The sequence below is a fragment of the Cupressus sempervirens genome, chromosome 7 (genome assembly GCF_028749045.1).
Source record: "Cupressus sempervirens isolate cs-2001-9-10 chromosome 7, ASM2874904v1, whole genome shotgun sequence".
Lineage (NCBI taxonomy): Eukaryota > Viridiplantae > Streptophyta > Pinopsida > Cupressales > Cupressaceae > Cupressus > Cupressus sempervirens.
In genome coordinates this window covers 572,406,017-572,550,195 of record NC_143124.1, presented here as the reverse complement: position 1 = coordinate 572,550,195, position 144,179 = coordinate 572,406,017, and the positions used below count along the sequence as shown (strand labels likewise).

The 144,179-nt window shown below is 35.0% G+C and overlaps 1 protein-coding gene, 1 long non-coding RNA gene and 1 pseudogene across 3 annotated transcripts; 1 reads left to right on the top strand and 2 right to left on the bottom strand.

Annotated features, from left to right (window-relative positions):
* Positions 1-39,102: 39,102 nt before the first annotated feature.
* LOC149548040 (calmodulin-binding protein 60 D-like) lies at positions 39,103-124,738 on the top strand. 2 transcript variants are annotated; one of them, XM_089792064.1, is made up of 8 exons: positions 39,103-39,428; positions 40,915-40,990; positions 66,984-67,036; positions 67,193-67,686; positions 121,757-121,917; positions 122,416-122,619; positions 122,766-122,844; positions 123,042-124,738. In XM_089792064.1, exons 1-8 carry the CDS (start codon positions 39,346-39,348, stop codon positions 123,764-123,766), a joined length of 1,875 nt encoding a protein of 624 aa, XP_089648190.1. In that variant the 5' UTR covers positions 39,103-39,345; the 3' UTR covers positions 123,767-124,738. The 2 variants fall into 2 exon arrangements, with proteins under 2 accessions (XP_089648190.1, XP_089648189.1); XM_089792063.1 differs by having other exon boundaries at positions 122,766-122,895.
* Positions 87,090-87,321, bottom strand: LOC149548042 (uncharacterized). The gene is made up of 2 exons (XR_016353965.1): positions 87,187-87,321; positions 87,090-87,140 (listed from the first exon to the last, which is right to left on the bottom strand). It is a non-coding gene; the product is annotated as an uncharacterized LOC149548042 (long non-coding RNA).
* Positions 110,367-111,676, bottom strand: LOC149548041 (fructokinase-like 1, chloroplastic pseudogene; annotated as a pseudogene).
* Positions 124,739-144,179: the final 19,441 nt, after the last annotated feature.

Below are 144,179 nucleotides of genomic sequence, written 5' to 3'. Positions count from 1 at the left end.
CATAGAGCAGCCTAAAGGTTTTCCTTTGATAGATGATAAGGACATAGTATGCAAACTGAAGAAAGCATTGTATGGTTTGAAGCAAGCACCCAGAACTTGGTATGCAAGGTTGGATAAGCATTTGACAAATTTTGGATATAGCAAAGGTATGGCAGATAGTAATCTTTATTAGAAAGAAATTGATGATGAAAGTGACAAATTTTCTGAAGAGATGAAGAGAGAATTTGAAATGAGTATGATAGGAGAAATGAAATATTTTCTAGGATTACAAATTGTACGGAATAAAGAAGGAATCTTTATTTCTTAGACTAAGTATTTGAAGGATTTACTGAAAAGATTTGGTTTGGAAACATGTAAACCCATTCTAATGATTTTACTTTAAGTGCTTACACTGATGATGATTGGGTAGGTAGTATGGATGAGAGAAAGAGCACAAGTGGTGGAGCCTTCTTTCTTAGAGGAAGATTGGTTTCTTGGCTAAGCAAGAAGTAGGGTTGTACATCACAAAGTACAATAGAAGAAGAATATGTTGCAGTAGAAAAAAATTGCAATGAAGTTATTTGGATGAAGTAGATGCTAAAGGATATAAGAATAGAAATCAATGAACTTGTTGTCATACATTGTGACAACATAAGCAAAATAAATATGTCTAAGAATCCAGTGTTATAATCTAAGACTAAGCAAATCTCTATTAAGTATCACATGTTGAGAGAAAAAGTTACAGAAAAGGAAATTAGATTGGAGTATGTGAGCACTAAAGAGAAAACTACAGATATATTCACTAAGCCTACTCCCAAAGAGACTTTTGAGTATTTGCGAGGTATGCTAAGGGTTATGCCCCTTCCTACATCAGAGTAGATGATGCAAGAGTGCATCAGTCTAGTGTAATAGAGCACCATTTTTTGCCTGGACTGAATGTTGATGCTTCTTGTATGGGGGAGTATTTGTGTTGGAAAGAGTCATTTAGGACTCTTATTGGATGTTGTTTTGAACATTGTCTTTGGACACTTGAGCTAGTAAGAATCAATTATTGTAGAGTTTGATGGTTGCTGAAACCTTTGACATTAATGTCAATGGGGGAGAAGTATGGCATGAAAAACATCATTTTGGGAGGAGCAAAAACATCATGAGGAAAAACATCATAAGGGAGAAGATCACAAGGAAGAACATCATGGGGAGAAAGCAAAAAAAAGTGACAAGAAGTACATCATGTTCAAAAGAAGTATAACATGGAATGATAGTTTGATGGAAATCACATTGAGTTATATCAATGGGGGAGAATGATTGATGAAGAGGATTTGAAAAGAAAGATTAACAATATTTTGTTGGTATTCTTGGAACTAGATGTTTTTCATCTATGTTTCCATCAATACCAAAGGGGGAGATTATTGGAAGTATGAATGCTGATGATATTCCTATGGGGGAGTATTGAAGATATGTTACTATGATGGTATGTTACATTCATGACTGAGTTTGTCATTGACGTCAACATAGAAGTCTTTTGTGGTATCTGACAGAAAAATAGTAGAAAGATCAAGTTGGTAGAAATGGCTAGTTGAGTATTCTCACTATCTGAGTTTATGGGAGATACTTCTAAGTATCTAGTATATGCAATTAATGTTAGATGAAGAAATGATAAGTATGAAAGATGTTATGTACATTTTGGTGATGTCTGTTTTGAGATAGAGTTTACAAAGGCATGTTCTGGTAAACTTGTTATATCTCTTAGCAGAGTTGTTATTCTAAGAATCAAGGTTGAGGATATGAAGAATACATGTTGGTGATGATGTGGCTAAGCTCACTCGTCATAATATTACATGTATGGAAAGATATTCAAGTTGGAAGGTGGAAGATTAATGTTATCGCTAAGTGTAACATGTTCTTAATGTGGTCCTATAATGATTAATTGAGAAGGTCTAATAGCTGACTCGGGGAATTGTTTTATGGACTCAATATAAAGGAAGGACATTTCCTTTATCATATGAGATGGAATAGTATCAATCGGAAGTGATTGTAAGCAACAAAAAGAGTAGAATGTGAGGTTGAGTAGAGTAGAGTGAAAGTGAAGGAAACTTCATTGTCGAGGTTCTATTGTGTGATCCGAGATTTGGTATTTGGATCTAAGGTCTATGACCTAGTCTAAAAGGTCTGATAGTGATTGGTTCAATTGACAAAATAGAGGAAAGAGGGACATAATAGTAAATTGCATGTTTGAGTACTGAGCTCTTCTTGTAGTTGAAATTGCATGTTTGGGCAGTGGGCTCTTGTTGCATACATTGTACTACGACTCCTAATAGGGTTGGAATCTCCTAATAATGATTCAAAGTCTCCTAATAGGGGCTCATATGTATTAAATGTTGTAATAGACTCCTAACAAGGTCTATCCTCTAACAAGGAATATGTGTATTAGTACATCATCTTGTGGACATCATTCCCACCGAGGTTTTCCCTCTGATCAAGGGTTTCCATAGTTAACATATATGGTGTAATTGTCTATGAGCATCTTATTATGGTTGTTGTTTACTTTGGTTGAATGGTTAGGTTTATTTAAGATAAATGTTTACATTGTTGGATAACTGATTCACCACCCCGCCCCCTCCCCTCTCAATTATCTTGGTGGACTATTGTTTCTAACACAAGCTACTCCAAATGTAAATTTTTAGTAGCCACAATACTTAATACAATGAGAATAGAAGTCATCTTAACAACAAGAGAGAACATCTCATCAAAATCAATACCTTTTTTAATGTGCAAATCCTTTTACAACTAACCTAGCTTTAAATCTTTTCTTACCTCCATCCTCTTCTTTCAACCTATAAACCCATTTATTCTGAAAAGCCTTTTTACCTACAAGGAACTTGCATAAATCCCAAGTCTTGTTTTTTAGCACAGAGTTCATTTCGTCTGTCATTGCAGACTCCCTATGAATCTTAGTATCCACCTATACAATTTCATGAGAAATACCTTATTTGAAGCGGAGGGCTTTTAATACAATTTTGTTAGGGTTTCCATCAACTCTTCCATCTTCTTCACTTTTGTAATGTTAAATGTCACTGATGGTGCCAAGCATAATCAAATGCTTCCAAGTGTCTTTCTATCTAAAATCTCCCAATCCTCATCGTCATAGTTCCATGTTTCTTAGTTTTTTCCTTTCAACAACTTCCATAAATCCTTCTGATAAAGATAGTCCTCTATATGCATCTTCCAGAACTGAAAGTTCTGTCCATTAAACTTGTCAACCATTAGCTTACCCTCATATGCCATCGCTCCCACTTAATCATGAGACTTTCCTGTAGAAGATAACTGGGAAAAAAAAAAAAAAAAAACTTGCTCTAATAGCACTTGTTAGGATTAAACCATAGATAGAAATAACAATTGCATGCAAATATAAGCAATATCAGGAAATAAAAGATTACATAGAAGAGAACACAAGACACCAAGATTTAACATGGTTCAATCAAACCCTGGGCTACATCCACCAAACAACAAGTCCAATATTATTATGATCCAGTGATTACAACCTAATTACAATACATAATCCCTTATAGCTCAATACTATTGCAAGAAGCAATTTTTACATCACACCTTATGAAAACCCCTGACCCTAAGCTCTTTTTTATACATTTTTTTTTACCTCTTTAGGGTTATAATTAATAATTAGATGTCGGTCCAAAATCCTAATAAAATAGGGCCCAAAAATGTTTTTTGAGCTCCCACTGGATCAAACCACCCTAAACTCTTATCTTCATTTATTCCTATTTAATCTAGAAGACCAACTAAAGCTAAAGAGGAGTTCAGCTTCTTCCTTGTCACTACCTTTGTAAACATATCCACTAGATTGTCATCTGTATGTATCTTGTCTAGCTTTAACTGTCCATCATCCAAAACTAACTGAATGAAATGGTATTGCAATTGTATGTGTTTTGTCTTTGAATGTAGAGTCGAATTCTTTATAAGATGAATGACACTCTGATTATCTATAAATAAATAATTATCTCTCTAAGGGTGTCCCAATTATTCTAGGATGAACTAAAGCCATATCATCTCTTTGGATGCCTCTGTAGCAACAACATACTCTGCCTCTGTATTGGATAAAGCATTAACCTTCTGCAAATGAGAAATCCAACTCACTATTGCCCCACTAATAGTAAATACATAACCTATAGTACTCTGCTTGGTATCAACATCCCCTACCAAATCTGAGTCAACATATCCCTATAAATTAGTAGTAGAGCCCCCAAAGTGTAAACACTTACTGGATGTACCTCTCAAATATCTAAGAATTCATTTTATTGCATTCCAATGCTCAATTCGTGGATGACTCATATACCTGCTAATGACTCCCACTATATGTCCAATATCTGGCCTTGTACATACCATAACATAAATCAAACTTCCTACAACTGAAGCATAAGGTGCCTTAGACATCTTATCCTCCTCTTCTTGTGTCTTGGGACACATCTCCTTAGTCAACTTCGAATGACCAGGTAAAGGTGTTGACATTCAATCAAGTTTTTTATTAGTGACAACACTTATTCAGATTATCTATGGTTGTCGAGCTCTGAATAGTCTACAATGTTTTCCATGTATTTCAATAGCCACCGAGCATTATAGTTCCTACTAAGCATTTTGAGAATTCAGTTAGTGTGAAGTGCAACAATTCAAATCGAGTAGAATCAGGCAGTGTAACGTATAATAGTTCAACCCAAGCATTTCAGTGGTTACCAAGCTTTGCAGTTTCTACCAAGATAACAGTTCATGTGAAGTGAAGTTAGTGTTAACCGAGCTATGTGATGATTAGTGTTTATCGAGTGTAGTCATGGTAAACAAGTAATTCAGTTTAAACCAAGTTACACAATATCTACCGAGTCACCAGTGCAGACTGAGTTTGAGACTACTCTGAGATGATTAGTATGGACCGAGCCTCTACTTCTACCAAATGCATGACGATGTCGAGTAGTGACAGTGGACACCGAGTATCAGAACTTCACCAAGTCAGTCTTCAGAACCCGAGTATCTACATATGAGTCAACTTTGTAATATTGGTGTTAACTTGTATATTGGAAGGCTTTGTAATTTTGTGAATTGGATTGATATGTATGTATTGTATTGTATCATATCCAAGTGTGGAATAGAATGAATAGTGTAAAAAGCATGAAATAATGTGAAGAAGCATGAGAATGCAAATCAACGGCAGACAAAGTATATTGAAGGCCATATCAATAAAGGAGCAACAGAGTCATATCTATCAGATGAAGGTGATTAGTACTTCAAAAGAATCTCTATCAATAACCTAGTTGTAAGTTAGAGATCTATTGTTTCATCCTAACAGGTGAACCAATCCAAATCCTTTAAGAAGGTAGACTTAATAGTCTTTTCTCAAATCTCTTAATAGAGTGCATACTTCATTGTGTGTTTGTAAAATCTCTAACAAGGTGGACCTAGCAATCCTAATTGCTCCTAACAGGGCAAGTCATCAGAAGTGATCATTGTAAGCCTTAACCAGTCAACTTTATGCTGCACTATTGAAGTTTTATGGGTATCATCCCCACCCCAGTTTTACTTTTTATTTGGAAGGTTTATAGGTCACCAAAATTATTGTGTTCAAGTGTTATGAATGTTTTATGTTTTCAGTTTCTCATGCATGTAGTTAGATCTAATTTGATGAACTAAATGGTAATTGGATTATTGCAATCAAAATTTAAATTTTTTAAAGTTTTTGAGGTTACTGATTTACCCTTGTTCTCTCAGTAACCTAGCTAGTCTTGAATATTTCCAACAATTGGTATCAGAGCTTTGTGGTTCTTAGGATAAAGTTTGACAACTTCAGCAAAGATCAAGGACAATGGAGATATTCAAACTTGATAAGGCAATTGACAATGAAAAGCTAGATCTAGAGATGGCCATTACACAACTCAATAAAGCTAAGGAACAACTTTCCCAATTCCTAAAAAGAAGGAAGGAACTTGCAAATCAAATGAATGATCATTAGTACATTGAAGACTTTTTCCCTTCAAGCAATTCAGATGAAGCAAAAGATGCGATCAAAGAACTCTTAAAGAAGAATGGTTCCCTGCAAGAAGAAGTAAGAAAGCTCAAAAGAGAACAAGAAATTCAGTCAGTAGGGCTATGTGAAATCTTGGAACAAAGGAACAAGATGAAAGAAGAAATGGATGGAAGGAACAATGAGATCCAGAACCAATCCCTTCAGCATGCAGATCTTATGGATCAAATCTCCAATGCAAATGAGGAAATCATGAGCCAAAGACAGATCAATGAAAGATTAAGAAATGATCTAAATTTGGAAAGAAAAATCAATGAAAGAATAAGAAGTGAGCTAAGATCTGAAAAATAAATCAGTGAAAATTTGAAAAATGACCTAAACACTGAAAAGAAAATCAATGAAAGAATGATGAAATCCCAAGCAGACATGAATCAATTGAATCAACTAAATGAGCAGAATATCTATAGACAAAAAGGTAAAGCAGGAATTGGATACAAAGAAGAAGGTGAATCGTCCAAACAAGGTGCTAAAAGGAATCAAAGACCTACTTGCAATCATTGTGGTAAGATAGGTCATACATCAAGCAAATGTTGGAGTAATGGTAAAGCAAAATTCAGTGGTAAATGTTACAATTGCAATCAACATGGTCACAAGGCTAATGAATGCAAAGAGAAACCAAAATTTGAAGGCAAGTGTCACAAATGCAAGAAACAAGGTCACAAGGCATCAGAATGCAGATCTAAGTCATTCGATCTAGCAAAGCAAATTGTGAAAGCAATATTCAGTTGGGACTATAACACTTGGTGCAGATGTCATTATTGTGGAGAATATGGACACATTGGCATGAACTGTGCTAAACATCACACAAGAAAGAGAGATACCACCATAAGATGTTTCACTTGTATAGAACTTGGTCATCTAGCCAAGAATTGCATGAATATAGGTAGAATTGAAGATGAAAAGAAAGTAAAAGCAAATAGCATTTGAAAGTAGATGAGGCAGCAATGGATTCCCAAATCTACCAAGGAAGCTAGTTCAAGCAATGATGGTCATGTCACTCAAGAAGTGGGTGACTCCACCATTTCCAACTAAGTTCTTAAGGAAGAACTGGAATTGTGTTATCAAGATCACATTTCAAACAATTCCAAATTAAAAGGAAGCAAAGATCCAAATTAGTATTCAAGATACAAAAGGATCACTGAAGATCAGTATTAGTTATCACCGAGTTACTTTCTCTACCGAGCAAGGGTGGGTCATGGACTCTATTGAGAAAGGTTAGGAGTAACAAATCATGCGTGGTTGTTGAGTTATGAAGCCTTTGCCAAGTGATCCGAATAGATAGTGGATGACAAGCTGTCATGCAAACTGTCAAGCATACTATCGCGCATAATGATGTCATCACAACTACCTTCGTATCGAGCATTAATGCTGAAGTTTTAAGAAAAAGCAAGAAATCAAATTTATTTTTCACCTAGAATTCTAAGTGTTATTGTGAACAAGTGAATTACAGAACGATCAAGTGACTTTGAGCGGAATTTGTAGTAAAGTTTCTCAAAGTTTTTCATAACTTACCGAGTAGCCATGGCAACATCAAAGCAAGGAAAGGGTCATAAATATTGGTCTAAGGAGTGAAAAGCACTTGATTTCAAACTTGTGTCGACAGTTGCTGAAACTCTCAATCCAAACGGAGTGCAATCATAGATCCCTCCTAAGGTACTACTCATTAACGATATCCGAACTCATTTCAAGTGTACAATTTAGGAAATTGGAACCCTAGAGATGGATGATGCCCTAGGAAAATTGTGTGTGAATGGTGTTCTCAAACCTGGACATAAGCATTTGGAAGCCAAGGGTTTAACCCACATTTCCCACCTACCCCAAAGTTTTCAAATCAAATGGATCAGATACATCCTAAGCCGAGTTCACAGTGGTCAGTTATGGCTTGAGGAACCAATTTTGATCACTAATAATATGGTTCATTGTATCACCGGCCTTCCCATGCTCTCCAAGGCCAAAACCACTAAAACCCTAGGTCAGGTGGAGTTGGAAAAGAAAACCCTAGTTGAGTGGGACGACAGAGGTATGAAAATTAGTAGCGTAACTAATGCAAAACTAAAATTTGGCATACATGTGATAGCTCACAAAGTCTACAGTTCTAGCCGTCTAAATAATGTGTCATGTGAAGCGGTAGACTTGGCATTCAAAGTTGTGAAGAACAATTTATCATATGATCTTGCAGATTTGTTGTTAAAGAAGTTTAACAAAAACATGGAAAGTATTAGAACTTCCAAGAACAACCCCTATAAATTCGGTTCTTTGTTGACTTGTTTATTTTTCTATGTTCAAAAGTTTTTCCCTTCAAAAGGCACGATAGTATGGAGAAAGGATGTGCCAGTGCTATATCAGATTAATGAGTATATTGTAGAAATGGGAGAAAAAATTGTTAGTATAACGGATAATTATTTTGATGTCTTCAAGGAGAAAATGAATAATAGATTCAGGATACCCAAGAAATTGGTGGAAGATTACAAAGATGGTGTTTGTTTATGGTAGATTGTGATAGAGTCTACATTCATGCAGTGAAACCTAGAGTTGTATGGGTAAAACTTCTTCCCTATGAGGTGAAAATTGATGAAGTAAAAGACATTATTGAAGCCTTGATAAATGAACCTGTTGATCCAAAGGCACCACACTTTAGAATGTATGATGAGGCCAAGGCAAGAATAGAGCTTGAAATCAAGCTTCCACAAGTGGTTAACAAAGGTAAGAGGAGGATAGCAAAATTGAAAACAAGCACACCTCTTATGTTGACCAAAGGAAAAGGAGAAGATGTGGAAGAAGTAGAGGATGAAGAGGAGTTAGAAAAGGAAGAAGAGCCAATGAAGAAGAAACACAAGGTGATCATCACCAAGCCATCCACTGCAGTGTTTACCAGAAGATCCAGGAAGAAAGGTAGTGAATTTGTCTTTAGCAAACCTCCTGCCACCTTCCAAGAAAAATTGAAACAATTAGAAGAAGGTGAAGGCATAACCAACTTCAAATCATTGAAGTATGAAACTAGGTTAGAGGTTGAGAAGAAACAGGTTGAAGAGTTGGAGATAACCAAGATGGGGAAATGGAAGTATTCCCTTGATCAGATAGCCTCCCAGATCTCTAATGAATTATAGAGAAATTAAAGCCAAGATGGGAAATTTCTATGCAAAAAAATAAAGATATCTATACACAAACCCCGAGGCAATTACTACCGAGCATCACATATGCTGAGGTAAAAAAGTCCTTAAAGAAGAATGAGGATATGATGACTTTTAGATTCAATACTTGTTTAATTTTGATAAAGGATATAGAGCATATGGTCAAGAATGCCACAAGTATGTGGAAGAATGTTTATCATTTGAATAAACAAAGTGACTTCCCAGTAGAAGTTAAAGATGATTATAGTGATGATGAGGAAGAAGAAACATACATTGAGCCAACACATTTTGACAATCAAGAAGTTGAAGAAGATGAAGAGGAAGAAGCTATCAAGGAAGACAAAGAAGATGATGAGGAGATTGATCCTATGAAGATAGCAGTCATAATCATTGCCTCACTTCCTCACTCTCCAACTAAACTTGCAGCTACATCAAGCTTGGAGACAGATTCAACAAGTTTGATTGTGACAACAACAGGTACATCAAATGTCCAATCACTCTTCGGTCCCTCATAGCTCAGCAAATCACTGATAGAAGTGTATGTTGATCAAATAAATAAGATTGACAAATGAGTGTCAACACACTTAACCATTTTTACTATACATGTCAAGTACACAATGGAAGCCGAGCTAGAATTTCTTTATATGCTGAGTCACAGATAGTGCTGAGCAAAGTACAGTTGATGTCGAGCATAACACATTATAGTATATGTCGAGCTGTATAGAATTCAACATGTACCAAGTAGATCAGAAGACAGTGTGTGCCGAACATTGCAAAGTTAATAGGAATCGAGTAATGCAGGAAACACAATGGATGCCGAGCAATCCAAAATAGATGGTGTTGAGCATTAGTATTACTTCATGTGCCGAGCAACGCAGGATTAGCATAAGAGTTTGTGCCAATACAAACCAAGATGTAAAACAGTTATGCATGACTCATGACAGGATAAGGAGATAAGATCAAATCCTCCCATTTACCTATGTGATCCATATGCAACCAATCAAAAAATTAGAATTGCATGCAGCCAATGGGTGAATTTCAAGGGTTTGAGTGAGAACATTTTATCCAAGGATGCATAATGATCCAAAAATCTTTATAAGGGAGTCCTGACACCATTGAACAAGAGTTGGAGAGAAGAAGGAACAATAGAGCCATTTATTGAGGTCGTTGTAGAGCATTGGTGTCAAAGATTTAGTGGAAAGGACAACATTTACACATCTAGTTGATAAAAAAAAAACAAGGAACACAATCAACAGATCAGACCTAGCAGAGATCAGGGATAGACGAGCAGATCAAGAGCCTGAGATCAGCATTAGAGATTGCATTAGTTCAGGTGTATTATTCTAATACTCTCTTCCAATTGTATTAGGAATTTGGAAATCCTATTGAGTTAGGTAGGTTTAACAGCCTTATGTAAATCCTTTAACAGGGTGGCATTCTAAGTTGAATATTCTTAAGTCCTCTAACAAGGCACACTCCTAACAGGGTGTAGAAATCCTTTAACAGGGTCACATATTAACAGTGTGTTGTAGCCTTTAACAGGGCAGGCCTTTAACAGGGCAAACCATTAGAAGTGGTTGAAATCAATTGCTGTAGTAATTTCATGGGTATCATCCCCACCTTAGTTTTACCTTCTTATTCTTGGAGGGTTTTTGGGTCACCAAAATCTCAAGTGTTATGTGGTGATGCATGTTTATCTCTTATGATTGTTTAATGTTTGTATGCATGCATGTTAATTTTAGTTATATGTTATTAAGGGTTTAAAAGTGGTTTAAAAGCTAGTACTTAGGATTCACCCCCCCCCTCTCAGAAGATCTCTTCCCATTAAGACATTCCAACAGTGTCTACCACTTCATCTATCTAGCTGCAACCTCCCTCTTCTTCAGCTCCTGAGTTAGCATCATCAGCAATGGATACAATATGTTCTACAATTTTGTATTCTTCTATAGTAAGTACAATTTTGGATTCTACAATTTTGGATTCTATAGTTTTGGATACTCTTGTAAATACTTCATTTTTGGATTTAGTAAGCATACCCATCAATATTTCATTATTGGCACTATATCAATTTTCATAGCTAGTCCTACTATCTCTACTATTGTTTCTATTTTAGATTCAAAGGCATTAATTACAAGGATAGTTGAACCTAAGGTTCAACCAAGTATGTAAGGAGATAGAGGAGGATATAGACCTAGATGAGGAGATTGAGATTTCCAAATGGGATTTTGATAATATCATTGTAGATCAAATGCATATAGCTGGTCAACTCCTCCAAAAGAAGGCAAAGCAAAAGAAATTGAGAGAGGAGAGAGACAGAGAATATAAAATCATAGATGATGCCAAGAACATTTTGACTGAGGCTATAGATGTTAAATTTGATACTTCTCAACACATTTTGTTTCAATTAGAAGAGGCAGTCCAAAGGTTTAATGAGGACTCCAATGGTCAAGACAAATTGATTGAGAAAGCAGAAAAGAAATTTGATGATAAAGTGTTGAGCAAATTGGTCAGCAAATAGCTATCCAACAAGTAGAGCTTTCATCAATTTTGATAAATTTTGAAACCTCTTACACAAATGTAACATCACTTTTTGGAAAATTGTGTAATGTTACTGAGTTTACAAAGGAAATAAAGAGCAAATTGGCAAAGATTGATGAAGATCTGAAGGCTAGTGCACAATAGTTGCAACTTGACCCTAGTTCAAGCTCTGCACATCATATGAGGATCAGATTCTTGTCAGATATGCAGACAGAGTTGTTGAGAGAAGAAGTAAGGATTCGGTCTACACTGATAGATATTCAGAATATGATCCTTCCCATCATGGATCCAATGCAAAAGCATATTGTTTATTCAAAAACATTGAGCCATGACAACAACTTCTCCATAGTAGATCACATGATAGAACTCTCTGTAGAAGTGCAAATTTCTCTACATATGTGCAAAGTTTTGCAAGAGAACTGGGATAAGACTCTAGCACTCATACTTAAGGCACATTTTGATTTTCTTTCTTATATTGGTGTCTCCATGTAAATAAGTTTTAAATAAATCTTTGGCATTATTGTCAAAAAGGGGGAGAGACACTTAGCATAGTATATAGGGGAGAAAGACACTTAATATTCTATATGGGGAGAGACACTAGTTATGCTATGTATATTATATGGGGGAGAATCATGCAAAGGAAGAAAAGTGTATATAGCAAAGAATTTACAGACATAGTATATTGTATATACTTACAAAGATATATTTTGAAAAATCTCAAAAACAGTATACCTTACTAAGCTAGTATCACACTGTAATGTATATAAGTTTTGGCTAATAAGTGTTTTTGTCACTAATGCCAAAGGGGGGGATTGTTGACATTTAGTAAAGTTTGTTATTAGTGACAACACATATTCAGATTCTATATGGTTATCGAGCTCATTGAATAGTCTACAGTGTTTGCCATGTATTTCAATAGCCACTGAGCATTACAGTTCCTACCAAGCATTCCAGTGGTTACTAAGGGAATTTAGTTAGTGTGAAGTGCAATAGTTCAAACCGAGTAGAATCAGGCAGTGTGAAGTCTAGCAGTTCAACTTGAGCATTTTAGTGGTTACCAAGCTTTGCAGTTTCTACCGAGATAGCAGTTCATATAAAGTGAAGTTAGTGTTAACCGAGCTATGTGATGATTAGTGTTTATTGAGTGCAGTCATGGTAAATGAGTAATTCAATTTATACCAAGTTACATAGTATCTACCAAGTCACCAGTGTAGACCAAGTTTGAGACTACTCTGAGATGATTAGTATGGACCGAGCTTCTACTTCTACCAAATGCATGATGATGCTGAGTAGTGACAGTGGACGCCAAGTATTAGAACTTCACCAAGTCAGTCTTCAGAACCTGAGTATCTACGTATGGGTTGACTTTGTAATATTGGTTTTAATTTGCATATTGGCCGACTTTGTAATTTTGTGAATTGGATTGATATATATGTAATGTATTGTATCATATCCAATTGTGGAATAGAATGAATAGTATGATAAGTGTGAAATAATGTGAAGAAGCATGTGAATGCAAATCAACAACAAACAAAGTATATTGAAGGCCATATTAGTAAAGGAGCAACAGAGTCATATTTATCACATAAAGGTGATCAGTACTTCAAAAGAATCTCTATCAACAATCCAATTGTAAGTTAGAGATCTATTGTTTCATCCTAACAGGTGAACCAGTCCAAATCCTTTAACAAGGTAGATTTAATAGTCTTTTCTCAAATCTCTTAACAGAATGCATACTTCATTGTGTGTTTGTAAAACCTCTAACAAGGTGGACTTAACAGTCCTAATTGTTCCTAACAGGGTAGATCATTAGAAGTGATCATTGTAAGCCTTAACCGGCCAACTTTATGCTATAGTATTGAAGTTTTGTGGGTATGATCCCCACCCCTATTTTACTTTCTATTTGGAAGGTTTATGGGTCACCAAAATTATTGTATTCAAGTGTTATGAATGTTTTATTGTTTTCAATTTCTCATGCATGCAGTTAGATCTGATTTGATGAACTAAATGGTAATAGGATTATTGCAATCAAAATCTGAATTTGGTAAAGTTTTTGAGGTTACTAATTCACTCCTCCCCTCTCAATAACCTAGCTAGTCTTGAATATTTATAACAAAAGGTGTGCTAACAGCTTTAGCATTCTCCATAGAGAAACGTTCAACACCATTGCAATATAATCATCCTTAGATAATGTCAAATTCTTGTTCTCCTTATCTCTAGAAATATTCATACTAAGGAATTTTTTTGTTTGCCACTAAATCCTTCATAGCAAATGCATGTGCTACATGGCATTTCAACCCCTTAACATGATTCATGTTAGACCTAGTTACAAGCATATCATCAACATATGAACATAAAATAATGTAGTTGCCATCATCCAACCTCTTAAAGTAAACATAGTGATCTTAATGGCACCCACTATAGCCATTCTCATGCATACAACTATCAAATTTTAGATACCATTGACGAGGTGCTTGCTTTAAGCCATATAAACTTTTTTTCAATCTACACACTAAGTTCTCCTTACCTTTGACCTCAAATCTTTGTGGCTGAACCATATATATCTCTTCATCCAAATCACAATGAAGGAAGGTTGTTTAAACATCAAGCTACTCCAAATGCAAATCTTCAACAGCCATAATACTTAAAACAATGCGAATAGAAGTCATCTTAACAATAAGAGAGAATATCTCATCAAAATCAATGTCTTTTTTTTTCTGTGCAAATCCTTTTACAACTAACCTGGCTTTAAATATTTTCTTACCTCCATCCTCTTCTTTCAACCTATAAACCCATTTATTTTGTAAAGCCTTTTTATCTATAGGCAACTTGCATAAATCCCAAGTCTTATTTTTCAGCAAAGAGTCCATTTCGTTTGTCATTGCAAACTCCCATTGAATCTTAGTATCCACTTATATAGCTTCATGAGAAATACCTTATTTGAAGCGGAAGGCTTTTCATACAATTTCGCCAGGGTTTCCATCAACTCTTTCTTCATTTTCACTTTTGTAATGTTAAATGTCACTAATGGTGCTAGGCATAATCGAATGATTCTGAGTGCCTTTTTATCTAAAATCTCCTAGTCCTCATTTGTCATAGTTCCCTGGTTCTTATTTTGTCCTTCCAATGACTTCCATAAATCCTTCTGATAAAGATAGTCCTACATTTGCATCTTCCATAGCTAAAAGTTTTGCTCATTAAACTTGTCAACCCTCAGCTTACCCTCATCTATTATTGCTCCCACTCAACCATGAGACTTTCATGTAGAGAATAACTGGAAAAAAAAAAAAAAACAACAACAACCTTGCTCTGTTACCACTTGTTAGGATTAAACCATAGATAGAAATAACAATTGCATGCAAATATAAGCAATCTTAGAAAATAATAGATTGCATAGAACAGAACACAAGACACCAAGATTTAACATTGTTCACCCAAACCCTGGACTACATCCATCAAATAACAAGTCCAATATTATTATGATCTAGTGATTACAACCTAATTACAATCTGCAATCCCTTATAGCTCAATACCACAACAAGAAGCATGAGGACAACCTAGTGAAACATGGAAACAACCTCCAAGCTGTGGGACTTGAACTGTGAGGTTGAGTCTTCGGAGAATGCCGCCTCTTACTATCAGGGTGCACCTAACTATTCTTAGAAAGGAAAAGGGAGAAGGAATGCATGGAAAGCAAATCTACCTATTCTAATCTAGGGAGGCGATGCACCAAAATAGAGTGTTCAGACCAAACTCTGCCCACATATGCACTATTGAACCAAAATGAAACTAAGGATATACACATTCAAACTTGCTTTAATCTAATAATCACATGCAGATCAGAAGACCAAGATGAATGACACAAGGAAAGAGAGATTCACTTATATTATCATTCATAGGCCAAGGAGATACAGTCATGCAGATCATAGATCTCTACAAAACACCAGTAAGAGGCAAAGAGTTCTTGCACTTTCATACCAATGGTTGAAAGAGATAAGCCAAAAAATCATGTAGTTCAGAGGCACAAGGGAATTTACACTGCGAATCTACAAAGCAATAACAGAGAAAACAGAGAAAGGTCGACCCCTACAAAATTCATAAAATTTTGCCTTTATAGCTCAAGCATAACTAGGATGTCCTCCAACTGTAATTACTTCGCAACAACCTGCCATTAAGTCCTGCAGAGAACAATCATGAAGAAAATATGATCTGGATACAGATCCAAATGTAATGATATCTGATCTTATGTGTCAAATAATGCCTTGAGAGGACGAAAACGACACCATTAAGCTATTCTGACTAGGTAGATGGATCAAAAAATGGGTAGTGGAGTGTCCCTTTCATTTTGCACTCATTCTGGGTTGGTCAGATTCGCAAGATAACCCTAGTTTTCCATCATTTTGGCTCGTGAATCAGCAGTCAATGATTCAAACTGAAATTGCAAGTAGGACAAGCCACGTGGGCCAATAATTTCTTTCCTTTCTACCACCTTGCAAGGTCTTCTCGATTTGACCACCTCTTTCATTACTAACTGTGCCATCTTCTTTTAAAGAAATCCTGACCGCAACATTATACTAACCGCCAGCCACTAACCGTCAATGCCTTAACTGTTGTTTATACCTTAGCTAGACCTCGTGATCCTAACTGGCACCAACTGGCAGTTTCATAATACTTGGCCCCACCCTGCCACGTGTCGTCGAGGTGCTATGTCGCTATGCATATCCTCCGAGCAATTTTCCATAGCAAGATAGCACCCATTATGGATCCAGACTGATCTGACGATCGTGAAGACTTGCCATATTACTGCGCTATCTCCCTTAAAAAAAACTTAAAAACTTGGGCCCACGAACCACTCAACACACCTGGCATCCAACTTGGCCCAAACTGGTACCACCCCTGCAGTTTCATAACACTTGGCCCCACCCTGCTACGTGTCACCGAGGCGCTATGTCGCTATGCGTATCCTTCGAGCAATTTCCCATAGCAAGATAGTGCCCACCGATGATCCAGATTGATCCAAGGGTGAGGAAATCTTCGTACATTTGAAAGGGGTGTGGGTCCAGGCTACTGTTGACATCAAAAGATCTGCACAGCTAGCGACGAATCAAAATCTTCCTTCAATCGTAGTCACTTTCCCACATTGCCTGAGGTCCCACCATGTTCTTTTACCGGCTAGATGCTATGTTGCTAACGGTGAGAAGAACAAATTTCTTGATAGCGCCCTCCGGTGTTGTCAGTTTACCACCCTCATGATAACCTCAGTCTTGCGAATTGCAAACCCACCTGCCACGTGGTGAAAAGGTGCTATGTCACTATGGCAAAGGACCGTGCAACTTTCCTTAGCGAGATAGTGCCAACCATAGATATCTTTTGATCTGATGATGGGGAAGTTGCAAACCTACAGAAATAAAACTAGGAAATAAGGAATATCATAAGGTTCAATCATTTAATTTTTTTGATATTCCTGGGATGTTTAAAATAACATTAAACTGGGAAGTGACCGTTGGGCGGGCAGGTATTTAAAATTCCAATATTTGGCAGGGGGCACAATATGTAACATTTCTGGCGACTCACAGGGGATGCTAGACTGCTATGCATAAGACCAATGGCCCGAAGCATCCATTGGGCTATAGAGTCAAAAAGATGTGGATCTTGTGTATACTGTAAAACCCTAACCCTACCTCTGAGAGGAAAACCTTGAAACCCTTGTCTCTGCAACTGGAACTAGAGACGAAGCCTTCTTTCTACAACCACAAAACTTCGAGAAAATTGGCTATCTCATAGAGAGATAGCTGTGCTCATACACTTCTTGGAAAATAGGGAACTAACAAGAAATAAAATTATTCTAACTATGCACAGAACCTCAACCCCTGTCAGAAACACAACTTGAGATAGATCTCATTGACTGCGATGGGAAAAATTTCACCACCAAGCTTACTTAATTGGAAAGCATTGGCCTACTTGCAATTGACAATCAGATAAGGACCACTCCATAATGCATCAAACTTTGAGTGTCTTCCCGATTTTGACCTATTTGCATCCCATTTCAGAACCAAATCTCCCTCTCGAAAGATTCTGACCCTAGCCTTCCTGTCAAAACTCTTTTTTACCTGCTACTAGTGTGTCTCTAGGGTCTGCATGGCTTTACTTCTCTTCTCTTCCAGCTCCATCAGCTCTGCCATTCTTACTGTCATGGCATCATCTTCAATCAACTCCAGCTAATGAGCTAGCTCTAGGGATGGTAACTCCAATGAAATTGGAAGCCTTGCTTCTCTGCCATAAACTAACATGAATGGTGAATTCCCTATTGACCTTTTAGGTGTTATTCTGTCAGCCCACAGTGCAGTCTTCAATTTTTTATGCCAACACCTCTAGTTATCTTCTATTGTCCTTTTCATGATCCTGATCAGGTTCTTGTTGGAGGACTCAGCCAAACCATTACCCTGAGGATAGTAATTTGAGGATGTGCTCAAATAGATATTATGATCCACTGCCCATGCACAAATCTGAGCTCCAACAAAAGACTTCACATTATCTAAAATAATGGTTGAAGGGGCACCAAAGCTGGTCACAATTCCATCAAGGAACTCATCAACTAAAGATTCAGTGGCATCCTTCAATGCAACTACCTCTGTCCATCTGGTGAAGTAATCTATAGTAGCTAAAATCCATTTGTGACCTGAATTAGAAGGAGGATTGATAGGGCCTATGAAATCCAATCCCCATTGAGCAAAAGGCTGGTCCACCTGAATAGGATGAAGGGGAAGAGCTACAAGTCTTTGTTTGCTAGAGAAGAAGGCACATTTTTCACACTTCCTCACATACTTATGACAATCATGAAATAGATATGGTCAGTAATAACCAACCCTCATGATCTTCATTGTAGTTTTCCTCACTGAGAAGTGGCCACCATCAGGGCCATCATGAAGTTCTTTGATCATTCTTTTAGCCTGGTCTGCATTTATGCATCTTGATAAGGCTCCATTAAAATCTTTTCTGAAAAGGATACCATCAACTATGACATAAGGGATTGACTATAGCCTATACTATCTCCTTTTAGTTCTATCTAATCCCTGAGGGTATCCATTGCCTAATAAGAAATTCATCATATCATCCATCCAACTCCTTGGGTAGCTATTTCTTAACTCTTGTTGCTCTGTCAGTATCATAGCAACTTCCTCATCAGGTTCCTGAGATGATAACATTTGTTTACACAATTCCATCCCTCTTACCAGCTTGGTAATCTGAATGTCAATATCATATTCCATCACTTTGGTAATCTAGCCAGCTCTTTTCTCACTAATATCTTTGCTCAAAAGGAAATCCTTCACACTGGCATGGGGTACTAACAAATGAATCTTATTATGAGATAGGAGGTGTCTAAATTTCTTTAAAGCTCTGATGACTGCAAGGGCTTGCTTCTCTACATAGCTATATTTATCTTCATATTCTTTAAGCCCTTCACTAAAGAAAGCTATGGGCTGCTTGTCACCTTTATCATTTCTTTGAATCGGGACAATAGAAATGCCTAACTCGCCACCTAAGGTATAAAGGATGAAATCTTTCTCAAAATTTGGATTCATGAGAGTAGGGGCTGAGGCCATGGCTATCTTGATCTCTTCAAAACTTTCCTTCCCTTCCTTGGTCCATGCAAAGACCATACCTTTCTTGAGCATAGTTGTAAGAGGTTTCACCATGCTAGCAAGATTAGGGATAAATCTTCTCACAAAATTTATCCTACCTAAGAAACTTTGCAGCCCTTTCTTGTGTTTAGGAAGAGGAAGGGCAAGTATTTCTTTTGTTCTCTCTAGATCAATGGTTAAGCCATCCTTAGATACAATATGTCCTAATAATTTTCCTTGGTTAGTAGTAAAGATACACTTTCTTGGGTTAAGGGAAACCCCAAACTCTCTGTATCTTAAGAATACCTGTCTTAGATTATCAAAATGATCTTCTACATCCTTTGAATACACAGTGATATCATTAAGGTAAATTAAGACAAACTTGTCAATCAATCCTTTGAAGGCCATCTCCATTGCCTTCTGAAATGTAGCACCTGCATTGGTTAGCCCAAATGGCATCTTACAATAAGCATAGGTACCCCATTTAGTGGTGAATGCAGTCTTGTATCTATCAGACTCTTTAACCAGCACTTGATTGTAGCCAAAGAATCCATCAAGAAATGAAAATCTCTTTGAACAACTGACCTTGGACAAAATCTACTCCATAGAAGGGAGAGGATGGTGATCTTTAAGGGAATCTTGGTTAAGGTCCCTAAAGTCCACACACAATCTAATTTCTCTGTTCTTCTTCCTAACAGGGACAAGGTTTGCTTCCCATGATGAGTGCTTGATAGGGAAAATTATGTGGGCCTCAATCAATTTGAATAGCTCCTTTCTCATTAAGGGTTCAATTTTAGGATTCACTAGTCTCTGTTTTTGTCTTACTGGTTTTACATCATTAATTAAATCTATGGTATGCTGAAACAACCTTGGGTCAAAGCCCTTTAAGTCATCATATGTCCAAGCAAATACATCATTAAATCCTTGACATAGATGAATAAAATTTTCTTGTTCAATTTCAGAACAAACATTCCCCATGTTTAAGGACTTTCCATCGGCAATCATGACTGGAGTGTAGTCATCCTCATCAGCAGCTAGGTTCATGGCCCTGCCTCTTGCTTGATCATCAGGATTAAAAACACTCTCTAGAGTAATGAGACCTTTAGGTAGCTTGTTGGAGCTGAGGTTAATGATTTGGTCACCATATTGATCCTGCAGTCTTAACTAATTTCTCTTTGAAAATTTTGCCTCATTCTGCAAGAAGCTCACAATTTTCTCATTAGACTCAAACACTTGCCAATGGATGTTGTCATCCAGGATAGCAGGCCTTACTACCACTCTAATTTTTTGCTTCTTCTCCTCCTCAAGATTCCCTGGCACATCATAAGATGCACCTATTCCTGCAAGTCTATCAGCATATCTGTTTTCCTTTCTAGGGATGCTTTGAATATTAAATACATTGAAACCTTCAAGCAAATCCCATACCCTATTTTTATAAGACTTGAGCAAACCATTCTTGGTGGTATTATGATTTCTCACTTGATTGACCATCAACTCACTGTCTCCATAAACTCTTAAAGCTTGAATTCCTCTTTTTTGAGCAAGTAGGAGACCTTGAATCAAGGATTTGTACTCGGCCACATTATTAGTGCAACTGAACTGGACCCTAAAGGAGAAATAGTACCTTACTTGTGCAGGAGAAATTAACATCACACCAGCCCCTGATCCATTTTTATTCCTTGATCCATCAAAGTATATACTCCATATCCCACTCATATCTTCTTTAGTCTCCACAAGATTGGGAACTAGAGCATCTTTCTCCAATATACAATATGTATTGAGACCTGTCTCAAGGGTTTATGGCATAAGATCAAATTGATATGCATTAGCCCACTCATCTAAGAAAAAATCAAGTATCTCTGCTAGGGAAGTGGTGGGTTCATTCACTATGTCATTCTCATCCATCTCTAGGATAGGGCAATTCATGTTGATGGAATTAGGGGTGTAAGATTCAGTATGATGGAGGGCTTGAGGCTCTGCTCTGATTGAAGCATTGGCTCCATATCTCATCTTAAAAGACATATATGACCAATCAAAAGATATGTAAACACCTATTTGGGCTGTGAAGTCCCTTGACAAACAAATGGCAAAATGCGGCTTAACTTCAGCCACTGATATATCTTGAGTTACAGTATAACTAAGGCATGCATGTAGGGCCATCTCTACATTCTTAAGGATCCCTACAGTCTTGACAGTACTACCATCCAACTGTAACACATCCTTGACAATGGGCTCATATTTCATCTCCAAAGCATCAGCAACACACCTAGGCATCACTGAACTACTAGCTCCTGAATCAATCATGCAATTGTGGACTAGTTTGCCCCCTATAATTAGAGAAACATAGAATGGAGGAGGTCTAACCTTTTTACTTGTTTCTACCTCCCTTGATGGTTGTACTAGGCTTGTGGCACTTTCCATGTTGAGTGTCTGATCCTTTGGTTCAATTCTTCCCAATTCTTGCTGCAACAACCTCTTTTGCACGGGTATAGTAGCAACAGCATCCCACGTGGAGATATTCACATTTTTCTTCTTCATTTGCTCTATCACACTAAATGGCATAGCAGGCGTTTTGGTAGAACCCTTGGGAGCTGCGATTGTATGAGGTTGAGATGGAATAACCTGAGGATCACTTGCATCCTTTCTGCCATGATTTTGCCTTTGCTATTGAAAGGTACTTGATTGATTATTTACTGCTTGCTCATGAGATATCGCATTTGAAGTTGAGGCCTGATTGGGAGGAGGAGGGACAACATCTTCCATAGCTCTTCTTTTGCTTCTAGTGTTATGAGTAATGGAATCCTGGTTTACATTACAATGCTTCTCCATCTGATGATTCATAAAAGAGCAATTGCCCTGTCTTTGCATATCTGAGGCATCTTTAAATTGGTCCTCCTTGTATGATTGTTTTGCTACAGGTTCTTGGACTATCAAAGCCATAAAAGATTTAGCCTTCTGACACATACAATAGGCATAGGAGTAGTTACAGGAGGGACAAAAATCTTGATCTTGAGCCATATTGTTTTGAGGGACTATGGCCCTACTTTGGTTTACATTTGAGGTTGAAGCATGGCCACCCTGCCTACTCTGATCAAAAGAATTGTTCCAATGATTAGGATTTAGAGGCCTACCACTGCTCGGAGTTTGATATTGCAATTGATGAGGCTTACTACCTTGAGCTTGTTGTCTTTCTAAAGTCACCACCTTGTTGCTTACTTTCTGCATCATAGAGGAGTTATCCTCCAGCTTCTTCCCATAATCTTGCAATCTTTTCTCCAGGTTCTTTTCTCTTTTATCCATGTTTTGCATCAGAGATTGCATCATCTCTTTGATTTTATCTATCCCATTTGAAGATGTGGAAGCTTGAGGGACTGGGACAAGGGATTGTGATGTAGAAGTTGTGGGAAGAGGAGCCATTGCTGGTTGATGATTTGGAACATCAAGGAAGAAAGGCATATGAGGCCTTGTAGCTAGCTTACCTCCTTATATTAGGATGTTCTCTGATTTTATTGCTATGTCATAAGCATTAGGCAAGGTATCTCCTCCCATAGTTTGGATTGTAGTGGCAATATCACTGTTAAAAGCTCTAAGGTAATGCAAGAAGGCATTACCAGGGGTAGGCTTCACTGAAGTAGGTATTCTATCCCATGTCTTTTGAAATCTATAATTAGAATTAGTCATACATTCATGGGGGGCTCTTTTTATAGTAGTCAACTGCTCTAAAAGTGACAAATAGTCACTTTTATCCTACAAATGTTTGCACAATCCTGCTCCTAATCCGTCCCAATCTGTTATAGAACCATGAGCTAAACCTCTATACCATTGCAATGCTTTTCCTTTCAAGGATGAGGCTAGGAGCCTAACTGCAACATCATCCTCTGTAATACCATGGATATTGTAGACATTTGCAACCTCTTGAATGTGTTCTGAGGGAGAGACAGAAGTTTCACCAATAAACTCTGGTATACTTTTGAGGGCAACTTCTGGTATGTCATGTCTTTGGGCTAATAGGAGAGGGCTCCCACCATTAAAGGTGGCAAAAGTATAAGCTCTAGGCAATGCCATATAGACAAGTGATCTATTGATATGTATTGATGGCAATCTAGGCTAAAATCTAACAGCAGGAGGAGTAGAGATAGATCTTGTAGGTATATTTGTTACTATTGCACTCCTAACTGGTGATAAAGATATTCTAGTCTTCCTTCTTCTAGGGTTTGAAAATGAAAGCTCTTGATACTGAAACTTACCTCTAGAAGACACCCTTGTTTCAGCTCTGGGCATGAATCACTACAACTTTGGTCTGGAACCACATATGTCTTTGAAGCTCAGAGTCGCCAAGTACTTTGAAGAATGAGCTTCTTGAAGGCTTAAACACCGAAGCTAGTACTATCTCCTCGGTATTGATCTTGAAATCTTCCCTTTTGACACCAATAGGCTTGAAATTTTCTGAAAAAGTTGTCCCACCGGGCATGCCAAAAAATTGTTGTCATTGAGGTTTGCACCCTTGTCCAAAGCCTATGCATGAGGACAACCTAGTGAAACATGGAAACAACCTCCAAGTTGTGGGACTTGAACTGTGAGGTTGAGTCTCTAGAGAAGGCCGACTTCCTCTTACTATCAGGGCGCACCTAACTATTCTTAGAAAGGAAAAGGGAGAAGGAATGCATGGAAAGCAAATCTACCTATTCTAATCTAGGGAAGCGATGCACCAAAATAGAGTGTTCGGACCAAACTCTGCCCATATATGCATTATTGAACCAGAATGAAACTAAGGATATACACATTCGAACTTGCTTTAATCTAATAATCAGATGCAGATCAGAAGACCAAGATGAATGACACAAGGAAAGAGAGATTCACTTATATTATCATTCATAAGCCAAGGAGATACAACCATGCAGATCATAGATCTCTACAAAACACCAGTAAGAGGCAAAGAGTTCTTGCACTTTCATACCAATGGTTGAAAGAGATAAGGTAGAAAATCATGTAGTTCAGAGGCACAGGGGAATTTACACTAAGAATCTACAGAGCAATAATAGAGAAAATAGAGAAAGGTCGACCCCTACAAAATTCATAAAATTTTGCCTTTATAGCTCAGGCATAACTGGGATGTCCTCCAACTGTAATTACTTTGCAACAACCTGCCATTAAGTCCTGCAGAGAACAATCATGAAGAAAATCTGATCTGGATACGGATCCAGATGCAATTATATCTGATCTTCTATGTCAATAATGCCTTGAGAGGATGGAAATGATGCCATTAAGCCATTTTGACAAGGTAGATTGATCAAAAAATGGGTAGTGGAGTGTCCCTCTCATTCTGTACTCATTCTGGGTTGGTCAGATTCGCAAGATAACCTTGGTTTTCCATCATTTTGGCTCGTGAATCAGCAAGTCAATGAGTCAAACTGAAATTGCAAGTAGGACGAGCCACGTGGGCCAATAATTTCTTTCCTTTCTGCCACCTTGCAAGTTCTTCCCAAGTTGACCACCTCTTTCATTACTAACCACGCCATCTTCTTTTAAAAAAATCCTGATCGCAATGTTATACTAACCATCAGCCACTAATCGTCAATGCCTTAACTGCTATTTATACCTTAGCTGGACCTCATGATCCTAACTAGCACCAACCAATGGTTTCATAATACTTGGCCCCACCCTACCACGCATCGCCGAGGTGGTATGTCGCTATGTGTATCCTCCGAGCAATTTCCCATAGCGAGATAGTGCCCACCGTGGATCCAAATTGATCTAACGATCGTGAAGATTCGTCGTATTACTGCGCTATCTCCCTTAAAAAAACTTGAAAACCTAGGCCCACGAACCACTCAACACACCTGGCATCTGACTCGGCCTAAACTAGTACCACCCCTGCGATTTCATAAAACTTGGCCCCACCCTGCTACGTGTCGCCGAGGGGCTATGTCGTTATGCGTATCCTCCGAGCAATTTCCCATAGCGAGATAGCGCCCGCCGATGATCTAGATTGATCCAAGGGTGAGGAAATCTTCATGTGTTTGAAAGGGGCATGGGTCCAGGCTATTGATGACATCAAAAGATCTATACAGTTGGCCACAAATCAAAATCCTCCTTCAATCGCAGTCACTTTCCCACATTGCCTGAGGTCCCACCATGTTCTTTTACCGGTCAAGCACTATGTCGCTAATGGTGAGAAGAACAAATTTTCTGATAGCGCCATAGTACCCTCTGGTGTCGTCACTTTGGCGCCCTCACGATAACCTCGGTCTTGCGAATTGTGGACCCACCTGCCACGTGGCGAAAAGGCGCTATGTCACTGTGGCAAAGGACCGTGCAACTTCCCATAGCGAGATAGCGCCAACCGTAGATATCTTTTGATCTGATGATGGGGAAGCTGCGAGCCTGCAGAAATAAAACTAGGAAATAAGGAATATCATAAGGTTCAATCATTTAATTTTTTCGATATTCCTGGAATGTTTAAAATAACATTAAATCGGGAAGTGACCATTGGGCGGGCAAGTATTTAAAATTCCAATATTTGGTGGGGGGGCACAATATGTAACAATAACCTAGGGGCTCAAGAAATATTTCTCAAGGTTCTACTACTTCAATGTAGGTTAGGTTAGTATCCACCATAAATCATATATCATTATTAAATTTGTCAACAAATGCAGGGACAATTCTGAATCTCTATTTCGTCTCGTTTTGAAATGTCCTCATAATCAAATTTCCATTGTCCAAGATTTTCTCTATAGGATGCCTTCTGCACACACCTTTTGTCTTGTCCATAGTGCATCTTTCATTGCTCATAATATCAGTAACTAATAAAAATGGAAAACTCTTAAGTACATGAAAGAAAATATGGTTAATCAAAGGCTAGAATCTAAATACACCATTCTTAGTTCTCTTAATTTTCTCCAAATTCTCAATAAGTTGTACTCTCAAAATCTCACTTAAATTCACTTGTTCTTTCTCAACACGCATCTTATAAGTTGCATAAATGAAACCTACTGATAACTCAACATTTTTAGAACTTGCACAAATAGAATATGCAATGATTTTGCCCAAAAATCTTACATCATGTTATCTGATGGTGTTGATCACCATTACTTTACCATTGTAAATTGCCTTAGTATAACTTTCAACCTTTTTCTTAACTAGTTTCTCACCAAAAGGTACACTGCCTTGTTTGCTAAGACCAATGACCTCATGAATAAGGTCAGCAGAGATGTCAACTACATTGTCTCCCATCCAAATCTTTCCACTATGAATTCTGCTCAATATGATTTGAGTCCACTCTTTAGTATCAAGTTCATAGCAAAAATGATATATGACTAAGTCTAAGTCTTTTAGATGCTCATATTTGGGCTTGATAGTCATATCATGATTGAAAACAATTTCCATATCTTTGTTCATAAACTCACTTCCAATGGTTTCAAACTTACTACATAGGTAGCTTCCTACGTCTTCCAAGAAACCTACGTTGTCCAGAGTATTTGATAAGGTTGAATTAAGGTTTTCCTCTAGGAGTTTCACAAAACAACCTTTAATTTGGGTCTCTCAACATTTTCAACATTCTAAACAATTGACATATCAATTTTTACACCAAATAAAAATTTATGGAAGGATTTTTGTATGAAAAATAATAAAATACCTTTTTTCAGAGTAGGGTTTTGCTCGAAATCACTTTTGCCAAATTTCTTCTAGGTGCTCTAAGCTTTTTATATGGTCGCAATGTAGAAATAATCAAGTTTGTACTCTATTCATTCAACTAGAACATGCATTAATTGCGTACTTTGCTAAATCAAAAAAGTTGTTAATTTTGTTTTGAAATTAAATATCTGCTCAAGATATTCTATCTAATCTTCTAATGCTATTTGAGGTTCACCATAGCTTCCTTTCATCATGAAAATGCTCCTCAAAACTTTGCTTCATGAATTTTTCTATAGAAACATAGATTTCATCTTCTATCATAGAGTAAACTTTCTCTGTTATAACAATAGCTTTTATTTCCTTCATAACTTGTTTCAATAAACTCCAAATTTCAAGTGAGCTTAGCTACAATCCAAACTCATTACAATACATCTTCTCTCAACCTCACTACTCATAGCTCAATCTCTAGATGAAGTTACAGATTCTAGTGTAGTGAACAAGCTTAATTCAACTTGGTTGAATCAAACTCGATTGTTGACTTTGATTTTCCTACCTCAACGTCATCTAATGTTTCCTTTGAAATATCTAGTCCCTTTACAAATGCCTCATTAAGTTCTTCTCAAAGTTCACTGACTACATTTGTTTGTTCTTCATTGTCTTTCTTAGTTCTAAAGTTACTTTCATGATTCCTTTTGTCATTTCTAAAGATTCTTCCATTTTTGCTTCTATTTCCAAAGAATCTTCCATGATTCGTTTTGTTATTTCCAAAGTTTCTTCCATTATTGCCTCTATCCATTTTGCAATACTTTGTTGTATGTCTGAAGTTGTTACATAACTGACATATTAGGGTTTTGCTTCTAGGATTATGTTGATCAATAGGTGCTTGAAAATTTTAGGCTATGTGTCCAAAGTTGTTACACTTATAATACACAATTTTATTTCTTTCTTCATAAGGTTTACTTTTCTTGATGTCCTTTCATTAGATCTTCTTCTATCTATAGGGTTAGTGTTTCTAAACATTCTACTATTTCTTCTATCATTATCATATTTAGGTTTCCTACAATCAATTGCACTATGACCAATACCATGACAACTATGATAGTAAAATTTCATAACATGATTAAATGATTTATTTGTACAATCTCTTTTCATATGACCTATTTCATTACATGAAAAATATTTACCTCTAAATTCATACCCGATTTCCTTAGGAGATTCTATGTGCTTAAGTTCATCCAATTTCTCAGTTTCCTTCTCTTGTCCAACTTCTTTGGATTTATTAGAAGATTGATTGGATTCAATCTTATCATCAGATTTATCTTTCTCTTTTGGATATGATTTACTTTTGGGTTTCTTTGCAGACATGTTAAATAGATAACCAAGACTAATCTTATCATAGGTAGGTCTTTGTATTGACATTGATTCATTAAGCTTTTCTCTGCTAGTATAAAGCTTTTCAAGTTGTTGCTTACACCAAGTTAGTTCACCTCTCACAATATTGTTGTACTTATGAAGTTCTTCATGATCTTCTTTTAATGTTTCAAATTCAGATGTCTTCTTTGCTAGACTCGCTCTAAGATCTAAATTTTCAATCTTCAAATTAGATTCAATTTTGCTAGGATCATTCTTCAAACTCAACTTTAGATTAATAATTTTCAAGATCTTGTACTCTATTTTAAGTTTTGAATATTCATCATCACCAGTTTTAGTTTCATTAGATTCAGGCTTGGATTTGAGATGTTTAATCTTGTCCTTCAATTGTCCAATGTATACTTTGGAGTCTTCGTATCTATCTTTCAACTTATCTCTCTCTCTTCAGTAAGGAGATTAATTTGTTCAAGTGCCTCTTCAAGGTTCTTCATCAACTGTTCCATATCCATAGGGATCTTACTCGAGCTATTAAACCTCTTCTAAGTAATTGTACTCTGATACCAATTGTTAGAAATAGGGAATACTGAGAAGGGGGATGAATCAATATTCTACAAACTTTTGTCGCCAACTAGATATTACTAATTACTTTGAACCATGCATAATAAAGTAAACAAGTTATGTTGAATAGTAATAATGACCATGCATAAAGAGAACTCATAACACCATATTTTGTTAACCAAGGAAACCTTGGCCAAGGGAAAACCTCGATGGGGATGATACCCACTAGATGATATACTGATGTATATGTTCCTTGTTAGAGGATGGACCCTGTTAAGAGTCAATGAGAAAATTTGGTATATAGAGTCCCTATTAGGAGACTTTGAATCCTTGTTAGAAGATTCCAACCTTGTTCGGGGTTGTAGTCTAATGGATGCAAGAAGAGCTCATTGCCCAAACATGCACTTCCAATTACAAGAAGAGCTCACTACCCAAACAAGTAATTGAAGTTTAAGTTCCTCAAATACATATGTATAGATGATATAACTTATTGTAGGCTAATCTCTGACCTCAGCTCAACCTCAAATCACAAAATCAGGTTCTCAAAAACTCATCGCTTCACAAAAAAGTCTGCATATCACTTTTTCATAAAAATGCACACTTAATCTCACAAGATATCATTTGTATAAATATCATGCCTTTTTATAATTTGCTACTTTTCCAACTTAGAGTAAACATCTAGGATGTCGGCCCTAATTGGTCAAGTAATTATTTTGTAAACAAAATAGCTTCTTTACCTTTAATTTTGTTGTTCTGTTTCACTGGTAAATCGTGAATATCTCTTCTTTGTAATGTTTTTACTAATGTTCGAGGTTATATACATCATCATCAACATGTATATTGTCTCCCTCTATCTTCATTAGTCATAATATGATGTCAGAAACATTTTACATATAAAACAATGTACTACTACAAACCAATTTCATACTTGGACAATTTTATGAGTACCAAAAGCTAAGTATCTTTATTTCTGAGATTTTTTATAAGTATGTACGTCACGTGTTGCCATTAATGACAATAGTTACATCACTACATATAGCCAATTGTCAACAATGTATTGGCTAATACACATATATACAAAGGTGTCCATATGAATTTTAATGATATATAAAAAGAAGATTGTTGAAGTATAGAAATGAGAGAGGTTGTTGAAACCTATCATGGGAACAATCATTATTTTTTCATTGATGTCAAACTTGCTACTTTCTGGTAAGACAATTGCTATCTTTAATTTGAACGCTATCATTTGATTGATTGATGAAGAGGATTTTAAAAAGAAAGGATAACAAGAGTACCTAGAGAAAGATTGAGTTGTATGGTGTATAAAAGGAGCACTAAGACCAAGTAAGACTTTGATGTTATAGTGTATTGTTTATCTACAGAAGGCTACAATAAAAGGATACTTAAGCAAAGGTATTTGAAAAGAAAGGATAACAAGAGTACCTAGAGAAAGGTTGAGTTATATGGTGTATAAAAGGAGCACTAAGACCAAGTAAGACTTTGATGATATAGTGTATTTCTTATCTACTTAAGGCTACAATGAAAGGATACTTAAGCAAAGGCAAGAAGAAGGCTAGGCAAAAAGAATGTGTCTGCAAAGCCTGACAGAGCAAATAGTATAAGCCAAGCACTTAGTTCAAGTTGAGCAGAAGATGGTTATGACCGAACTGAGCAAAGTTTAGTATGTAACGAGTGTCAGCAAACTCAGTTTATGCTGAGCGTCAAAGGTGGTGGTAATGACCAAGAAAAGACTTAGTTTATGCCAAGCAACCTAGTGTTGACCAAGCATCAGAAGCATGTTATTGCTGAGTAAACATGTTATTGCTGAGTGACTATATAAAGAGTTTGACAAAAAATTGACTAATCTAAGCTGACAAAGTTAATTTCTTGAATTATGTGAAGTGTGTTGAAGATAAATATGATGAGTTGGTGGCACATAATTCAAGATAAACTGTTTGAAGACATATTTGAAGAGGATTGTAAGAGAAGTTTCTAGAGGGAACATAATGGAAAGAAGGGAGGACTTAATGAATCTAACCTAACCCTAAGATGGATGATTGTGATTAAGCAGAAAAATATCAAAATTCTCTATATAAGGAGATATAAGGCTAGAAGCAAAGTGTGAGTGAAAAAGAGAAGGATTCTGGAGGTGTTGCTTTATATGGTGGCCAAAGGAATGAACCTAGAGTTGGTATGCTAAGCAACAAGGCTTAAGGAGGTGAAGGCTTGAAGAGTGAACAAGCAATCAAAGACGAAGGGGAATAAATGACAAGAAGAATGGAAAGTTGAATGAGAGATCTAAAATTTGCAAGGGTGTTGTTTTGTTATCAGATCAAGTCCTACTATTACTTTCTAGCAATTGTATCAGTCTGGATAAATCCTTTGGATTAAGGTTGACCTAATAGTCATGAGTAAATCCTTTGACCATGTGACATTCTAATGGAATGTTCTAAAGTCCTCTAACAAGGTTCACTTTTAATAGGGTGATTGAAATCCTTTAATCAAGGTCACACTTAACAATGTGCATTGTAATCTTTAACAGGGTTGGCTCCTCATAGATCTCACTTCAGAAGAGTGAAAATTGGTAGCATGTTATTGGTGGTTTTTTCCAAACTGGGTTTCCACATTAAATCCTCGTGTCAAATTGTGTGATTGATTTTGTGGCATTTCATGTTTACATTTCTGCAAAGTTCTTTTGACCTAGGACAATAATATACCAAGGTTTGAGATATTGGATGATCTAATCAATGCATGCACATGTATTTATAGAGTAATGAAAAGTTTTATCTGTACATTTGGACCTTGGATGATTGATTCACCCCCCTTCTTAGTTATTCTAAATTATTCCAATAAATTGCTTACATTTATATGGCATAATTTTAAGTAATGTTAAGTCTATTTTGTTGATATACTAAATTAATAAATGACATAATTATGTTTAAAGTTAAGGTAATTTTGTTGATACTTATAAATGACATAATTTTGTACAACTAATGTAATTCTAACCATTTTATGTGAAGTTGGGTCTTTTTTTATGTATATTATATATTAATAAACGAGTAATTCAAGTGCAATGTTAGGTTCATTTTGTTGTCTTCACTTATCTTTGTACATTCTCATACATCTATTTACATATATATGCACATCATTTATTTATCATGATATTTATAATTTTATGCACTCACAAAGACATGGTCACAATCATTCACCTACCTATTTGTAGTCATAATTGATCCTATATATGTGGATTTAACTTTCATATATATCATATTTGATTAAAAATAAATAAAATTAATGTAAACTTATGTTTATTTTGCTACTTTGACTTTTCTCCATACATTCTTATGTATTTGTTTTCACACACACATATGCATCTGTGTGCAAATATATATATGCATATACATGTGTACATATATGTATACATATACATATACATATACACACATACATATGCATATGTATGTATGACTATACATACATATGCATATGTATGTATGACTATACATACATATGCATATGTATGTATGACTATACATACATATCTATACATGTACAGGTATATGCATATGCACATGTCTATATGTATATGTATATGCAAGTGTGTGTGTATCCATATATATTCAAATATTTAATTTTTGTATAGCTATAATCATTCGATTATCTTTTCAATCATAAATATTGACCCTATGGATGTAGATTCAACCTTCACTAGTAAATGATGTAATTTCATTTCATTTTTCTTATTTTATGTATGCCTATGCATTCATATATATTTCTTTGCGCATGCATATACCTTGATACATATTTAATTTATTATAATATTTAAATAACTTCACATACATTTATATATATACTTTTCGTATAGTCACAATCAGTTTCCTATCTCTTTATAGTCATACTTTGACCCTATTGACCTTCAAATATATTGTATATGAATACATAATATAATTTCAGGTAGAGTTAGGTTCATTTTGTTGTTGTCACTTATGTCCATACACTCTTGCATTTTGTTTTACATAAGTATGCACATTGATACACCACTCTTTTATCATGATACTTATAACCTTTCATATATTCATATATTTATGTTTTGCATTGTCATAATCATTCACTCTTCTTTTCATAGTCATATGATTGACCCTATAGACACAAATTTAACCTTTGGATTTTTCAAGATTCAAACTTGATTTCTACTCAATTGTCTCCTATTAGTTTTGACCAAGTAAATTGATTAAACACATTTGCATAACTATTACTTTGTGTTTGTAATCAAATGCATTTATTTTGCAACCATTCCAAGAATTTAAGAGCATTATTTAACTATTGTTCATGTCCATGAAGTGACATTTTAGTAAATACATACAAATAAATGTCAATCTACATATGTATTCAATCTTAAGAGTATTTGCATATTTACTATATTTCACAAACTAAGTTTCTAATAGCAAAGCCCCATATAGTTGCTAGGCTTATTTTGGCTATTAACCACTACATATTCTTTAGGAGTATTTTGTGGAGCCTATGACCTCATGCAATTATTAATATTGCTGCTTATTTTCAAACAAACATTTTGGTATTAATTTTTTAACATATAAATTGAAGAGACAATTTGGTGATTAAAAAAGAAAAAGAAAAATTTAGAAACAAAATAAGGAGGTAAATGAATTTATGAAGACATGTGGAATTTCTCAATAAGCAACCACTGCTTATTTTAAGTAAGTCCCACTTTTTTTCTTCATAGCTTATTTCATTCACTGAATAATAACTACTCCATAAAAATAGAAAAAGATTTTATATCATCATTTTCCCCCTATTTCAATTATTCAAAGAGATCACTCTAACTTCTTAAATTTTAAAAATAAATGGAGTTAAACAACCACATGTGAACATGAGATAAATGGTTGATAGGGGACAACTAGGTTTTTCAGATTGATAATACTCTTAGTTCTTAGATATGCGAAAAAGTAAAGTGACCAAAACAAATCAAATGAACCACATAATAGAAATACATATTTAGTAGTATTATATCTACACGAAAACAATAAATCCATAGATGTGGAAAGATTCTAATTTGTGGGCTTGATTGAAAAATTCTATGATTTAAGTAGTGGTGACATCCAAAGAAAATAAGATATTGTTTCTAGTTTCAAAAGAATGCAAATTCTAAGTACTTTTCATACTTAAAAATTGAATTCAGAGTGCATATTCTATAACACATTTATTTGTTAGTTACACAAAATACTTTTATCTATGCATTTGATTATTGGATTATATTAGCCTAAAATGACACTAAAATAAATTTAGTTTTCATACAAAAGTGTTAACTGCCTTGTCCGTTATACTCTTTTATAATATATGATTGGTATTGATTTGTTTAGTTCTTTGTCCGAAGAGATTAAATATCCATCAAGAGATCATAAACTATGTAAGGGAAGTGTTTAACAATTGAAAAACATAATTTACAAGACAGTTTGGTACTATTGATTAAATTTAGTCCCACTTATGAATGCAACTATAGAAATTACATAGGATCAAAAAATTGGAAAATGAAGACACACAACTTAAGCACTTCGTTTTATGAACTTGATGTGAAATAAAACAAGTAGGTGGATGGTCCCAAAGCATGTTGTAACTTTTTTATGGTTGGAGTAGGATTTCTATGGAATGACACTATATCACATGGAATAGTCCATGTATTTATATTATATATTAGATGAGTTTTACCAAAGGTAGTTCTCTGTCATTTTTAAGAAGGAAATGTTGAAAAAAATGGAGAATTGTTGATCCAAATCCTAGTGAGAGAATGAATCTTTAAAAGTGAAAAAAGAAGATTAAAGTTTTACCTTATTGATCTATGAACATTTTTTACAATATCTCACTTTTATTTTTTAAAATCTAAAATTTCATAAAATATTTTATATCATCTACAAAGAACTTTAAGCAATTATGGGTGAACAAGCTTTAGGCGAAAAACTCGTCAACAAAGAGCCAAGGACTAAATGGTATTACCAAAATAACCTAGGGCACAATCTTGACCTCATCCCTTTTAAAGTCAAGGCCTTGTTCTTAGCATGATTTAATCCCTTCTATAAACTATTTTAGCCTCACATTATAAACTATTTTAGCCTCACATATATCTACCTACCTTAAGGTAGACTAAATTGTCATAGTACGACACCTTTCAACAAAATATCCAAAATTAAAGCAATGATTTGTTGTTCAACGACTCTTATTTTTTAATGAACAATTTTAAAGCATGTACCCTTAACTTATTGGAGTGAGAATATATGAATGGGACCAAAGAAAACTTTAACAAATCCCTTCCTTGGAAAATGTGTAAAATTTTGACAAATCCTACATTATTTTGGGTGGAAATTGTTGGCATTTAAAAAAAATATATTTGAAAGGAAAATATATTAATGTGCATTGAATTTTTTTTTTCAATTGTAATAAAATTCTATAAAATGATGGCAAAGCTTCCATTATTGACGAAAACTACATCTACAAGTACACATACCTAGCAACCATCATTTCACCATTTTTTATTATATAACACCTGATTAATTATCAGACTGAAAGATTAATTTTTTCCCACTTTTATTTTTGTAAATTTCCCCCAAATTATTGAATGGGTGTTGTAGGCCAATACATAATTCCTATTTCGGACCAAAACTTTAACGAACACCAAGTTTGAGAGAAAGTCTCCAAAATAGACACACTTGTCTACAATCAAATTTAGTTCGGGCCATAGTTTGAAAGGATAAAAAGTTCTATGGAAAGTCTCTAGAATAGAGACATATGTCAAATATATGTACTTACCTGTACCCTAAATTAAAGTTTGACCAAGAGAATTTGACTATCAATTAAAACAAACTTGAAAAAATTCAATTTATTAGGAGAAAAAATTATATTCTATTAATAAAGTCATTGCTCAAATACAAATAATTCCATATCACTATTGATGATTGGCCTATGCATATGACCCAATTTTTACAAAGGAAGGTGCCACCTTGAAATTCCAAAATGTTTCACCAAAATCGAGTTTGGATTAGTGACATTAGCCATTTAAGTTATCCATGAATGAGATGTACTTTTTGAAATTATCTACAAGACAAAAATGGTTATAAAATGTAGTGATGCAAACCTAAATCATATGAGTAGGATATAATGATTTGTAAAACTAATTTGACAAGGACACAAAGCGTCTAGTTCTTGCCGATAGAAGAAAATAATATGAGTTTTATGCAATAATAAAATGTATAAAGTCTCGAAAATAATATGTTGCATTTTGTGTATAAATAATGAAAAGCCTTACGAAACAAGAAGTTAAGCGCGCTCAGGGGTTGCAAGCTTTGGGTTTAACTGTGGAGGAAACTTCATAGTTAAGCGCGCTCAGGCTGGAGTAGTACTGGGATGGGTGACCTCCCGGGAAGTCCCGGTGCTTCACCCCTGTGAGCATCACCTAGATCCAATGAGTGCTAAGTGTTCCATTTATTCTCATGAGAGATGGATTCATGGTGAATCACTACTCATGAAACATGGGTCATCGAGTTTGACTCAAAATCACACAGTTAAATCCTGATATTCACATCACAATTTGACTAGCTGTGGAAATCATGTCTTACTTATCAAGAAGTTAATTTGTCAATAAATATATTTTTATGAATTATTTCAAATATAATATAGATGAAAACTTTATAATTAAAAAAAAAATTGAATAATAAATTGTTTTGATTGAACAAACAAATAAAGGTAAATATATTTTTATGAATTATTAGTTCTTTCAAATATAATATATAAAAACTCTATAGTTAGAAAAAGTAATTGAATAATAAATTGTTTTGAATGGAAAAAATTGCACTCCCTACTGTAGCACAACAAACAAATTAATAAAAAGTGCATTGACTGCTATAATTTAATTTCTTGCCTACGGCTGAAACTAAAAGTTCAACCCTTTGTATAAGATATTCTATTGGACATGGTGATGGGAAAAATATTGTTTTTGTCTTGCCTCGCCTTCCCAATCGAAAGAAATTAGATTGTGTATAATCATATTGAATATAAATTTTGTTCTTTTGAATGCGGATTATGTAACAAGAGACGCACTGTGTCATAGTTCCTACCTAACACATAATGGTTGTAGAGGTGTAGATGAGTAAGAATAAGGTTAAATAGTTCTAAATTAACATTGTGATTGCATTAATTTTTGCCTAGAAATGCACTTGTGATCTGATAGGATGGCTCATATTTTGTTGTTAAATTTTCATCCTAGAAATGCAGTTGTGATCTGAAAGGATGACTCATATTTTGTTGTTAATTTTTCGTGTTATATTATTATATGTTTGGGCATTTAAGCCCAATAATAAGAGGCCAAAGTCCCCAACTATGTATTATTCTCATCTTGATTATCAAATGGAAGTCACACTATTTTTAATCATTATATAGAGATAAATAGCAGTATAGAACAATAACAACATAAACATATATGCAAAGGAAAAAATGATAGATGATATATAGGAGGAAGAGGAAGAGAGATAAAATAGTAAGATAGAGCGATACCAACATAAGTTGTGTGCGCGCGCGCGCGTGTGTGAGAGAGAGAGAGAGAGATAATTAAATATAATTATTTTTCTTAACAAGACAAATAGTCAAAATAAAATCATGGTTATAATAAAAAATTATAATATAGTATATTTTAATTAATGAAACTAAGAATTTAATTTTTATATTAAAACTCACATTTGTATAAGAAAAAAGGAAATGTATTGAGATATTAAAATATTTTATAAATAAAACTAATTGTTTAATTTTACACAGTTAGAGAAGACTTACTATTTAATGTTTTGTATTTCCAATTATTTCATAAAATTAAGTAATTTTTAATTATAAAATAATATTTATATAATTTAATATGTACATATGTAAATAATAAATAGATGTAATACATATAAATTTGATGTTGATGAATAAATATGATGTAATAAATAAGAAATAGAATATAACTATTTAATTTGAATACGTAGTTTATAAAAACTTAATAATAAATTACATATCTTTTAGAATTGAATTATTTCTTTTTTGTGGTTATTTCCTTTAGTATGTTATTTTATTGTAAAATATAATTATTAATTTAATATTGAAGTATATATTTAAGTTTTAAATATATTTAAACTAAATGATAAATTGTTTAAATATAAAATATTAATAATAGTAAATGATATAATTTACTAATTCTAACACTTATCAATTATACATATTACAAACACTATTATAAAATATAATTAAAAAATAATATTGTTTAATTTATTTTTACAAAAATAAAATAATAGTAATAATTTAACTAATTTTATTAAAAAATCAAAGTTTAAAAAAAAATTATAAATTCAAATACAAAGATATAACATATTGAAATTATATTGCTATTGTGAATTAATATTGATTAGAGATGTTATGTGCGGTGGAAGTCAAAATGATATAAAAAATAAAATCTTATCGACTTGTCACAAAGATAAAGTTGTAATTAATGCATTCATTAATGCAAGATGAAGTTGTTAGAAAATATTTGTATTTTTGTTGAAAAAAATTAATTTTCTCCCCGACCAAAAATAGTATGGACCAATAGAATGAATGCAAAATGTGATTTATAAAATAATGAAAAATTACAAAAAGATATAAACATTTGAAATTTCTTATAATCTTTTAAATTCTTTCATTTGATTGGTTAGTGTTAATATGATATTATGATGACATGTATTCGTGCCTATGACAAGCACTAATAATAATAATAATAATAATAATAATAATAAGTGATATAATTGTATTCTATAACTCGTGCAAAATGAAGACCTCCCTCCATGGGAGAGGATTAAAAGGTTCGTAGGGGATTAATAATAATAATAATAATAATAATAAGTGATATAATCGTATTCTATAACTCGTGCAGAATGAAGAACTCCCTCCATGGGAGAGGAATAAAAGGTTCGTAGCTTCCCCTACGGTTGACCAAGGGATGATTCTCTTAAGCCCATTTTAAAATGTTTATATCAAACAAATTATGCGGATAAATATTAGAATTTTTCACGCGGTTTTGAAGGGTCCACGCGGGATTGAAGACCCACCATACAGCATAGCGACAAAATTGTACTGCCCATTTGCTAAAAACGCGACCTCGAATTGTCCATGTACGGCTTCCATGGCACAGTGAAGTCTCTGTCCTCTGCATTTCCTAACTAGGAAGAGTCTAGCCACCCACCACCGCGCAGCGCATTGTTCATTTCGTCCTCCCACAGCTTCACACTCTCTGCACGCCATAACATCATCTTCTCCGTTGGATAATATTTTTGTCCGATTCGTTTCTTTGCCTTCACTTTTGTTGCTGTAATGGGTTTAGGTTGAGTAGGGTTTGAAGAATTACAGGAAAAATAACATGTCTCAGAAGCGAGGCCAGAAGGAGGATGACGATCCCTCACCCGATGAGAAGCGCCCTCGCCTGCCTGCATCATTGGCAGCGTAAGTCTTTGCTTTTGTTCTACGTTTTTGCCAAAATGGGTTTTGGGAGTATTAGGGACTGAGCTTTTGGCTCCTGTTGGGAATTCCAAATTTTTGTTTTGCTTTCTGTCGCCAAACAATATAATACTCTCTTAGTGCCATGCTTCGACTCTTTCTGGAAGAGTCTGGAGTGATGCTTCCGATTCTGATGTTAATTTTCATCGACAAACTCTAAGACAGAATGGACGTTTTGTTTCATCAAGCATACACACTAAGTGTCTTAACAGTATTCGTTGACTCCCTTTTCTTTAGTGTAGACTCTGGAGCGATGTTTCTGCTTCTGCTATTAATTTTCATAGACACATTTGAAGAATTAAAGACAGAATTGACACTTTGTTTTCGCAAACACACTCACAAATTCGCTAGTTACGTTCTTCGACCGTTTCTCGAAGAGTGGGGATTGATGCCATTGGTTCTGTTGTTAAATTTGGAGAGAACGGATGTTTTGTTTTGATAAATATGCACATAAATTCTATCTAATGACATTCTTAGACTCTTTGTCGAAAATTATGAAGTAATGCTTTTTATTCTGTTAATTTTTATCATAAGTTTGAAGACAAAGTGGATGTTCTGTTTTGGAATACGTACAGCTCTTAATGACATTCACGACTCTTCCTTGAAGAGTGTGGAGTGATGCTTCTGATGCTGCTTTTGATTGATCAATTTTGTGCTGAGATCTTTTAGATAGCTTTTTGCCTCTTTTTAGCCACACTTATCTCTTCTGCTTAGGAGGCATGTTGAACACTCCTACTTTTTGTTTAATTATATTGGCTCCTATATATACGGTTAGTAGTTCTGCCTCCTATTCAAATTTCTTGTCTATAAATTTGAAGACAGAGTGAATGTTTTGTTTCAGGAAACATACACACAAATTTCTCGACTCTTTCTTTAAGATTGTGAAGCAATATATCTGATTCTGCTGGTGATTGATAATTATTGAGCTATGATTTGAAATCTTTTAGTTGGCTTTTTGCCATGTGTAGCCTAGACCTCTATTTTTCTTTAGATACATGTTGAACGCTTCTCCTGGCAACCCTAAATTAGCTGTAACTTTAGAGGCACATTGACCAATTCGATCATATGTGGATATATTAGGGTCAGTAGACTTGGTCTCTATTCAAAGTTTCTGTTTTAAATTTGTACGCACAATGGGTCTTTTGTTTCAGCTGACATACACACAATTTCTCTGATGAACATTCTTTGACTCTGTCATGAAGAGCATGGATTGATGATTTTGATTCCGCGAATGATTGATCAACACTGGGTTGTAATCTTTTGCCCAGGTTTCTTTGGAGACATATTAAACATTGCTCTTGTCCATTCTAAACATGTTCTTCTTTTACAGTCACGTTACCAAAGTTGATTGTGTGTGAATATACTTTTGTTTCTGCATAAAACAGGGGGTTGATTTGTGATGTTTTCTTTTTGTGTTATCATGTTATCACAGGACACTAGCTGAAGCTGTGAAGGTGAATACTTTGCAAAAGTTCTGTTCAATTTTGGAGCCTTTGCTTCGGAGAGTGGTAAGATGACCTTTTCATAATTGACCTAGTTTTAGATGTTATAATCTTATGTTATTGCTGCTGCCAGGGACTGCGCCTCTTGCCCTCAAAGAATATCAATCTCACTTGTGTGCAAAAACATATGAAACCTTTGAACATGCTCTACTGCTATTGTCATGCTACCCTGTCCATTCCTCTTTGTTTTCCTTTCATGCAACCATGGCTCTTTTTGGCTGAGAAGGCCCAGAACTGTGGGTCTGGGTATCATTCTCGAGGAGTCCAATCCTGCACAAAACATTGAAATTTGAATGTGGGTAAGCTACTTCTTACATTCACATTTAAATCTTTAAGTGTTTGCAAGTTGCTGTTCCCAAAGTCTGATAACAATCTTTCTTGCTGTTCCCAAAGTCTGATAACTATACCTGACCTTAACAATGCACTAACTGGTGAATTTGGAAGACAAAAATAAACTAGTATAGGCCTACAAAAACAGGGGCAATACACATGGCTCGCTTCTATGACAGAGAGTGCTTTTAAGTTCAAATGCTTAATGAGTTGCGTGTAGAAAATAAGATGTATAATCTCTGTTGCACTATTCTGAGTGAATTGTGAAATGATCGAATTCCAGGTTATTTTCAGGAGACATGTTTCTTTGTTTTCAGGTCTTACTTTTGCAAGGACCAAAAGTTTTTGATAAGTTGCTCCTATAATGCAAAGAATTCTAGTGTGACAGACATGCAAAAAAATATTATATATGGGCGGAGATGCCTGTATTAGAATTTAACATTTTTCACCCTTAGTAGAACTGCTATGAAAGAAATATTATCTGATAATTAAATTTTAAGCTTCCAAAGCAGGGTCTACCTGCTTCAAAACAGAGTCCAGCTTCAGAAATCAGTTTGGTCGTGTTGGAGAAGAGGGCTGTAAATTCAAAGTTCCATAAAAATGTCGACGAAACAGCAGTAATAAGCTTTTTAAATATAGAACTTGTGCAAAATATTTTCTGATATTGCAAACCTGTTCTAGAAGACTAACAGACTGGTAATTTAGAGCAAACAATAAATGCTGAGATTGCCATAAAAAGCATAACTGGACTTAGACCATGGTCTTGAAAATAGAAAGCATAGTCAACAATTATAGAGATCAGCAGGGAACCCAAATACAGGTTCTGAAGGCACCAAATTTTATCAGGGCCAACAGACCGATATCATTGTCTTGGTAGCTCTAGTAAGGTCATCCTTGAATCAATCATCTTATTCAAATCTGCAAATTATATAAGCAGGTTATTGTTTGTTGAGCAAATTGCATTGTTAGTAATTGGGTTCTCTTCTGCATTAGAAATTTTGACAGAGGTGTTTGGGGAGTCTTCTAACACCAACAACGCAACCATCAATACAACCTCTAAGGTGTGAATTTGCTAATAATTTCATATTTTCCCTCAAATTTACAGAATTTTTCAATATACTCGGAGCATAAAAACTATCAAATTTATAGGCTTTGCCATGGTATGGGAAATGTAATCATCCTAAAATGTTTCAGTAGAAAAACTCTTGACATATGATAATTTTTCTTATGCGCAAAGCTTAATATTATTCAAAGAGGATGGGATGAATATAGTTCGATGCCTATAACAGAAAGATAGCATGGCAACAAAACATAAGCACACTTTAGGATATAGATTAAAAGAAAAATAACTATATCTTGAAGAAGATGAAACAAATAATAGCATGCAAAGAAGCAAATAAAACCATGCAAAAACAAAATATTCCTTTTAGAGGCTAAAGCAAATAAATCTACGCAAAGGTCAAAGATTCCTTTATTGGAATAAACTTTAAAGGAATGATGTGCTATTTGGGTGAAAGTGTGTCTTTAGAAGTACAGCTCTCTTGTCTGTAAGAAAAGCAAGGCTTATATTAATTTTGTTTCATCTTAACCATAGTAACACAGGGACGTGTCGCCCACCTTTTAGCCCCACGTCCCAGAGATGAGGATACATTGGGGACTTGGGGACTTTGTTCCCCCGTCCCCAGTGTCACCACCAGATTCCGCCACCTCTGCTGAGGATAGGGGATATCCTGGTGTTGACTATTTGCTGATTTGACTATTTATGTTCAATGTTTGATGTTCTGATTCAATGCAATGTTCAAGTATTTACTCTTTTTCATCTTTATATCTTATATTGCAATACATCTTTTCATAACTAGCATTTTAAGTACCATATGTATAGTATATACAAGCCCCTCAGTCCCCTGCCACTGTCCCCTAGCTGTCCCCCCGCCATCCCGAGATTAAGGCCCCTCTATCCCCCCATCCCGGAAACTTGTCCCCCTGTTCCACCATCCCCCCGTCCCCCAGGGTGGTGTAACTATGATCTTAACGTAAATTATTGTGGTCTAGTTGGGCCAGCACTTAATACACTGGATGTTTATGATTAATTTCTATTTGGTATTTTACAATTTGAGTAGCTTGTTGGTAGGATTTGGCTTTGTTTATCAATGGTAGTAGAGTAATTTTATTGTGTTGGATGGTGGAATGTTCATTTATCAATCAGATTTTTGTTTGCAGAAATTAGAATTTCAGACTTTCAAACAATTATTCTGTTTAAGAAATTTTAGATTTCAATTTGGTCCAGTCCAGCATAATGTTGCGATTGTGCCAGAATCTGCAGTTGCTGCACATTCAATATGCAATGGCCACACAACAACTTATGCTTAACTTGGACAATAATTCTACTTCTCATCACTCTTCAATAGAGCTGAAAATTCTACATAGTTAACAGAGTCTGTTTTGAGGTGATGGTTTCCTTTTATTGAACAGTGGAATACAGGAAGATAGGAATTTTAATCCAGAGCTATCTAGAATCTTGTGGGGAGTTTGTGATGACATAATGAATTATAATTTCCAATTGTAGGGATCTGAATAAATATCCAGGAAATATCCAATTTTAAATCTTGAAGCCTTGGGAAATTGCTCACAAGAAATCTTTCTACGAGGGGCATGGTACTCTTATATTACTAAAAGCATAAGCAGAAAATCTCACATATAAGAAAACTCCATTACTTTTATATCGTCTTTAGCCTTTATCTGTAGGTAATGGGTGAGATAGTAGCTGATTAAATTAGTTCACATGGCTAATAAAAGTGTGATCCATTATCGCTTATGGTACATGGATGTACTAGCCTGAATGAATATTCTTGCAATCTTAACTCAAAACAAACTTCGGAATATAACAGATAATTGCATGCAATAAAATACCAACAACAACCAGCAAACGCTTATTAAAAATACTCAGTCCAAAATAATATTCAGATTTTCTATTGTATAATTATATCCAGCAATATAATAACATAACCAGATATCCAAATCTAATCTTAAAATCAGTTATACAGTCAGATTGGAAAGCTCAAAAAGAACCTCTAAGCACAATGGTGAATTCCGTCTTGAATCCACTCCAAGCTGAATCGTGTTGGTGTCCAATCAACTGAGAAGAGCCTGAAGGTTTCTGTCCTCAGGTTTTGGAAACTAAAAGCCAAAGCTTCTCTTCTCCAAGTGAAAATCTGCAAACAACTCCAAGTCTAACTATCACTGAAAATGAACGAGACCTGCTCTATTAATGCTCAATGGTGATTTTTCAACTGCCTTGTGTCTTTTCGTGTTATTCTTCTCTGTCACCTTTAACCCACTTAATAATATTATTTGACCCATTTTATAACTTTTCAATAAGCTCCCTTAAGCCCAAATTAATATTTTATGAATTTGACTCTAAAATTCGTAATGTCCCAAAAATGGGACATTACAATGGATAAAGACAACTGTGATCCTTGATCTTGGTCTATAAGACAAAATAAGAAAACAGTTCTGGAAATCAAGTCCATGAATATTCCACAGTCCATATTAATCAAGTTCCTTTGCTTTTATATTAGACCATGTGAATTTTTGAATTTTTAATGCCAATGTTTTAGATCAAATGCTATGATCCATCATTAGAGCACGTAGAGAAAATAATTAGCATACCAAGCCCAGAAAAGAGATACATAATAGGAGGTCTAAGAAAGAAGTCACTAGAACCTAAGAAAGAAAGGGTATGTATGAGGTAACACAAAGAGATGAAGAAATAACTTAATAAGGGATAAAGAAAAGAAGAATGAAACAAGAATCAAGAAACAAGAAAGACAAAGGAGAAAAATACTAAAATAAACAAAATCAAATCAGATAACAAGGAAAGAGCAAGATCAACTGAATAATGAAAGACAAAGAAAGGAAGATATGAAACAAGAAAACTAAAATTTGAAAGAAAAAAAAAAGAAACTAGAGAAGATACACACATGTTCTCTTATGTATGTTTGCATAGACAAATAAGAATAAATATATAAATATAAATTTATGGATATATAATTATAACTATACAAATATAAATGTATGGGTATAAATATAAATATAACTACGCCTATATATTCTCTACAATATGTGAGCAAAGGATATATATATATATATGTGAACTGGCTGCCTACTTTGCTAAGGTCGTTGCTCCAATTTTTGGTAAATCTAACTCCTTCACAAACAATTTGGTCCACTTTATTTATTTCATCTAGGATAAGAAAATGGAAGACAGCGACCTTCTTGTCAGCTTTGATGTTGTTTCCCTCTTCACCAAAATACCCATACTTGAGTTCATCAAATTGATCAGGCAGAAGACGAACAATGGAATTGCTGACCCTCTTGAATTATGCCTTAGATTGACCATCATCATCTTCCAGGGTATGATCTATTGTAATACCTTGCTAAGGGACTTGAGAGGATAACAACTAAACTATCAAAATGACATGGCTATTTTTTGTTTAAAGTGCAAGTACATTGAAATATCCTTTCTTCAGATTAAATTGAAACTTAATATAATACTCACAGCAATAAGATTTTGTTTTAGTACAACCAAAGGAAACCCAAAAATACAGATGGATAATAGTAACATTGACAATCAATAGCAGAATATCCTTGGTCAAAATTAAAGTCCAGAAGACAGAGCTTACAAAAATTCGTTTCCAAAGCCAAGATTATTTTTCGCTGACCTGATCGCTTGATATGGAAGATTACCTGGATAAATTGCAGACCTCCTATTCATTTGTTAATTGCAAAAAGCTGTGAACACTTCCTGGTAGTTTGCCTTCTGGAGACGATTTGATTTCTGTAGCTTTTCAATTGTATTCTGCCCACAATAGGTTTGCGGCATCAACGTAGTTCAAACTGTGAACCACACTTGGAAGCTGAAGGTTCTGAGATGATTCTTCTGGGATTTTGTCCAGAGAAGAGTTTCTACCGGGGCTGCATCCTGTAAAAAGAAGAGTCATATAATTTCTTGCAGAGAGGAAAAAGCAAAACAAGTCGTTAGCATATAATGCATCCTGAAAACACCACTTTGCTGCCTTCAATGGGAAAAATGGTGAGTTGGAAAAAACAATGAGCTGGAAAACTAGCGACCTCATCCTTAATCTTTACTTGGCATCCAAGGCAAGGAAATCTTAAAAAGTTTCAAAACTTTACTTGACCCCACATCAAGACATTCAGTGAATTAAATAAATTCATTCAGCACTTCAGCTTTTTCCACTTATTTAAAATATCACCTTGCCCTTTTATTAATAAATACTTAGCCTAGGAGGGACAAGAATTAGGCTAGTATTTTTATTTGATTATCTATGGTTAAGCCAAGGGAGACATTACGGTCCTCCCTTCTCGGGATTGATGGTCCTCTAGCAATTGCAAACCCATCCGCTGCTCCATTGAGATATACTTGTCGAATTACCATAAATCACGAGGCAACTCAATAGTGCATAGGTATGACAATGCATCCAACAAATTAATACCTGAATTCCATACCAAAATATAGAACCTTCTGATAAAAAAAAATTACTCCACACTCCAGCTTTATCAGAAAGAAATACCCCATAACATTCCCAGATTGAGTCATTGATGCAGCCAATGCAATATCAGGAAATGCTATATGATTCCAACTAGAACAACCACTAGTCCATAAGGATTCAAAGAATATGAAATCACCAATTAATAAAGATATTGCTGCCATTTGAAGAGGAATAGGTGACTAATTAAAAAATGAAGTATGTATGCCATCACTGCCCAACTTAAACAACTCTTCAGTGGCTGGCTTAGTAAGAGAGTCATCAACCAAATTACTATCACCATCATGAGAATGATCAACCATCTCAACTGTAATTTCTGGATGGGGCAACTCATATCTCTCATCATCAAAAGAATGGTTAGTATCACAAACATATTGAAGACGAAGCTTGGCTTGTTGAGCCACAATTATTGGATTGTCATTATTAGTAGCCTTCAACACATTTTGTTTTCCATCATGAGTAAAATCAAGCTCTGTACTGTTGAAATCGTGGTTGTGTCTTCCAAGGGACTTCAACCTTGGTACTCCACAACCTTGGTACTCCCCATACTACTTCGGTTCCATCAATACGAACCACATAGTACTCGACATCAAATGTAAAATCATCTAAATGTATGCTCACCATTGGTATTTTCCTTGTGCAACTGATTTTAGATCCATCTGCCAATATAATGCTGAATTGGGGAAATCCTCTACTCATGGTCCTTCCTTGACTACAAAGCTCTCATCAATAAAGTTGTGTAGCACCGCTGTCTGCCATAAATGTATCTCCCTGTCCTTTCAAAATCCCTTTTAAGTATGAAAAGATGATTTCTAGAACCATTGAATAGGGATGCAAGGGTACCTTGCACCTTGTCATTGTACTTACTATTCTCATCGCTGTCCATATCAGAATTCACCTCAATAAGATATGCCTTACCCTTACCAAGACACCCATATCCTAGCTCCCAAGGTTCTTTGCAATGAAAACAAAGATTTCTAATTTAGGAGATGTGACTTTGGGCATATTAGGAGTCTTCACATCCGATTCATCGTTTGATTTCTGATTTTTGAATTTCCTCTTGTGTGGCAGACAAGAAGGTATGACATCCAAGTCCATGGCTAAACCAATAGCACCATCTAAAGAACTAGGTCTATGAGCCCTAACCAAACCTTTTAATTTGTCACTTAAACCTTCAACAAAGAGCATTGCAACTCTTTTCTGAGGCACTCAGGGACCATCATGAAATTTTTTGGAATTCATATGTAAGACTCCAGATGCCCTACATGCTTAAGATGTGGCAATTTCCTGTAATAGACCTTTATGTCTTTCTGGTCAAAGCAAGTAACCAACCTTTTGACAAACTCTTCATAAGAATGAACCATGGCATGATCTTGGGAGATAAGTCTGTGAAGCCACCAATCGTATGCTACTCCCTCGAGGTGTGTGGTAGCGAATTGGATCACCTATACCTCTTCCATGGGCTTGAGTGCTAAGAATGTGTCTAACTTATGAGCTCATGATCTTGCTGTTATTTTTTCGGTTCCATCAAAGGATGGTATAGAAAGTTTCTTCAAGGTATCCTTATATTCTATAGGTTGAGTACCATGCCTAACTTACCCTCTAGGCCACCTATCTTGCCTTTCCAAATGATTTTTAGCCTTGTCCTTATGTTGGTTCATGAATTGATTTAAATTCATTAGCTGCCTTACATCAGCTGGAAGCTGCATGTATTCATCTCAAGCCAGTATAATCTCATCTATGATGTACTTCTTTTCTACCTCAACCTCAGGGATTGATACTCTTTCAACTAGATGTGGTAAAAAGTGGGACACAGTGGTTTGATTAGACCTTGTATCCGCTGTTGTTAGAACATTAGGGGCTGCTCTGTCTCGATTCTAATGCTCGGCTTCACTTCTGCTGTGTGGACTATTTGACCTTCCTGCCTCGAACGTCCAACTCTCAGTTGTCCCATTGCTGTGATCTAAGTCATAGGTTTTGCCGAATTTTCGGCTTCAGGTTTGAAATTCGGTCAAAAAATTTGCTAAAATTCTGCAGAAAATTTGTACGGCAGCAGTTTGGTTGTCGTGTTGCTGAAAACATATTTCATTACAGCATTTTTAAGGTTTTGGCAATAAAGACTTGTAGACGAACTTCAGTTTGCAGAAAATGCATCAATTTTCTGAAGGATGGCTAGGGAAAATTGTCTATTGCATCTTGGAAATCATCTGCTATCATCAATGGAGGGTCTAGCAATCTGAAATCATGTAGTGTCTCAAATCATATGCATCTGACATCTAAAATTGTCCCAGTTCGCCATCTCTGTTGGTCGTCCATGTTTGGCGTCTGGTGGCTGCTGCTCCCTGTAAGATGGTTGGAAGATAGCTGCAGCCTGTTGTCTCTTTTATGGCAGTGGCCATTGCCAAGTCCCCGCAGCAATTTACAAAGATTTGCATTTCATTTTTAGGGTTTAATAGTTTATAACTTTATTATAATGTATATTATTTTTATTTCTTTATCAATAGTAAAATATTGTTATATAATATATATATATTTTTATTAGAAAAGCATTAGTATTTTATGTATGTTCTATTTATCTTTTTTTAGTAGTAAAATATTAATATTTGGTATGTTTATTTATTATTTTTAATTAATTTATTATATTATTTATTTTTCTATGTAAAAAATATATCTATAAGTTGATTTTAATGTCGATTTTTTTTTGATTTTTTTGACCTTGCCGAACTCGAAGTCAAATTTGAACCTTGTGACTTAGGCTGTGATCATGTAATCTTGGAATTGTCGCATCATTTGCTAATCTTGTTGCAGTTGTAGCTACTGATGCTGCTGCCATTGGGCAAAAATTGTCAAGAATGCATTGAGTTGATTATTTAGTTCCCTTGGCAGGCTTCCATCTCTTCTTTCACCCATCTCTGCTTCCTGTGGGTTGATTTTAGCATCTTATTTTTGCCCTGACCTACTTCTTGTGTTATATTTGTGCAGTTAAAACCCTCTGGAATACATAGAACCACTTTATATTGACATGTATTAGATTAGGAGCAAAAAGAATGCACAAATACATGCAACGAAAAATCGATGATATGCACTAAGAAGAAAACCAACAATTGAAACCCCCACAGGCTGGTAGGTTTGTAGCTCTGGTACCACTGGAATATCCTTTGCTTGGATCAAGATTGAAACTTAATACAATACTCACAGGAAAAAGGTTTTGTTGTATTACAACCAAAGGAAACCCAAAATTACAGATGGGTAATAGAGATATTGAAAATCAACAGTAGAATATCCTTGGTCGAAATTGCCAGTCTAGAAGACAGAGTTTACGAAAACTTATTTCCAAAGCCAAAATATATACGGCTGATCTGATCGTTTGATATGGAAGTTTAGCTGGATAAATCACAGACCTGCTATTCATGTGTTAATTGCAAAAAGCTGCTAATTCTTCTTGGTAGATTGCCTTCTAGAGACTCCTCGATTTCCTGAGCTTTTTCACTTGTTGTCTGTCTTGAATAGGACTGCGGCATGGACGTAGTTCAAACTGTGAACCACACTTGGAAGCTGAAGGTTCTACGGCAATTCTTTTGGGATTTCATCCAGAAGAGGGTTTCTAAAGGGGCTGTCTCTTGTAAAAGTAGAGTCTTGCAATTTCCTGTAGAAAGGAAAAAAACGAAACAAGTCGATAGCATATAATTTATCTTGAAAACATCACTTTGCTGCCTTTAAAGGGAAGAACGCTGAGTTGGAAAAGCTACAGATGGAAAACTGGTAATCTTCTTAATCTTTACTTGGCATCCAAGGCAAGGAAAACTTAAAATAAGAGTTTCCAAAACTTCACTTGACCTATCTCAAGATATTATGTGGATTAAATAAATTTACCCAACACTTTAGCTTTTTCCACTTATATAAAATATCACCTTGCCCTGCTATTAATAAATACTTAACCTATGAGGGACAAGAATTAGGCTAGTATTATCTATGGCTAAGCCAGAGGGGACATTACATACATCTTAATCTAACAATTATGATTGCACTTACATACTATAAATGTGGAGTAATTATAAAATACCATCTCACAATTGCATCCATTATGAACATATAGGGAAAATAATGAACATATATATTAGTTTCTACATGCATTATATATTTTAATATATAATATATATATTGAATCTATTAAAATATTATTATTATCCACATTATGATTATATTATAATTTATTTATTCATATTTATATTTTAATTTATATACTAAATTTCCTTATATTATTATTTATTTGAAACCTTATTGTTTTAATATTATTTATTATTAAATCCTATTTGAAATTGGGGACATCATAGTGTGTGAGTATATATATGTATATGGATATGTAAATATGTATGTTTACGAATATATATATATATATATATGTAAATATATCTATATCTATATTTATGTATATATGAATATATATCTATGCTCCATAAAGTTTCGAAGACGAGGATATGCTTCTGGTACGGGTATGGGTCAAAGCCATAATTCAGAGGACGGGGACGTGTTTCTAGTATGGGTACGAGTCGAAACCAAATTTTAGGGGATGAGACCTCAGGCGACGGTGATTAAAAATGTTAAAGCATGTAGCTTCGGTTTGACATTGCTGTGATCAGCACATATATATGTATATATGTACAACAGTATGATGCACATACAGTTATACATATATGCATACATACTTGGTGTATGTAACTAATGCACAGTAGAAACCGATGATATATATTTTCTGAGATCATTTAAGGCATGATTGAAACATATTCTGATTCCATTGGTATTTAGATCTCTTTTGATCTACACTTTATATCGGGCTGCAGATCTTAATGATTGATATTACATTGTTTTACTTTTGTTAAGTTTGTAACAAATTATGAATGATTAGTTACTTCCGAATAGGTGTAAGGATGAATGCCCATGTCTCCATTTGGAGACATGATCATTTGTCCCCACACCCTTTCACTCAATATATATACCTGATTTGCCCGAGTAAACAAGGCATCAAATTCAATTAATGCAAGCATATCAAAGGATCGAAGGATATTCTAAGTTCAAGAATATTATTTTATTTCTGTTATCTCTGCACTAACTTCTACAAATTTTGGAGTGAATAAGTCCATCGTCAATAGTGTTCATACCTGCAATAAAATTGTGCATAAGTCTGCCATCGAATTTGACATCTGGTAAGAAACTTTACATGGTATCAAAGCCTTGTCAAGGAGAGATCTCATTAAGTTTAAGAGATAAGATTTCACATTAAATTGCAGTTTATCTTTTCTCTACAAGATGACAAACATGTTAAGATTCAAACACCTCCTTGCAAGTGCTGATAACTTCTAATCCAAGAAACTTTGTATAATGATGTTATTAAAAGAAAACAAATTGGAATCTTTTGTAAGAGAAGATAAGGAAGAACCTAAAGATGATCTAGAGAAAACATTATGGATCGAGAATAATGAGAAGGCCATGAAGATAATTGTGGATGTTGTTGGTTCGAGATCACATAGTGCCTATTGTGTCAAAACATGCAACAACATATCACATGTTTCGAGCTCTTGAAAATGCATTCATAATAAATAACATTGGCATAAAACTTGCTCTTAAAAGACAAATGAATAATATCGGCATGAATAAAGGAGAAATTGTAAATGCTTTCTTCATGAGAATCACAGATTTGAGAGATCAATTATCTGCAGTCAGTTATGAGTTGACAACGAAGAATTATACCTGATAGCGTTAGGACTTCCAAATTCTTGGGAATCTTTTGTACAAGTGCTAGATCTAAAATCCCAAAACTAGATCGATTAAGATCTGATTGTCTTCAAGAAGAATCGAGATTAATGATTAAAGGAAAACATAAAACCTTAGATGAAGACGTTCAAGTTCTTAACACAAACTCTCATAAGAAGGGAAAGAAGAAGAACAACAAAAGGAAAAGAAACTTTCATGGAAAAGGACACTTTAAACAAAAGAAAGACTTGTCCAAAATTCAATGTTTTAGATGTGATCTATATGGACATTATGCGATAAATTGTCTTGATCGATCTAAACCTCAAGCTTCATTTGCCAAATCTGATAAATCAAACAAAGGTCATTAATTTGAGAAATATGCGTTCTATTCAGCATTGTCTAGTCAAATATCAACCAAATCTAACACTTGGATAGTTGACAACAGATCCTCAAGACACATCACTGGATATCAGGATAACCTAGAAATCATGCAAATAGAAACAGATGAAGAAGTTACAATTGGTGATGATTCTGTACATTCCGTAAAAGGGATTGCGTCCTGCACCATCAAATTGAAATCTAGAAATAATATTCAGCTTTTTGGAGTTCTTTATGTACCAGGTATTAAAAGAAATTTAATATCCATATCTGCTCTTGAAGATGGTGGTTATAGAATTGCATTCATGGAAGGTAAGGCACTAGCTTGGTCTAAGAATTCAACCATAAAGAAGGCTCTAGCAATAGGAGTACGACAAGGACTATTATATGAGCTATGCACTAAGACAAAGAAGACATTTGTGATATTTGTTGGTGATTTTTCAAGGAAGAAATGGATATACTTCCTTAAGTGCAAAGAATCTGAAGAAATTCTTTCTAAGTTTAAGGACTTCAAAACAGTCACTGAAAACTCCTCAGGAATGAAAATTAAAGTTCTGAGAATAGATAATGGGAAAGAGTACACTTTTGAAATGTTTAAAGAGTTTTGCAAACATGCTGAGATTAAGAGGGAGTTCACAGTCCATTACAATCCTCAACAAAATGGGGTTGTTGAAAGGAAAAACAAAACTATTGTAGAAGCAAATAGGGCTATGATTTTTGATCAAAACTTGAGTATGCCATTTTGGGTTGAAGCATCTAATACAACAATCTATATTCAGAATAGATGTCCTCACTCGTATTTGGACAATAAGAACCTTGAAGAAGCATTTTCAGGAAAAAAACCTGACATTAGTCACTTTAGGATATTTGGATGTCCTGTGTATGTTCATGTACCTAAGGAGAAAAGGACAAAGTTAGAACCTACTGGAAGAAAGGGAATTCTTATTGGTTTTAGTGAAACAGTAAAACGATACAGAGCTACATACCTGGACAGAAACAAATAGAACTCAACAAAGATGTCATTTTTGAAGAAGATATTGCTTTTAAAAGAGCCAAAACTTTTGATGAACTAGATACAGTTGACTTATCCCAAGAAGAGGCTCTTGCTCCCGAGATTCAGAGGGAGTACCCTTAAGAGACTTCAAATGAAACTGAGATCCTTCCTGAGACTCAAGAAGAGAGTCTTGATTATTCTAAAAGACCACTTTGGGCAAGGAAAATTATACAGGAAGGAGATGGATTTGCAGCACCTTCAGGGACTTTTTGAGAAAGCAAAAGACTTAGAAAATTGACATAAAATGCTTTCATGTGTGAGAGTCCAAACCCTGAACCTTCAAGTGCTTTAAAAACACTTAAACATCAAGCTTGGAAAGATGCAATGGTGGAAGAGTATCAGTCGATACTAAAAAATGATGTTTGGGATATAGTTCCTAGACCTAAGGGAAAATTTGTTGTTTCTTCAAAAATAGCTCTTTAAAGTTAAGTATGCTGCAGATGGTGGCATTGAAAAACATAAGCTCGTTTTGTGGCTAGAGGTTTTTCTCAAAAGGAAGGAATTGACTCTGAAGAAACTTTTGCACCAGTTGCCAGGTATACCTCAGTTAGAGTTGTAATAGCTATTGCAGCAACCAAAGGTTGGAAAATCCATCAAATGGATGTAAAAACTGCTTTTTTAAATGGAAAAATTGAGGAAGTATAGTTGGAACAACTAGAAGGATTTGTGACTCATGATGTTGCCTCTTATGTATGTAAATTGAAGAAGGCTTTATATGGACTCAAATAGGCTCCCCGAGCTTGGTATGAAAGGATTGACAAATACCTTCTAAGTCTTGGATTCAGCAAGAATGTGGCTGATCCAAATCTTTACTTTAAGGTAACTAAAGGTGATATGCTAATTCTAATTCTTTATTTTGATTACCTTCTAATTACAGGGGAAGAACATCTCATTAATTAGTGTAAAAAAGACTTGGCTTTTGAATTTGAAATGAAGGACTTAGGAATTCTTCATTACTTCCTTGGTTTGGAAGTGCATTAGAAGTTTGGGAATATCTTTCTGCATCAAAAGAAGTATACAATTGATATTTTGAAAAGATTTGGAATGTGAGACTGTCGACCTATGTCTACACCTATGGAAACCAACTTATACAAGCTAAAGGAAGCAAGTGCTGAATCCAGACTAGTTGATCCCACTTTATACTGACAGATAATTGGGTCCCTGATGTATCTTGTAAATACTCAACTTGATATCTGCTATACTGTGAATGCATTAAGTCAGTTCATGTGTGAACCTTGTGAGATTCATCTTGCTGCTTTGAAGCATATATTAAGGTATCTCCAAGGGACTATTGGGTATGAACTTAAATATGAGAATACCAGCTTGGAGTTAAATGGATATACTGATTCTGATTGGGTCGGAAGTGTAAAAGATTGGAAGAGCACATCAGGATGTTGCTTCTGCTTAGGATCAGCCATGATCTCTTGGATTTGCAGAAAGCAAGCTTCAATTGCTTAGAGTTCTACCGAGGCAGAGTATATTGTAGCAACAATGGGAGCTAGAGAAACAATGTGGCTTCGAAAGTTGCTTTCTAACTTGTTCTGTGAGCCTATGAAACCTACCACTATTCATTGTGATAACCAAAGTTGTCTCAAGTTATCTATGAATTCGGTATTTCATGATAGATCCAAGCATATAGAAATTCCTTACCCTTATGTAAGGGACATGGTGGAAAGAAGAGCTATTAAGTTGGAATATATTAATACAGATGATCAAATAGCTGACATACTCAGCAAGGCTCTTCCTAAAGTGAAGGCTGATCATTTAAGAAGAAACTTGGTTTGGTTGAAATGTAAGTTTATGAGATTGAGTCTCAACTTTGTAAATTTGTATTATTTTAATAAAGATGTATAAAGTGTAAACTCTTTTGTCATATGTGTGACTCTATGGCTCATGGGCCTACCCTATGTACATTATTAAAAGGTGACAATCATTTATAATGAAATGTTGATTCTAATAATATAAGGTGAAGACTTTATAATTATTAGATTACTATCATGTGACTTGATATTTATGAAAAAGATCATGATAGTTAAAAGAGCATGTTGATGGATATCATGGGAGTCTGTGACTTGATATTTGTTGAAGATCAATATGTTCAAACTCATGGTAGATATTATGTGACATAATATCTATGGATATACCATGATCTTTTATGGTAGATATCATGAGACTTGATATCTGTGTACACACCATAACTGGAAAGAATATCACGAGACTTGAATTTCTTAAATATATCCAGAGGATATTACTTTTCAAATAAAAACTTATATATATTCACTTTGTCTTCCCTAGCTAAGAGGGAGTGTTAAAGCATGTAGCTTCGGTTTGACATTACTGTGATCAACATATATATGTATGTACTTGTTGTATGTAACCAATGCACAGTAGAAACCGATGATATATATTTTTTGAGATCATTTAAGGCATGATCAAAACATATTTTGATTCCTTTGGTATTTAGATCTCTTTCGATCTGCACTTTATATTGGGACGTAGATCTTAATGATTGGTATTTCATTGTTTTACTTGTGTTAAGTTCGTAACAAATCGTGAATGATTAGTTACTTCCGAATAGGTGTAAGGATGAATGTCAATGTCTCCATTCAAAGACATGACCATTCATCCCCACACCCTTTCACTCAATATATATACTTGATCTACGTGAGTAAACAAGGCATCGAAATCAATTAATGCAAGCATATCAAAGGATCGAAGGACATTCTGAGTTCAAGAATATTATTTTATCTTTGTTATTTCTGCACCAACTTCTACAAATTCTGGAGTGAATTAGTCTATTTGTCAATGGTGTTCATACCTGCAATAAAATTGTGCATCAGTTTGCAATCAAATTTGAAATTTGGTAAGAAACTTTACAAAAAACATAGGGGTTATATATATATATATATATATATATATATATATATATATATATATATATATATATATATATATATATATATATATATATAAAGAGATAGAACTCAAATATGCATAACATAACATTGATAAACCATTCATCATAAACATTTAAAAAGTAAGAAGGTCAATACATTGATACAATTATAATGCACATGTAACATAAGTATAATAAATTGAAATTAACAAAAATAAAAATACTAATCACTCTCATAAATCTGAAATCATAATTCATTGCAATATCGGTGACGTAAATGGAGCAAAAATGCCCAAAGGCTCCAAGTATCATGCATGAAAACAAATTGAAATGACGTAAATGATAAACAATAGTAATAACTAATAGGATGTCTCATGAAATCAAATCCCATAATGTATTTGGAAATGTCAAATAATAAATGCCATTGCCAAATATATGGTAGGCTATCCTCTACGAATCAAAATCTATGTCTAAATCTAAATCAGCATCATCATCCTCCGAGTCAGTGGTAGCTATAGGCAGAGTGTCCTCATCCAATGGAACCCCAACTAATCCTAGAGGTGTGTCATCTGCCTCAATCTGCATAGCATCCTCGGGATTAACATCCCAATGTAGTGTTGGGGTTGGATGATCCTGAGGAGTTTGTTGGTCACATCGGTGCAAGACACTGTGAACAACCACTAACTCTTCCAATTGCTTAGAGGAAAGGCTGTTCCTCTTAACTTATTGGATGAAGCTATACGAAGTAGTAGAGGAACTCGCAACCTTTGAACGAAGACGAATGGCAAAAAATCTTAGCTCAGGTGCATCTCTACCATGCCACGTCCACCACCAATAGGGTCCCTTTGAGCTAATGTAGCTTTGTCTGTCTTGGCCTTAGGCCTACCAAATGTTGGACCACAAAGTTTGGTGAAGTCAAGCGCCTGCTCCCAAAGAATACTAGCATCATTGTCATTAAACATTTTTGTAAGGGCTTTGAAGAAGCCCTGCTTCAAGTATGTTTAACAAATAAAAAAACATAATAAATCAGTAAAATTACCAAATGTCAAAAAAACAATTAGCAATTAAAGTTTCAATTGAAAACTAAAACAAAATACTTGAGATTTTAGAATAGAGACTCACCTCCTCATCCCTAGATGGAGGCACTCTCCCAAGCCTTGGTGCATGCCATTTAGGATTGGCAGCATAGGCTGCCATATGAAGTGGAGTGTTCATTATGTTCCACCTCCTCATTACAATGGGCTTAAGTTGGTCCTCGTAAAACACCAAATTGGGGTCCTTGGCATGAATAACATGCTTGCTCTGCTCAAGCATGCTATCAATTGTCTCATAAATCTCTCCAAGGCTAGGAGAGTCAGTATCAACATATCTAATTGCTGCTACAGTAGGCTAAATGAAGGAGCAAATGTAACTGAAAATGCAATCAATTAGTGATTAGTAAATAACATGTGAGAAACATAGCAAATAATAAAATCAGCAAATGCTAAAATCAGAAATAATTTTAATTTTTATCAAATCAGAAAATAACATTTATAAATATTAATTTATCTAAGCTTCTTACCTCATTGTGGTTGACCAATTTTTATTCAAGATTTTTTGTTTCACACTTCTTCCATTCGGGGTGCTTGATTTATGCCAAACATTCCACTCCGCATTAAGCACCATGGATTCTAAGGCCTCTTTGACCTCAAGCATCCTCTTCAACAAAATGAAGTAGCTAGTTTATCTAGTCTCCACGGGCTTGGGGAATTCTTTCTTCGAAAATGTTCTAAATAATGCAAGAGATGTGTGATGATTGCAAATAAACATTTGCACATCTCTAGCCTCACATACCAAACCCTTAAGCCTTACCAATGCCCTTCAAGGTGTTATTCAATGCATGTACACAACATGGGGTCCAAAACATATGTCTACAATACTCTCCACCATCAAACCAGCTGACTTACACACCCAGGCTAAATCAGTGACTACTTGCACAATATAGCATCCTTCAAAATCTGAAATTGAAAGGATGCATCCTTCTTTTTCTCTGAACGATCAATAACTCTAAGAAAATAAGAGCGTGTTGTGCTAATGACAATAATATTGATGAGTGGCCGATGTTTGATATCGGTCCACCCATCTATGATGATAGAGCATCCATCAGTCATCCATGTTTGTCTCATTTCCTCTTTTAAAATACTTACTTTTGAATACTATTTATCAAGGATAGTGGTGCGTAGTTTTGTCTAACCAGATGGTACAAATAATGGACTAGCAGCTTATATATCTTTGCACATTTGTTTATAAAATGAGGAACGTGTAACATGGTATGGTATGCCATGAGCAACAAGGAAAGCAACATTAGTCTCTTTTTTACTCTTGTTTCTCTTTCCTCTAGTAGTGCTGGTTTTGTTTGTGCCTATGGGGGTTGTGCTACTCACAGGCATAGTGGCTTGCACATACTCTCTTGGACTCCCCATTTTCAGCCCCTCCCCCTCCATGTCCAATCTAGTGGCCTCATTTTTTTCGTCTTATGTTATCAATTTACATCCTTTCATCCCTTGTCCACCTATCCATAAAAGGTGAAATTCACTCTAGTGTAGCTCCTGAAATAGTGTTTGTGACATATATTGCACTCTCATTCCCTACTACCCCCTGTATTTTTTTTCTTGTCCTTGCCCACTTTTGTGGCTAATTGTTGGAGAGGTTTCTTTGGGTCAAATGGGCCTTTGACATATTTTCGATAGGTTAGAACCCGTTTGGTTACAAGCATAGGAATAGGAAACTAGAATAGAAAATAGGAATGGGAATGGTAATGGTGAATGCAAATGGAAAATGACAATCCCAATCATGTTCGGTTCACTAAAATTTAATCAAGATTCAAAACGGGAAATCAAGATTCAATCTTAAATTATACCATTTCATGAATAAACCAAATGAAACCCTTAAAACAAGCGACATCCATGACAGATGGAAAATTCAATAGAGACCCAGTCAGCTGGAACATGTTGAACAAATCCTATATCTAATCAAATACTTCGTGATTAAACCTAAAAATCAGATGTCCAGAGATTTTCATCTGCATTTGAAAGCGATATTCACAGATTTATCATGCTCACTGTTCGTAAATTTGTCGGAAACCTAGAACGGATTAACAAGTTTAAGTAGTATGGATTAAGAATTTTCTATTTTCCCCAAATTCGATTCATGTTCACTCCGGATTATTAACAATTCTAAGCAGTAGGATTAAACCGAAAAAAATCCTCTTTAAATCTGTTCATTTTCCCTGAGGATTAGATGGATTAACAAAGTTTAGGCAGTAACTAAAATACCGACGCCTACCATGGACCCGACCAAATTGTGAAATATGATCAAATGGAAGGAGACTTACAGTGAAAAAGTGATTGATTAAGAAATTGTTGAAAGAATAAATGTCCTGTTTTACAGAAATTCATATGTACACTTTAATATATTATTTAACATATTTATAACTATATATATATTATTAAAATATGTTATTTATACAAATTAGATCAAATTTGATAGATAAAACAAATTAGATGAAAATGAAAAAAATTGATTGATTATGATGTGGTTGAAAGAATAATTGCTTGTTACATCTTTGAGTGCTTGAAGCTTTTTATTTGCATTTTCATTTACTTTAACAAACTATATTAGTAATTAAAATGGCATTATGGATCAAACATTCACAAATTATATTTTCTAACACTTAATCTTGCTATTTAATTATTTTGGTACTTCTCTTTTAAGGTTATCAACACAATCTTTTTTAATGTCTTTAAGACATTAAAAGAAGATTTTTGCAATTTTAACAAAAGTATACCAAGTCATTTCAATGCTTATATTTTAATTTAATTTAAATTAAAGTATTTATTCTAAAGATATTAATAGTATTTTTATGTCATGATACAAATAGGTGAGTTCGTTTAGAAATTTTGACTTCCTAAATACGTGGTGAAATATATTTTACTATCGGCTTAACCATTGCCCCTTATTTTTGTGCAATTGCTAGTTAATAATTTTTTATAAAGTCTATTATAAAGTAAATGGGGTCCATGAGACATCATTGAAGTGCATTAACTATTTACATTAATTGGGCACCCAAACCAGTTAGGTTATAAAGTGATATTATAAAGTCAGTTCAAAGAATTTTAATAAGTCATTAATGTGACTTAATTGAGAAGCCTCTTTAATCGATCCTTATAAAGGATTTATAAAAAGGTCAAAGTGTAAAGTTGAATTCATTCTGCACATGTGATTTTTTTAACTTGCTTTCTTGGAATTTGTGAATGGTGTCTAAGACAAAGGTTTCTGTGCTTCTTCAGTATTGAAGGGCATCAATTCTTTAGTGTTTTCGGCAATTTGAAATGGTTAAAGACCCATTGAATTTTGCATACCAATGATGGCTTCATTCTGGAGTCATATTTGTGCCAATTTGGAGTAGATTTAGAGTGTTTAGTGAATTTAATAAAGGTGATTGCAGTTTTCAGCTTGGTGTGGATTTCGAGTTGGGGAAATCATTTTTGAGTTGCTTTTTGGAGCCTTTTAGTGTCACTTTTTCCAATATCAGGCCTGGGAAAGTAAAAATCAGAAAATGGTTATGTTGGAATGAGATATTTAATCAGAGTTGCCGGAAACTCCTCTGTCCCTCCTTGGGCACACGTATCCTTGTATCCAATTTGGAAATGTATTCAATACTACCTAGATACACATTGAATATTGTACCCATGTCTGACTAAAAAAACTTGATTTTCCAACCGTGTCAAATACTACATAATTTGATTTCCAAGATTTAGCATAAATCTTCCCAAATTTAATTTAAAAAACTTTAGTAATACAATTGTTTTAAAAAAAATGGTATAAACAAAACCCGCACCAAATGAGAAAGACAAATAAAATGTTTTTCTATCCAACAACCCATTTTGTTGGGTATCTTCTAATGCAACTCTAGTATTTTTGCATATTGTAAAGTGTTAAATTAACTTATAAATATTTATGTAGCATTTGTGTGTCAATATCATTGTTTTTGAACTTGAAGTAATGAAAAACTCCTCTTATAACTTAGAAAACTGTGTTAAATATATGTATATGTGATATATATTAATGTCGTATCCAGCCGCCATATTGGGGATCTTAAAAAATGGCCGTATCCGTACCCGATACCGTATCTATATTTCTATCTGTATCTGTATCCATGCAAATTTGTATTTAATAACTTTCTATGAATTGGGTTGCTTTTTGTTTACAATAGCATGCAAGATTTGTGTAAATCTATGTGAAGGAGAACTTGGGGTTCTTACACCTGGAGCATCCCACTCTTTGTTATTCCATTCTGAACACCTGTACAATGGGGCATTCAAATTACTGTGGAGTTCTTCATACTATCAACTACAACATCATCATTAGAGACCAAAACAATGCTTGTCATGTGCTTTGCTTTCTGCAATGGTGTACACGCAATCACCATCTGCATTTGATTTTCTTTGGCAAAATTTGAATTGCTGATTCCATGCATTTCCGTTGACCATCACAGGCAAGACAAGGCTTGAACTACATAGTTTTTGTTTCCGTTTCCCGTGGAGTTCAAGTAGTACTTGATGGTAAGACACACATTGTGCATGATAGGAAGATGCCAACTCTTTCAGCATCCTCCTTGCATCCTTTGCCTCTATTACTTCCCTCACCACTATAGCCTGCACGAGAAAACTTCAATTGAGCCTTGAGAAATTTAGTGGCCCATGGGCTATCTCGATTGGTCTCAAATATTACAATAACCCTTGGGAAACCTCAACTTAGCCTTATGCATGCCAATGAGAGAAGAAAATAGAACTTTAACCATCCATGAAAATCCTCAACTTAGCCTTATGCATGTCAATGACAGATAGAAAATTTAACTCAAGCATGGGATGGGCCCATGAGAAACTTCAAATGAGCCTTAAGCAAGACAAAAGCCCATGAGAAAACTTAAATGATCTCAAGCAAGCCAATGACGCACAAGGGATTTCAACCGTATCCATATGCATGTCAGTGACAGATGGAAAATTTAACTCAAGCTTGGGATGGGTCCACAAGGAACTTCAAATGAGCCTTAAGCAAGTCAACAGTCTTTGAGAAAACTCAACCAACCCTAAGCAAGCCAATGACACAGAAGAATCTGTGAGTGAGCCTTGATCAGTTCAATGATACTTGTAGATATTACAAGGCAAAAAATCATCATTTAGATTGTCAATCCCTAAATATTCTTATCACAGTGATTCAAAAATAGCGACTTATCATTTGGATTGTATCAAGGAATTAGCAGGACAGGTGTCTGAAAAAGCTGGGAAGAGAAAAGAAATGCATGCTGCAAGAGCTGGTCATATGACCAGCTGGCTTCATTTGGTCCTAATGGTAGATGGTTTTTGTTATTTGATATTGAAAGCCCAAGAATTTTCAATTTGTAATTTTATTAGTCCATTCCAATGTGGATGCACATAAACTCTTTATTTTGTTTGTTGTTTGTTGTTATTATTGGTTTCCAATCACACCTGGTGCAATTTAATCTATCTTGACCTTAGCATGTTTAACTATGGCACTTCATTTCAAAGCATGCCAGTGATTTGACATGGTTAGGTATCCTGATAGGTTGGGCATCCTATAAAACCCCGTTTTATTATAAAAGCATCTTTTTACATTATAATGAAGACAAGTTTGTTCTTTCCTATTAGAATATTTTTAGTATCCTAGGTTCTTGCTTTATTTAGCTTGTTTTTCTAGAACCTTAGTTAATGGTCATTTTAGCTTTCTTTTTAACTTCAAATGAGCCTTAAGCAAGTCAACAGTCTTTGAGAAAACTCAACCAACCCTAAGCAAGCCAATGACACAGAAGAATCTGTAAGTGAGCCTTGATCAGTTCAATGATACTTGTAGATATTACAAGGCAAAAACTCATCATTTAGATTGTCAATCCTTAAATATTCTTATCACAGTGATTCAAAAATAGCGAGTTATCATTTGGATTGTATCAAGGAATTAGCAGGACAGGTGTCTGAAAAAGCTGGGAAGAGAAAAGAAATGCATGCTGCAAGAGCTGGTCATATGACCAGCTGGCTTCATTTGGTCCTAATGGTAGATGGTTTTTGTTTTTTGATATTGAAAGCCCAAGAATTTTCAATTTGTAATTTTATTAGTGCATTCCAATATGGATGCACATAAACTCTTTATTTTGTTTGTTGTTTGTTGTTATTATTGGTTTCCAATCACACCTGGTGCAATTTAATCTATCTTGACCTTAGCATGTTTAACTATGGCACTTCATTTCAAAGCATGCCAGTGATTTGACATGGTTAGTTATCCTGATAGGTTGGGCATCCTATAAAACCCCGTTTTATTATAAAAGCATCTTTTTACATTATAATGAAGACAAGTTTGTTCTTTCCTATTAGAATATTTTTAGTATCCTAGGTTCTTGCTTTATTTAGCTTGTTTTTCTAGAACCTTAGTTAATGGTCATTTAAGCTTTCTTTTTAGTTTTCTTAGTTTGGTCTATTTTCACACATCGTCTTTATTTAGATGATTTTGTTCTTTACTTAATGCTTTTTATAGCGTCTGTAAACTCTATTTAAGAGTGTGTATTGTTATTACATTCTATTTTGTTTTTTCAAGAATTCATGGTATTACAGTGGGAGCTCGTGTGGATATGACTCTCTTATCTGTTGGGTAAAAAATAATATTTCTCAAATATTATTTACTAGGTTTTAATAATTTTTTTCCTAGAAAATAATCTCTTTTGTATTCCCCAATCTAGGTTTGTTTGGTTTTGATCGATTCCCCCCCTCAAAAAATGTTTTTGATTTTGATTATTTTTCTCTTCAAAAATTGTGTTTGGTTTTGGTTGATTTTTCTCCTAAAAAATCATTTCTGGTTATTGTACTTCGTGAAGTTTGCGTGAGATGTTATGGTAGGGATTTCTATTTTAGGGTTTTTACCATTTTTTTTCTGGAAAATGATGCTTTGTTTACTTGAAATCATGGTATCTTGCAGTCTATTTTGGGGCATCTCGCTCATTTGCAAAAGTTTGTAAGGTTTGCTGATTTTTCCTCAAAATCGTGGCAGCTGTTCTCAATATTTGTCTTTTATCTACAGGAAATGATAGTTTTGTTATCCAACAGCAGGTTGTACATTTGCTGAATGATTTCTGGTTAGAGGTTTTGTAGATTCTGGGAGAGTTCATGATAGATTCATCTCAGTTGTATCTTAGTGCCAGAGTAAGTGGCAAGCTCTACTCTCTTGTTGCACACCATTGTGAAGAAGGGGGACAATCTTCTTAATTTTTTTCTAGGCCACTCTTGGTTATTATTGACATTTTGCAAACCTAGGGAGGGTCTCAATAACATCAGAATGTTCTGAAGGATTTGTAACTGCAAGACATGTATTCTATTATGCAGGGTAGTTGACAGAATGGCCATTAAAGGAAGTTATTAGAATATTTTTAGTATCCTCTGTTTTTGCTATATTTAGCTCGTTATTTTAGAACCTTTGTTAATGGTCATTTAGGATTTCTTTTTAGTTTTCTTAATTTGTTCTAGTTTCAGAAATTGTCTTTATTTAGATGATTTTGCTATTTACTCAACGTTTTTATATAGTGTCTATAAACTCTATTTAAGAGAGTGTATTATTAATACAATCTAGTCTTTTTTCAATGTTTCATATCCAATACTGAACAGTAATTTGAAAACTTATCACTGCAGTTGACAGGTCAGCTCTGTGATATTTCTTGTCAACACGGCAGATCTTCTGCAAACCACTGAAAGTTGCAAATTTGGCCAATAAATAAATTGAAAACATGTAACACAGTCAAAGTGTACACTGCCATATTTCCTACAGTTTATTGATGTCACTACGTGCCATGTAGAGATCAGTAAAACCACTTTTTTTTTGGCATTTAAAAAAATAAAAATTGGTGATGTTCAAATGAGACATGTTAGGGGTATTTATTAATGTTTGTATGCAATATAGTGGCCTTCCAAGGACTAATGTGGAATTTGTTGGACTGGTCAGCAGCAAGGGCATTATAAATGCTACATACGGTCTCAGGCCAACCAGGAATGCCAATAATATAATGATGTCATAAAAACAATGATATTATAATGAGGTTAAATATTATGGGTGACAATTCCCTTTGTGTCTTTAGTCTCAGTCTAGTTTCCAGTGATTCAAAATATGCATTTGACTGCTTTGCAGTTTGTACTATAGTTTGCAAACTCTCCGAGTACTCTCTGGGTTGCCGAGTACTCTATTCTTTTTTTCCTTGGCGAGTTTACACATTTTTAACTCTCATAATTTTATAGACATGAAAAACCATGGGTACAAATGTCAATGCAGATAAAACTCTGGTCAAAATATGTTTTCACATATAATTTTCTATGAAACCATGCATTTTCTCTTTTGAGATGTCAATTTTTAATTTAATACATTTTGTTATTGAATTTTACAAAGAAAAATATGTTTCTTTAAGAGATTGATTTTTAGTACCTTCTAAGTTTTTGAGTTAAAATTTTTGGCCTTGCCAAGTACTCTTCCAATTGGAGTCGGTTATGGACAATTTGGAGGATTCCAAATATCATCAATAACTATTTTGAAAAATATTCAGTGTCTGACTCTCTAGTGATCCTCTGTCCCAAAATAACTGTTTGCTTGATGGTCAAAAACTTTGCAGCTTCAGGCTATTCTGAGAAAATATGTATAGTTTTCTCTTCAATTGGTATGCAACTGGATATGTTGTCCACCATGTTAGTATATCCAGAAGTTTGTAAGCAGTAAGTTTGAATGTCCCCTCTGTGTTTGTGGAGTATTATATTTTGCGAATATTGTATATACATTTTTTAATATTAAAAGATGTCATTACTATTTTATGGTTACTTGGTATTCTGTTTTATTAATTTCAATAATAATGCATTTTCTTTTCGGTTTGCTTGCTCATTTCTTGATTTTATATGTTTTTTTGACTACTCAGAGAAGTCTTTATGGGATTTTGTTCAGGTAAATGAGGAGGTTGAGCGAGCATTAGAGAAACACGTCTCTGCTAAATCCCAGTGAGATCTTATGCTTATCCTTAAAGATTTAAATTAAGTAAAAATTATCGAGAAGTGGCTGAAAGATGAAATCTGTAAACATGGCTTAGTATTTGTGCTTTGAGAATGAAAATGCTTAAGAAATTACACGTATATTAACCATTACCATGCTTTTAGGTCTTCAACCCGACAAATAGGTGGATATGCAGCCAGGAACTTGCAATTACAGTTCAGGAACAGGCTATCCCTTCCTATCTTTACAGGCAGTAGAATAGAAGGGGAGCAGTGTAGTTTTATTCAAGTAGTACTTATGGATGCAAATACAGGACAAATTGTCTCTACAGGGCCTGAATCTTCTATGAAAGTGGAAATTGTTGTACTTGAAGGGGATTTTGAAGGGGATGAAGATGCAGGTTGGTCTGAGGAAGAATTTGATAACCATGTTGTACGAGAGAGGGAGGGGAAACGGCCACTTCTTTCTGGAGAGCTGATTATCAATTTAAAAGAAGGTGTTGGGGTCCTTGGGGAATTGACTTTTACCGATAATTCCAGTTGGATAAGGAGCAGAAAATTCAAGCTTGGTGCCAGGATAATAATGGGATCCTGTGACGGGATTACGATTAGAGAAGCGAAAACAGAAGCATTTACTGTTAAAGACCATCGTGGAGAATGTAAGTTTTGCTATTTTCTCCTTTTTCATGTATTTCAAACTGGAACTTGTAACTTAATCAGTGAAATGTTTTGGGATCAACTTTGTAATTCTTCTTGATGATAAACAATAACACTTGTAGTTCAACATCACATGTTGAAGTTGACCTTTCTGTATCTTAACAAACACTCATCACAAATAGGAAAGTAAATTCACAACTTCTGTAGGTGAAAATTAATTACATATAAAATGTCTATAGAAAATTTATGGGGCAAGGGTGTCAAGTTTCATATAAAAATTGAAATGAATAGATTTACCAATGATAGCATTTTCATTGGTGTGCAGCTACTGTTTACTGATCTGTTGGAATAACCTACATAAATACAATGGTCCGCTTCTCTCTCTTTGCTTGGGCCTCTTAGGACATATTTGTACTGACTGTATATTGCCATAGGCAAAATTTAGCAGAACACTGTCATTTTTTTGAAACCACATACGTTACACGTAGCAATGCAAAACACACGAGGCATCATTTCCACATGTGGCACCACTTGTTGCTGACAGTGCTTAGAAGACAGGTGTCAGAAAATGCATTAGGCTTAGTCTTAGTCATGACTAGTTTAACCCAAATTTAATATTTATGTCCTTAGCTAACTGGATAAAGATATAATGATTCAGTCTATGACATTCAAAGTAAAGACAATTATTTATTCATCTCATTAGATCTAGTTATCTAAATATGTATTATTAATATCCATACCGCCCTTATTACTAGTTCAATATGATGTAGGAAGGATTAGGCATGTAACCAGGGTGCTTGAGACCAATTACAATAAGCTCCCTCAATGTTTAGAGCAGATCCAGGCTTGTAGCCTATCTTGGGACATGCCCTCAAGGTTTTCAGGATGCTGACCCCTAACCTCTCTCGGGAATATTGATTGGATTTAGACGAGCCTCTTCTTTAGGTACTAATCAATTTGAATATACACACATGTACATTACTATCTCATATATTACCACCATATTTATAAACATACAAATAATTCTGATATTATTATTATTAACTTACATATACACAATATAATATTACTATGTACATTTATACAATTATACTACTATATATAGATATATATTTTTGTACAATGATAATATGTATATAAATATAATACCATATTTGGAACCCTTACCCATAAGGGAATTCGGATATAATATTTAGCAGGCAGAATTATTCGTTGATTGCTTGCCGACAGTACACATGATATGATTCATCTCCTTAATCAGTATAAGTAACAATTCTTCATCATCTCCTTCCATTCTTAAACCTTTGGGTCGAGTCTGCTTCTCAAACGATATTAAAGAGTGATAAGGCCCCTGGCAAGAAACACATCTCATGTGTTTAATACTTACCTTTTTTTATGATCTTATTAATCACACCCTTTGAACTAGTAACCACTATCTACTCACTAATCATCATCCCTGTTTACTAAATATCGATTTGTTAAATATACCAACTGTTTTTAATGGTTACTTTGAATACAATTCAACCACCAATTAATTACTGCAAAAATGCCATGATCTTCATTCGTTAACCTCTATATGGGCTATACATATGATGGAAGGTATTGACTATGTAGAGTGGGCAATTCTTCTTCAGTAACATTTCTTATTCTTGCTATGGCTGTTGACTAGGTATGACCTCTAACAATTATACTTTGTGCCTTTGAAATCACTGTCCGTAGTACTGATCATTCCATTAATTGCCGGCTAGCTATATTTTCTGGTTGGCCTTTTCAGTAATCATTTAAAAAAAATATTGGTACTATCTTCTATGACGCATCATTCTTATTGTTGATGTTTGGTAGCTTCAGTCTGATAAGCCTATGAATATATATAATTATATATGAGATATGATTTTAATATATTTGAGATATGAATTTATTATAATGTGAGATATATATATGTGTGAGAAATTATATATTGTTATTATACTAGAGAACTTAATACAATATAAGATCGTTGTCTTTGGAAAGAACATACCAAGAAGGCAATTCAATTACATCTGCAGGGATCCTATTAAACTCAATATGGTATCAGAGCAAGGTTGCAAATGTAAGAGGGTAGAAAAGATGGAAATAAAATAAGTCATGTTACTGATATAAAATACTACAACACCTGGAGTATGCATGGATACAGATGATGACGTAATCAACAATTTCTTCTCAACATGGTTTAAACTTGAGCTATTTGAAAACTATGCATGCAAATTTTCTTTTTCTTCACCATGCAAGCAGAGATTATATCTGATACTGTAAGGAAGCCTGAAGATCAACCTATGAAGGTTGAACTCCACAGAAAGAACACATCCGCAAGTATTAAGGTGGTGCAGGGAAGATGGAGGAAATCACAAACTATGCAAAGCTATAAAGAAATGCCGACTGTAGGTATCGTTAAATGAGAAGTCTAGGAAGCATATCACCAATGAAAATCGATGGCTCTGTGTGATATTGTGATCATAGAAAATAATGATTTTTCTTCGAAGAGGAGGTTGTTAATATGCGTTTCACTAATTATATATGAGTGTCGAGTGACGGAGTAATAATGAACCAAAGACTTGACTGAAATGATTTATATGTTAGCATATGGAATCCCTCATAGTAGACACAAGTGTATGATGGCAATACTCATTCTGCAGACATTTGGTTTGTGCAGTGACATTACTTACTCCTGTCTTTATCTTCACGTGACCTCTGTCGCTGATGAGATAGGATTGTCGTGTAAGTGATAAAGATTGACTTGTAAAAACAGCGACCCATGATAAGGTGTAGGAGATCCGGCGAACAAATTTGGGATGCATTCAAAGCCATAGTTGATAGCATGACACCCACATATTACAAGTCAAGGACCCAACAACTGAAGATAAAATAATATGCCTGCGTAATATAATTAGGAAGGTCGCTGAAGTCAACGTAGTCACCTAACACACGGTATGGTATGAATTCTTATGAGAAAAAGATTTAATATGGTGGTAAACATCGAATGCAAACAATGATAAAAAGATATCAAAGTGAAGAGTTCAGGGAACTGATCAACGTGAATAAATTTACAAACAATTTAAAAGTACGTGCATGTAAAAAAAGGGAGTATAAGATTGAAGCTGCGTTAAATAATGGGAAAAATAATGAGGGTGAAAGGACATCAAATCCCACACATCAAAGGTAAAATCAGGTATTTGTTATTGATAATTAACATTTCATAAAACATATGAATGTATATGATGATTGGAAGTGTAGTTGAAACAAATTATATTTATATAATTTATGAATGTATATGTGTAGAATATTACGAATGTCTTAACATAAATAATTTGTATAGATAATATTTATTTAAGAAAAGATTGATATTTTATGAGATCAATCCAATATCTTAAGTATAAAGATGAAAGAAAATCAGTATTTTCTATATAATTACCACATCAATGATGACGAGGACAATAAGGGATATTGGTGTACATATAAGTATAATTTATTGAATATTACAATAAGGGACATGATTTGATCAACCTTTGGTGATCTTGATAATATTGATTCAGAGGGAGTAAACCATGTCGAGATGGATTCTCTAGTAATCAATTGTAGTAGTCAAGAAGACCGCAATTCATGAATTTACCTCTTGACTATGTAATTTTAATGGGTCTACCCCCTGTGTACATCATGAGGAAGTGACAACTTCCAAATGATGTCACTTTTATTTGTAGAAGTTACTATAAGGTGACGATCTTACAATAACTTTTATCATTGTTAGTATTGCTTCTGGATTAGATTGTGTTGAAATTTTTTTATTATCAACGTTTCGAATCACACTACGTGATTCATCATCAGGATGAGAGAGCAAGAGCTGCAAAAAATGAAGTGAGTTGCAGATTGGGGTACCCCAAAGATATAGGGGACTGGAGAGAGAGAAAACACACAAACCAAGGGAGGACACCAAGAAAACATGATATCTAATATTGAGTAAATGGTGAATGTCTTGCATCTCAACATTCTGGGAGGCCATTACTTAAAGAGTAATTGGTGAATATCATTTGATATTCTGGGAGGCCAATATTGTTGATATTAGATGTGATATCAAACATTTTTATTTTTACTACTCGGTGAATATCATTTGATATTTTGGGAGGCCAATACTCTTGATATTAGATGTGATATCAAACCTTAGTTGGGTACTTGGTGAATATCATTGATATTCTAGGAGGCCAATACTCATGATATTAGATGTGATATCAAAACATTTTGAGCACTAGTTGGATATTGAATGTTGATATTCTGGGAGACCAAGACTCATGATATCAAACGTGATATCAGAATAATGAATATCTTGTGATCAAAGATATCATTAATTGCCATTCCTAATATTTCTAATGGTTTAATATATGTTTTGTGTTTATCCTCACTAGCCAAGAGGGAGTGTTGATGTTTGGTAGCTTCAGTCGGATAAGCCTATGAATATATACAATTATATATGAGATATAATTTTAATATATTTGAGATATGAGTTTATATATATATATATATATATATATATATATAATGTGAGAAATTTTATATTGTTATTATATTAGAGAACTTAATACAATGATATATGTAATTAGCATTATGTTAATGAATGGACATGGCCCATCATGGGACATGTCTACTCTTGATCTTTTATTATAAATATAAGATCGTAGTCTTTGGAAAGAATATACGAAGAAGGCAATTCAATTACATCTGCAGCGATCCTATTAAACTCAACACTTATTTATAATATATCTTCTCCTTTTTATTAAATAATGTCATAATGTTTTGTTGGTAGTATTCTTATAGCAAATGGCAATTAGATTATCAATGTTCGATGAGAGGTCTCTTATCCTCATGTCATCCCTTTGTTAATTTCTTAAATCCAATATCTAGGTAAATAGATCAGTTCTAGATTTAATTAACTAGATAAAGCAGTGGAAAACTAGAAAAGCAAAACAAAATCATGCACAGTTCATGTGCTCTTTAATTATTCCATCATTCAAAATCATTTCAGAACTTACAAGAGCTCCAATACATGAGAAAACGGCTTTGAAACAAATTACAAACAAAACAGAAAACCTAGAATATATGTGGGCACTGCTACCTTCTCCTTTGCTATTAAATTCTGTAAACTATATCCTTTCTGCCCTGCTGAAAATCAGATTCTCTTCTCTGATTTTCTCTCCCTCTATGTCATTCTTGAGAAAGATTGTTGAAAAACATTCCAACCCTTAGCTTCCTTTTATAACAGTAGCTGGGTAAAGTAGAGTCCTACTCAAATTCTACTTTGAAGTAGAGTCCGACATGAAGTCTACTCCTAGTAGAGTCCAACTTGAACTCTACTTCCTACCAGCAGAGTCCAACTTGAACTCTACTTCCTCCAAGTCCAACTTGAACTCTATTACCTAGGTGACTACTTTAAATAGGTAGGTGAATAAAATAGAGGTCTACTTGAACTTTACTGTCTTAAAGTAGAGTCCTACTTGAACTCTACTTCCTCCAGGTAAAGTCCAACTTGGTCTCTGTTTCTAGCTTATCTTTCTGAGCTACAATTATCAAAACTCCCTCTTAGCAAGAAAGGTATTCACTACCACTCCAAGCTTGTCTTGAAAGAATACTAACTTCTCTTTTACCAAGGGTTTGGTGAGTATGTCTATAACTTGTTCATCCGTCAAATAAAACTGAAGCTTAATTGCTCCTTATAAGACCCTGTCTCTGATGAAATGGTATTTGATCTCAATGCGTTTAAACCTATCATGAAATATTGGATTCTCTAAGAGTCTTATGCAACTTTGATTTTGACAATTAATTTTAGTAAGCTCCAACATGATTGGATAAACTTGTAAGTAGTTTTGAAAGGAGTTTGGCTGAACAAGGAAATTATGGCTAACCTAAATTGAAACAACACTTTGAACTCTTCTGAGTTGTATCACTCCCTACCCAATCTGAAGTAGAATAGCTTTACAACTTCACCACATATCCACAAAGGTATTGCAAACCATACTTTATTGTGCCTTGCAATATCTAAGCACATGCTTTGCAGTGATCCAATGAACTTGCCTTGGCTCTATCATATAGTGACTCAAGGTGCTTACAACAAAACAAATGTTTGGTCAAGTGTTGACCAAATACACCAATGAGCCAATTAATCGCTTGTACTATCTGGAATCTACCGATTCTGACTTTGAAGGATCAACTTCTTCAGGTTGGTAACCATTGGAGTGGCCATTGATCTACTTTTCTCCATCTTGAATCTCTTAAGGATTTGCAAAGTGTACTTTCCTTGTCCAAGAAAGATCTCTTTCGATCTTTGCCAAACCTCAAGTCCTAGAAAGTAATGCATCAACTCAATGTCCTTCATCTCAATTTTATTGCCAAATCTGACTTGCATTCAATGATCAACTTCTTTGTCTTAGTAAGTATTAAGTCATCCACATAGAGCACCAAGATGAGGAGCTCTGATCCAACTAGTATGAAGTATAGGTTGGAATTTGTCTCACTCTTGGTGAGGCCCATGCTCTGCAAATTTTTGTTAATCTTAGAGTACCATGCCCTTAATGCTTGTTTGAATCCATACAAGGCTTTCTTAAGTTTACATATATGTGACCCTCTGTCATGTGCAACAAACCCCTGTGGCTACTCTATATATACTTCTTCAATGATTCCATTGAATAATGTTTTCTTTACATCAATTTGGGGAATTCTCCATCGTAACTCTAAAGCAATGGATATCACAACGGGAAGAATATCTAGCAACAAGAGCAAAGGTCTCCTTGTAGTCTACTCCCTTTTTATGAGAGAATTCTTTGGCCACAAGTCTTGCTTTATACTTAATACTTTTCCACATTGCCATCTATTGCATGTTTAATTTTCAACAACCATCTAGAAGTTACTACTGAATTTCCCACTAGTCTTTGTACATACTCCTAAGCATCAGTCTTCATGATCAAGTTGTGCTCCTCCACCTTGGCATCTCTCCACACCTGTTGGTAGTTGCTTCCTAAAAGTTGGAAGGCTTTGAGTCTGTGATGTTGGTCATCAAGGCCATATACACTGAAAACATCTATGGAGGCCTACTCTCCCTAAATGTGGTTTTGGGAGCCTTAACATGTTCCTGAACATCTCTCAAGGTCTACTTTAACCATCTGGGACTCTTAACAAGGGGCTAATTGTCTCTCTCTTGGAGGTTGGCCATGTGTATTAGAATTTTTGAACACTTCTCACCATTGAATCCACTTGTGAAATATCCTTTGTAACTATGGGAGGGTCATGGGATTTCTTGGAGGCCATTTTTTCTTCAAACCTGATATCCTTGCTCATAATTCTCTCTTGTCATGTTGGTAGAAAGGCCCTATAGGATTTTGATTTTTCACTTTATCCCACATGAATGTCCTTCTTATCGAGGCCTCTAAACATTTCGAGGACTTATACTTTGTAAATACACGACTTTGTTGTATGCTTCTACCCATGGACACAATGACAAAATCTATTCATAGATCATGGCCTTCACATAATTGATGATAGATTTGTTTCTCATCTCTGCAACCTCATTTTGTTTCGGATTATATGTAACTGTCTTCTCCTTCTTGATTCCTACATCCGTGTGGAAATCTCTGGACTCATTTGAATTATACTTGCACCTATTGTTTGATCTTAGCACCTTGATCTTCTTCCCTGTTTGATTCTCCACCTGAGCCTTGAACTCCTTGAATCGACTGAAGGCCTCAGCTGTGGTCTTTATGAAGTAGATCAAGTTCGTCTTGGAGAAATCATCAATGAAGGTGACATAATAGGATGCAACATTCATTGATGCCATTTACATAGGTCCATAAACATCAGAATTTATTAGATCCGAAATCTCTTTGGATCGAGTATCACTATTAGGAAATGAAGCTTTGACATTTTTGCCAAGAGCACAACCTGTACATATGCCCTGCCACCCCAGACTAAACTCTAGAAATTCATTGACCATCTCTCTCAATATAGGTAGTGCTTTGTGATGCAAGTGCTTCATCTACTTGTGCCACAATTCACACAAGCTCTCACTGGTATACTCCAGTGCCTGAATAGAGTTACCTAGTAGCCTATATAAGTTGCCTTCACTGACTCCACTCCTTACAACTGTGTCGGGATTGGCTTCCTTTGGGCATATCAACACTTACCCTTTCTTGAAGGTAACTATGTAACCTTTGTCCTCCATAACTGAGATGGACAACATGTTCCTCATACCAAGTACATACAACACTTCTTGAGCATCAGTTGATCCTCCAGCCTCAAGCTGGAATAGCACAACTGCCCCTTAATTGTATACAAGGCATCATTGCCAAGCTCCACATTGCTTCTTGAGTCATTCTCAAAGTTGACTGAACAACTCTCATGCTTTAGTCATGTGACAAGAGGCACCACTGTCCAAGTACCAAGCACTTCTAACTATAGTGTTGATCGATGTTGATTATGAATTAGACTAATAGCAATTTTATAATTTATATGTTTGACACTAGTTATACCTTTGTAGTGATGTTATTAATCTCTGTAAGAGATCTCTATTGGATAAGTCACTATCTATTTAAATTTAATCGCTATAAAGACAAGTCGTAGAATGTAGAAACTTTCCAGTGGAAGTAACAAATTTCGATATGTATTGATCATTCTCCAATTTGTATGTGGTGGTACTACAAAGTAACGAGAATTGGAATCGAAATGGAATCGGCAAGGCCGAATCAAATTGCGAATCGGCCACGAATCGACAAATTTGAAAAAAACCCTTGAAATTTAGTGAGTTACTTATTTCATAAACCCTTTATCACTGGCTAGATTCACTGATTCACAAAAAATCGTTTGGCTTGAATCGAATCGCCAAATCGTGTGAATCGTGTCAATCGCCTCGATTCTCGTTACTATGAGTGGTAGTGATGTTAATACCGATTGAAGTCTCATATATACAATGTCATACAAGAGACGCAACTATCCTGATTAATGAATACACCTATTTGATTATGTGTTATCGCACCCTTTCATATATGCTAATCACACTTAACAATTTGATTGTTGTTTGGCCTGATTATGTTAGAGTGGGACTGCTGTTGCACCATAAGACTGATCTGTTAGTACTCCATACAACCTCTCAACTTATAGCACACAGGAGGTAGTTAAGCCCTTGCCACGAATCCCGATGGGAGCGCTCAATATTTTGCCAACAATCTCTCCCTCAATGTTACTTGAGGGTCTAAGGATTTTAACTTGTGACCAAGCTTTGATACCACTTGTTAGAATGGGGTTGCCGTTGCACCAAAAGATTGATTGATTAGTGCTCGATACAACCACTCAACTTATAGTACATAGGAGGCAATTAAGCTTTTATCTTGAATTCTGAGGGGAGCGTTGAACATTTTACCAATAGATTATTGACGTCTTTTAGTTATGTTACTAATCTTAATATTATCTAGTATGTATCGAGATGATTTCTATAAACTGGTATCATGTCTACGCAGCTCAAAGTTGACGATTGTCAGAAATGAAATAGGGAATACATAGATCGTTGATGTTTTGACTGACATTGATTCCTTAATAAAGGAGAAATATTTTGATTATTCATAAATAATAGTGAATAAATGATTAATTAGTGTTTCAAGTGATTCTTATTCATTAGCCTCCCAACGCTAACTTCAACGCTCCCTCATAGCTAGGGAGGAATCCATTTTAAGTTATATCACAATATGAATAGATACATCTATATTTGATCAAGATATCACCTCATGTATTATCAACCATTATGACTTATTTATAAATATCACTTTAGTGATTTACACCATAATGGATATCCATAAATATCACTTTATGGAATAATCACCATTATGGTTTAAACATAAATATCACCTTTTGTGATATTCACCATTATGGCTATCCATAACTATCACCTCAAGTGATATCAAACATTATGGCTTTAAACATAAATATCACCTTACGTGATATTCACCATTATGACTATCCAAAAATATCACCTTAAGTGATATCCACCACTATGGCTTTTAGATATCTCATGTAATGTACTCCATTATGGCTTATACATAGATATCACCTCATGTGATATCCACCAATATGGCTGTTGATAAACATTTCCTCATGAGAAATCAACCATCATTGTGAGATCGTCGTCTTACAAAGATGGTAAAATGCACAAGTGTTTTATCATTGTGAGATCGTCACCTCACAAATATAAATACCATGGTTCATCTAGAAGGTAACCACATGAGTACAAGAAAATCACCACAAACTTTCTCACGCGGTATTGTCATGGCATCTCACATGACATCCCTTATGAACCATTATCAAAGGGTGGTAATAAGGGTTCACCCATTAAGTTTCTTCTTAAGGAGAATCAAGTGTTCACACTTCAAACATCTTTAAAACAATCTCTCTCTCTCTCTCTCTCTCTATATATATATATATATATATATATATATATATATAGACACACACACACAAATACAAATAAGTCAATGAAGTTGAGACTCAATTTCAGCTAGGGCTTTATTCTCTACCATAGCAAGCTTACCTCGAAAGTACACAAACTTACTTCTAGAGAGAGGCTTGGTGAGAATGTTTTTTGTTTATTAGTACTAATGTATCTCTATTGAATGGCATTCTTTTCCACTGTCTCTTACATAGTGATATTTGATATCCGCACGCTTTGTTCCATCATGAAACATAGGATTGATAGGCAATACATATGGCTTTTGTGGAGCTTTGTGCTATTGAAGGCTGTTTCCTACTGCACCAAGAAATCATGGTAGAGCCTAAACTGAAGCAACCACCAGAGACACTCTTTCTATTAACAACACATCTTGCCCAATCAAATTCAATGTATTCGTACAGCTTAAAGCTTATATCAGTAGAATATCTTAGATCAAATCCAATTGTACTTCGCAAGTATCTTAGAATATGTTTTGCTGCAACTAGATGTATTTGATTTGGTTCACACATGAACTAGACAAGTGCACTTATTGCATAGCAATATGTCTCATCTAGTGCTACTAGGTACATCAAGGACCCAATCATTTGCCTGTATAGTGTAGAATCTACCAATTTTGTTTCTATGGTTGTAGACATGGATTTACAATCCATTATACCAAATCTCTTTAGATTGTCAATGTTGTACTTTGCTTTACTCAGGATGATCTTAGTAGATTTCTACCAAACTTGTAACCCAAGAAACTTGTGCAATAAACCAAGATCCCTCATCTTAAATTCAGAGGTTAACTCCTTACATTTAATAATAAGATGATCTTCTCCTATGATAAGTAAGTCATCAACATAATGTACTAAAATTAATGTTTCCTGAAAGTCCACTCTCCTTTCCATTCCCCACCGCTCCCCCAACTCTCTCCGATCTAAGCGTCGTAATACTTGTCCTATGAACCAATGGTTTGACATTGATTGTAAAGCTTTCCATTGCTTTGTTCGCTCCGCCTTTGAGTCTCAGTCCCCTGCTTTCACCCACTTGCGTTATTCTTTGCTCCGTTTGCTTCACCACAAGAAACGGTTTTATGCCTCTTCGCAGTGCAGATCCCTTTTCTCCACGCTTATTCAGAATTGTTAGGTCTTTTGGCGTACCCTTTTCCCTCGTTGGCCCCTACCATCCATTCTTGACTTTCACTCCCTCACCTCCCACACCATTATGCTCTATGCCATTCCAGGGTAGCCACCTCTTCATTCCACTCCACCCCCTTTTTGCCATCTATTCACCTCTTCCAGTCTTTTTGAAGCCCTCAGATCCATGAGATGCAATAGAGCGGCAGATGAGGAAGGTTTCCAGTAGAACTTTTCAAACTTGGTGCTTCGGTCCTCGGATCCTACCTTCTTATAGTCTTTAATAGAGTGGTTTGTACTGGATTTCCTTAGTCTTGGTCGCGACATGTGATTTATCCTATTCACAAGTCTAGGCCTACTTCTGATCCAAGTAACTACGGGACCATTATGATTGGGCATACTTTTGCCAAACTCTATGCCACTGCTCTGAACACTATGCTATCTAGAGAGCTTGATAGGAAAGGTTGTAGGGCAAGAGGCCAGGCTGGTTTTTGGGTGAACTACCAGACTATGGATCATGTCTTCACATTGCAAGCTATTATTGAGGAGGCTAGACACTGGTTTGAGAAAATCTACTGCTGCTTCGTGGACTTCCTTAAGGCTTTTGACTCTGTTCCTAGGATAGCCTTATTCCAAAAACTTAGCAAGATTGGGATCCTAGATATGATGGTGATAACTATTATGAGACTGTATGTAAAGGTGATCAGTCGATTTAGGACTTCGGAGGGCTTTGCTATTCCGATTCAGAGCACTATTGGGGTGAAATAGGGTTGCCCCCTTTCCCCCACCCTTTTTGGGTTATATATTGATGAGCTTGAGGATTTCCTTGCGAACTCCTCGCAACTTGGTGACGGTTGATATTTACATCAGGTTTTGATATCCATTCTCCTCTTTGCTGATGATGTTGTTCTTTTGGCCTCTTTCCCTAATAGTTTACAACGACTCCTTGATGGTTTGGCTTTGTTTTGTGATCAGCGTTAGCTTGTGGTCAACTTGACCAAGACTTGGGTTATGATCTTTAAGTAGCTTAAAGACATCACACCTACATTTCTTCTTTCAAGGACAGGAGATTGAGATTACTTCCTCTTACATGTATATTGGGGTGAAGTTTTCTAGACCTCGCTTCAGCTTGAGACCGACTATTCAGTTCAGAGTCAGTAAGGGCATGGGTTCTCTAGCCATGTTGGGGAGACAGTGCTTCAAACACCATTTTCAGGACATTTCTTCCAAGCTGCCCCTCTTAGATTACTGTTCTCTATGGCTCAGTGGTTTGGGGGCCTTCTCTTCTTGCTTCTGATTGGATCTCTATTGAGCGTGTTCAAATGTTGCTTTTACGATGTATCATTGGATGTCATAGACTCACCCCTCAGAACATTTTTTTGGCCAAGTTTGGAGCTCATCCTTCTAAACTCGCAGCCATTTTTTATCTGATCCGAGGATTCAACTGTTGACTAGCAGAGATATTCTCATTTGGCATACTGTTCTTTTGTGACAGTTGTGAGATCCAACACTAGTACTAGATCTTGCAGTTGGTACGCCCAGGCCACCTCTTTGCTGAGCTTGATCAAGATTGAGATTGATCGTCTCCCTTCTTACCAGTTCTCGCTTGATGCTCTTGCTCACCTCCTCCCCTCATGATAGGAGTTGAATGAGCATGTTAGACAGGGTATCTATAGACAATACATTATTACTACTTGGAGTAATCTTGCTGGCGGATTACGTCCGAAGATGGTCTTTTATGCTAAGCATTTTCTTGAGATTCAAAATGGTATTATTGTCCGCCCCGCTTATCTTTACCGGCGTTAGAGTCACGCTTTGAGATCCTCTTTGGGCTCCTTTAGAGTTGGTTCCCATCGTCTTTGGGCCTAGACTGATCACCACATTGATAGAGAGAACTGTATTTGTCGACTATGTACTTTGGTGGAGGTGGAGATTGAGACTCACTTTATATTTCGCTGCCCTATCTACTGTGAGATCAGATGGAGATTTTTCTGCCTATTCATTGATTGTTTTTCTCTTTTAACATTCTTTAGCTATACAGATCAAAGATGTCTTGCACTTTATCTACGGGAGGCCATACAACTTTGTGATCATACTTTGTAGTCACTCATACCCCAGGGCCATACTTTAGATCAGCTCATCACCGCCTTTTTCTCCCCTTTGTCTTCACCACGGGGAGCGAAAAGGCCATCTTATACCACTCACTCCAGACCAGTTCGACAGTACACCAGCCTTTCCAGACAGCGACACTCATCTTGTGGTTCTCGGCGTGGCTCTAAGTCTTTGGATCATTTGTGGTTATACCCTTTTGTGACTGCTTTCTTTGTACCAAGGAAGGATCCTTAGTCCTTACCTTGATTTTTCTAGCTTTTTTTTAGAGTCACTGTTTGGTGCTCCTGCTTTGGTCGGCTCTTTTGTTTGTATGCTTAGTCCCATAAACCCATGTGGTTTTTTCGTTGGACATTAATACTATTATCTTATCTTATCCTCTTAAATACCGTGAAGTACAAGTTTGAGTCAACATCATTATTGGAGAAACCCAAGCTCATAAGGTAGGAATCAATCCTTTTGTAGCAAGCACGTGGAGCCTATTTAAGGCGCCATACAATGCCTTCTTTAAATTGCAAACATGAGTTTTCTTCTCATGTACTGTAGATCATATACTTCTTCCCCAATTTTGGCATTTAGAAAAGTCCTCTACACATCCATTTGATGAATCTTCCATCTTTTACATGCCGCAATAGCAATGATGGTTTTGACTGAAGTGTATCGGGCAACAGGAGCAAAGGTTTCCTTGTAGTCAATTCCTTCCTTTTGAGAGAGTCCTCTAGCTACAAACCTAGCCTTGTATTTCTCAATACTTCCACTAACATCTTGTTTAATCTTAAAGAGCCATTTAGAAGAAACAATGGATTTACCTTTTGGTCTAGGTACAATGCCCCAAACACTATTTTTTAGGATTGATTGATACTCTTCAGCCGTTTCATCCTTCTAGACTTGCTGACTAGTGACTTCCTCAACACTGGTAGGTTCCAAGTTAATAATTTGACTCATTAATGCAACATAGCTAGAAAACTTCTGTGGTTTCCTACTTTCCGTAAATGTTCCTTTAGGAGCTGCAAAATTTTCAGCCTCTTGCATTATATTTCTCGCCCAAAGATGTCTTTTTAAGTTTACACCAATATGTCGAGGCTTATCAATAGGATCCAAGGGTTTATTATCTTCTTTAGGTTCACAAGTCTCCCTCCAAATCTGAGGAGTATGGTCTTCTTCCATATTTTGTGGAGGTTCCTGATCTTTACTATACATCTTAGAAGTACCCTTGGATTTTCTGAATGCAGTATCCTCTTCAAATGTCACATTCCTGCTTAATTAAATCATTTTCTGTTTAAAATTATAGATTCAATAAGCTTTTGATGTTTTACTATAGCCTACAAATATTCCCTTCTCGCTGAAAGGTTCTAGTTTAGTTCTTTTGTCTTTAGGGTATATGTACATATACTGGACAGCCAAAGATTCTTAAATAAATGCCTCTTTGGGTGTCTTGTTGTCTAAAATCCGATGAGGGCATATATTTTGAACATAGACAATAGTTCTAGAAGCCTCAACCTAAAAGAAGTTTGAATATTTTGATCACGAGTCATGACTTTGGCTGCGTTGAGAATAGTTCTATCTTTCCTTTGTGCTACACCATTCTGTTGAGGATTATAGGGAACACAAAACTCACTCTTAATCCCAATGTCAATGCAAAATTTTTGAAAGTTACTTGAGGTGTGCTTTCCTTCGTTACTAGTTGTCAGGACTTTGATCCTCTTCTCGATATATTCTCTACTAGAGCTTTGAATTCTTTAAATCTCATAAGTACTTCATCAGACTCTTCTTTTAAAAAAAAAAAAAATCCAAGTCTTTCTAGAGTAGTCATCAACAAAAATAACATAATATAAGAAACTACTCAAGGAAGTAGTAGACATAGGACCACATAAATATGAGTGAATGAGCTCTAAGATACATTTGGATCTATTTTCACTACTGTGAAATGTACCTTTAGTGTTCTTACTTAATGCACACCCTTTCAAGTTCCTCCATGCTCATATTTGAGTTTTGGAAGACCAATAACTATCTTCTCCATAGTGGGTAGTGATGGAGCCCAAAATTTAGAATTTTAGCCTCCATTTGCATCCTTTGGATCAGGCTTATTTCTACAGCAGTGGTCTTATTTCTCTTATATTTCATCATTGTAGTTTTGGCAGCCAAATAAACAAATAGGGCCTAGAGATTGGGGCTGAAAATAAAACAATTGATGGGAGTCGTTTGGTTGCTATGGTATGACACCTACTGAAGAATTTGCCAACAAGAGTAGCAAAAGTCTCTGATTGCAATATGAGCATTTGCCTTTCTTGTCAATGTTTAGCAGGCAGTATTTGTTACAATACAATTCTGTTCAATTTGTTTAGAAGGAAGCAGCAGAATGAGGAGAAATGATTTGTTGTCTATTTTTGAGGTGTATATGAAATAGATATAATGTAAAGAAAAGAGTTTTCAGACAAAACCAACTCAGCAGACATAGAGAGATTTTTTTGCAACCATTACTAGTGTCATCCTTGTGTGTGGATGTTAAAGCACAAATTACATGAATTGTCAAAGAGAATCACCTAACAGGCACAGCTTTCTACTTATGCTAAAAAGACCCACAGATTGTTACTGGATTGACATTAGGGATACTTCACTTGGAGGCAAGGTACTTTGTGTTTTAAATATCTAGAACGAACTTTGGTGATGCATGTGAAATCTGGAAGTAATCAGAATATTTTCTAGTATATTTATGGGAAAGTCATTAGACTTTTTGTTCCATTTTATTGAGCATGTGGTGTCAAACCATGCATTATTTGTATTTGCTGTATGTAACCATGTGCATAATGGAGTAACTGAAATCTGTGAAGCAAATATGGGATCTGTGGCATTTGAATTTGATAAGGAAAAGAAAGAAGCATCCAAAAGTAATCTGCATATGAAGAACATGGCTCCAGAACCTGAATGTGTTATATTCTCTTCACTTCAAACAACAATTACAGGTGTATGCCATGCTACAAAGTGGCAGAACTAAAAGTTTGAATCATTTGTATCCATGGGAATTGGCATCAATAAGTTAAGACATAATCATTTCATAGATGTGGGCAAGCCTGACAGAACAGAATGATATAGTAACATTGAAACTCCAGTCTAAAGTGAGGCTCTTTGCAGGCAAGAGGAGAAATAATTGTGTAACTGAAATCACGGCTCAATCACCACGGCACATAAACGAGGGCATCAAAATAATAGATTTTATACAGTTGCAGCACCTTTGTATGTTCACGATGAAGTTAATTGTTTGGTCGCGTTACCAAATGTGCGGTACAAAGTAGAAATTCTTGAAGTCTATTCTTCATCCGGAAGAGGCTACAAGAGTTTTTTATTTCCAATTGTTAATCCAAGTCTTGCTCAGAAAAATCTGAGTCTAATGATGTTGTGTGTTTGTTGCAGGTATGCAAATGAAGAGGAAGCGCACAAGAGTGTTACCTATGGAATTCTTTCAATTCAGATTTCACGACTAATCCTCATGAAGGAATTATCCTGTGCTGAGAAAACCCCTTTGGAACCAAGCGGAGAGCATCTTGTTTGAAGATTATATGAGAACTCAAGAACTACCAACGTCTTTGAATGTCCGCAGAGGATATGGGTATGTGTGGAGTTCGAGCATGGAGAATACATGCAGATGAGGAGCGGAAGCTTTTTAAAATAGAGACCCTCGAATATGGAGTTGAAATAATGGACCGCAGCGTCATCTATATCTCAAGAAAGATTAGATGGATTCATAGTCGAAGTTAATGGTTTTGCTAATTTGGTGAATGCGGATTGATCCAAAAACATTTCCTGAGGGTTTATTAATATTTGTATTCCATGTTTTAGTGGGCAGTTTTGAATTGTTGGCCCAAATAAGTTACGTATAAAGGGAACTATGTGGTTAGTTTTTTGTTATGAAGAGAGGCGATGCCTAGAGAGGCAACCGACCCCCCTTGCTAGTTTATAAATATGAGATTTAGAGACAATACAATTGATATTTATTTTAAAATTTTACATATCCTATGCGCACTTTGATATATTATATTTTTTCATTGGTAAAGGATTGAGTGATTGAACAAAGCTCGTGGATTTGAATTATTGGGTGAATTTTATGCGGTCTGGATAAATTTGTAGTAGATGGATCATCCGTAAGGAGTGTCTCTATGTGCAATTTTTTTTCGGGCACAATCTGTAAGCGTGTCTATTTTTTGCATTAGGATTTTAAATATTATTAAGTTGTGTCCTTTATAATTATTTTAAAAAATTCTATAAATATTTTAATGCTTGGACAAGTGGACTTGGTCATTATTGCATTATGAACTTGATAAACATAGATATTGTGAAATATTTAATTGTTTCCATATTTATGTCTAGTTTGTCTTCATATCAAAGGAGTTAAAGCACATTCTAGACTAGTTTAAAATTGTGTTTATATAATTGATCCGTCACGTCTGGATCATTAATCTGTTTATAGTTTAAATACACTAAACTTTATAAAGTTGTACGTTTCAACTTATAATATTGACTTTTTTTGCCCATTTAATAAAGCACTGGTCTTTATATTACTCTTGATTCATAATCCATATGCTGACAACTATTTCATTTCTTTCCATTGAGGAATTAATATATTCATTTGTTGCAATCATCTATAATAATTACTTTTATTAAAACATTTATATATTTTTATTTTTAATTCATAATTTGCAAGTTTGAAGTGCTCTATAATCCTTGCCCTCTGGGAAACTTTCAATACATTCGCATTCTAATAAATCTGCTATAAGCATCTTGGGCTTAAGTGTTTTGTTCAAGATTAGGTAGACCCCTTTGGTTTTGTAGAGCCAGAAGCGCAGAGGATCCAGATTGAATTGATCGATCTTGTCAAGTTGGCCTTAACCGGTTGGATATCCTAGCATTGAGCAGGCAAGGCTTGTAGGATTCTAATTTGCGGTTTTGGGAACCAACAAGTAGTGCATGGGCATGTAAGTGACCCAATCTTCTCTGCCAAATCTGACAAGTGCTTGATGAATTATGAACTAAGGCTTGAGTAGGAATAGTGTGAAGTCTATAAAGATGTCCATAATGAACTCCAATAACTTTAGCTGTTTTCATTTAGAGTTCTTCGGCCAGGCAAGAACTTGGCCATCTGCAAATGCAATATGATATCTTCATCTTCCAAGATTGAGATGGAGACAAGATTTTGCATGATCGCTGGAACAAATAGTACATTATTAAATGGAAAGGAAATGCCTGAGATTAATTTAAGGGAAGCAGTCTCAACTCCTTCCATGAAATAATTAGAGGCTTCCCCAATGGTCACTTGATCAAATGAATTATTTTGCATTAACTCATTTAAATGTCCTCTAAATTTGATAATGTGTTGGGATGCACTGCTGTCAATTAGTCAAGTGGTATGGTCCATGGGCACGTGATGTGAGAGGGCTGAGTAGAATATGAATCCATCAAAATCCTTCTTTGGAAAATTTTCACCAACTTCAACAATGGAAGGTTGAGGCTTTGACTTTATGGACCCTTCGTGGTATAGTGACCATATTTATTACAGCTAAAACATTAGACTTTTGATATATCTCTTCTTCTTTGAATGTAGAATCATTATGAGATTCTTTATGTTTCTTTCTTTTGAAGTATCCTTTCTTACCCTTCTTCTTTGAGGAGTGTGAGGTTTTTGCTATAATGCATTTTGCAATAAATCTTGATTCGTCTTGTATACAACCTCCCTTCAACTAATCAAATTTGGAAATTTTGATCTTGCATACAACCTCCCTTCAACTAATCAAATTTGGAAATTTTGATCTTGCACTAATCCCTTGAATGAAACTTTCCCATGAATCAGGAAGTCCATTTAGAGCCAACATTGACAATTCTTTGCTATCAACAATATGGAGTTGATCTCTCAGTTTTGTAATTTTCATGAAATAAGAGATTTTTCTCCTTTAACCATTTTGATGTGATGCAATTTTTTTGAAATGCAAGTTCTCTGCTTGTATTGATGATTTCATACATATGCTCCAATGTCACAAACAAAGCACTTGATCTTGCTTAAGTCTTTCTTCTTTTTAGGCTGATATCCTTCTCCATCATTGTTACCTTTCTTGGTGAAAGCTTTCCGTTCTCTTTTCTTAGTCTTGATGATGAGGGTCAAGTTTTCATCACCACCTCCTTGCTTGTTGGATATGGATCCTCTCGAGTCTCCTCCTGAATATGATCATCCCATAGTCTCTGCCAATCTGCGCTATTCTCTCGAGCACAAATTCCCTTCATAGATGGTTCCCATGGCTTGGTGAAACCTGGTGAAACCATTTAGAGCTACATTCACTAGCTCTACATCCAAGATCTTTTCTCTAATGGCTGCAAGTTGATCACAGATCTGTGTAATCCTCATAAGGTAACTGGTAACATTATCAGATTAGGAAATCTGAGACTCTTGGGGCTTGTTCTTCAGAACCATCTTTCGGTTCATATTGTCACTTTGAAAGAGACCAAGCAAGGCATCAAACATGCCCTTGGCTTTTGTCTTTTCTGCTATATGTGGAATCAGGTGATCCTTTACAACATCTAGAACCACCCTTTCTCCTTTAGTGTCCTTATCTTGTTATCTTGTGCTGCCTAGTGCAAGATCTGTATGTACTGGAAGAACCTTTTCTACATTCTCCCACCAGTCTTGCCCTTTAAGTAGTGTAATAATAAGGACACCCATCACTTCAGACTTCCAAGATGTCCCAGTACATGATAAAATGGCTCTGAAACAAGTCACAAACAAAACAACATTCCTGGAATATATGTAATACTGCTACCTTCTCATTTTCTGTTAAGTGCTGTAAACTTTCTCCTTTCTTGCCCTTTCAGAAGTAGTGTAATAATAAGGACACACATAACTTCAGATATAAGACCAATACATGATAAAATGGCTCTGAAACAAGTCACAAACAAAATAGCAAACCTGGAATATATGTAATACTGTACCTTCTCATTTGCTGTTAAGTGCTGTAAACTTTCTCCTTTCTTGCCCTTTCAGAAGTAGTGTAATAATAAGGACACACATAACTTCAGATATACAAGACCTCTAAATACTTAATAAAATGGCTCTAAAACAAGTTACAAACAATACCACAAACCTGGAATATATGTAATACTGCTACCTTCTCATTTGCTGTTAATTGCTGTAAGCTTTCTCCTTTCTGGCCTGCTTAAAATCAGAATTCTCTTCTCTATTTCTCTCTCTCTCAATGTCCTCCTTGAGAAAGATTATTGAAAAATATTCTAACCCTTGGCTTCCTTTTATAACAGCAGCTGGTAAGGTAAGAGTCCTACTTGAACTCTACTTCCTCCAAGTAGATTCCAACTTGAACTCTACTTCTTAGGTGACCGCTTCAATTAGTTAGGTGGATAAAATAGAGTCCTACTTGAACTCTACTATATGTAGAGTTCTACTTGAACTCCACTTCCTCCAAGTAATGTCCAACTTGATCTCTACTTCTAACTTATCTTTTTGAGCTACAATTTTCAACACCCTTCATTATCGCTACACTCATATCTATAAGGAAAAATTGATTATCGTTGCTGGGTCTCCATTAAGACACCACATAATTAATATCTCTTTATTTATTAATCAAGGTTGCACTGGGACGGGGGTGCTTGTGTACCATAGTAACGAGACTCGCCGTGAGTCATCCGAGTCAGCAAGTCGGGTTACCCTTGCGGGGTCAAAATGACCCATGACCCTGACCCGCCAAGTCATCAAATATTTTAATATTTCTCTAAGCTATTTCTAGTAATATACCCTGACTCGCCAAGTCACTACTGAGTCATGATCGAGTCCGAGCCGGGTCACGAGTCAAATTGCCCTTGTCGAGTCAGAGCTGGGTCCGGTTCTCGTTACTTTGTTGTGTACTTTGAGTCCTGGTATGACTATTTTTCAAAATAAGGGATACTTGGGACCATTCATTTTTTAAAAATATAATTTAATATTTTATAGAAAATCTGAAAATATGAGTCAAGACAATGAGTTTTCAAAACGACAATGGTTATAAAGTTTGCAGATGTAATGTATTGTTTTCAGTTTTAGATTTGCAATATGTATACTAAATGTTTAGATTCACAACAAAGAAGGCAAACTTTAAACATGAACAAGAAGATCATAAATCATATAGCAATGACATTGCAAATGATAACCTTTTGACGCGAACAGTGATAAAGCTTTTTGTTAATCAATATTGTATCAAAGTTTCAGATTACATATTGAATTAAGTTTGATAAACAACAAGTTGATATACAAACAAAAAACTGAAACAAAGTTCAGAAATCTTAATCAAGTTTTGGAGCTATGATGCTCTCCATTGAGTACCCATTGAGTATCGAGTACTTGGGTATGTGGCTACGCGTTCGAGGGGTAAGAGTATAAGTATGGAATTAATTGATGGTTATTGCGTCTCAAGCAAATATGAATTGTATCTCCAACGTAGCGGGTAGGATGGGCATCAAAAGTTCTTTCATAAAATATTCCACATCAACTTGCATTGATTCAAGCATTTAACATAATGGAATAATAAGGAATTCTTCAAAGTAAAATTTCAATATTTCAGACCATTACCAAACTCTTCAAATCAACATTAGCTTTAGGAATTGCGATTTGTAATTATATTTTTTGTTATTTGTATTTGTATTTTAATTTAATTAATTATTAAATTCTATCTTAGGAAAGTGACATCACATAAAATAATGTAGAATTGAAATCTATTTGGAAAACTTGGTAATGTGAAGTGAATTAATGAATTTGACAAAAAACAACATCTTAAATCCTATAACGTAAATTCCATATCAAGAAAAGATTTTTTATTCAAATAAGTGTAAAGCTTTTTTTTTTTTTTGATGAGTAAGGCCGGAGCCAAGATTAATTATAATTATTTGTTGTGATTAATGATTATTTTTTGTTAAGCTTGAGTAGACTTGAACCCAAGACCTCGTGGATAAGAGGCTCACAATTTACCATTGTATTGTAGGCCCTTGCCTATAAATCATTTAAGTTTTAATTAACAGACAAATTTACATTGAATCAATTCAATTTAGTAGAATACAATTTTTTTATGTCATGTCCCCAATGTGGGACACTATTAAAACGAGATATATATATAATGACTCCAACATAATTAGTGGACAAGAGCCTTAATTATGTTGACAAGAGCCTTGGATTAATTATTCAAACAAAGAATCACTGGTGATATGAAACAACTCTAGCAGCATTATTATAATTAGTGCATTTCTATTATCATAGAACTCAGAGTTACCATTCATATTCATAATCCATTACATTTGTGTTCATAATTCATTACTGCATTAAGTGGAATTGGAAAATCACTTAGTGTCCGAATAATCTTGAAATGGGACATTAGAATAATCTTAGTGTTCATAATCCATTACATTTGTGTTCATAATTCATTACTGCATTAAGTGGAATTGGAAAATCACTTAGTGTCCGAATAATCTTCAAATGGGACATTAGAATTGGTATTAGAGGTCATGAGCCTGTCAGCCTGTAGAGATGAGTATGATTGAGGAACTAATAAAAAGCTTCAAAATATGGGAAAATACGAGAACTCTGCAAGTAGATGCTTCAATGCATGGCCAGGGAACACAAAAAAAAAAGATCAATTGTGTGCATTACTAATCAACCAATAACAATCACAAGAAACAAAAAAACAAGAAGAGAAAAGAGAAAAAGATGAAGGTTTAAAACATCATGCCCATAAATATAGACCATTGTTTTCTGCTTTCCATCCAAAAGGAGAAAAACATGAAAGAAAAGAACCCATTATGGTCAACCTATGAGATCAATGGGACAAGATTGGTTAAACGGGGGTCTTCAAAATGATATATCTTAAGTCGACTGCATAGAAATAAGAGTCAAGTATTCACCTAAGAATATAATAAGTCATCACTTGGACTTGAGAAGGGAAAATGGATATCATGAGCACTCTAAGGAACATGAGACAAGTGATTGCAATACAACAACTGCATTGCAAATCTCTCATATTCATGCAACATCAAAATCGATGAAAGTAGTAACACCAAAAGAAGGTATAGTTGCAATGTATGAAAATAGAGAAAGTGTCGAAGAAAAAAATGATCCAACACCACTAGTACAAGGAAAGGAAGAAAAGGCCATTAACTCGTCATTTATCACAAAATGGGTTAAGCACACAGATCCATGAGTATGATGAGGTTGACCTAGCATCATCACAAGGATCACACATGGGAGATGACATTATAAAGGTTGAAACAAATTCAACCTATGCATAGGTCTCTAATCAAAATTCTCTTTCACCTTCCAAAGGATGCTTAGCTCTCATGGGTGAGAGAGAGAGAGAAGTAATGCTTTTAATTCAGTCACTTCGTGTATTCCACTTCATCTTCTTAAGGTTGGTAAACATGGGAATTTGACATTAAGGGAATGTGAAGATGATAATAGCTTGAAAGATTACCCAGTAAAATCAAATGATGGAAGGTTAGGAAAATATGAAGAGAAAAGAAATCTCTAATTTACTCCTAATTCGTTGTTGGGAATCAAAATGGACATTCCACTCTTTCTGATGTATGAAGAGCATTGTTTGAAATCACATGTAGGAGAAGATAAATACTTTTGGAATTTTGGTGCGTCTTCAATTAAGAGAGCAATGAGACCCTATGGGAACCATACAATCAACCTCGACAATGATGACACTAAGCTTTCCTCAAGCTTTACAATTTATTCTTCATAATTGGATTCTTCCCTTACAACAGAGATCACATGCAGAATGTGTAAGCTTGGAAGAGAGAAGTGGTTATTGCTGCATAGTGATAACATATACTATTGAAGGATAATGACACATTTCAACACACATTGTAAGGGACAATTGTTCTTGTCAAAACAGTTAAGCTCTATAGAGATGGCACATTCAAATTTGAGACCCGAGAATCAGTGACTATATGAGAATGATTGTAGGCAACCAAGAAGGGGAGACTTGCATGTTCCCAATTTGGGACATCGATAAAATGATTTAATAAAGTTTAAATTAAAAGATTTAAGCTATATATATTACAACTCCAACATAACTAATTGACAAGAACCCTGGAGTAATAATTTAAACAAAGAGTCACTGGTGATATGCAACAACTCTACTAGCATTGTCAAGGAAGTTGACAGATAAGGGCTAAACTGATAAATATGAGTCAAAAGCGATAAGGAACACAGTTACAACCAACCTATGCCATGACATGATAATGAGAAGACATATGAAGTTAGGAGAAGCATCGCTAACAATTCACAAAGATAATGACGACGATTATTGACCCATCGAGGACAACATGGACATCGAGTTCTGTGCACATAGACCAAATCCATATCCCATTGAGGATAATGGTGATTGCAAATAAATTGACAGTACAAATCAATACTGTTGCATCTTGTAACATACCAATTTTCCTAATCAAGTTTCAATTTTGAAATAAACTGATTTCCTAATTCACATGACTACGATTTCCAACGGCTGTTAAAACTGAATTAAAATCTATTTACAGTACTGAATTACCAGGAATACATAATGAGATGTTAACAATTAACTAAATAAATCAGCTGAAAGTAAATATCAGACGTATTCATTTAACTACCTCTAGTTTTTCATCCGAAATTAAATAGCAGATAAAAAGAAAAACAATTTGAGATATTTAGCTATTTATAAAGTAAATGACTTTCATCTTGAAATGAAATAACTAAACATATAGAGATTAAAATAACATACAAATTATTTTGTGAAGCTTCTTTTATTGGTTGTCCAAGCCTTGGCTTTGGTGAGAGGAGAAGTATTGACATAGGCTTAACCTCTCAACCGTGGACCATTACTTATCCCCACTTATTCTAATTTAATAGAATGGCCCTTCCTACATCGAGGTCGGGCTTGGGATGTTCATTAATCCAGCCATCAGAGTATCCAGGTGGGTTGAAGTTTCAACAGTTATTCGACAAAATAACTGAAGCGTCTAGACAATCAACAAAGATCACTTGTTTCGGCAAATCTGCCTAATTCCACCCTAGCCAAGGATTTCAAAATGTGGGTTGACAAACCCAATCTCCACACTCGGCTTGACAACTTACTTCATGAGTGGAACATGCATGAGCTAATGCATTGTTTATTTTATTATTTATTTAATTCTGATATCATTCGTGTTTTGCAGATATCTCTACACCTCACCATATTCAGGCCATCGAGCCGGTGATTACTTGGTGTTTTCAGATTATTATTCACAAGACGCTCTACACCTTCTTCACCACATATTGGCATCTTAGCCTGGTGAAATCCTTAGTGTTTTGGTTTTAATATCTTCTCTTAAACAATATATATATATATATATATATATATATATATATATATATATATATATATATATATATATATATATATATATATATATATATATATATATATATATATATATATATATATATATTAGGATTGATTCCACTTGGAAAGACAACATTTATGCAAATGAATTTCGGAGTACTTCTATTGAGTCATCTCACATATACGATTATAAAATGGATGAGAAAGTCGGCAGACTTTCATGCTTAAAACAATATCATTTTGTCACAAGAATATATGGTAGACTGTTATGGGCAATATCATATTATTACAAGGAAAAAGTCAGACTTGGAAAAGGGAAAATGATATCTTTATGCTTTAAACAGAGTCTTATATTTTAATGGAAAACGACAGATTTAAGTGAAGGATACGACAAGCTATATGCTAAGACTATATCATAACATCATACCTTATTATATGGGAATCGATGAATAGAGACGTCAGCTTAAGGTTTGAAATTGATAAACAAACTTATTAGTAAAAAGAGTGAAAATGAATCCACAAGTTGTCTTATGTGACTCTGCCTGAATATCTGCAAAGAGCCTTGCGTTTTGGGTTGTATCTGCCAACCTATTATGAGACTCGCGACAATTGAATGTTCAGTCAGATTGCACAGTATGTATCGGGTTAACTTTGCATACAAATAAGGATAACTAGCAGGTAGTTCGATTGCTCAAATAACATGAAGGCTAAAGGAGGAAAGAATGCCAATAATCGACCAAGGAATCCATAATATAAAATGAGCTAGACTTTTCAGCTTCCTTCAGTTACAAGATAATATTCGAAAGCTTTTCAAATCAGCTTAAAAGAAAAAAGAAAGAAAGGAGGGAAAGGTGAGAAAGAAACAAGATGAAAGGTTTTTAAAATTAATATTATTATATTATTGTTTTATTTTCTTACTATGCTTATGTGTACGTAATGATAGGGTGACATCATTGGATTATTGATTTATAATGTAATGGTGTCATCTTATTATTATTTACATATGATCATATTGAGAATGTGAAACAATAATTAAATAATATTAATATTTGATAATATTTTTAAGGTAAGCATTTATGTTTATTTAACATTGCTTTATTATAATGTTCCATTTTATAGCTCATGCGGTTCCACCAAGAAATATGTTGCCAAGTCCTAGTAACCTTGCCAAGATAGTTTTAGGTGTCGATTCTGATGACTGCACTATTCGACCATCCCCTTCCGATGACCCTGTTTCGTAATGCTTCCCCTCTCTCTTCAGTCTTCATCCTGTAATCATTCAAAACAACATTCTTGCCAATACATCAATTCAAGTTTTATAAATTGCTAATTCAAAATCATCAAGTGACCGTTAGGGATTCAATTAATGTCAGAATAGCTAACTTTACATGCTCATCATATACGTACAATGACTGTAATTAACTAACTCAATTTTACATGATCATGAATAGATTGATACAATGGCTATAATTAACTGACTTACTTTCATATGATAATTAAATTGATACAACGGCTAAAATTAACTAACTCATTTTCACATGATCACGACGATATAAAAAACGGCTATAATTAACTATCTCAATTTCACATTGTAATGAAGAAGTAAACAACGGCTATATTAACTAACTCAATTTCATATGATCATGAAGGAATAATTGATTCAACGGTTATAATCAGTTTAAAATTTTAGGGCGAAATTTGGGATGTAACACATCTCCCAAACATATTGAAAGCAATTCCACCTTCATTGCAATAAGAGTGAAGTAAGGAGAAATACATACTATTGGGTATTAGCAAGGAATCAACCATGGTAGACAATAATATGGATATCACAACAGAGTAATGCTATTAACTAAATTGTCAATCACTAACAATGGAAAAACATACATAATTATGAGTATCGATTAGACTAACGGTTATAAAGTTAATAGATATTAACAAGTACATACTCAATGATGGCTATATTCATTTACCATCGGTACTTGGCACGTATCGATTATCATGTTTAATTTGCAATTACATACGATTACCATAATAATCGTATTGATTATCCATTAAACAATTGGAAGTAAATTATAATAATGGTTGGCCGCTGTTCATTGCGCCTCTTGAGAACTTGTATATACCAAAGTCGATCAGCTATCGAAGTTATGAATTGAGAATTGATTTTATAAACTCCCTTTGTGGATTATTCTCGAGCAGAGCATAGACTGTTGATAGTGCAAGCTGCATCAAAGTGCAAGTATTAGAATTGCAGATTAGAGATGGCACCAAGTAAAGAGCATATAGCATATTGGATATAATAGAGACGACTCTAGTAAAGAATATTGCATAATCCATAATAGAAATCAGAGACTGACATTCTTCTGCCAAGTAATCATCGTGTAACTAGCATCACACATCAGATTGCATATTAGAGACGACTCATAGGGTGATGTGCATATTTTATATTGCTATATTAAAGACAACCAATTTACACATATATTGAATTATATATTACTCAAGCTGCGAAGTACTTATAGTAGTCATTGTTGTAACTATGAACTATCCAATGCATTCCATTGTGGCGATTGGAATTACATTCATATATATATGTGTGTGTGTGTGTGTGTATGTATATATGTGTCTATGTATTGTTATGTATTTATGTCTGTATTTTCCTTTTCCATTCCATTATGATTGCATTTAGAACTACCAATCACTTGTACATTGCATCATACCATGACATTATAATTAGTGCATTTCCATTATCATAGCATTTGGAATTACCAGTCATATTCATAATCGATTACATTTGTGTTCATAATTCATTATTGTAGTTAGTGGAATTTGATAAATCATAGTGTCCAAATAATCTTAAAAAGGAGACATTACAGATCACAAATTGTATGCTTGAGAAAAAAGGAAATAAGAAAAGAAGTAATCTGATGCAAATTTGAAATACCAAAAAATAGTTCTTCAAATCTCCTAAAATATTAGTCCAATTTTCCTTGAATGTTCTAATGTTGTCGTGTGTTCTCAATATGGGTGCATGGTGGGTATAAACACAAAAAATAACATTCTTTTTGCTTGTTTTTGCATTTGGGTTATTTGTTGTGTTGTAGTGAGTTGAAGCTTGATCTTTGCCCAAAAATTAGACAAGTTTTTCAAAAAATTTGGTAACAATTTCTGGGAAGTTAAACTTATGTATACTCTGGCTAAAATAATTTTTTGTAAATACTTGGTACCTTGCCAAGTTTGCAATCTATGAGAGAGTTAATCCTTTAACAAAAGATCTTGGGCATATAGAGGTGATTCCTAGGTGGAGTGAGGGTCATGAAGCTGATGTTTATGAGTGTTAAAACCTAAGATGCTTTGGCCGTGGTACCTCATTACTTGAATAATCTTAATTAGATTCCTCTAGAGGAAGTGGAGGTGCATTATTGAAGTTGATGTAGTCTACTTACTCGTTTCAAGCATTGAGTTTTTAAAAAAGATAGAAGTTTATACGAATGGTCGAGTGCTAGCCTCTGGTGATGTTATTAATGATAATAATATAATGTTTCTAATGGTCATCTTTATTGAGTTTAGTTTATTAGTTAGTTTCTATTTTCGTATTTAGTTATCGATTGTTTTGTTTAGAAACATTGTCTTTACTTTACTATTTAAGGAGACTTCATCTACATTGTCTAATATCAATTTACCAAGTTTTATAACATGGTATAGAGAAGGTCGATGGGTTTTTTTATAAGATTTGGCAAATTGTTAAAAAAAAATATCAAAATAAAAACATCTTGCTTTCTTTCTAGAATTATTTCTAGTTTTATTTTGGTTTTTAATGAAAATGGCTCTTCAATTTTGAGGGTTTCCGAAGTTTCTCTGGTTGTGCGAGTATTTGTTTGTGAGGGCTGCAATTTTTTTGCATTTTTGTAGAATTATGCCAAGCCCGTGTGACTTCCTTGTGTGCCTTCTTCCTGTTCTCCCCTGTGAATTGGTTTTTTCTGTCATTATTTTGGTACTGACAGTGCTTGGTTTCTGCCCATGTTTTTACAGCAGCCGAGCCTGTGATTTCTTGCCCGATCCACAATAAGCAGGGCCTGATCTTTTTGTCTATTGTTTTTTTTTTGCTATTTTAGGAGACGGATGCCATTTTTTCACCAAGTTCTTTTGCGATTTCTTTTTGAATCATGTGCGACGTTTTTCTCAATTATTGGTACAATATTTGTTTTTACATTTGCAAAACTTCTCACTGCAGTGAACAACAATGAATACAACTCATATATATATACCAGGCTATTCTTTGTGCCACATTTTGGCACCATTTTCATGCTATTTGTAGAGCCCATGGGGTTCATTCCATTTGTTTAGAACACAATATTTTCTGTGAGCTTCTTTTCTTGATTTTGACGTGATGTATTTCTCATGTTTTCTGCATTTTTTGGCAATGGATGTGTTAATTTTTGAGCTAGAACTACAACTTTGCAAATTCAGTGGCCTTTTGTGATGGTAATTAGTTTTTCCAAACCTAGGGCTTTGTAGGTCCTTTTTGACATGCTGAGACATATTCTTTGGTGCTGGGTTTTCTAATTTTTGCCCTTAAAAAAATAGTGTACGGGTTTTAATAACATTTTCCCTTTCAAATTTTTTGTTGGGTTTTAAATAATGTCCTTAAAAATTACATTGTGGGTTTTGTGCGATTTTTTGCCGTAAAAATCATTTCGTAAAAGGGTTTTACCATTTTCTCTCAAAAAACAAAGTTTTGTATTATAATCTGTGCCTTGGATTTTGTCTCTTGGGCTTTGATCAAATTTTTCCTTCAAAATCATGATTGGTTTTTTGATTTTATCCTAAAAAATCGTCTCTGGAAATCATGACTAGCGTTGCTGGTCTCAAGGTTTTTTGCTTTTTTCCCCAAAAAATCATTACAAAGTTTTGTCAAAAATTTCTACCAAAATTGTGGTTTCTTGCAACTGTCTAGATTGCACTTAGAGTTGCTAGAGCAATGGTCCACATAAGGGGTTTGCCAATTTTTTCCTTAAAATCGTGGTTTCAATATCATCTTTGGTGTCTCTTGCAACAAGGAGTGATACCTTTGTTTCCTATCGTTAGGTTCAATGGTTTGTGGTTATCTTGGTCATTTCTAGAATTTCATCTTGGTGTCTCTTGCGACAGGGAGTGATACCTTTGTTTCCCATTATTAGGCTGGATGGTTTGTGGTTATCTTGGCTATTTCTAGAAATTCTGCAGATTCATGGAGGGTTTATGTAGCAAGATCATGTCACAGAGTGTTTTGATGAGAAGGGGGCAATCATCTATGCATACTTGACCAAAAGGCCTGCAGATTGCCTTCTCTAGAGTAGTTAGTACACTGATCATTGAGGGTATCAAGATAATAATGTAATGTTTCTAAAGGTTGTCTTTAGTGAGTTTAGTTTTATTAGTTAGTTTCTATTTTTGTATTCAGCTAACAATTGTTTCATTTAGAAACATTGTCTTGTATTTTTCTATTTAAGGAGACTTCGTCTTCATTGTTTAATATTGAACTATCAAGCTTTATAACAAACTATCAAGCTTTATAACAGATTTTAAAGGAGGCACTTTACGGCTAATGTTTTAAATGCTGTGATAATGTTGATGAAGGCTTACACTTAATGAAAAATGCCTCTTTGTGGAGCAAAACAAACCAATGGCAGGGATTGAACCATTGACTATTTTTAGATTGCACGCTGCAGTGAGAATGAAAATTGCTCTCCATATAATATTTACCTTGCTGCATGTCTAGTGTAGTAAGCCAAATTGGTTATGGCTCAAACAATCACCAACTTTCACACTAATCAGTGGTTTGATATTACGCCAAACACTTGGCAAGCAATTCTATTACAACTGTACATATAATGTTTGAAATTTTCAAACACAAGACTAATGATGTTTTATTCACAATTATCAGATGGACCAGACTTCAAAAATTTGCATTGATAAATACCTAACACTGATATGTAACTCTGCCCTTTGAATTTAGCATATAAAATTCTTAACTGTAAGTCTCCTTTAACTAATAATACTGGGTTCTTCTTTGATCACAATAATACTGCAATTGTATAAATTATTACAAAAATGAACCTGTCCAAAATATCTTTCATGGAATGGTTGCAGCAGACCCTACGTTGCACACTCCCTCCTCACCAATAAACTCGTTTTGCAATGTCTGATATAGGCTGCAAATCTTCTTGAGTGCAGATAATAATGCCCAATGATGTCTTTGGCTGCCTGTAGATAAATGATACCACAGATTGATATCTGCTCAAGGTGTAAGATCCCTCCTGCTACATGTGTCTCCAAAGCAGCAGTGATACATAAATGGAGAGCTACAACTAGATTGAATTTATTAATTCAATTCAAATACAAACCCTCAGCCATATCGATCCTTTCAGCAGTACTACATAGAATTAATGATAATTCTAGATTTTTCAGCTACAATGTTCTCTCCCAGCCACAGACAAATACAATAAGGAGATTCAACCAAATTCAGAATTAAATCACTATAACTCAGCAGTGATTCGAAAATACGTCTCAGCTTCAAACACTTATACTTCAGCAAGGGCATATAAATCAACCTCAAAAAATGTCACAAAGACAACAAAAACAAATAGACAATTCAATAATCGGATGCTTTCCTCATCAAATGGGTTCATATTTATGATCTCCAAGTGGGAGAAGTTTCCCAAATGAACTCCACTTAAGAAGCTTCCTCAACACAACATTAAAATATAATAAAGTGCCATATATAATTATTAATTACTTTTGGCTCTCAAAAATGACTTTTTCCACCATAACATAATATTTTGATACATAAGGCCACTTTTTCTTGTACCCACGATTTAGAACTTTTCATCTAGGTTCCAACAAGCTATGATATTGAGGTGGCCAACATACAACACCAACAAAAATAGCAACCTCAACATATTTAGATGAATAATAATAATAATTCACCCGTCTTGCGAAAATGACTGTAGAAGCATTAGAATCGAAATCTGACAACACCACAGTGATCTTGATGAAGAAAGACGTTGAATGAACTTGACAGGGTGATTTGCTATAAATAGACACTTCTTCTAAGATTCTTGGAGCCCAAACTAGAAGCCCAAAATAAAAATTGAGAGCATCACTTAACTCCTCTGACTTAACTGAGCTCATCGGAACCAACTATTGACTTACTATAAATGGTAAGTCCCTCAGATGGAGCCAAAACATGCCACAGGCTGCTGGAAAGCCTAAAACCCCACAACTGAGACCCTTAAATTCTACTAGCAGCTCACAAGAGTCGCGATGGTGAACTGACCAAACCAACTGCTGGAACCTGTAAAAAATGGGGACGTTACATCTAGCATGGCACTAACCTCATATTGGAAATTGGAGGTCATTGGAAATTTTGCAGAATTGGGTCATCACCGGTCATTGGTAGGCACCTTGCATGTTAGTAGTCATCTCTACCATATTCTTAAAGAATTTGTCAATATCTATCTAGATCATCCAACTTTATAATAACTAGCATAGAGAGACCAGCTGTGGACGTCCACATTTAATAGGCAAGAAAAAGTCAAGGCACTGTACAAAAAGGAAAAGAAAAGAAAGGCCAGCATCCTAGCAAGTAGATGTGACCCACACCTTTTGACAGAACTGTCTCATCGTACCCTAAACACAAATTCACCACTAGCATTCAAAAATGATGGTACACTGGGTAGCTTAATGGATTGATGGGTGCCTATAGCACCTAGACTCTTGAAATTTTGAATCAAAACGTCCAAAGGGAGGACGATAACAGAAATGGTCGAAGGCAATTTTATGTGTTGTGCTATGACAGAGGTGTATGTAAGTGTGCCCTATAATTATCACAACTAAAATAAATAAAAATAAGTGTGTTGCTATTGTTAACTGGCAATTGTTTTCATTAGAGCAAGGCAATGCAATATTCCAGTCACTATTTCCCAAAAAATAGCACCCATGCCAGAACAAGCAGAACAATAGAGGAATTGACTGGATTATGGATTTGTATGGGCTAATGCTAATGCAAAAACTTTATGAAAGATTCAAAAATCCACCAACTGATATCAGTAAATAATATGACAAGGACTTTGTTTGAGCTTGAGAATCCTTCAAATTGGTCCCTAATTACAATGTGAAACCTTCAGATTTGTTCAAGAAGGGTGGCTAGTGTATCCATTTAGTCCGCAATTTTGTTGAGGAAAGGCTCAAATGTGAAGGGTTCACAATGACAACTAGTCTCTGAGAAAGTTGTCAGCAACTCTTCCTGACATATACTAGCCAGATGTTTACACTTTGCAATTAGCCACCTCCTCTAGCAGCAAGATGATAAAATAGATCTATGTTACCAAGCTCTGCTAATTTGGGCCCCTTTACTAAATTAAATATGAGCAGGAGCAAGAGTACATTTGGAATGATCAGGGCATGGCCTTGCCACCTTCGGTATCCACTGGGTACATTTGGGACACACCAACGAAGTACTTGAGGTGGTAGGGTCATGCTCTGGCTAAACCTTGGGTATGCCTGGCTGGACCCAGGAGAAAACAGTATTTCAACTGCATCAATGCAAGTTTTCCATTTTTCACTGACTTTGGTTTTTTATGCACTCTACACTTTTCTTCGTTTGTTATGCATCTTTACTGTTACTAGCATCGATATTGCATTCTTTGTTGCGATTCAACTCCAATTTGTTTTTCCATCACATCAAATTTGCCATAAAGTTCTTTTCTTTTGAAAACTAGGTGAATTGCTTGAAGTTTCTTTTGACCTTTTTTATTTCGTTAAATATTGGATTTTAACACTAGAGACATTTAAATGAAAAATTGAAAGTTGCTGGTTGCATAAGTAATTTATTTTTTAAAGGGAAATATTTAAAGAAAGAACACATATATTGATGTAGTAAAAGAAAGGTAGTTCTTAACCAGGGGGATACATTAAAAAGAAACATTGTTAGTTTGCAGGAGTTTATCTTAAGTTAAAATATATTGCATTAAGACAAATTTGGCATGAAGGCAAATATTTATTGCACAAGTGGCATCTTAATTAAAAGGCAGATTAAAAAAGAAGAAGAATATTTAGCATGAGAGTTAGGAAATGCGGAGGATCTTCTTGTACTTCAAAGGAGTGTACCTTGAACTTCAAAGCTGGCATTGTAGTGATCTGGGAACAAGAAGGCAGTAACTTGTACTTCGCTTAAATTTTTTTGATGATATCAGTGGCTAATGAATGAACACATTAGAAGCTGATCAAAGTACATGTGCAGATCAAATTCATATCGGCAAAAGAGCCTTAGGATGTTGAACCTGACATCAGATAATTAGAGAGAATTCTTATCGAATCTTTAAAATCAACATATGACTATTTACAACTTAGGGGAATAAGGAAGAACCTTAGTTCTCTATAAACAGTGACCCTATAAACTTGGCGCAAAGTAGGAAAGTATTTAAGGGGGTTTGAGATGGCACATAAGATAGTTTAGGGTCTTAGCAAAGGATAGTTCTGTTAGAGTTGTCTATAGATACAAGACGTCTTCAAGATGCAGGTGGCTTATAATGACCATCCATATTTTTTTGAAAATTACACCAATTGAAATGAGATATAAAGAAATATTTGTTCCAATTTCAGATCAACCCTAATCCTAGAATGGGCAAGGTAAAAACATGTGGTTAAGGATCTGTTACAAGCTAGGGTTGCCGTTGCACCAAATTATTGATTTGTCAATGCTCTATACAACCACTAGACTTATAGAACACTGTAATGTCCCCTACTTTGGTAGCTCATAAATTCTGGATAATTTCCTTAACAAGTTCCTCTTCTCACTACACATTGTAATAATTAATGCACATATATGAATGGATTTCATATATATTTGCACTATGTGCAATATGATGTTTCTTTCATCACATTTATTAATTGCTTCTTCTTTCCACATTTATTAGTTGTTCATCTTTTCCCGTCTTCATTACTCCATACACTTTTTTGTGTAAAGCCCTTTTTATTAATTCCTTATATTTTTCCTATATCAGGATTTATATGAAGAGAGAGGTATAATCTTATCAGAGTTGCAGCATTTCATTATGAAACCATACTTTACCTTCAATTCCATACTTTTGTTTGCTTTAGATCCCTTTAATAATTTTTGATGTAGACATTATTCATGTTGTCAAGTGTGTTCTCTATTCCCGTCTCTTCATGTGTTTTCACGCGGTTGATAAGTAAGGTTGTACATATATGTTGGGCCCTCCGTTTTGGTTCAAATTGTGTGCACCAGACTACTTCGACGTGGGCTGGGTGTGTATTACAAATTAATTGGTAAATATTTGCTTGTTATTAACAGTGATCAAGAGATTAATTTATACAAGAGACAGAACGATGTTTCCCTAAGAAACAATTGTAAAAAATAGAAACATTCTATTCTAGAAACATAAAACTAAATATTTGAAACATTGTAATATTTACAGAAACAATCTAACATTTACAGAAGATTACAATAGATAACCATTAGATACTAATTAAAGATAATGGAAATTACCTATTATTGTAATACCCTCCCTTAATGGTTAATCTATCCAGAGCACGAAGTTGTCAAAAAGAGTTAAAGGCAGATTATGTTTTCTCAAGGTGCTCCACAGTGTTTGCTGTGTGCTGCGAACCAAATTGCTTAGATAGGGTAGCTAAGCGCTTCCAACATTCAACCTTCATGTGCCCAAAATTGTGGCAATAGTTGCATTGAATGTTTTTCTTTTAGGAGCCTTCTGAATCTGGAGTAGAGGATGTTTGTTGAGAAGACTGTTGAAACTGACCTTTATCCTTCTTAAAGGATTAGGCAGCAAAGGCTTGCTTTGTGGAGGTGGAGGTGGAACTGCTACCGAATTGTTGTTTCCACCGATCTTGCTGAAGCAGAAGTGTGCAGAGATCAGTGAACTTTAGATCAACACCAAAAGACGTGATGTTGGGAGTCTCGATAAAATGCTCGTAGGACTTTGGTAAACTTCGAAGAGTGATAACCACAATGTCCTCTTCCTCCATCTTGTGACTGATTGAAAGCAATTGGTCATGGATTTTCAAAATCCTATTTAGGTGAGCCTGGGGCAAGGTTCGCTCATCTATGATAATAGAAAATATAGTGTTTTTCAAGAAGAAAGCTTAGCTTTTGTCAGAAGTCTCATGAAGACCTTTGAGATGTGCCCATATCTCAACAATTGTCTTGTTGGATGGAATTTGAGAGAGCTGATCATCAGCCACGGATAATTTGAGAAGCATCACCGCCACTCGATTATTCAGAACCCATGTATCTTAATCAGTACCAGGGCTAGTCAGACGTTGTGTAACACCTAGAACAATTTGAACAGTATACCGATATTCAAAAATTGCTAATGATCCGTTGCTTCTAGGTGCCATAATTTTGACCATTGCATTTTGAATTGCTCTCGAGTAGAATATTGGTCAATGATGCCATAGCATGTTTTTCAATGAAAAAACATGAAAATCTGTGAAAGCATGTTCTTCGAGGCAAAAAAATGGAAGACCTAAAAAAATTGAAGGGTGACCGAGAAGAGAGGTTGAAAAACCTAGAAAGAATATGTTGTTGATTTTTGGTTTTGCTAGCTCGAAAAATGAGGCAGCCAGAAAAATTAGACAACCCAGTTGAGCTCTCAAAAAACGCACTAAGAATGTGGAACCAGGAAAAATATATTTTGAGGTCAAAACCTAGGGTTTCGAGCAAAAAAGCATGTCGGTGGCCATGGAGGTCAGATATGCATAAAAAATGGCAGATCTGGATAGAGATGCGTTGCAGAATTGAACCATAGGTCGGCGGTTTTAGATATCTTAGAATGAAAACCCTAGTCAGATTGTAGAAAGAGTTGGAAGAAAATTTGCATGTAAATAATTTCAAAAATAAAAGATAGATAATTTCAACCAAGAAATTATAATTATTTTTGGAAAAATTTAGAGTATTGGCTCTGATACCATATTGTGAAGTAATTGGTAAATATTTGCTTGTTATTAATAGTGATCAAGAGATCAATTTATACAAGAGACTGACGATGTTTTCTTAAGAAACAATCGTAAAGAAACATTCTATTCTAGAAACATAAAACTAAATATTAGAAACAGTCTAATATTTACAAAAACATTCTAATATTTATAGAAGATTACAATAGATAACCATTAGATACTAAATAGAGATAATAGAAACTATCATTTATCGTAATAGTGTGGACTTTTATCTCTAAATCGTATGTGTGACTCTTTGCATCAATTCCCATGATTCTATATGATGTGGTCACTTTCTTCATAATATAATTTCCATTTTTGTGTGGTGACAACAAGTAATTTAGAATTTAACAATTTTAATTTTTGATTCACCCTTTGATGACTCTTTCCCAACTCCCTTTCAACATCAATTAGTTGAACATGTGTTGATGTTCCCAAATTGGTATGAAGTAGCAATTGACGATACTTCTCTAAGTTCTCTTTATCTCCGTTTTCTAGTTAAGTGTCTTTCCCAAGTACGTTAGTATATTTATTTACCCTCGTCTTGTCTTTCTATTTACTTTCTATCGCAAGGCTAATTTGGATTGCTATTAAAATATCTTTTAATTCAAATCCTCATATGTTGCCTAATATTCCTCCCGCTAATATATTATGGGATGTCCCATGTATAATTGTATTTGTTTTAAATTATAATAAGGACTTCACTGTCATACATTCCTTATATTCTGTTTGAGACACTTATCATTTTCTTTTTATTCTTCTTTTGCCAGTTGTTCCATTCCTATAATGTTCGATGTTCTTCATATACCTTTCATCGTTGAGAGCAATGTCTCTTGAATAAATAAAGAGTGGCAGGTTTATGATTTTAGGAAAAATCTATTAAAACATAATACCATATGTTTATGGAAAAACCCTAGTCTTAACTTGGTAACCAAATATAACTAGTCACAAATGATTAGATTACACAAAAGCTCTTCTGTGTGGTTCATATCGATGCTTGTATTATATAATATATTGATTCACAATGGTTTTTACCAAGTATATTGCCTTGGGCAAAACAAGAGGTTTATCATTGTTGACATTTTACTCCTTCCTTGCTCCATTGACACCATTCGAATATTTAGGATTATACTACCAAATACTTCTAGTTAACATTAATTGTTTATATGGTGGTTAAATCCCATCAATGCATATTAACTAAAATTTAGTGAATAACAATATTGCCATGTTGGTTCCATTGTGCAAGCCTCTTATTGGATTATTATACGTTTACTTGTAAATATGGCTATCCCTTCATTTGTATATGTTTTGCTTATATTGATTGACAATTTTTGGAGTCCCTAGGTTACCTAAGTTGATCATAGATATTATTGACTTGACTTTATGTTTGTAATTTATTTCATTATTGTTCATTACTTTGTAATATTTTAATTTATTCATTTAATGATAGTATTATATATGAATTTTTTTTTTTCATTTAATAATAATAATTTAGATTATTACTTAATTACGTTACTATGTATTTGTGTAATTTAATTATATATATTTATATTATTAAATCATTTACTTAAAACATGTTAAATTTTGTTCTTGAAAGGGGACATCACAAACACAAAAGGCGGTTAAGCCATGTCACGAATCTCGAAGGGAAACATTGGGGGTTAGTCCAAAAATCCCCCCTTAAAGTTATTCGAGAGGATTCAAACCTATGACCAAATTCTGATACCACTTGTTACAAGCTAGGGTTGTTGTTGCACCAAAAGATTGACCTGTCAATGCTTGATACAACCACTAGACTTATAAAACACAAAAGGTGGTTAAGCCATGTCACGAATCCCAAAGGGGGGGGTTGGGGGTTAGTCCAACAGGATTTACATATCAAATTAAGTCGCAGAAGTAGAAAGTAAAGTATTAGGTGACAAGCCAACCAATACCACTTATTCAATGGAGTGCATATGCAATACTGGAAATTAAAACAACCTTTTTTCATCTATTCAGTGGCGAGAAAATACAAATCCTCCTTTTAATTAGTGGGCAACAAATGGGCACTCCCACTTATTCAGTGGGAAGCTTATTAAAGATTAACCACTTGTTTAGCGGGTTAGGTACATTAGTGATAAGCAAATGTTAACCAACTGGTGATACTACCATCTAGTATTACAATTTAAATGTGCATAGGAATAGCAGTTTTTGTTTTTATGACTATCCAAAACATTACAAGGTTAGTTCATATGTATTACACCAAAATAAGAGAATTAGTGGCTGATATAAAACAGAACCGGTGATTTAACACCCCAAGCACAGCCACAGAATCATGAACAGACTCACCCAACTTGAAACAACAATAATATACCTTGATTACAGCCTAATACTATGACTCTACAGGTCTGATACTCTATAGACATTCTGCAATATGTCTGGATATAAAGATTTGGTGCCGCTAGCATGAAGTTTCATGCCTCATGTGCTCCTAAGGGATTAAATAGCACAGCAAATGCCAATAGAAACGATCTGGTAGAAACCACAAATTGTTTTCTCTCTCTTCTCGAAATAGTGGATATTGACTTCTTATTGCAATACCATCACCAGCGATATGGAGTGGAATGCATTCAACATATATTTCTGACCCTTAGAAGTGACTCTGTCAATAATCTCTGGCTCCTTTGATTATTTCAGCGTAACCTTTACTTAGCTTCTTAATGTTTGTGCCAGAAGTTTTCAATACTGTTAAACAATATTAAATTATTTGTATCAAACATTAGGCATAAAAGTATTATTGCTGTGAGTATATAAAGGCCCAATGGGTAAAATGTTTAATGGAAGCTCTTATTATAATGTTACCTCCTTAAGATGATGGGATTGGCATTATGATCTTTAAAACCTTATATATACAAACATGGCGAATATTGAATCATTTTGGATCATCTGCCATAGCCCAATGAATATATGATGAAGATCAGATCTAATACTTCGGCTCAAATATCTCCACAGTAAATTGAAACGGGTTCCACACATATTACCTCTAGAATTAAGAATCAATTATTAATTGTCTTCAGGCATTATCATATGTACATGGCCATCAAATATTAAGTGCTTACCTTTATCGCTCAAATATATGCGATAACACATAGGAATAAATGTCTGGCAATTATATTTAAACATCTTACATTATTCCACACAAATGTAGACTCTCATGAATCCACGCCAAGAAGAATGAGGTTTCTGTTCAGCTCTTCACTAACTTCTGAAGGTTTATATCTCTAGAAATTCTAGCTAAGGGCAAAGCATGAGACAGTTTCATCAATTTCAATAAAACATTTGAACATGTTCTGAATGATCCCCCACTTGAACTTTTATAACACTCTCCAAAAAACTTTTGACCTTCCATCAGCTTGTCTCTTTGCATTCCATTTCTTTGTCTTTTTTTGGCTGGAATAAGGTGACTTCTATTTTATAATTTTAGTTGACACAAAACTCACTTTAATTGGGCTGTTAAATAATTCAATTAATTTGTCATTACATATAGCCTCCTTTTTAAAGTTTTTATGCACACCACTGTTACTGAACAGATTTCTCCTTCAAGAATTAACACTCAAACCAACTCCACATGCTGGGAAAGTGGAACAAATAACACTAACAATTCCTCTGAATCGACTTTCTCTGAATTGAGAAGTATAACTCCCTTAAGTATAACCAGAAAAGATATGAACATTTATCAATGGCACAAAGTCCATTAATAATCAAGAAATCAAAACATACACTTTATCAATGAGAATATATGCAAATATTGACAGTACACAGTCTCCCATTATATCGATAAGCCCTCAAATACATATTTTGCAACTATTGATAAAATGTGGTTCATCAATAATCTTCCATAATAGTGATACACAAATTACTTCCTTTTAACATGACAAAGACCATTAAAGGAAATAAATGCACAAGAAAGCAAAATACTTTGACAAAGTATTCATTTGAATGAAACACTGGAAATTTGGTTACAAAAGTCTTATTTTTCCAGAGAGAGAGAGAGATCAATCAAATTATTCCCCTTTTTAAAGAAAATTCCCCCATATGAAGTTGTTGAGCAACTTCTTGTAACTTTTACCTTTCTAACTTCCTCTTTCCAGGATTCTCTATAAATTCACCTTTCCATTAATACCTTATTCATTTCACTGGCACTTTACATGCTTCCACATTTTAAATCAAAATCAATTCTTGAAAGAATTAATTTATGTGAATCTAAAATTTCATCACCTAACATCGCCCACATATTTTAATATTTAATTATTTCACACTTAACGATAAATATTTATTTCTTTAAGGAATTAAATATTTAAATGCAAAAATAATTTTTTTAATCTAATATGTAGATGAAAAATTTGCTTTGCTAACACTGGCTCTATCTGAGGATTGCGTTCTGTACATGGATGCAGAGAACTCCAGTACCTCTGGTTACTATCCAGTACCTATCCATTTGGCTTCATCTTACTTTATCTGTTGTACTGCAAATGCTGAGTTTGAAAACATAGGCCTTGCCCTGTAACCCTTGTAGTCGGTGTGTCTTGAAATATCCTCCTTGATGCTGATTTAGATTTTAGGTCACATAAAGAGCCCATTGAATATTGTATTGATAACTGCGTTTTTCTGTTACTGCCTTTCTAATTCAGCTTGATTATTGTATATCTCGGGTTGTGTGGTCAGTTTTCTGATAAAAGCTGCTACCATAGCATCTCCAACACCAGTCCTATCACATGTATCATAAGCGACCGATACATCTTCTGTCCCTGTCACTTTACCCTCAAATGTTGGTGTGTAGTTGTGTATCTGAAAGGTTCCGTGAGTTACAATGAGAATCTTTATGTTATCATGCCATAACGGTAAAAGTTCTTCTCTTCTAGTATGATAACTTCTCCCCTTGGCTTCATTGAAATGTTGTAAATGGTATTGATGCCTATAATATCTCTTTCTGCAAAATGATTCTAGTTAATTAAAAAGTCCAATTCTTGTATGTTTACCTCGATCACATTGGCCTCATTCCATGGTTCCTGAATAATTCTTCTTGTCTCATCACGAGATCACCGAAGTGGCACAGGTAGGTTTGGATCAAAGAATGTGACTCCTCCAAACTCTTTTTGACATTTTCATTGCAGAAAGAGTAGTTTCAGATTGTTCTAGAAGAGCCACGGAACTGAACTGGAACATCCTAGCCTCTCCTAACATGCCAATGTCTATCTCAGAACTATGTAGACAGTCTTCAACACTTGGTTTGATGCACTCCATTCCAACTTTCCCATTTGAGCAAGTTAAGTTCATATAAGACACTATTGTTGCTGCATAAGGATCAAATTTAACACCACAAGTTTGGACATTTTCCTTATTCATAGTCTGAACCATCCAATAACCAAAAGGATCATCTTCTACTTATCCATGAATACTGTTGTACCTCCCAACTTGGCTAGTGCAATAGCCACAATAAATGGTGATCCGTTCAATGCCTGGGCAAACTTTGGAGGATCACAATGTAGGGATTTCCATGTCGAATACATGTCTTTATCTAGTTGTTTGTGCGATTCCATGACAATGGGAACAAACTCATTTTGGTAGATCCAAAATAGCATACTAAAGGTGGCAAGTCATATTCAAAATCACTATGATCATCCTTATTATCTCCTTTAATTGCTACACTATTATTGTACCTTGTAGGAGTTTTCTTTCTTGTATTCTTTAATTCTACTTTGCTCCCACTACCTTCCACCAAAGTGGGAAAGAGGGGCTTGAGGGACTTAATGACAACGTCCCATCCCAGACCCCATGTGAAAAACTTGTGCTGAGTAGGCTTCTTGTCGTGCTTCATAAGTGCTTTGCCCTCGCCTATAGCAGAATCTCCATGAAATGTTCTTGACTGAAACTCTCTATTTACCTTTACTTATATGAATCCCTTAATGCACCCGCATAATTCACCTCATTCTCAAAATTGTTTGCTTTATCGGTAGTCGCTTATCTAGTGGCAATGTGGAGATGTTGACAGTAGTAGATAACTCAGTGTCTGGGAATGAAGAGCCAACTAAAACACACCTCTCCTGCAACATCGATTAAGAATCTTTGCGAACTGTTTCATATTCATCTAGCACGTTCCATTATTGGGAGGTCGTTCCCTTTAGGAACCTAAGAACTTTGCAAGGCACCCATTAACATGTGCATTATCATTCAGTTGGCAGAAGCGGAAATATGGAACCATTTGTGTTTCAAAGTTGTTATGAAGCCCAAAGTACCGACAATCACATATTTCAAGGAATTTGGTTATTGTTCATTAAATAATTATCGGGTCCAACTTGAATGATAAGTAGTGAACAAAAACTGTAGAATGTCACAGGGAATAGAGCCATCTTCGCACTATTGTTTCACAAACTTATGAAGAGGCCGACCATTCATTTCGGCATTCTAAAATTTTCTTAAAGGCCAAAAATATTGGAGATTTTGCATTGCTTTGATGGGATACTTTCCACATTCATTTGAATGCCAATATATCTTAGAGGTTTGATGAAGATATCTAGAGGTCTTCACCGAATATATATAAGCTTCATCTAATCATTAAAACATACCTCTCATCATGAGTTTGGTGCTTCCATACGAAGATCCATTGGAGGATTTTGAGGGGATGTCAGTATCCTTTATAGTCAGGTGGTCACTAGATCTAGGAAGTATGAAAATCCTTGTCGGGCTTGATAGTCGGTTCTAAACTTTCTTCTTCACCCGATAATTACTAAATCCCAAATAAATTATATATTTTCTCGTAAGATGACCATTGAGTTTGCCACAATTCAAAAAATGATAAGATTTTGTTCGCCACACGAAAGTTCTTTTGTAGAGGATGAAATTTATATGGGCTTTGAATTCGTGGGCCTTTATGAAAATATGCAGTGAAATGTGTTCAAGGATATAGTATTTGCATTTGTAGGACCACATTGTATTTGTAGAGTACTACATTCATAGAATTAGAAGCCTTGCAAATATATGCGAATGTGATCACCAAATTTAACTCATGCTTCCACTTGTACAAGCCTACCCTAGCAAATCTCCACGGATGATTGAAAAGACCTTCAAAATTGTCAAAGCGGCTTATTCAAGATCGAGGATTTTCTTTAATGGTATGATCTGGGCATGGGAAACTGGAACATATCAGATTTTGTTCACTGGAAAGATGAATAATTGGGCCTCTGTCTAGTTGGAAACTTTGGTCATGCAAATGTTTGGAAATGAAAGAGGTTAACCAAGTTTAAAGGGGAAAAAGGTTGCAATCTTATTTGAGGGAAAACACAGGCTCTAAACGAAGAGAAACCCAAAACCTAGAAAAAAATTAGTATCGAGTCCATTGGGTATGGAGTCATGAAGGGGCAGCTAGGCACATACCCACCAAAATTTGAACACACCAAAAAATTTATTCACGACTATTTGCTGAGGTAAAACTCCTTACCTCATGAAAGCTTTAGAGGTTTCACGTGAAACCATTGATGGGCTATGAAAAATATGAGCCACTTCTCAGCAATGGATTATGGTCTTAGTTACCGGATTTGTCATGTATAGGTCACATCCGGATTTGGATCTAATCCATATCCGGATCTAGGCTTGAATCCGTGAAAATCCAGGCAAGATACTTGATTTTTCTTGTCATCAAGGATTCTACCTGGATCCTCATGAATCCAAGCCACAGCCCGAAGACCTAGCGTGGATCCATGCGGATCCGTGGCAATGCTAGACATAAAAACAAAAAACGGTGGGCCCAAGTGCATTTTTTAATGTTTTTTTTTGCTTCAAACCCTAAAAATGACCCTTTTATTCAAGATGCAAGTTCATTTACTCTCACATTTGCTCTCTATTTTGCTCTCTTATACTTTTAGAATTATGTATATTTCTCTTATTTCTTACTATATATGATGCATCTACCTATATATATATAATTGGGAAATAAAAAATCCTGAATCCATGGATCCGATTCACATGCCCAAAGCAGATTTGTTTCACAAATTGGCAACTAAGATTATGGTCATTGAGTGCAACCAAGAATAATAGTTCTTTGGCGACTGCTTCACTTTCAAATTTGGTTGCCTGCAAGATCTTTTTATAAATGCATACTTGTCCATACGACCATTCTTAATAAAAAATTTCTGAATTAATTTCATCCTCATGCCCAGCTCGTGCAAGATTATTTGACCCATAACCATTAATGCCTGTACTATATTTATTGAAACATGGCACTGTATTTTTCAAGAATCTAACTTTCTTCTGTTGGATCCCATGAGAAATCAATTTCTTCATATATTAGTGGCTGCAATTTCTCAAGATTACTTTCTATAAACTTAGGATCATATTTGGCTAAAGACACTTATTCTCTTGTCCCACAAATAAAATCATCACTGAAAGCAACATCCTTTTCACCCATATCCACAGACTTCATCAAATTATCAAATTATTCCAACATAGGATCAATTTTGGTTACTGGAAAATTTTCTTTTTCTATGTAAACAAGGTCAACATCATGAGAACAACTTGATTTAAAAAGAATATTGTCAGCTTCTTTTCTGCATTCAATTTGCAAATCATTAAAAGGCTGAAAACTCTGGAGTCTGCTCAAAATTCTTTTGGTGAGGGATATATTCAGAGGTGTTAAAGTATCTTTCTTTTTCTTGAGGACCCTTTTCTCCATTTTCTTGATCAATAAAACTGAAAGATAAATATTCAGGTTGAGCTGAGTGAAAATCTAATTGGTTTATTTCTTTTGCCTTTATACGATTTTCTGTTGTCTCTTTAAATTCAAAAAAAGAAAAAGCCTCCATTTCCAGATCACAATCTAAAAATTCTTTTTATAGTCCCATATAAGTTGTCATTTTTCTCTTGATCTTTTTACCCAGATTGAAAGAAAAAGTTTCTAATTCAAGAGGAAAAGTGAATGTAGAAAAAATTGTACCTTTCTTTGCACCATTAGAGCTGTAATTAAATTCATTAATCCCAACTTCGGTGACATTACCATTTGCTTCTAAAATTCCACACGAGAAATCATCATTTGTCCCTTTAAGAAATGGTCGGGGACACAGATATTTTTATATTCTTTTGATGATACTTCTTCCAAGGACAAATGAACAGTTGTTCCTTTTTGTCTGCTTGCATGCACACCAAAGGAATCTTAAATCTTTTATTTTTAGCTTGGTGCAAATCTTGTGTCATAACCTGATATTTCTCTTGCTCAAGATCCTTTAATCCATAATATCTCTGTTGCACACATTTGAACAGCCATGCAGATTGGTGGTATTCACTAGTGTTCAAATTGTTCCTCTCGACTTCACAGATGCTTTCTTTGCAAGCATTCCAAAATAGATGAAGCATCTGGTCATCTATAGCCATTATTTCTTCAAGAGTTGGTGGATACCTTCTCGTATATTGATTCATGTTCTTGGCCCAGTCATGACCCATTTAAAAAAAAATCTTCAAATACACAGATTCTCCAACCTTATTTTCTGAAAAGACCCTAATTTGAGAAAGAAAGCACCGATCTTCTCACTTTCCTCAAGGGAGTTACAAAAATCTATTAGTGAACAGATTTGTCCTTAAAAAAAAACACTCAAACCAATTCCACATGTCCGGAAAGAAGAACGAATAGCACTAACAGTTGGATAGGTTATCCTTAAATTGATAACCTTCCTCTAAATTGAGAAGTATAACTCCTTTAAGTTCGAATTATTGTTTAATACAATCCCTCTTCTCAAGGAAACAAATTCTTGCAACCGGAAAAGATATGAACATTTATCAATGGCACAATGTCCATTCATAATCAAGAAAGCCGAACAAATACTTTATAAGTGAGAATATATGCAAATATTGACAGCACACAGTCTCCCAATATGTCCATAAGTCTTCAAATGCATATTTTGCAAATATCGATAAAACACAGTTCATCGATAATCTTCCATAATAGTGATACACAGACCACTTCCTTTTAAGAGTACAAAGACTATTAAAGGAAATAAATGCATGATAAAGCAAAATACTTTACAAAGTATTCATTGAATGAAAAATTTAAAATTTGGTTACAAAACTCTTATTTATCCGGAGAGAGAGAACGAGCTCAATAAAATCATTCCCTCTTTCGAAGAAAATTACCCCACATGAAGTGTTGAGTAAGTTCTACCTTTCCAACTTCCCCTTTCCAAGATTCTCTATAAATTCACCTTTCCACTTATACTTTTTTCATTTTACCGGCAATTTACATGCTTCCAAATTTTTAACCAAAATTAATTCTTGAAAGAATTAATTTATGTGAAATGTAAAATCTCATAACCTAACTTCACCCACATATATTTTAATATTTAATTATTTCACTTTATGATAAAAATTTAATTCTTTAAGTAATTAAATATTTAAATGCAATTAAAAATAATAATCTGATATGTAGTTGAAAAATTTGCTTTGCTAACAGCCACAAAATGTACGACCTACAATGATGGAAAATGGTGACACCAAACAGAAAATTAAGAGAATCAAATTTAGAGAATATTCCTCACAGAAGACTAAAAATCAAGGTTGCATGGGTACTCGTACCCACGCCCCTAGTACTCGTACTCACATACCCAAGCACTGGATACACATATCCTAAGTACCGGGTACTTGGTGGAGAGCATCATAGCTAAGGACCTTGATTAAGATTTCTGATTTTTTTTTCAGTTTTTTGTTTGCATATCAGCTTATTGTTTATCAAGCTTAATTCAATACCTAATCGGTTTGAAACTTTGATACAATATGATTAACAATAAACTTCATCACTATTCAAGTCAGAGTTTTATCATTTGCATTATGTCATCGCCATATGATTTATGATCTTCTTGTTCATATTTAAAGTCTGCCTTCTCTGTTATGCATCTAATCATTGATCATATATTATTATTACAAACATATACCAAATCCGAAACTGAAAACAATATATTACATTTGCAAACTTTATCACAGTTCTTGTTTTGAAGAACCATTGTCATGACTCATTATTTCAGATTTTCTATAAATATAAAAGTACAACTAAAAATAAAGTTTGACATACCCAAGTATCCCCGTTTTCTATTATGAAAAAGAGTCGTACCCATACCGGTACCGTTACCTAAGTACTCCAAGTACCCCCCCGTCCCTGTGCAACCTTGCTAAAACTGAATGGTATGGCCTCTCAAGAGGAACAGTACGGCCTGGCATATAGACTTCTTCAAGTCACCCAAAGTATCCTTGGCAATCTCAACACAAACTGAATCAAAATTTTGCAACATTAAAACATTGCAAAGTCTTTGAATCTGCTTCCCAAATTGAAACTCTGATCTGAAGCACAATGATGGTCTCTGTTTGAAATTACTCAGCTAGCTAGGGGAAGTTCCCCAAAACCAACTACTCCAAAAGGGGTTTCCTCCTCAGAAAGCTTTGGGAGTATTTAGGTTCGTCCTATAGAATTTATGAACACATGAAATTATGATATGCATTATCATTTAACCAAATAAGTTGCACATTTATATGATTTTGACATCCTTTTTTAAAGCAAACAAATCCTCTAAATCAATGAGTTGATAATGAGTCAACAAACATATATACAAATAGCTAACATTTTACAGTAGTCCACATAATAATAACAAACCTTATAACTAATAATGTGAACTTTTCACAAATATACCAACACATTCCAATAGCAATATTACATTTACAATTTTAACTCACAAATGAGCTCAAGTCCTTGTTTTATATTTTTTTGGAGCGAACTATTCAATTTTAAAATATAACAATTTCTCTTTTCCCTCACAAAGACCTTTTAGAGGAATTAGAAATATTCTTCACGCGCAATATACCACAAGCCTAGGTTGCCAACTTAAAATTCTTCTTAATACTCTAATGTCCCCATTCTGATGTAGGATTTAATAATAGATAATAATACTAAATAAAAAGTAAATAATAATACAATAAATACAAGTTAATTAAGTTTAATTGAAGGTCAAGAGGCATGTAATGAGGAGGTGTGTCTCCCCCAACATAAGTTATAAAAGAGAAAATAGTCTATTTGAAAGGGGACATGAAGACAGGAAGGGAAATTGGAAATAAAATATGGAATAATCAGGGTGGAGTTGGAAAAGAATTCACTGAATTAGAAATAAAGAACAACAGTTAAGCTTGGTTAAGGGGCAATTAAGAAAGTGGAAGAGACACCACCCTTGGGAAATTAAATTAAGAAGTTGTGAATTGTATTTTTTGAGGGGAGGTAGAAGAGTTCATCTCAAGCTTACATTTGCAGATCTGCAAATGGGTGTCATGCCCAACATTTAAGAACAAAAATACACCTTATATATATACACAAGGTTAACGGTAAATGAATGTTTACAAGTTTTCAAGTTTGCATAACAAGGTTTCAATGTGTTTGGGGTTTAGGTTTTCAGTGTTAGTATGTAGACAACTCAGTTATAACCTTTAAAAAAAATTGTTGGTGTGTTTTTGCCCTAATTTTTGGGAATGACAATGGGAGGATAAAAGAGATCATTGAAGAAAGGTTGAAGGCATGCGTGTAAGAAGAGTTTATAGCAAAATTGTAAGGAGAGTATATGCTGATGTGAAAGAGGAATATATGCATATGCTGCTAAGAAAAGTATACACGGAAGTACAAATAGAAGACATAGCTGCAGACTCAATGAAGAAGTAAAAAGAGGAGACGTAGTTTGAAGGTGTGAATCAAGAAAGAGTTAATGAAAAAAGAATAAGGAAGTGATTCCTTCAAAAGGCAAAGGTTGTGAAGGATTGCAACTCTCGAAGGGTGGCGATTATTGTTTAGGTAACTCCATTATCTTATTCATGAAAATACAAAGTATATATAGCAATTTTCACGACGGTGTTCTAAAAAGAACTAACCCTTTAACTGAAGCTAAAAATAGCAACTAGGTTTTCTAATAAAAGAAGCCTAAGGAAATAATAAATGCACTAATTAATAGAACAACTAAATGACAGACTAAATATAATCAAATATTCCAATAGTTTTGAAAGATTTCAATTGTTGCAAAGGTGGAGATGTGGTGAAGGGTGTGACTCTCCCCCATCTTGGAAGATATTAAAGTTAGGTTTTATTCGAGAACATTCAAGGAAGATCAATTTGGGGAATAATATATTATTCTCAAAGACAAATAATGAAAAGTAGCAACTCAATCCTTATGAAAGATGGTGACCCTTCCACCAATGGAGTATAAATGAGGATTCATTCTAAGAACTGGAGGGAATACAACAGATCAAACAGATAAGATATAATATCAGTTTTCTTGTTGGCCGTCTGAGTATATATGGCAGAGTCAAAAGAAGTATAAGAAGATCTGTAATCTAAATTGAATAGCAACTCCCATCTACAGTGATCTGAAGAATATATAGTAGCAGTGGCAGATAACACATAGTTAGTTAGAGGCATCAAATTAAAATATGAAAACATCTAAACAAGAACACAATATCCTTCACCAGATCCAACTCTCACTACCAGAGAGCGAATACCAGTTAGCAAATCTGAACCTAGGGTGTTAGTATAATTCTATTTTAAGTAATACAGAAATAAAGACTCATTTATTTATGTGATTTTATAAAGCATCTCTCCAACCATAGAAGAATGGAGGAGGTTAGTGTGGAGGAAAAACTGCTGTCTTAGGGCACCCTACTATGATTCCATACTCTTTTATTCTTGGAATTCACATGCAACTTAAGTACTGCATAATGATGAAGATTTATTCTCTTTATTCTAACTTTTGATTTATTTATAAATAATGTTTTCATAATGATTCAGTCTTTACATTAAACATACACACACATCTCTGTTTGTATGCTGGCATTGTGTTCATATGGTGAATGCAGGATACAAGAATGAAACACATAATTAAAGAAACCATTTACTTGGTGAACCCTAAATCTAATATATTGCGTTTATGATTTAGGGCAACTTCTAGGGCAAATTAGAAATGGGACATTACAAATACCATTTCAACAAGATATTACACTAAGCTGTCCTTGTAATATTGTCAACATTAGACAATTAAGCGAATTAATTAAATAATAACTGAATAGCTTACCCATTTGCGGAAAGCAGTGAACCAGCATAGAAATTAAACTTTGATCATACCAAAAAGACACCGAAGACTTGGGATAATGATTGGAGGCAACTGAGTGACCTACTTAAAATAGACAAATTCTCCAAGAAGCTTAGAGAGCTTCCAAAAGGTTAGAAAACCATTTTGAAAGTGTCACAACTACAAGGATTTACATCACATACTAAGTGCATTTTGATGAATAAAAATCCTGCACTACTGAATTTGTCCACTCGAAGAACTTTGAAGGTCTTCCAAGCACACCAATTAGCCCTAGAAAATCTTGGAAACATGACAAATCACTTTAGCTAAAAATGGGGACATTACAAGGCTGGGTGATTGAATAAGTATCCTCATAAGGTGCAGTAATATATCATGTTGCACAACAGTACCATGGTTTGTGTTCCATGGCTTAGAGGTAAGTGATTTCTACAAGGTTAATCTCATTAACTTCTGCTTTTGTTTGAAGAACTTCAGTATTTATATTTTCATTGGAGAAATATAGGCTTTGCAAAAGTAAGAATGCTTCAAACATCTCTTCTCTGCTTTTCTGATTTCTAATCGTAAGGTACAATGGAGGTACTTCAAATAGGCAAGAAAATAAGAGTTGTGGAGACAAGGAGATTGAACAAGATGATTTTCTTGAGTCTCTTCCTGTTCCTGGAAATAAAGAGCTTGAGAGTAGTAAATAAGCAGTTTTATCAATGTCTGAGTATGTGGATCAACGGCATAGACTAGTTTTGCTTCCTGAATCTTAATTTAATTGTGAACATATTTCAATTGCCAAATTTGAGACATTATGATTTATCATACTCTTTCACAATAGATATCTCGATGCAGGAGGCATCTAGGTTTACGTAAGAGCAATCTTGCATCATCTAAAAATATTGTCTAGTTTTTCGATAAAAACTATTTTGGGTAAGGATTACATGTTTTTTAGTAAGTTTTTCGGATTGTTCCAACTACTTACCTTCCAGGTTCATTTGGATATATAAGTATGCCAGTAAAGTTTTGTGGCAAGATCAAGTCTGGTTTTGAAGATGTTGGATTTTCTATTTTGATAGGGTGGTATGAAAAATTTGAACTCAATTTTGGAAGCCTTAGAGGCACTGAGGGGTCAAAACTTGTCTGTGACTATGCTCTACCATCTTAGCTGTAGAGTGCTTTGAGAGGTTTCTGAAAAGTGGTTATAATAGAAAATTTGGTACACAGTTCTTAAGTTATGTTATGCCATCAAGACTCAAGTTTCGATACAAAAAAGAAGAGAGAAAAAATGTTGAGGCAGGAAACTGAACTTTTGGGCACCAAAATTGGAAAGTTTCACTTTTTAGAACATTTTAAGGTGGTAATTGGTGTTACTGTTAAATTTACAAGACTGAAGAGGGTTTCAAGCTCAGTTTTACAAGGGTAGTTTGTGGCGCTGTCTTGTAGATTATTGTAATGAAAATGCCCATGTGGCTGTAGCATGTTATTTTTTTGGAATGTTGTAGTGCCATCCCATTGAAGATAAATTTAATTGAAAACAAGTGTTTTTGTTCTTGCAATTTTTCTGTTTTTTTCCCTGTTGTGATTTGTGTGTTTGGGTTAGTAAGGAGAGTACCCTTCATCATATCTATTTAGATATACTTCTTGAAGACTGTTAAGATTTGCTGAAATTTGATTTTGACGCAACTCTTTTAGATTTTGAATTATTTGTTTATTTATCTTTTCGCATGAATTATTTGATTTTGGATATTATTGGTGTGATGTTGAGATACCTTGATCTAAATAGTTATATATTTTTATACCTTTATTCCTTTTTCTTCCAGTGTATAAGAAGCATTATCCGCCAGTACTGCATGATGAGGTATGGCGTCTAGAAAAGATTGGAAAAGATGGTGCTTTTCATAAGCGTTTGAACAGTGAGAGGATCTATACTGTACAAGATTTTCTAAGGTTAATGCTGATAGATCCCCAGAGACTTAGAAATGTGAGTTTAATCTTCTGTATTAAATATATCTTTTCAAAGTTTTTTTTGTATCATGTTCATGTCTCAGATATTTATAAATTATTTTTCTGTAAGAAGATTGCTTCTACTTATTTCATTTGGACAAATAAATTAGGTTACAGATTTCAAACTTCCATTGCCCTCAAATGTATCTGAATGAAATATATATTTTAAAATTTATGCAAGAGAGTTTTTTGTATAAGCTGTGCCTTTGAAAACAATAAATAAGTTCCATATTAGAGAACTGCAAAAGGTGATTCTTTGTATGGCTCTCCCCATCTCACATAAAGAAATAAATAGATTTATAAATGAGGTGATGTAGGGCTCAAATTTTTTCTGATGTCCACATTGTTGGCATGTTACAGACGGAAACTTTTCTCTTTAAAATATATCTCCCAAGTCATTTTTTATCGGAAAAAAGGGATTTGTCACTGAGGTTGTTCTCTCTGTTTATAGCACTAACAATTGGAGAACTTGCAGGTTCTTGGAACAGGCATGTCAAACAAAATGTGGGAAGGAACAGTCGATCATGCGAAGACTTGTGTGCTTGATAGCAAGCTTTTTGCTTATTATGCTGATGAGCAACAGACACTTGGAGTAATATTCAATGCTGTCTGTGAACCAGTTGGAGTTCTTGTAGATGGTAGATACATTCTTGTGGATGAACTTTCAGAAACTCAAAAGGTAATCATTTAATTTAAATTTCTTACTAGAGGCACACTTGTGCACACACATCACACACATACATATACCTGAAGGCTGAACATATATATAGACACAGAAAATTTCTGTTTTGCTGGATAACTGTTTTGTTTTGTTATTGTTAAAAGGTTTTTGTGAGCAAGATGGTAAAATATACGTACGAGCACTGGAATGAAGTAGTTGAATATGATGCAAGCTCACTGACGGGTAATACATCCCATCGGGTTACGACATTGTCTTCACATGGAGTACTGAGCGGTAGCACATTTAAACTTGAATTTGATGACTTAAAATGAAATGATCTCTGTAAAACTAATATGCATTCTAAATACACTTGCAAACCAATAGATTATCTGTTTGTGGGATCTTGGAAAAGAACTAATAAACCTTTATGTTCTATGCAGATGACCAGGTAGGTGAAAATGGTATTGCTTCACAAATGGCTTTTGACAAGGTTACAGACCAACATCACCACTTACTAGATCCAAGAAATGGTGCTTGGACACCATACTCTACTGAAAGTTCAAGCGTTACAATGTCCAGTCAATTTGCAGCAAGAGCCAATTTTTCTGAACAGTGTATAGCACCTCAGAATGTATTGTCTTCTGCCTTAGTACTTGGTACTGAACGAGTTGTAATGAATCCCCTTCAATCATCGTTGGATACCCAAATACTGGGCCCTTATCCTCATTTCCAAACTGATTGTATTGGACAAATTCATAATGAGTATGTGCACCAGTGTGTTGAACCCTGTGTTAGTCAAGATAGTTGGAATGTAGATTATCAGGAAGGATTGGAGGATCTTTCTTTCACTAAATATAGTGGAAAATCGTCTTCTGGAGTAGATAATCAGATTCTGGATGCACAATTGCAAAGTTTGATACAAAGTATGACTGCAGGAACGAGCATACAACAAAATAACTTTTTCAATGACTCAGAAAAAGATGAGGCATTTTGTTTTTCAGTATTTACTCCAACGTCAAATGTCAGCATTAGTATGTCCACTCGCCGTTTGCATGGTAAAGCATATGTATTTTGGTTAAAGCTCAAAGCTGCTCTCAAGTGGGGAATCACAGTCAGGAAAGTAGCTGCTGCAAAAAGAGCGAAGTTGGTAGAGATTGAAAATTGACCATTTGTGGAGGCACTTGTACAGGTTATGCATATATTCCATTTAATGGTCTCAGCTTATAAGACGCATGACATGAATTGTCAATGGATGGCGTGATATTATATAGCTGTATGTTTTTCAACATTATAGGTGCATTTGTGAAATACTCCTTTCCCAGGAGATTATCTTCATTCTGCTGAGACTGAACCTGCCTACTAATACATCAGACTATTCTTGTAAAGGAATTTTCAAAGCTGCTAGGAAAGATTGGAAAACTGATCATATAGCAGCAGCTTTCCTCTTCATGAAGATGGTTGTGCAGATTGGATTCTCAGGGAGGATAGACTCCCGAAAATTACAATTAACATGTGCACTGTTCTTTTCTACCAGAAACAGATGGGCAAATTCTTTCACTTTACGAATGGCACGTGCATCATAACTTCAGAAGGGGGACTTATGGTAAATAGCTTTTCTAATTGTATGATAGTTTTTTAGACATAGCTTGGTCAATGACCCGACTTTCTCAAACTTCAAATGGCCAAAAATCCTCAACTTTGTAAATATCATAGTTTATATTCTGGGGGGACTTTGTTCCTGATATGTGAGTCGAATTGTTTCCAACCTCAGCCCTAAAACCTATATCGTCAATTTAAAGTCCATACTCTCAAAATCACAGGTACATTATGAATTCTATCACATGTCAGAGGTTGTCACTTTTGCACACATCAGAGTTGGTCATTTTTTGACAACTCAAAGCCTTTTTAATGTTACAATATCCTGTAATCCGCTGGAATACTTTAAAATAATTAGTCTGAATACAAGTAATTTAAGTTGAGAGATGCAAGTGATGGTGTGTTCTAGTCAGAATGCATGATTGCACCAAAACAAAGAGTGCTGAGAATTGATGGCTATGAAAGACTACATTTTGATAACAGTCTCAAACTGGTCTTAAGATGCCATCAATAAGTGCTGGCGTCTTGCTGTTCTTGCAAATCTGGCCGTCCACATCTATCTGTTTGTTTTTAGTTTTTGCCAGCAAAATATCTGCTATATATTATTTTAGATTCAATCAATCCTAGCTGAATAGGAAGCATGATATTTAGCTTCTTTGAATAAACAAGCAATTGTGATGGTGCAATCTATATTCTTGAAATTTGATCTATTGCAAACCTTTTTGCTGAAATCAAAGTTCACTTGAAATTTTACCTTATATCTTCCCCAGATGCTTGTTTTTAGAGGTTATAGAAAAATCCTTATTCACAATTCTATAATGCTACATCTTTCTGTAATGATGAATATGCATGTTTGGATTGTGATTGATAGATATCTTTTAAGTAAAAATATTTTTTCCCCAGATGCTTGTTTTTATAGGTCAGAGAAAAATTATTCTTCACAATTCTATAATGCTACATCTTTCTGTAATTATGAATATGTATGTTTGGATTGTGATTGATAGATATCTTTAAGTAAAAATAATTGCATTACGTATCTGTGCTGTTTTCGTCCACTTGAAGGAGTACGATGGACTCAGGTTGTGCATTCTATCTTATTCATGATAAGACTCTTTCTGGGCATTATTTTGCTGTTCTTGGGGTTGAAATGGTTGCTGTTTATTTTGACTTTATGATATGTCGAGTTTGGTTTCTAGACTATTTAAGTATACTGGAAGCACATTAAAATTTGCAATTGATAGCAAGTTTTGAGCAATTGCAATAAATTAATAATTATGTTTAACATTGTCTTTTGAATACTATTTTGCATTATTTTTTAAATGAGAAGAATAATTCTATCAAATTTATACAAGGAAATATTTGGCTTGAAACAATTGCCACATCCTTCTTTTTATATATTTCAAATTACGTTATAGAACGAAATGGATTATTCCATAGAACGAGTCACCACTAAACGCATGAGAATTGAATTAATTGGCTTGCATGCTACTCGGAAACCATCCTTAATATCTCTTAACTTTTTATAAACCATGACCAAAACATCTGCAATAAGAATGGCAAATTCCTTTTGTATTCACATTTGATTAAACACCCAATTATACGTAGCAACATATTGTTAGTCCTCTATTCAATTTCCTATATAAGCTCTGATTTGCTTGTTATCCTGGATGAATTTGATTTCCTATTCAATCTTTGGTCTGTACTTATTTTTGTTGTTAGTTATCGTGGAGATAATCGTCTTATCACAAAGATATTATATTGTCCTGAGCACAATGGGATTGTAAAGTTGTTGAAAGATATTGGAAATATCAGCTCCTGTATCCCCAGACCTCATATGTATAAGAATAAAAAACAATTATACGAGTTCTTGGTTTGTGCTCCTTTTGTGTCTGGAAGATGAAAAAATTTAAATCTTTCTGAATCGCACGCGGCAGAATGAGTTAAATACATGCAGCTTAAAACATTGGGCTTGTCATTGAATTAATCTATGATAATAGAGCAATGAAATCTGTATATGGACTTTATAGTGATACTTGATTGTATAGGAGATTATCTCGGTGCGTGTATACAAATAGTTTCGAAACCCATGTAAGAAAATGAGTCAAATCGATCTAGCAAAACAGAGCTAGTGCGTGCACATATCTTTGGAAAGCCCATGCAACAAAATGAGTAAAATATATGCGGCAAAACGCTGAGCAATTCACTGAATAAGTCTACGGTAACTCTATAATTTTTTTGGGGGATCTATTTTCTCTCCTACTAAACAAGGTTGTGTACATCGCCTAAGATCATTTGGCACATTCTAGATCCGATTCTAAAATTGTATTTCAATGTAAAATCTACATTTCTTTGACTACATTGTATGTTGAAATCAATTAAGAAGTTTACAGAAATTGCTTATGTCTGCTAATTTTATGATGTATTGCATTATATAGGAAATGTTTTTTTCATTTGGATGTAAATGAGTTATAATGACACGATTCAGACAGAATATGCTTTCTAACAATCTAATCAATTACATAACGCAAGTAAATTGAATCGACCGAACTGTAATCCAATGAACTATTTTAAGTTTAATTCACTGAATAAGTCTGGTAATCTATAAAATGTTTTTGGTGGTATATTTTCTCTTTCCTACTAAATAAGGTGTGTACATCGCCTAAGATCATTTGGCACATTCTAGACCCGATTTTAAAATTGCATTTCAATGTAAAATCTACATTTCTATGCGACTACATTATATGTTGAAATCAATTAAGAAGTTTTCAGAAATTGCTTAAGTCTGTTAATAAGTATTAAGTATTATGCATTTTGAAATAAAGGAGGGGTGAAAATTTATTCAAGCTGAAAGAGAAACAAATACAAATAGCGAAAGGGCATCAGACAACCTTGTCAAGATCAACCAAGTGATCAAGTTGATGGGACAAGCCCACCGGAAGTTGAGTCTTATCAACAATGTTCAAATTACATGTATGGTTAGAAACCCACTTCGCCAAACAATCAACAACACTATTCCATTCTTTGGGAATATGAGTGAAAGTAACATACTCCAAAGAAGTACACAAATTATGAATCTAGTCCGCAATCAAAGCTAATTTTCAATTAATAACTCTAGAATGTTGCTGATTCAATAAATGTATTACCACTTGTGAATCAGATCCATAAATAAGCCTTCTCCAACCAAGGTCACAAGCATTGTTCACAACATACAAAAAAGCTAAGGCCTCCATTAAGTTGTTAGTGTGATGACCTTTATAAATAGTAAACACAAACTGGACATCCCCCTTCCTATCTCTACCAACACCACCAATGCCAGTAGGGCTTGGATTTCCCTTAGAAGACCCATCCGTGTTGATTTTAAGAATACCTTGCGGAGGGGTATGTCACTTCCCCACCCTATTAATCTTTCGCAAGGGATGTCTACACATCTTTCTTAGGAGATTTCCATGTGAGGGGGGAATATTCAAACTAATGAAAATATCCTCCCCTAGTTCCATGGCCTCGAAAGTGTCATATTTTGCAAAAATAGTTTCCCCCAAAAAATGGAGAATTTTCCACTATAAGTGAAGAACCTCTAAAAACTCATTATTAAAGATATGACGGTTCCTTTCCAACCAGATATGCCAAATAATAAAGGAGGGTCCAAGAGTCCAAGCAACTTGAAGAAATGAAGTCTTGACAGGAGCTTTACCCCAACAAGCAAAGAATTTTGCCAGTGAGGAAACATGCCAACAAGATTGGTTCCACACATTTCACCAAGAGTGCTAGATATGTCTATTGAAAGAGCATTGGAAAAAGAGATGAGAGATATTTTTTTCACTAGTTCAACATAGAACACACATTGAGGGTCCTTGGAAGCCACACTTGCATAAATTATCCCTCGTAAGGCATCGGCTATGGACCACCAACCACATAAAAGAATTACATTTGGGCCAAGAAAACTTGTACTAGACTTGCTTCCACCAAGGCATTTGAATATACCCCAACATCTACCGAAGAAGCTTAACATATCCTGTAGACACTAAAATTTTTCCAAACAAATCTTCGCTGTCCCAAGCAAGAATATCATTACCAACCAAAGTAGTACATTGACGAGATTGCAAAATTTGAAACAACTCCTTCCTATCCTCCTCAAATCCTCCTGGAGGCCATTCAGAAGGGTGTTTCCAACGAAAGGAAGGAGCCAAACCTCTAACACACCCTATCTTATAAAAATTAACTGTGTCCCAACCAACAACACTAAAATTTTGATAGAGGGCATGTAGCTGAGGATGAGTGGTAAGAATAGGAGGGTGCCCATCCCAAGAGTCAAGCTAAAATAAAGCTTGTGATCCTGAATGACAAATCCAAAAGAAACCATCTTTAACCGAGCTCCAAACTTTAGTGCATTACAAATCATGGATCCTCTCCTTTCTAGAGGAAAGCGATGAACTTCAACCACATCAATATCTGGAAAATACTTATGGGTGAGAATACAAGCCCAAAGTTGATGTTGCTTAGTACACCAATGCCAATAAAGTTTTGTAGCAAGAACTTGTCCATTTAAAATAGTTGATCGTAAGCCAAGGCCACTCTCCTAAGGTCTACACATTGTTTCCCATTTAACTAGACTCCATTTAGAAGTTGAAAGGTTCCCACTCCAAAGGAATTGACAGGACAGAGCATCAAATTTCTGAAAAAAATACATTGGAGCAGCTTGAACAAAACACCTGTAAATAGGAAGGGTTTGAATAACCGATTTTAATGGAGTGAGGCGAGCAACAGTTGATAGCCATCGATGAGTCCAATGATTAATGTTTTGCCGTAGTTTATCAAATAAAACTTGCCAGGAAGATCTAGGATGTCTACCACCAGTAAGAGGAATACCCAAATAAACAAAGGGAAGAGACCCAATCTGAAACCTCAAAATAACAGCAATACACCTCTGAATAGCCTAGGGAGTATTGAAGAAAAAAATGGAGGATTTGTTCTCATTAACTTTCTGTCCTGAAGCTGCAAGATACACATCCAAAGCCTGCCTAAAAGAAGTAGCTTCCCGAAGACGAGCGTGTCCCATAAATGAAGTATCATCCACAAACTAAAGATGCGAAATAGGAGGCAAGACAACACCCCATTTCCACCCATGAATCAAACCCTGGTGAGCATGAAGCTTAAGAAACCGTCCCAAACCCTCAGCTAGAATGATAATGAGATAAGGTGAAATAGGATCCCTTTGGCGAAGTCCTCTAGAGGCACCAAAGGGCTCTGAAGGAACACCATTCACCAGAACAGAAAAAGAACTTGAAGTAACACAACTCATAATCCAATTCAGTCACTATTGGCAGAAAACAAAGGCCAAGAGGATCTTTTGGAGAAAACTCCATTTGACTCTGTCATAAGCCTTAGCCATATGCAACTTAATAAACATAGCTCGCTTTTTTGATGTATGCATAGAATGAATAACTTCAGAAGCAATAACAATTGTATCAAGAATTTGCTTACCAGCCACAAAACCACCTTGTTCCTTTGAAATCACAATTGGAAGGCATATCTTGAGTCTATCAACAATCAATTTGGTGATAATTTTGTACACAACATTACAAAGAGCAATGGGATAAAAGGAGTCAAGATTGTCAGCACCTTCTTTCTTAGGGATAAGAGTCAGTAAAGTACAATTCAATGCATAAAGCATTTGCTTATTCTGAAGGGACTGCTTAACTACCTCCAAGAGATCCATATTTATAATTTCCCAAAATTCTTGAAAGAATTCTACAGGGAAGCCATTTGGGCCTGGAGCTTTACCTTTATTCATTCCAAACACAACCTCTTCAAGTTCAAATATCAAAATGTGATGAAGAAGAGAATCATTCATAGCGTTGGTGATAAGAGAAGGAATGCATGAAAGAATTAATTTCCCCTTCTCAGCTGCAGGCTGAGAATCCTCAGTAAAAAGGTTAGAATAAAATTGAAGGGCTTCCTTGCTCATAGTAAACTGAGAAGAAATCTTAAGTCCTTCAGTAGTAACAAGAGAAGAAATATACCCTTTATTACGATGAGCCTAAATAGAATGATGAAAAAAAGCAATATTTCTATCCCCTTCCTGTAGCCAATCAATGCGAGCCTTTTGTTTCTAGTAAATCTCTTCCGAAAGTTCCCATTCTTCCACATCCGACAAGAGCCTTTGCAAGCCCATAGTCTCTGATTTGGCGAGTAACCACAAGAAGATGATTTAGAGCATTCCTCTTTCTAGATTGAAGGTTCCCAAAGCAAGAAGTATTCCATCTCTTAAGATGATATTTGACATATTTAAGTTTCGTCTCAAAGACAAACATAGCCGTGCCATAAGCTGGGGCACTCTCTCCACCACTTAGCCACCAACTCATAAAGGGACGAGTCTCAGAGCCACATAAGCTGGAATCTAAAAGAAAGGTTCTTAGGGTTCGCAACACGAGAAGAAGAGAACTTAATCAGCCAATGATCAGAACCTTTCCAATCAAGGATTTCAGAACTCGTAATTAGGCCACCACCAACCCAATAACATGAAACAAGAAACCTATCCAAATGTTCTGAGATAGCTTCCTGACCACTCCGTCTATTGTTCGAAGTCAAAACCCCATTTGAAGGCTTAACACCAATAACAGAAAGAATATCCACTTGGGCTTGAAAAAGATCAGAAGTAGGGCCAAGCCTAGGCCAACCTCCTCTTTTCTCCTCAAGACTTAAAAGAGAATAAAATCGCCTCCTAAAATCCAAGGAAAATAATAAGCACAAGAAAACACATACCTAATGTGATCCTAGAGATGAATCTTCCCACAAATGTCAATAGGGGCATAAACATTTGTCACAAGAATAGTCTCACCAGAGTCCAATGCAGTAGTCACCATAGAGATTGAGCCTAGAAATCCACCAAAGTGGAGAAATCTTACGAGGGTCTAGAACAGAGCCAAACATCCGGAATTCCTTTGTGAATAGCTGAAAAGTCACTTATGGATAGATTGGCTTTTCTTTGAATTGGTAGGTACAACTCCCTAGAATAGATTTGCAATGAATTATGTTTTTCTCCTAAAACTAATTTGGGGTGTGTTCTTGACCCGAGAACAGAACAGGTAGAATCAAGCTAGACCTAAATAGGATCTAACTTAGGCAAATAAAAATTTCTAAAGATTTAAATCAATTTATGAATCCACACATCCTATGAATTCACAAAGCTTAATAGAGTAATAGTTGGTACTGAACTAAGTTAATTTGAAATTGAACTGTGATTAACAAATGAAAAATGCTAAAGGGATTTTCTCTTTGAATGAACAATGACACTACTTATCACATTCATTCGTTGCTTCAAAATAAGGTAGTGAAACTCTGTTCTTTCCTTGCTTCAATTCAAATAAAAGAGAAAACATAAGAATAAATCTAATAGAACTGGAACAGAAAATGATTGATATAAAATACCATTCAATTGTCTCTTCAACATAAAGTACTTCACACCAAATTTTTTTGACTTTTTATTAATCTTTCAATCTCATACATATACAATTTTGAGATGACTGTTACAATGGAAGTTCAATTGGTTCATCTTCTCAAAAATGACAAATGGCAAGGCACCAATTTGTCACATTTCAATAATTACAAAAGAAAAAAAAAAGGAGGTAGAATGTGAATCACTTTAACTTCTTCCCCTTTTTCGCTTTTTCTCTATAGGCCTTGGTGACAACTATGATTGGGATGAGCTCTTCATGTCTAGGCACATGTATATTGGTATATCTTAAGAGCCATTTGGAATGTTCTCTGGCCAACTCCTTCATAGCATTCAATTGATTTGGTAGTTCCTTTATGGCCATGTGTATGCATGGCTTGAGTGCCTAGAGTTTAGTAACCCTATTTTGACTACTAGAAGATACATCAGATAGACTATCCAAAAATTTGGAAAAGTTCTCCTTCATGACATTGATCCCAATGAGCGGTTTTCCTTGGCCACTAGTCTGTGAATCTATATGTAGTCCCTTCATGAGTTCAAATCCTTTGTCTTGTGTTTTATTCACTTTATCCTCTATTTCTTTAAGCCCTTTCTCTATTGACTGGATCATTTTCGTCTTGAACTGCATGCTCTGAAGCCACTCAAATAGAGGTTCGTCTCCCTTTGGCAAGATTTTTGCTTCAATAACTTCCTTTGCCTTCATCTGGATGATCATCTTCAAGAGGGAGACACAATCATCACACTTCGTCCTTTCTCCAGCCAGAGTATTGCTATTTGATATGATGTTATCTTTTTCTGTTTCTAACCTTAAGATAACATTACTAATTTGCTCTATAATAGCAGCTGCTTCTGATTTGAGCTTCTCAATCCATTCCTTACCAATATGGCCAAAATTCCTATCTTCTTGAAGTTGAGAGATGAGGGCCTGAACCTTAGCAACAATAGGATTTTTGGTCACTGATACTCCAGAGATGACTGCCAATGGAGTGACTAACTGTCTGATGAACCTATTCAATTCTTCTATCTCAACCTTCATCTTGGTCTTGGACAACTTTAGACTTTCTAATTGCCCCTCAATCACCTCGTTGGTTGGCTTCCACAAGCCAACTTTGGTGTCATGCCTAGCTTCTCCAAGGTCCATAGAGTGTAGAGTAAAATCATCAGTAGTCATGTCTTTAATCCTTCATCCTTTATTGGGCTTGGCTATCTCTATTGTCAGGTGCCCTATTTCTGGATCTTGCCCAAGTATAGACAAGGTTTTCTACTTCTTTACTTTTGTCAATGCAGATCCAGAATAAACTGCGAGGGATATAGTATCTTTGGTGGAAGTGCTTTCATCTTTTCTCTTCCTCTTTCTTTCTAGAGTATCCTCCAACTAGGAGTCAGTACTTATCACCTTGGAGGCCATTCCAAGTGATTCTATACTAAACATCTTCTTTTTAGCTGGAGTGATTGTCACAATAGTCAAAGAGAAGGGATTTTTCAGATATCAAGAGACAAGCTTAGAAGAACTCTGACCTTTATCTACTTCTGGAGTTTTTTTGTCACTTCATTAGACTCAGTAGATTCACTACTACTGCTCTTTCCATCTCCTAAATCCATTATCTATATTGCAGAGCCACTTGGTTGCAAAAGTGTAGCACTTGCTAGTGGAATGAGACTATGATGAGGAGAGGGAACTGGAGTAGTAAGGGTTGAAGGAATTGGAGAAACATGAGGTGATGGAACTAGTGTGACATGGGGGGATGGAATTGGGGTGGCCATGCTATCTTTTGGCTCCTCCATCTTCTTTTCTTTAGCACCAGTCTGGGTTCCAATGACTGGGAGGGAGCCATCATGACAGGTCTTGGCTATGGGGACATTCTTGTTTGGAGGTTGATCACCTCCACCTAAAGGTTGAGCTGGTCCTTGAGTGGTAGCTATTGTCACACCTAGTGTAACACTCTAGGATGAAGAAGGTGTTGCAGCTGTTGGAGAGGCTTGGGTGGCTACACCTTTACTCTAGCTTCTCTTGGTTGTCCATTCAATCCATTTCCCTATTCTCTTGATGATCCTGGCCATCATAATATCTAAATTCTCCTCAACATCTACATAAGGCTTTGAACTAATAGGAATGCCCCTTAATTTAGTTAAATATGTATTATTATACATATTTTGTCCATCATCTTCCAAGACTTCTACATCAAAGCTGATACCATATGTTTTAATTTGCTCCATTGTGAGCCTAGCGAAAGCACGATTTTTGATTTCAAGCTCATCTTTATAGTCCACCCAATAGTCTTTGACAGTGGTAACATGTTTGATCACACTCCTAATTTGCAATGCATCCCTTGCATATCCATTCGGGTTGAATATAGGTCTCACTATACACTCGAAAGTGTGCACTTCTCTAAATCATTCTATCCGAAATTCTCCATAGATTGGAAAGCTCGAATGCCGACTTAGAGCTCCCTAGTCATGGAGTGCAAGGGGCATACAAATGAGTATATAGGAGCTCTCAGCTGATCCTTAGAAATACAACCCTTGCTAGTAAACCACAAAATGGGAGATTCTTTAGACAAGAGCAAGAGTGCTAGTGTCAAAGAACTCTTAGATCATGCAATGCAAAAATGAAACTAGATTAGGATGAGATGCACAATGCAAGCTATGCTAACAATGAGATGGGAATGTTACAAATCCAACTATTAATCTATGTGATCTAATTATTTGCAAAGGAATCAAAGTTAAACTAAAATGCAACTATGCTAAGAATGCCATATGATCTTATGCTAATGTGATGGAATGAGAGAATGAGACAAGAAATGAGAAGTTCTCCACAAAGCTCCAAAGAAACTTGTTAGAAAACCTGCAACATAACAATATTCAAATGAGGATGGATTGAGGGGGAAAGCTCTCTCCCTTTTAAAGTTGTATGGACGGTAGAGATCAAGATGAAGATGGTGGATGATCAACGGTATAATTTGAAAAGAGGAGTGATCCATGTGCACACACAAATCAACCAATAGAATATAAGTTGACTTGTCATATAAGACAAAAGTCACAAAGCCTTTTCTTTTAATTGCAAAATAGAAAAAGGACTTTATGTGTGCACTTTAAGTGGGTTAGAAGAATGGGGTCTTTTATTTAATTAAAAGGGGACATGTTCTTTTAATTAAAATAATGAACTTAGGATAGCATAGTCAAACTATAAGTTATAATCAAATAAATTGATTATTAGCAATTTGGCTTAGGTAAGTGATTAAATTAATTTAGCCAAAATGTTGAAAAGGGAGCTAATAGTCTAGATGACCATTTTTAGGTGATTACATTTGCCCCTCTTTGAATAATGTGTGATCGATCTGGGAACACATTATGTCAAAGAAAATAGAAAGCCAAGTAGGCGGTGATAGATATAGATAGCTGATTCCAAAGAATGAAATGCAAAAATAGATAGCAAGTCCTGAATGCACAACTTGATAGCGATAGTACTGAACACTAGGAAGAGAACAATGTTAGAATTCAAGAAGAATGTTAACACCTGGAAAAGTAGATAGAGTTAGAGCAAGTGAGAAGATCAAACAAATGCTCCTAAGCAATAGATAGTTGTAGCAATCAGTGATAGAGTATTTATGCCACCTCGGGATTGAAATTGAAATGAGGTAAGGGGATGCAAAAATTGGCTAGACATGAGAAAATTAGAATATAGCAATGTCTGATATGACAGATAAATGATTAGAACCCAAGAATGACTATAAGAAATTGATAAAATGCCCCAGTTTGACTAGAGTTGACCTTGAAGGATATAACATAAAAATTAGGTCAAATCTAGTAGAGAGATGATTTAGACATGAAATAGTGAATTGAAGTAGATATGAAGTATGAAAATGATGAAGATATGAAGAAATGAAGATGCCCCAGTGATGATTCCGAGATTAGACCTCAAAAGGTCAGCTAACTGCTCAGAAGAAAGTAGAATTTTAAAAGACAATTTTGACCATCAAGACGAACTCGAATTTGAATTTTGATCCCGAAAATGAATCTAGGACGTTGAAATTATTTAAGAGGTCAAAACTTTATATAATGTGATGATAAGATAGAAAAGAGATGAAGTGAAAGATTAAGAAGGTGAAAAGACATGAACAAGAAGAAAGTAAAGAAATATATGAAAGGAGTTAGCCGATATGTCCATGAAAAGATGAAGAGAGAGCTCTCCCCATATGCAAGAATGCAAGACTAAGCTAGAAAATGAACCTAAAATGCAAGCTAATATGCAAAGTGGTTTACCAGCAAGAAGCACATAACATTTAGACTCTTAATTTCATCATTGAGCATTTATTAGGGACATCATGAGATCATACAACCATCACTAGTATAACTATGAGGATATGAATATGATCGATATTAGATAGGTATGTGGAAATCCAATCTAAGCATCAGAGACATGTAAGTCAAGATAACTACATGACTAGATTCCCTAAGTTTAATTTAGCAAGATTACACCTGTATCAAGGCATAAGCGCTAGGATAAACCCTGAGTGCGATCTTGCAAAACAGTCAAGGATGATACATTTGTAAGTCAACGTGTTGAATAGGACCAGCATAAATGCTTACAACACTATAGAAAAACAAAAGTATACCCACAAGCAGAAATCAAGAAGACATGCCCCATGTCCCCAGTCTTCTAGTCAATGACATCCTCGAAAGACTATTAGGGAGGGAACACATGGCAAAGAAATCATCATAGACAACACACAAAGTAGATAAATGTCAACATAGCTCAGTCATTTAAGTGTTAAAGTGCGTGTGTGCAAGTCACTTGGCCATTTCTTCAAGACTTGATTCTGATAGTGAGAAATATCGCAACATCGAAGACCGTAGGTAAACTATCTGAAAAGTGTTGAAAAACACTTGATGTCAAGGTGGGGGAAGTGTTGAGAAATACTATTTTGTGAGTTGTCCAAGAAACCCTAATGCACAAGAATACCTCAATAGGCTAAGCAGCTATGACCCCAAGACGAGGACAAGAAACAATTCCAAGCTAGGAAATGTGTAGCAAAGTGAGTGATTGAGACTGATAGACATAGGTGCAAGGGTTTCAAGTAGCGTCTGTTTCCAAATTTTCACCACTTGACAGATTTTTCTCAGGATTTTTTTCAATTTTTTTGTATTTTTCAATTTTTGAATTTTTTTGGTGATACATCAAAGTGCCTATTGCTAGGTTTTCACTAAGATGATCATTTTTTCAGGACATTTTCTGATTTTTAAAATTTTTTAGAAGGTTTTAAAGATCACTAGTTCTCAAGCAAGATCACATCATTTTCTCCCAATGTCTAGCAAGGTATAGGATATGATGGAGCAACAAGCCAATGGATAAGCAAAGATGGATGAAAAAAGAGTATGAAGCAAGTGAAAGTGATCCTCAAAGACTAACTCCTCAAGAGTACCCAAGCTAGGGAAAGAGGTGAAATAGTCATATGAAGCATATTTTGGATAAGCAATGGAAGTAATGAGAAAGATAGCATGTAGGATAAGCAATGAAGCCAACAAGTGAGATAGCATGAAGTGTGTAGTCCAAAAGAGCAGCCATGTCAAGAGACCTATGAGAACCATGTTTTATTTATTATGATCAAGATCAAGGGGTCAACTAGATAGTATAGCAATGGGATAGAGCAATAAGAATAAAGCTCAAGATAGAGGCTATGAGTGAATGGGAAAGCACAATAGAAAATCTGGTGGATAAGATAGCCAATATGCAAAGATAGCTCAACATTGTCAAGATCAAAGAGAGAAGAAGGGATAGATGGATGATGGAAGAATTACGCATGATGCCTGTTTGCCAGGTTTTCATCATGGTACTTATCCAAGGTGCCACAAGAAGTGGTTTTCACCACAGGATGGATTTATTTCTCTTTACTTTTGCTACCAAGGTGCCGCAAGAAGTGGTTTTCACCAAGGCACATTTTCATTTTTATTTTTATTTTTTGCTTTTTCTTTTTTCTTTTTTTTTCTTTGAATTTTTAGAAAGAGCTCAAGCTTTTTGCATGTAGATAGTGCTCCTATAGGAAAGATAAACCATGATAAGCCAAGACCATAGAAAGGTATGCTCAAAGATGTTGATAGGGTGATGAAAGAGAAATGGTAGTAGGAAGAGTATATGGAGGATAAGAGTTCATGTATAGAAAGGAGGTGTAAGATTTAGAGGATTTCACGTGGGTAGCTAAAATATTGGACAAGATCAACATTGACACACACCTTGAAAGGTATTGGAGTGATGGAGGAATCATGGATGAAGTAGCTTGAGATTTAGATGTATGAGCTAGTAGAAGAGATTTGGAAAAAAGTCGAGTGGAAAGCTTTGGAATATTTTTAGGAAAATTTTTGGAAGAAGATGGAATGGAAGCCTTTGGAAGCTTGAATGTCAACTTTGAAGTATTTTCAATATTCAAGTCTTTTAAAAGAGACTTGGGAATCCACATAGCTTTAGATTTTCCTTGTTCTTTGGGTGCTTGAGAGTGCATTTGTATAATGATGGATTTAGGAACCCATATTTTCTTTGGTTTAGCTCTTTGAGTAGTGGACCTTTGCGGTCTCTTTTGTGCATTCTCCTTCTTAGCATTCACATGTCGATTAGATGGGACATAGTGATCTTTCTTTTTCAATGGATTTTTATGTTTATTCTCACTTCCAAAGGACTTGGGATTTGTGGATGAATAAGGCTGATATGACTGGTTTAGATGTATAGATGGGTGAAAAGTCATTAAGGATGAGTGTCTTTGTTGATCTTGAGGTATGATGGGAGAGCTAGGGAATGAGCTAGGAGTGAATGTAGGAGATGGAGGAACATAATGCCCCAATATGGATGGAAAGTTTGAAGACTTTAGCTTAGATGGATAAGGACCAAGGATAGATTTAGAAGATGCAAAGGGATAGTGGGAAGGGATATCAACATCTTTAGAATGAGCAACATGGTCAAAGCCATCAATAGACTCATGATTACCTTTGATAGGAACAACATTTTTAATAGTAGCACTTGAAGCCTGAGCACAATTTTGAAGTGGATATGGAGAAGTAGAACATGAGGGGATGCTTTGATCTTGACAAGTAGCCTTGGATAGCATATGAAGAGAACTTTTCTCATAATTTTCAGTAAGCTCAAGGGAGATAATGGAAGTGTTATCTTCATCATACTTAGGAGGTGGACAGGTTATAGGATATGGATGGGAAAAATCTTGAAAGAGATGAAAGGGTGCTTGATCTTGATCTGTCTGGACATTTATAGCTTTTTCTTTTTGAGAGTCCTCTTGACATGGAGCCACCTTTAAGGACAAGGAAAAATGAAGAGTGAATGGAGTAGTGCTTGGATTAGGTATAGTAGTGCATGAAGGTTGAGGATGTTTAGGATTAGTGGCACGAAAAAGGTTTGCAGCCAAGTGAAGGTTAGCTTGAGTTTCTTTTAGAGATAGCCCTTCAGGATACACGTAGTCAATGTGGAAAGCATTAGATTCTTTATTTGATGGAGGCATGTTGGAAAGATTTGAAGTGTTGGGAGATGCACGAGTGTTGGAAGAAGTGGAAGATGTAATGGAGCCACTACTAGACATAGGTTCATCAATGTAATCTTGCTCAAGAGAAGTATCCTCAGCACATGAGTCACTAGAGGTTCCAAGATCAACAATCTCATCATCAATGAGATCTTGGATTTTATGTTTCAGCTCTATACAATCAAAAGTAGCATGGTCATTAGATTGATGATAAGCACAATAATCATCCAAGAAAGGATTTCCATAGGAGCTAGACTTAGGCAACATGATGATCTTATTGCCAAGAAGTTTTTGCAAAGTGTCATCATAAGAATGTTCCAAGGGAGTAAAAGTCCTCTCAAAAATATGTCTAGGATCTTCTTGTTGTTTCTCAAGTGAATAGCATGCGTTCATGTCTTCATCATTATCTTCGTCAAAGATAGGTCCATCATGAAATTTTGGCATAGCCTCAAGTGCTTGTTCTCTACGAAGGTCTTTAGATCTAGAAGATGAAGTCATTTGATGTCTTGAAGTAGAGCATGTAGACCTAGAAGAAGAGGATGACCTCAAAGAAGGTGACTCACATGCATGTAAAGACCTTAAGGAAGATTCATCTAATGATGCAATCTTCTCCTCTAACCTTTTCTCAAGTTTAGACTTCATTTCTGTCATGTGCTTAGAGAGATGAAGGTAAGAAAGATCATTTGTCTCTTCTAGTTCTTTGTATTGTGTATATAGATCTTGAAACTCTTTAGTGACATGGAGGATATCATGATCATCTAGATTCAGTTGAAGTTTGGTAGCACAAGGTTTAGATCCCAGAGTTTTAGATGCAAAGCCAAGCATAAAAGAGCCTAGAAGATAACTTGATGTTGAAACTATAGGAGGTAGAGTGTCCACTTGCCAAGATATTAGAGAGAGATTAAAGCGACTTGTCAAACAATATGTCCAAGAAACTTACGACATGAATGACTCAAGTCAATAGCTAGGGAAGATGCCCAAATAGCCAAATAGATAGAGCAAGCGGGGTGACAAGTGAACAACTCTCCAACCCAAGAGTGTTGTCAAGAAATCAAGGTAACCATTTCAGCAAAAGGATGACTAGCAAGCGGACATAGACCATGAAGACAAAAAGACCAAGAGCACCAAGACCAAAGAGTCATTTTAAGCATGTTCAAGAACTAGAGACATAGAAAATAAAAATCAAATGATGAGACTCCCCTTAGCAAGAAACATAAGAAAATGTTTGCATATGATGTTTTGACTTGGTTGGCAAAGTTTGACAATAGTTGATAGCATAGCAAGTTTGATGTTCAAAAGCAATTTCTTTCCAAGCAAGATAGTGACACATGGAGTATTCTTCAAACAATCAAGCAAGGGACAAAACAACCTTGCATGATACAAGCATATGTGAGGTCTTAAAAGAAAGCCATATAACTATCATCATGTGTATGTTCAAAATATTTTCACAGGTCTAACACATTCAAGAACACATCAAGTAATATCTACCTAAAAGACATGGTTCATTACTCAACAACTTGGCCCACACTTGATGCTCCTTTGCCTCAAACCAAGTGGTTTCCCACAAGAGATATTGGCTTTGTCATGGAAGTGCCATAAGAACAACCAAGGGAAAACATATGGTGAGTGTAAATCTTGGGGTGATCCGGGTAGTCCACTAGGATCGATCCTTGCACCAAGAAGTTGAGCAGCTAAAAAGGGTAGTTACTAACTTGGGGTTTTTAGATAGGGCTTCTGTTCATAGTGTTCCTCTTGCTCCCAATTACGGGACACCTCACCTTGCGATGAGTAACTGATCTCACGATCACAAGAGTACCTTAAGCATTCTTGCCTAGTGATCTCCCTATGGTCAAAATCCCATAAGCAATCACACTAGGCGAAGACAAAAACTACGTCTACCAAAGTTTTGTGTCCTTGATAGCCTTGAGCTTATAGTGGGTTGGAAGAGCCGGATAATTTGCTTGTCCCCACTTGGGTCGTTCCTCTCAGGTTGTCTGAGAACAGGCCCTCTAAAGGATTCTAAACTACACAAAGAGTGGATCAACTTTTGGAAGTCAAGATTTCTGATTCACCACAAGGGTGAAGAGCATACTCTCCTATTCCAATCATTTTCTCCCAAACACGCCAAAAAGATTCAGTTGTCTCTTACTCTTGAAATCAAATGGTAAGTCAAGATTTCTGATTCACCACAAGGGTGAAGAGCATACTCTCCTATCACCAAAAGATTCCAATTGTAAGTTTTAATGTGCCTAAAAATAAACAACTAGTATATGCCACACATGTAAAAGTAAAGAAAAAGAAAAATTGGGTTTTTATGCATTGGGTAGCCCTACAAACAATCGTTAGTAGCCCTTGTGCATTTGAAGCTTTGACATGCGTTTTTTTTATGCAATGTTTCAATTTTTTTTATAAGGATGGCAACCTGCAATCACAACTTGTTAGCACCAAAAGTTAGTATGAAATAACATAAAAATATGCAATAAAAAGTGGTTAGTTGCCTCAAAAATATAATTTATCTTCCAACCAAGTGCATGCTAAGAAAGTGCAAGTTAATCACAAATGCTCTCATTTTTACTCTTTGATTTTGACCTAGTCAACAAGATTGAACTTTTTTGCTATTATTTTGTATCCAAAAATAAAAATGAAAAGAAGAGACCCCTATTAAAAATCAGAGAGTTTTCCAAAAATGCAAGAAATTTAAAAAAATCTCTTCATTTGTGCTCTAGAGATTGATTTTGTCAAAATAGGCCAAATTTCTCAAATCGAGTTTTTGATCATTAATACTACCTCAAAATTCAAAACACAAAAAAATAACCCCGATTAGAATTCAAAAAAATTTCTGAAAATGTAAGTTTTTGTGAAAAATGCATTGATTTGCGATCAGAAATAACTTTTTATGAAAAAAAAAGAAAAAATTATAACTCTCGCAAATCATGTCAAAATTCTTTGAAAATTGGACTGAGACATTTTGAGCTCATACGCAACCTGCATAAAAAATTTCAGAACCAAAATATAAGTGGTTTAAAAGATATGATTAAATCTTTAAACCAACTAGATTTTTGGCCTTCAAACCAATCTACTTATGGGTTGGCTTTAAAATCAAAGTGATAATCCTACAAGAGCACTTAATTAGATCCAATATGATACTATAAAAAATCAAAGATAAGAAGTGAAAAAAAATGGAGCTGAAAATTTGATTCAAGCCCCACGGTGGGCGCCAAAGATGTACACTCGAAAGTGTGCACTTCTCTAAATCATTCTATCCGAAATTCTCCATAGATTGGAAAGCTCGAATGCCGACTTAGAGCTCCCTAGTCATGGAGTGAAAGGGGCATACAAATGAGTATATAGGAGCTCTCAGCTGAGCCTTAGAAATACAACCCTTGCTAGTAAACCACAAAATGAGAGATTCTTTAGACAAGAGCAAGAGTGCTAGTGTCAAAGAACTCTTAGATCATGCAATGCAAAAATGAAACTAGATTAGGATGAGATGCACAATGCAAGCTATGCTAACAATGAGATGGAAATGTTACAAATCCAACTATTAATCTATGTGATCTAATTATTTGCAAAGGAATCAAAGTTAAACTAAAATGCAACTATGCTAAGAATGCCATATGATCTTATGCTAATGTGATGGAATGAGAGAATGAGACAAGAAATGAGAAGTTCTCCACAAAGCTCCAAAGAAACCTGTTAGAAAATCTGCAGCATAACAATATTCAAATGAGGATGGATTGAGGGGGAAAACTCTCTCCCTTTTAAAGTTGTATGGACGGTAGAGATCAAGATGAAGATGGTGGATGATCAACGGTATAATTTGAAAAGAGGAGTGATCCATGTGCACACACAAATCAACCAATAGAATATAAGTTGACTTGTCATATAAGACAAAAGTCACAAAGCCTTTTCTTTTAATTGCAAAATAGAAAAAGGACTTTATGTGTGCACTTTAAGTGGGTTAGAAGAATGGGGTCTTTTATTTAATTAAAAGGGGACATGTTCTTTTAATCAAATAATGAACTTAGGATAGCATAGTCAAACTATAGGTTATAATCAAATAAATTGATTATTAGCAATTTGGCTTAGGTAAGTGATTAAATTAATTTAGCCAAAATGTTGAAAAGGGAGCTAATAGTCTAGATGACCATTTTTAGGTGATTACACTCACGACCTCATATGCCTCCAATTTATATTTAGTCTCAAATGCTTTGAGCATATTTTTCACATCAAAATGAGACTCGCAACTGTAACCTCCATCTTTTATAGGAAATTCATACCCTTTCTTCTTTAGGCTTTTGCTTAGCACATTCACCTAGCCCACTTGCCTCGTAATCTCTATCAACATGATCATATCACTTGGATACCTAGGTAGCTTCAAAGGAAATCCATTGAAAGTTGCAAGATACAAGTATGAAAAGGATGAGAACTAGATAAAATAGCTTCCAAACTGACTAATAGCCACCATTGGCTCTGGGCTGAACCTCCTCTCTAGGCATCCTTGGAGTTCCTTGCAAATTCTCATTGTAAATGTATCATTAAACTTGACATATTCTGTATAACTATTCTGCAATTGCAAATATGGATAGAACTCATAACTTTTCACATCATCATGAAAGTTCTCTATTCTTGGAAGGCCTAACCACAATTGTAGAGAAGCTAGCATATAAATCAAAAAAGAAGACATATAAAAGGCGTTGTAAAACTTCACATTGCTAAGGGCTTTGGATAGATGCTCACTTACCTCATAGGCCTAATCAACATACTATGTATCTGAATAGATAATTTGTACCAGAAAGAAAGTTTTGATTCATTTCTTCCTCAGATAAAATGGCAACTAGATTTTCTAAATTTGACAAAGTTAATGGAATCAAATCCACATTGCAGAGTTTCCAGATGCCTCGCTTTGTTTCTATGACATACAAGATTTTCAAAGGAGGCTGAGGTCAGAGCCAATTCATCCTATAATTGAGAAGCTCGAAGGAAGTGGGCTAGTGGAAGCAGCTAGA

Excerpts from the sequence above, each read along its gene's own strand:
- LOC149548040 (XM_089792063.1), top strand. The coding sequence starts at position 39,346 with ATGTCTCAGAAGCGAGGCCAGAAGGAGGATGACGATCCCTCACCCGAT. Across the intron at positions 67,037-67,192 it reads CACGTCTCTGCTAAATCCCA|GTCTTCAACCCGACAAATAG; the intron begins GTGAGATCTTAT and ends CCATGCTTTTAG. Across the intron at positions 121,918-122,415 it reads ATCCCCAGAGACTTAGAAAT|GTTCTTGGAACAGGCATGTC; the intron begins GTGAGTTTAATC and ends GAGAACTTGCAG.